Source organism: Diabrotica virgifera, chromosome 9 (genome assembly GCF_917563875.1).
Source record: "Diabrotica virgifera virgifera chromosome 9, PGI_DIABVI_V3a".
Classification (NCBI taxonomy): Eukaryota; Metazoa; Arthropoda; class Insecta; order Coleoptera; family Chrysomelidae; genus Diabrotica; species Diabrotica virgifera.
Genome location: NC_065451.1, coordinates 44,413,648 through 44,557,826, shown reverse-complemented (window position 1 = coordinate 44,557,826; position 144,179 = coordinate 44,413,648). Strand labels below are relative to the sequence as shown.

The 144,179-nt window shown below is 32.3% G+C and overlaps 1 protein-coding gene across 1 annotated transcript; it reads left to right on the top strand.

Annotated features, from left to right (window-relative positions):
• The first annotated feature begins 76,971 nt into the window (after nt 1-76,971).
• Nucleotides 76,972-133,842, top strand: LOC114327822 (uncharacterized). The gene is made up of 7 exons (XM_028276530.2): nt 76,972-77,055; nt 83,924-84,014; nt 93,093-93,224; nt 101,984-102,019; nt 110,134-110,248; nt 124,016-124,083; nt 133,741-133,842. The coding sequence occupies exons 2-7, from the start codon at nt 83,943-83,945 to the stop codon at nt 133,756-133,758; spliced, it is 441 nt and encodes a 146-aa protein (XP_028132331.1). The 5' UTR covers nt 76,972-77,055; nt 83,924-83,942; the 3' UTR covers nt 133,759-133,842.
• Nucleotides 133,843-144,179: the final 10,337 nt, after the last annotated feature.

Here is a 144,179-nt window from a genome sequence, read left to right as displayed (position 1 = left end):
TAATACCTTTAGGTACAAATTGTAACTATTTTCTGCGTAGGATCTGGCGGCCATTTTTATTTATAAACAATTAACTGTCAAAAAATGGCATTTTTCCCTTTTTTTTTCAAATCAATTGAAAACAATGAAACTTATGATTTCTTTAGTACAAATATCGTTGAGATTATGGAAAAAGCTTTAAAATGACATATTACAAAGTTTGATACACTCAATTATTGTTAATATAATTGAGATAAAAGGTCGGAATTGCAAAAAAAATTATTTTCGCAATAACTGCTGTAAAAATTAGTATACAGGTTTGAAATTTTTGTCAAATGAGGGTTCTTTGGTGCTTAATATGTGATAAAAATTTCAAAGCGATCCATTCAATTGTTTAAATTTTATTCGAATTGTTTATCTCAGAGAGCATTTTCTTTGCAATAACATAAGTCAGAAAAAAAATGACGTTAGAACCATTCCACAGGTGTCAAATGGAAGAGAATGAGCTATATTTTCAACTTGGATTAGAGAAAGCGAATAAAAAATGCATTTATTAGTAATAAATAATTATGCAGAAGTATGTAAATCTTCCCTTATAGACTTTTTGAATATCTTTTTCCAAAAAAAAATAACTTTTTTTACCCTGTTTTAAGTGCACAACTACCAAGTAATGTTATTTATATCATACTTGATTAAAAATTGTAATAAATATATATAATTTCTTATATAACAAAATAAAAAGTTTATAAGGAAAGATTTACGATACTTTTGCATAATTATTTATCACTAATTAATGCATTTTTTATTCACTTTCTTTAAACCAAGTTGAAAATATAGCTCATGCTCTTTCATTTGACACCTGTGGAATGGTTCTAACTTCATTTTTTTCTGACTTTTGTTATTGCAAAAAAATGCTCTCTGGGATAAACAATTTGAATAAAATTTAAACAATTGAATAAATTGCTTTGAAATTTTTATCACATATTAAGCACCAAAGAACCCTTATATGACAAAAATTTCAAAGCTGTACACTAATTTTTATAATAGATATTGCGAAATTATTTTTTTTTGCAATTCCGACCTTTTTCTCAATTATATTAACAATAAATGAGTATATCAAACTTTGTAATACGTCATTTTAAAGCTTTTTCCATAATCTCAAAGATATTTGTACTAAAAAAAAACCATAAGTTTCACCGTTTTCCATTGATTTGAAAAAATAAGGAAAAATGCCATTTTTTGACAGTTAATTGTTTATAAATAAAAATGACCGCCAGATCCTACGCAGGAAATAGTTACAATTTGCTCTTATAGGTATTACCTGTCGAAAAAATGCTTCAGTACCCTGGCTGCTCGAGTGTCATGGAAAAAACCTTATTACCCTGGACTATTAGTATTTTCTTGTAGAATGAATGAAGCTAAAATTAATTTTGAGCAAAGCAATAAGCGGTAAACTTTAATGTAACTGATTAGTTTTCTCTTTTATAATTCCACCGAATTCAACTGAGCAGGAACAAAAGTCAGATATTGATAACTGTAATCAAAATATTCATTTTGTGTACCAAACTCACTTGGTCTTGCTTTAATATAAATTTAGGTTCCATAGAACTTTAATTACATCGGAAAACTAATTGTTCTCCGGATACATTCCGCTTTCGTTTATTGTTATCATTGATCATTATTTAATCTTTGTTTAAAGCGAACAGCCATTTGCAAGGAGAAATAACAGCGTATATTGGAGGCAAATGTGCTCTTGAGGGAGAGAGAGAGATACTAATGGTTGCAATTTGTGGCCCGAAGACGATTTCTTGCGCTCACATTGTTCTCAGTTTAAAAGTCTCCAACTCGCTGAGCTATAGTGTATTTACAAACTTAGGAAGAATAATATGTTACGTTTATACACTAAATTTCAAAGTGTAAAATGAATCTTATAAATTAGTTAGATTAACTATTAAAAGTATACATAACAAATATTAAACGCCATACAAAATATTCGAATATACCGGGTGTCTCAATAAGAATGACTCTCGGCCATATCTCAGGAAACATTAATAGTACAGCATTGAGAAAAAAAAATTATAACAAAAGTTGTCCCGGGAAAAGCCTGGAAATTATTTTTATAATTGTGGGTCTACCGCTAGAGGGTGTAATTGAATATCAAAAATTAAAAAATCTAAATTTTACAAAATTTTCCTAATGAAAGGGCACTGGAAATCCGATCATCGTATTCTTCTTAAAATTCTGCGCATATTTGATTTGACAAGTTTAAGTCTACCTTTGCAAATAAGAGGTGGGGGTGAGTGGGAAACTTGTTATGAAAAAATAGCTGTAAATCCGGTTCTGCCAAATAGTCCAGGAACTGAAGCTTTTCACCTCTCAATTTTTACAGAATGGATCGATTTGCTTGAAAATTTGACAATAAGTAGTGGATAGTCCAAAGATCAAAATCTATATGATTCCGAAAGGCGCTTTTACCATGGGGGTGGTTGCCACCCCATCTCGGGGGTGAAATTTTTTTTATTATATTTTGGTCGCAAAATTTGATAAAAACATTTATTCTAAGCAAAAACTGTTCTATACATTTTTTTGATAAAATTAATAGTTTTCGATTTATTCGCTATCGAAAGTGTTAGTTTTGTATAGAAAAAAATCAATGTTTGTCGATATTACGATTCACTCAATTTTTGCCGTGGAAATTTTTTTTTCAAACCAAGTTCTTGGGAATTAAATAGCCTACAATTTTATATGAAAACATTTTTTCGTATCTCTGACGGTAATCTTTCTATTCTGAAGAAAATGGCATTTTTTACCAAACTACACAAATTCCTTATTCGATTTTAACTCCAGTTTTTTAAAAACTAATCATTCTAAGCCAGTAAAACTTCTAGAATCTATTTATAATACATAAATAAATAAGAATGAATAAGGCCAATGACTAAAAACACCGCTAACTTACATTATTATGCTTCCAACTGGATTTCCCCTTTTTTTTTCAAAAAAATTTATTGATTTTTTAACCGTAACTTTTTTATTTTTATCTTAAAAAGTTTGATAAAGATATAATTTTGTATGTTTTTACAAGGTCTATAAGCCTATTTATATTAAATATTTTTAAAATCCTCAGTCGCAAAAAGAGGTGACTTTGAAAGGGTTGGTAAAGGTATTTTTTTTTGCCGCAGAAAAATTTTTTGTAAATCAGGTTCTTGGAAATTAAATAAGCTACAATTTCATATTTAAACATTTTTTTGTATCTCTGATGTTAATTTTGCTATTCTGAAGAAGAGGCCATTTTTTTCCAAACTACAAAAATTCGTTATTCGCTTTTAACTCCATTTTTTTTAAACTAATTATTATAAGCCGGTCAAACTTCCAGAACTTATTAATAATACATAAGTAAAAAAGACCAAATAAGGTTAATGACTAATTTTAATTAGGGTGGTGATTAGAGGGTTGCTTGCAATCACTTTTTGGCTGAAAAAAATGGGGACTGACATTCTTTTCATTATAAGTCACTTAATTTTTGAGCTATAGACTTTTTTTTTATTTCTGGTGATAGATAGTTTTAAGTGCTTTAATTTAGTTTGAACAAGTTTTCCTCGAAAAATGCATAGTTTTCCCGTCTTTTGACTTTGGAACTACAATATTTAACATTTAACGAAGAAGAGCCAACATATAATAAAATATAGCTCGATTACTATTGGTCCTAAAGAAAATTTAAAAAATTGGTTTTGTTTATTTTTTCAAAAGGTACATTTTTGTTAAGTAAAGTTGTTTTGATAAAACGAAAACTTTTGGAGCTATTAGCAGAAAACTTATTAAAAACATTGATTTTTTCGATATAAAACTAACACTTTCGATAGCGAATAAATTGAAAACTATCAATTTTATCAAAAATATGTATAGAACATTTTTTGCTTAGAATGAACGTTTTTACCAACTTTTGCGATTAAAGTATAACAAAAAATTTCCACCCCCGAGATGGGGTGGCAACCACCCCCATGGTGAAAGCGCCTCTCGGCATGATATAGATTTTGACCCTTGGACTATCAACTAGTTATTCTCAAATTTTCTAGCAAATCGATCCATTCTGTAAAAATTGCGAGGTTTTGTCCGATTTTAAACTTCATTACTTGGACTAAAAATCGAATTTTGCAAACTTGATCTTATTGAATAATAGATCTTTTTCGTTAATGTAAGAGTTATAATTTCGAACCAGCCTAATAAGTAATATGCCAGCTAGGAGGCGTTATTTATTTTTTTTTTAGAAATCTAGTTTTCTTTGGAAAATATTAAATATAAGTATGCATTTTTAATCCTGTATTATAAAATTAGATTGAGTTATCAATAGAATAACGAAAACCGCATGTCGATTTTTTTTCTATCTCCAGATATCTTCAGAGACGTGTAAATTTAAAAACATAACTGTTACTGTTACCAGTAAACGAAGTTAAGGAAAAGTAGTGTGCTATGAAATAAACAAAGAAACATTTTCCGGATGTCAACGTTTATAAAAGGGCTTTTCAACGCTTCTCATTTGTTTCGAGCCTCCGTCATAATATGTCGTATATTAATATTATACACGGATTATAGACACATGAGAGAGGGTCGAAACAAATAAGAAGCGTTGAGAAGCCCTATTAATTAAAACAACAATAAGACAAACAACACTATAAAATAATATAACAACGAAATAAAAACCACTATTTAGTGACGACCTAAATGCTCAAATTGTTGCCTATCATTTTCGATGCAAGCATTTACTCTTTCAAGAGTAGATAGAACAGCAGTCTCAATTTATTCTCTCGAAATGCTTTGAAAATGCTCTCGTATTCTTTGGATCATGTTTTTCCGGGTAGTGTAGTAGTAGTGTCGTAGTGTAGTAAATGATTGCATCGAAAATGATGGACAACAATTTGAATATTTAGGTCGTAACTAAATAATTGTTTTTATTTATTTGTTATATTTTATAGTGTTGTTTGTCTTATTGTTGTTTTAAATAATTATATTTATATACGTTGATATCTGGAAAATATTTCTTTGCTTTTTCCACAGCACATTTCTTTTCCTTAACTTATATTACCGGTGACAGTAAGAGTAATATTTAAAATTTACACGTTTCTGAAGATATCTCGAGATAGAAAAAAGTTATCGACATGAGGTTTTCGCTATTGTATTGCTAATTTAATATAATTTTATAATACAAGATTGAAAATGCATTCTTGTATTTAATATTTTCCAAAGAAAACTAGACTTCTGAAAAAAATTAAGTAACGCTTCCTAGCTGGCATATTACTTATTAGGCTGGTTCGAAATTATAACTCTTACATTGATAAAAAACATGTGTTTTCAACAAGACCAACATTGTAAAATTTGATTACGCAGAACCGGACTTACAGCCATTTTTTCATAGCAAGGTTCCCACTCACCCCCACCTTTTATTTGTAAAGGTAGACTTAAACTTGTGAAATCAAATATGTGCAGAATTTTATGAAGAATACGATGATCGAATTTCCAGTGCCCCTGCATTAGGAAAATTTGGTAAAATTTTGATTTTTTAATTTTTGGTAATCAATTACGCCCTCCAGCGGTGGACCCACAATTATGAAAATAATTTCCAGGCTTTTCCCGAGGCAACTTTTGTTATGAATATTTTTTTCTCAAAGCTGTACTATAAACGGTTCCTGAGATATGGACGAGAGCCATTCTTATTGGGACACCCGGTAGGTACACACAGAGTGAGTTTTTTGTATGGAGCCTTAATTATCTTGAACCTACAGCTACACGGCTTACACGTTTTTTTTATAGATTTTGGTGTGTATGGTGTTGTGATGCGGTCAATATCAGGGTGGTATTTATTGCTTTTTGTTTCTTGGTCATTTCAACCTTTACTTTGACCTTGACTAGCATAATATGGTCTGCTCCCACATCTGCTTCTCGTAGGCTGCTACCTATAAATCAGTACCTATAGGCGGCTTTCATTTATATATCTTTCTCCTCGAGACCTCCACGTTTTCTTGTGTATCTTTGAATCTTTTTGTGGTGAAACCTACCTCCACCTACTATAATCTCGTTTTATTCACAAAACTGTATTAATCGACTTACATTATCACTTTTTTTCTCCTAATATTTCTTTCCCCTAACTAAGTTGTGTCCTATATTATCATTCCCTACCTTGGCGTTAATGTCTCCCCTTACTACGAGTATTTTAATATCTCTTTGTATTTGCTATTCACATTGTCTTATGTTGCTTGTAGTTGTTCATAAAGATATTGCTGCTCTTGGTCATTGCTTTCATTTTTAGGGGCGTAAACATTAATTAGTAACATTCTGTAATTAAGTATTTTCTATGGGAAATAAGCCACAATTTTACTAAAAAATTAATGTACGATTTGGGCTTCGAAACGTTAATACATTCATTTTTTAGTAAAATTGTGGCTTATTTCCCATAGAAAATACTTAATTATAAAAATGCCACAAGGAAATAGCTTCTCAGAACAACATTAACATTTTGTAGTATTTTGTCATGAGTCTCACAATTATTTCAGATGTAGCCTTTAATTTTAATGCACTTTTCCTTGTTCTGACATCATTAGATATTGCAATATCATTTTCATGTTTATCGTTTTTATTTATATTTCCAGAGACATCATTTCCTGTCAAACTCCTACTCAGATTTTTTCATCTCAAAAGGTTTCGCTTAATCCCATAATTTCTACGTTATAGTTTTTGTTCATTCCTTGATACATTAGTTTCAGACTGCTTATTTATTTCTTATAATGTTCTTGCAAAGTACATTGCTCTTGGGACATGGTTACTGCACTATTCATTGTGGGTGGAGTAAATATATCACAGGACTTTTTTTTTAAAAACTGGTTTATACAAAACTTTTAAATTCAGGATTTTTGTTTTGTGAAGACATAATAAAATCTAATAGCATGAGAGCTGTTAGACATTTTTGAGTAGGTGTTTTGGGCATTCTGAAAATTTTTTAGGTAACTCTTCCATGATAGCCTAATACAAAAATGCCGATCTGGCTGGAGTGTAGCGGTTATTTTCCCCAAAAATCCTCTCCAAAATTAAAAAAAAGGGTAAAAATTGTTATTACAAAAAATATTATTGACGTGACTTTAAAGTAAATTTAAATATTCAAATATAAAGAAAACAAACAGGCCAGGCGTTTTGCGAGAGATTTAAACTCTGCAAAATGCTTGCATTGGCGATCCAGGATTATTTTCAGGGGGTGCATCTGAACTTCAGAAAATTTCATCTGAATCTGTAGGTACATACTATTAACCAGTATAAAATATACAATTATACATACTATTGTGTTCTTACTTTTGAAATCTAATGATGTTCTCAGATGTAATTTATCTTAATTAAGTAATCAATAATTATCTCATTAATCAAACATAACAAATACCAATATAGTGTCAATCTCAGGGCTAAATTATAATATCAATTACTTACTTTCGTGGCTTCAAAGTATTTCTCAGTGGATTCCTAATCGGGAGAGATAAAAGAGAGTAAAATAATACACACATACGGATTTCAATTAGAAATTAAAAAATCGTTTATTTTATCTAAATGGCAATAACTGCTTAATATTTCTTATATCTTATCTTTCTATCTTTATTTAATACAACAGTTACAAAAATGGGAATCTTATTTCTTTTTGTCTCCAAATTTATTTTATTTATAATGAACTATTATGATTTATCAGTAACAAATTGATTTAGGTTTAATGAAATTTTTTTAATAGTAATTGTGTGGCTCAATTTTCAATGTGGTATTTAATACACAAACCATACATTCATGTCATAACAAAATATACTGACCTTTACTGATGATTTGACAATGTCTTCACACAAAACACGTTTCCTATTGGCTTGGGTTGCGATCCAACGACTCGTCCAAGTCTTCCAGTAATGCCTCTGCTCCTTTGAAAACTGCGCCTCGTACAGCACTCGTTCCTGCCTTCTCCTGATGCCGTGTTCCACCTTTTTTAAACACTTCAACAAACCGGGACACTCTAGACTCAAGGAGTTATATACTATCTCGACTCGGCCTATCACTCGTTCCACGATACCTTACTTTTTATTTTTCAAAAACAAAACTAACCAACCCGGCGTTTCACTTTTTTGTACATTCTTCTCGAAAACTGGACTTCGCCTCTCGATCGCTCAAAACACTCTGACTCTCATTGCTCATTCATTCTCCTCCTTCCAAATACCCCTTCCACCATTCAAAAATCAACCAATCCAAAGCAACTTTCAATTATCCGTATTTACCAACACAAACTTTCCTTTTTCTAAATATCTTAATGGATTTCAAGAAAAAATAATATTCCCCATTTCAATTTTACTTTCCACATTAATCCTCTTTACAAATTTAATAACCTATTATCTTATTTACTAGAATATGAGTTATCGGTGGTTATTGACAAACCTTTCCACGAACACTTTCTTTTTAAACATCACTCTAATTGTTTACTTGAGTCGTATTGTTCTTGGGTTCGTAAACACTTCTCCGAAACACTTTCTTAAAAACTGCCTATACAAAATTTGTTTTATACAGGGTGTTCCAAATTTACATGCCCGCGGTCGAGAAAAACGAAAACCTTTATTTTTATTTGAATTTGAAATAAAACTATAGACTTTTATTTCTTATGTCAAATAGGAATAAAACAATACATAGCTATGTACTTTCTTTCCGGACAGGGGGTGCAATTGTTATGTTAACAGGATATTTTTAATATTAAAAATAAATATTCTAAAAAGGACAGGTTTTTTTGATGAAATTTTCTGACTGCCAGGTGATCAAACAAGTTACGCGTGCATGTGAATGAAAAGCGCTATAGGTAAGCAGCAATGTGAGAAAGAACGTATACCGATAGCTGTTTGAATCCTCTAGCGCAGCGAATCCGTTCGCTCGAGTAAAATCACGTGACGATACTCATGTTTTGCCACAAAATATTGGAGTAATTATTATATATTTTAGATTTTTAGGTAACTTTTTATTAATTAAAGGAAAATAATACCTACCTACTTTACAAAAAATTTTGCTAATATCAGAGATAAGATAAATTTGTTATTATAAATATATAGGTAGAAAAGTACAAAAATATAAACCAAATTAATTCTGCGTCCGAATATTTTACTTCTTCAAATTCTTCATCTGAGCTAAACTATTCATTTTCTTCTTCGTCAGCCTCCCCTCGAGACTCAGATTCCTCTTCTATATGATCTGTAAATAAATGTAATATGTGACTAGAGCTAATTTAAAATTAATTAGTAACTAATTAATTGAGATACTACGTATTCTATGTCGTTTTATACGGAGTCGAAGCTTGGGCAATCACTGGCGCATCTAAAAAAAAATTTGCCATTTTTGAGACAGAATCTAGGTCTCGAAGAGAGTCTGACGAAGAACAAGAAAATTAATATTTTAGCTCAGAAAAAGAGTTTAAAGGAGAAGTACAAGATTCGGAAACATAATTAATTTAATTTAAATTTGTATAATTTTCTTCCTATATATTTATAATAATACATTTTTCTTTTTCTATCATACTTGCAATATCTATTTTATAGTACGTATTATTTTCCTATAATTAATAAAAAGTTACTTAAAAATATAAAATATATAATAATTAAAAAATCAATGGGAAAATCCCAATAGTTGGCTGTATACCATAGTTTAAAAAACTAATACAGAAGTAAAAACTTCGAAAAAAAATCGTTTATTTAAAAACTATTTAAAATTTAATGGATTGCAAACGTTTTCGTTCTATACAGAACATCTTCAGTGCCTAGAATGAAGTATTTCCACGTTAGTTTAAAGCAAAAGGTTAAAATTGTGACTGTTAGAATGAAAAAATGTGGGAATACTTACATCCTGCCGATTAGTTTGAAACTAGCACACTGTATATAGTGTTAACCCCATCATTTATGGTTTACATAATATAACATATTAAAATTTTATGACTACAAGTCGATGTTAATAGATATAGTGCTACACATGCTAAAAGGGTGCCATGGTTCCCTGCTCGAAGATGTTAGGTACTTGCCAATTCAATGGGCCCAGACCAACTGAGAAATTAGGAAGTGAATATACAGTTTGACAAGACTGACATGACATGACCAGATAAAGCCAATTTTTTGGTTAAAGTTAAATTTGATTTTGGATTTTTTAGTAAAATGCAAAGGTTGTTAATAAATGTCTGAAAATGTAATTAAATTATTTGAATAATAAAATCTACTGTAAAGTTTAAATTAGCAACTCTCTATTCCAGAATAACTTATAGATTTATTAAATTTAATGTAGATATAAGTAATTCATGGTTTAAGTTGTGACGTCATCGAATGTGAAATCACGAGATGAAAGTTAATTTTAGTTGAACCTAGGAAATATACTACATGGTAAACGATAATTGGACTTGCGTGGAAAAAACGAAGCTAAACAAACTAAAAAACCAGAATTTAAAAGTATTTTTAAGTGATGTACTGTTGGTTGCCTAACAAGGCAAGCAGGCAACAGGTTGAAGGTAAGCGGTAGAATATTGCGAGAAAACAGTATATATACAAAAGGCGACTATTTATTGTGTTAAATTTATTAGAATACTATTTTAATGAATAATTATGTCTGTTAAAAGTGGGAAAATAATTGTGGACAAAATTAAATAAATAAAGATTACTGTTAGTGACGTAAATATAGGTGTAAAGGATATGATGGTATATAATATTGTGGAATGAATATTTCTAGATTTTTCATGATGTGATTGGACTCTAAATGATCCATAAAGACATCAGCTAGGAATTTAATTTTGTCCACAATTATGTTCCCACTTTTAACAGACATAATTATTCATTACAATAGTATGCTAATAAATTTAACACAATAAATAGTCGCCTTTTGTATATATACTGTTTTATCGCAATATTCTTCCGCTTACCTTCAACCTGTTGCCTGCTTGCCTTGTTAGGCAACCAACAGTACATCACATAAAAATACTCTTAAATTCTGGGTTTTTGGTTTGTTTAGCTTCGTTTTTTTCCACGCAAGTCCAATTATCGTTTATTATGTAGTATATTTCCTAGGTTCAACTAAATTTAACTTTCATCTCGTCATTTCACTTTCGATGACGTCACAACTTAAACCATGAATTATATCTACAGTTGAGTCCGCGAGTCTTTACCCGTGCGTCATTAATACCTGGCGAGATAAAACACATACTTTTTATTTAGCACCATTCTCTTCCACGCATGAAACTCATGACAAACCAGCTGCCGTTTGTTATTAAGTAAAAACACATGTTATTTTTATGAACCATCTAGACTCAGTGCATTGAAAAGAGATAGGTACAAAAAAAGACGATTCGGTATGTTTTCATATTTTAAGCACAATTTGTTTGACGTTTCTGATTTGTTTACTTTTATGGCTGTCAGTCAGTTGAATTTTTTGCGGTTTTTGTCGAATTTTTGCGTTTTGAAGTTTCTTTCTATTACACAAACAGTTGTTTTCACAACTAATTTTATATTGGGCTTTGAAATTGTAAGGTAAATAATTATATTTTGGCAATTAATATTTAAAACATACAAAGCTAACGTCATTCACACAGAAAAGAAATGATTGTGTTTAGATTTCCGTCAAAGTGAATAAAATAACAAAAATAAAATATGTTATTGAATTTTTTTATAAATTGTTTATTTATTTACTAATCAGTAATAATAAAACAATTTATTAAGCTACTTCAAATGTAGCTGTAATTCTGCATAAAAATTTTGAAGCAAAACTTACATTTGACATTCTATATATTTGATAACGTCAAATTTTATAATAAAACCCGTAATCGGAACAGTAGCCACTTTCTGTCAGTTGTTATTGCGTGAAATAGATTTCCGACTTATTTCGTATGCTTTAAATGATGACGCACGGGTAAAGACTCGCGGACTCAACTGTACCTACATTAAATTTAATAAATCTATAAGTTATTCTGGAATAGAGAGTTGCTAATCTAAACTTTACAGTAGATTTTATTATTCAAATAATTTAATTAAATTTTCAGACATTTATTAATAACCATTGCATTTTACTAAAAAATCCAAAATCAAATTAATCTTTAACCAAAAAATTGGCTTTATCTTGTCATGTCATGTCACTCTTGTCAAATTGTATATCCAGTTCCTAATTTCTCAGTTGGTCTGTGCCCATTGAATTGGCAAGTATCTAGCATGTTCGAGCAGGGAACCGTGGCACCCTTTTAGCATGTGTTCCACTATATCTATTAACATTGGCTTGTAGTCATAAAATTTTAATATATTATATTATGTACATAAACCATATATGATGGGGTTAACACTATATACAGTGTGCTAGTTTCAAACTACTCGGCAGGATGTAAGTATTCCCACATTTTTTCATTCTAACAGTTACAATTTTAACCTTTTCCTTTAAACTAACGTGGAAATACTTCATTCTAGGCACTGAAGATGTTCTGTATAGAACGAAAATGTTTTGCAATCCATGACATTTTAAATAGTTTTTAAATAAACGATTTTGTACCAGAATACATCTCGAAGTTTTTACTTCTATATGAGTTTTTTATATAATAATTACTCCAACATCTTGAGGCACAACAATATGGGTATCGCCAAGTCACGTGGGTTTACTCGAGTGAACGGACTCGCTACGATAGAGGACGCAAACAGCTATCGGTATACGCTCTTTCTCACACTACTGCTTACCTATAGCGCTTTTCATTCTTATGCAGGCGTAATTTGTTTGATTACCTGGCAGTTAGAAAATTTCACTAAAAAAACTGTCTTTTTTAGAATATTTATTTTGAATATTAAAAAATACCTTCTCAAAATAACAATTGCACCACCCTGTCTGCAAAGAAAGTACATAGCTATGCATGTATATTTGTATATTTTATACCGGTTAATAGTATGTACAGGTTCAGAGGCAATCTTCTGAATTTCAGATGCACTCCCTGAAAGTAATCGTGGGGCGCTCATGCAAGCATCTTGCAGAGTTATAATGCCTCGCAGATCGCCTGGCCTGTTTATTATTTTTATAATATTTGAATATTTAAATTTACTTTAAAATCACGTCAATTATATTTTTTGTAATAACAATTTTTACCCTTTTTTAACCTTGGGAGGGATTTTTGGAGAAAATAACCGCTATCCTCCAGCCAGAACAACATTTTTGTATTAGGCTATCATGGAATAGTCACCTGAAAAATTTTCAGATTGCCTAAAATACCTACCCAAAAATGTCTAACAGACAGCTCTCGGACCATAAAAGTTATACTGAAAAGGATACACAATCGTATACCGTATTGTTCCGGCCGTATTTTGCTTTCTAAAGTATCTTAGCAATTTCGTTGTGCAAATACCTATTATAGCTCCTCTTCGAGATTAATATTGTATGCTGTATTATCTTAACAACCAATATCATTATTGAAACTTCTGTCCCATCTGTACAACGCAGAATGTAATAGATGGTAATATTCTATTCATTTAGAGACGATCTATACATAACCGAATTAGAAATCAAACATGAATATATAATTACCTTGTATCGATATTAATTGTCAATTAAATATCCCTTTAGCGAGACTTGGATATTGGAATATTAGACGGCATTGATATTTTAAATAATTGATAGAGCTTTAGTATGGAATTGTCATTGGTAGCTAATATCGTTACATGCATACAAGTCGTAATGAACAGCCTAATTAATAGCAACCATTACTACATAATTTATCCGCAACGTTTAGTTATTTGAACAGGAAACATAGACCGAGTAATCGCTAAAAGCATACTAATGGTTCAATGCGATTTTAATTCGATAAAATGTGCATTACTCGTTTTGGATTAGAATAAAGGCTAGTAACCTCAAAAATAGTCATACCCAAGGAAACGAAGCACTGCTAAACTGCTAAACTTTTATAAACTAGGTTTTAATATTAGTGTAGGAAACAGAGGTTGAACCTTGCAAAATGGACACAAGTCCGGTTTTATTTTTTTTTTCTGTTATATCAAGGGTTGCTTAATATAATGCTAACTTTTTCTGAAAGAGTTTCGCCCTGGAACCCCCCTTTTCACTTCTTTAAAGGGGGTAATTTGTGGTTTTTGCGGAACGTAGCCCTTCCTGTACCTTTTACAAAATTTTTTTTTTGTAGAAATATGAAGTGGACTATATTTTCTACGATTTATTCCCCGACAGCATATATGTCTATCATCCACCGTTTACCGGGCGTGGCGCCCCAAAGTTGACAAGTTTAAAAAAAAAGTTTTTAAGAAATACATATTTTTCCCTAACTCTAACGAAAATTAAGAAGAAATCCTGCGGCAATTATTCATAAATAAGTGACTGAGTTTTTGGTATAGATTTCACTTAACGGTAATTGCCCTATTTTTAATTACAGGGTGTTACATTTAAAAAGAACCCCTTTTTATACCATCTGAACCGTTTATCCTAGAGTAAAAAGACTTTCAGCGATTACCCACTAGGTGCTATTTACAAATTTGTATAATACACCCCCACTTTTTCCCCGGAACCACCCCAAAAATAAGAAGAATTAATAAATAAAGTGATTTTCTTGGACTCCTTCACACGCAATGCCCTTCATTAATATGCTTCATATATCATTTTGTTCACGTTATTATTACCCATGCATGGACACCAAAAGCGATTTTCTAGTGCAATCCCTGTAGCCAAAAAAATTAATAAAATAAGGGGCTGAAATTTTTTTTCGTTTTTTGCTTTTTGACCCATATGGGCATATGCTTCATCAATAGTGCTTTTGAGAAATATATATGGTTATTGCAACATCCTTGCGGAAACCACTCCTATCCTTGAAAATATACTGCAGAAACTACCCCTATCCCTTGGCGAGGATGTTTTTACGATTTTCTCATTAGCTATGCATTATTTTTAAACAAAGCTTATACAAGGTTAAAGACCACTATTTACTCTAAAAATTAGGTCCTAATCATTTTTTTCTTAGAACAAACCGTTACGGCACAGTGGCTCCGTAAACCTCATATATGCTTTGGCGGGCTCCAGTTTTTGTTTTTTTGTTAGTCATCTGTTCCTTTTATTGATAAAGTACTTATGTAAAATAAAACAAAACAGTGTAACCTATAAATTATGACCAATGCACATTTTACAATCTTTGCGCCCCAAAGCCACAGTGGTGGCCCAAAATCAATTTTTGCATATGTTCGCCACCTACACGCATTTTATTGCATTAATGCTACCTTAATAGCACAATATTTACCCTTAAGTGGTCGCTAAGCAGTGGCGGATCCAGGAAGGGGTGATGGGGGAGATCACCTCCCCCATCCCTATCAAACTAAGTGATATTATATTCAAAGATTATAAAAATATTCATTTATTTTTATAGCAATACTTATAGGGTAAATGCACCAGTTTTTGGCCATGTGCTAGTTATTGGCCTACTAATATGTTTTGATTAGAATTAGGAAAATGTTGGTATTTTGTTAATTCTAACTACTCTTTTTAAGTTTGGAAACTTGTCTCCCAGAGTATGACACATCTAGTTTCAAGGTAACCATTACATTTTGGTCAGTATTCTATGTTGAACGAGACACTGTTCTGTGCCGCTAGTGTGCAACCGAAATTTTGTTATTTACCTAGAAAAACCTTCGTTGGTCGGTAAGTACTATACACTGCAATTTACTTTCTACTTTATATTTTATGTTTTTGTGAGAATATAGTATATGTCCTGCTCCAAACTGCATAACGAATATAACGTTATTTATTCAAATAACGTAAATTTTACGGTGGCCAACTACTAATGCATGAAATTATCAATGTATCAGTTATTGGCCTCGATGGCCAATAACTGAAACATTAGATTTTGTAAGAATCTAGTGATTGACATATGTTAATAACTAGTGTTTTATGTGTGGCCAATAACTAATTATTATAAATTGTTTTAGAAAATATGCGAAAACGATCTAAAACTGAAAACAATTATAAAAAAAGTATTCCGAAGACTATGTTAAAAAAGCGTTAGAGTTAATTAAAAATGGTATGAGTGAGCGAGAAGCCTTAAGAATTTTTAATATTCCCAGAGACACTATAAGTTACCGGAAAAGTGAAAAATTTCATAACAAGATGACGCATGGACCAGATCCATTTCTTTCGAAGGATAAAGAGGAACAACCGAAACGCTGGATTTTTCATTGTCAAAATAGAGGATTTCCTGTTCGTGTTGACGACATTAAGGACTCCGTTAAATCATTTTTAGAGAGTAACCATAGAGGTAATCCATTTGTTGAAAATAGACCAGGTAGAACATGGCTATCAGCATTTCTAAAGCGCAATCCCAACATTTCGCTAATGACTTCAGAGGAAGTGACTTTAGCAAGTTCAAACATTAATCAAATAGATATTACCAAATGGTTTGACGACATAAAATCTTAACTAGATAAAAAAAGAATTTCAGACGTTCTTCAAGACCCAACAAGAATCTTCAATGGTGACAAGACATGTTTTTATTTATGTCCCAAAAATAAAAAGGTTTTGGCTATGAAGGGTTCCAGAAACGTCTATGAAATTGCATATAACCCAAAGGTTAACTTAACAGTTATGTTCACATTGTCTGCAATAGGCAATATTTTACCTCCTATGATAATTTATCACCATAAAAGATTGCCAAATGATATATTAAGTGCTGTGCCGAATTCGTGGGGTATTGGTTTAACAGAAAATGGATGGATGGATAACAAAAACTTCTATGAATATATTGGAAATATATTTAACCCTTATTTAGATCGAACTAATATTACACGTCTGGTGATACTTTTTGAAGATGGGCATAAAACCCATTTAACTGTACAAGTCACCTTTGTACAGATTTGAAAACTATTTTAGTAGGTGGCTTTATATCCAAATGCCACGAGATTAATGAAACTAGCGGATGTGACTGCATTTAAGCCTCTAACAACATTTTGGAACAAATCTGTGCTTCAGTTTAGGAGAGACAGCCCCCAAAAAGTGTTAACGAAAGTACAGCTTGCCCCTGTTTTAAAATCTGCTATAGATAGGTTAAATCCAGATGTTATGAGAAGTGGGTTTAGGGCATGCGGTATATTTCCTTGGAATTCTTCTGCTCTTGACTATTCAAAATGTCTTGGGAAAGAATTTGAAACTGAAGATAATCTGGATGAGCCCAATGATTTACCAACACTTATTGATCCAAATACAATAATTTCTTATAAACAATGTTGTCAAATAGTTGGCAAAAATTAAAAAAAGGTTTCAAAATTTACTTTCCTATTGAAAAATATCAAGAAAAGACAAAAAAAGCATTGAAAGTGTGTTCTGCTCTAAACCAGGAAAGTAGAAGTAACAATACTGAGGTTTTTGAGCCACCCCTACCTGAATTTGTCAAAGTTCCTACACCAGAATTTCATTCTCACACAAAATCATTAAGCTCTGTAAATAACCAAGATAATATTGACATTTTTAAGCATTCACCTACACCAGAAGCGGATTTGAGATTATGTCCGAAAATATTTCTCGCTCACACTAAATCTCCAAGCCCTGAGAAAAAAATTGTACCCAAACGGAAATTATTTGATGATAATACAAATCAGTCCTCAACAAAAATTACAATTTTGTCTAATAATTTATTATCAAATATTTCTTCACACTCCGAAAATCGAAACTTGGTATCAAATGTTTTTCGGCGTTTTAAAAATACATACAAACTTGGTATCAAACATTCGATCACATTTTAAAAAGCAACAAGTTTCTAAAGGTGTGTGTTATTTATATGTGTACTATGTTAGAGAGTGTAAGGAAGGCATTAGATGCCAAATGTGTCTTAGAACGTAATATAGTCTGTTCGCTAAACTCAGACGCAACTTTCTAGATATTTTAGTCGGTAATTTTGCCAATTTTAGTAAAATTGGCAAAAAATAATTACTAAATAGTTAATAATCACTAAATAGTTAGTAATTTTGCCAATTTTTGCAAAATTGGCAAAGAACAAAAAAATTATCGACTAAAATATCTAGCCAGTTGCGTCTGAGTTTAGCGAACCGACTATATCATGTAACTTGCATAACAAGATTCTATGGCGACACAGATCAAGTATATGTTTGCGAATCTTCTCAGAATAAAAAATTAAAGTTTACTTTGAATTATCTTTTTTGTGTCCACACTCAACACAAAATCCTTGCTTACCCAAACACCTACCTATCTACCTATTTTAACTTACGAATTATTTGGTAAAATATCACTTTAAAAAATGATGGCCAATCACTAACACATATGGTGTCAATAACTGGAACAGGGTGGCCAATAACTGGTTCATTTGCACATTTACAAAAGGACGCATATAAAATATTTTCAGACATGAAAGATTAACATAATAAAATTTTGCAATATGTAGAAATAATAATAAAATTCCATGATGTTAAAAATAGTTATAATAGGCCACAGTGACAAAACATCTCATAGATATATTGACTGGTGCTTTTACCCTATTATTATTTTTATAAGAATGGCGTACTTTTTATGCTTTAGCGACAGTGGAGGATCCAGCATCGTTAAGAGGGGATGCCAATTGGCTAAATTTCTATAAAAATAAAAGAATATTTTTATAATCTTTGAATTTAATATCGCTTGGTTTGAGAGGCGGGGGGAGGTGATCACCCCCATCACCCCTCACTGGATCCGCCACTGCTTAGCGACCACTTAAGGGTGAATATTGTGCTATTAAGGTAGCATTAATGCAACAAAATGCGTGTAGGTGGCGAACATATGCAAAAATTGATTTTGGGCCACCACTGTGGCTTTTAGGCGCAATGATTGTAAAATGTGCATAAGTCATAATTTGTAGGTTACACTGTGTTGTTTTATTTTACATAAGTACTTTATCAATAAAACGAACAGATGACGAAAAAACAAAACAAAAACTGGAGCCCGCCAAAGCATATATGAGGTTTACGGCGCCACTGTGCCGTAACGGTTGCTTATACGAAAAAAATGAATAGGACCTAATTTTTAGAGTAAATGGTGGTATTTAACTTTGTATAAGTTTTGTTTAAAAAGAATGCATAGGTAATGAGAAAATCGTAAAATCATGCTCGCCAAAGGATAGGGGTAGTTTCTGGAGTATATTTTCAAGGATAGGGGTGGTTTTCGCAGAGATGTTGCAATAACCATATATATTTTTGAGAAGCACTATTGATGAAGCATATGCCCATATGGATAAAAAAGCAAAAAACAAAAAAAAAATTTAACCCCCCATTTAATTTTTTTTTTGGCTACAGGAGTTGCACTAGGAAATCGCTTTTGGTGTCCATGCATGGGTAATAATAACGTGCACAAAATGATATATGAAGCATATCGATGGCTTAGTGTGAAAACCTCGTATCTCATTAAATTACAATTTTGCAGGAGAGGCAAAAAACTGATTTTTTGCATAATATAATTTAAAAACAAAAACTACTGTTACATATTTTAATTTGAGCACATTGAGACAAATATTTGATCTTGGCTCAGAGCTGAAAGTGTTAAATGTTGCTATTAAATTGAAAAATACAAATATTAACTATGAAAAACACGTAAATATCCTTGCAGTATATAGAGCCTTTGCCCAAGTAACTATGATAACCTCGTATATCATGATATACGTGTTTTTCATCTAAAATGAGGTTGTGTTCATGATTATTTACGAGGTTTTCATTTTTCATAGCTTATTGCACACCTCCAAATACTAGGTTGATATAGTACAAATCTTTTGATTTAAGGTTTATAAAATGTTTCTATATGCCGGACTACCTTTTGTTGTTTATAAAAAAACATTTCTCCAAGTCGAATTTCTTAAACAAACACTCCAAATTAAGTGCCAAATTCTTGGTTATAAATATACGTGGTATTCACACTAAATCAAGAGGGCAATTGATATACGTGGTTTCTTTTTTCGGCTGTAGAAAAAAGTCTGGTGTATTTGGATTTTTTCTAACAGTTGTAAATCGTGAGATACAAGGTTTTCAAACTAAAACCACCAAAACGTCATTTTCGAAAAAAAAATGAGATACGAGGTTTTCACACTAAGCCATCGATATTAATAAAGGGTATTGTGTGTAAACGATTCCAAGAAAATCACTTTATTTATTAATTCTTCTCTTTTTTGGTGTGGTTCCGGGGAAAAAATGGAGGTGCATTATACAAATTTGTAAATATCACTAGTACATGGATAATCGCTGAAAGTCTTTTTACTCTAGCATAAACGGTTCAGATGGTATAAAAAGGGGTTTTTTTTAATGTAACGCCCTGTAATTAAAAAAAGGGCAATTACCCTTAAGTGAGACCTATACCAAAAAATCAATCAATTATTTGTGAATAATTGCCGCAGGATTTCTTTTTAATTTCCGTTACAGTTAGGGAAAAATATATATTTTTTAAAAACATCTTTTTTTTGGAAACTTGTCAAGTTTGGGGCGCCACCCCCGCTAAACGGTGGATGATAGACAGATGCTGTCGGGAAATAAATCGTAAAAAATATAGTCCTCTTTATATTTCTATAAAAGAAATTTTTTGTAAAAGGTACAGGAAGGGCTACGTTCCGCAAAAACCACAAATTACCCCTTTTAAGGGGTGAAAAGGGAGTTCCGGGCGAAATTTTTTCAGAAAAATTTAGTCTTATAATAAGCACCTCTTGATATACCAGAAAAAAAAATAAAACCGGACTTGTGTCCATTTTGCAAGGTTCAACCTTTGTTTCCTACACTATATACAAAAAATCAGCATGAGGTGATTAATAAAATTACAATAACATTACATAAATATATGACAGTAACTAAGATGAAAAATAAAAAACATAGTTCACAGACTACTACATTCACCCCAGCTTTATTTTTCAACAAAGTCTTTAAGGTAAGCCCGAGCGTTTCTTTCCCTTGTACCTCTTCTAATAAAAATATCTTTAATTTCTTCTCTCAAATCAGTTTTAAGGTACTAGTACACTTTGGAACACCAAAAATAAGCATTTTTTCAAGATTTTTTTTCTCAGAACCTTTATTAAAAATGAACATAAAACGTTTTACATAATATTAATATTTTACTCTCAGATCATAGAAAAAATATATCCTTTTTCATTTATGCACGTACAGAACTCTGATGCAAAAAAATCGTAAGTTATTTGAAAAAGAAAGGTTTCTTACGTGACAATTTACCACCGTTAGTGAAAAATTCCGCAAAAAAAATATTTTACGGCAATTTTAAAAAATTTTGTAAAAAAATTGCCCGTTTTTCTTCAGTTTTTCATGGTTAAAAGATATTTATTTTTTATTTTTTGGTCAAATTGTGGTAAATTGTCACGTAAAAAACCTTCCTTTTTCAAATGCAGTACGATTTTTTTGTTTCAGATATCCCAATCCAGAGATTAACTGTCCGCCATCATTTTGCGAGGCCTCGACTTTTGCGCCCTCTGCAATATTAGTGTACGTGCATAAATGAAAAAAGATATATATATCTTGTACTCTCTAATAGTTAGGTATTAATATGTAAAAAGTTTTATGTTCGTTTTTAATAAAGGTTCTGAGAAAAAAATTCTTGAAAAACATGATTATTTTTAGTCTTCAAAAGTGTATTAGTACCTTAATGCCGCCCTCTTCCAGAAAGTTAACAGGAGAAATATTTGTATTTTCTTCACATTTATCACTCAATCTAGGGCTTGGTGGATCCTTGATAAACTGTTCATTACAAAGCTCGGACTCCGACATAGTAACATTGTTACAGTCAAGTAGAGATACATTTCCTCGTGGTGCAAGTTGTCTTAAAGCTACTGTTGTTTCTTTACCATCTTCATGTCTAACAACAGCATAGTTCGGATTTGCTTCAATCAGTTGCACCTCTTTAACAAGAGGGGCATATTTAGAGTGCCTCACATTCTTTTTCATAGACACTTTTCTATTTTTTAAATTTTAAACATGAGGGGAACTGTTTGTAGCTGCACACAAAAGGGAACAAATTGAATGAAGAGCTATATCAACTACTTTTCCCACTGTTCAGTTTTACATTTTTAGATTTTAAAGCAAGAGAAATAGTTTTTCATAGAATTCCATTATATCTTTCTGTCTGGTCATTGCCTGCAGGATTATACGATGTTGTTCGGATTGTCTGTATTCCTTGTGAATGGAGAAAGGTTTTTACTTCTTGAGATATAAATGCACCCCTTGATCTGAATGGATGTAACTATAATCCAGAAAGCCACTGCGCATCCGCTAGGAAAAATATTCTAATTCGGATTTTTTGCACAATCTTACTCAAAAAGGACTCCTTTTAACAAATTTGCATGTTGCCAGGACCAAAAGGTGGTCAAAAATTTTTTAAACGTTTTTTTTTTGTTTTTTTCCTAAAATTATTTTTTTGCATGGAAAAAAGTTTTTTTTTAGGTTTTTGGATCATTCCAAACAGAAAAGGTCTTTAGTGACTTTTCTCTAAAAATGATAATTTTTGACATATAAGCGATTAAAAATTGAAAAATTGCGAAATCTGCCATTTTTAACCCTCAAAAACTATGTGAAAAGCTGAAAATTTTAGGTAGGTAGATATTATTTAAACATCGATTGATGAAATCCCGAAGAGTTTTTTGCAATACAATATTCAAAACTCCTTTGTTTTTTAATTGCGAATCAAGTGTGACGCCTCACAACCCGGCCTAATTCTTCTCGATATTTCTCCGCGTTACGAGTAAAGGCCAGATCTTCCACGGCGATTCGAGGCGACCGCTGCCAGAGTATTTAAGAACAGGAATCCGATCACAGGCCAGTCAGTCAACGAACGAGCCGCGACGCGTGAGATAATTGTATTCGAAATCGGGTTTAATGAAATGTATATATTAGTTATCGAAGTTATTATGTTTAGTTAATTAAATCATAAATTTGAGTTGTAAATAAATTAGATGTGTTAGTTGGTGTTATTTGTAATTATCAAAATAAATAAGTGATGTAAATAAAATAATATAAGTAAGTCTTCCTTTATTTAAATTAAACTTGGTGCCTAAAGATATAAATAAATAAAATAGTAGAGTCAATCGCGTAACAAAATGGTGCAGAAGTGAGGATACTTGAAATAAATATCAACGTAAATTTTCGGTTTAAATACAGTGTGGAACCTTTAAAAATAAATAAAATATAAATCGTAATAAATAAAGAGTGTGACCATGTCTTCACAGTGTAAGCCGAAACTTTCTGATCTGCGCCTTACGGAGCTCAGAACAGAACTGGAAAATCGTGAGCTCGACGCAGCGGGGAAAAAGGCTGATCTAGTGGTTCGTCTGAAGAACGCATTACAAGAAGAGGGTCATGATCCAGAAACCTACGTGTTTGAGGATAGGCAAACTGCTTTAATTTCGTCAATTTCTAAAGAGATTTCGGCAGACATCACATTGTTGGAGAACAAAGTTTCCGGAGACATTACGTCGTTGGAGAAAAAGGTTTCTAGTGAAATCTCCCAAGTTTCCTCGGATGTTTTGAAAGTTTCGACAGACATTATATCGCTAGAGAACAAAGTTTCAACAGAGATCACATCGTTAGAGAAAAAGGTTTCTAGTGAAATTTCCCAAGTTTCCTCGGATGTTTTGAAAGTTTCGACAGACATTGCATCGTTAGAGAAGAAAGTTTCGGGTGATATTTCATCCCTTGACAGCAAAATGACTAACGAGATCTCTAAAGTCACTTCGGATTTTGACGACAAGATATCGTCCATAAAATCTACTTTTGAAGAAAAGATCAAGGAAATAGAAAAGAAACTGGAGGAAACGGAAAAAGCAGACAAAGGTATGGAACCCATCTTAACAGACATTAAAAATGATGAAACCAAATACAAATTGGAGCCACGGTCGATAGTTGAAGGGAGTGTAGGTCATGCTCGTGTTAAGGTGCCAAATTTCGACGGAAAGTCATCATGGAACAGTTATAAGAAACAGTTTGAAACAGTTTCAAGAGCGAACGGATGGTCTGAAAAAGACAAAGCTGTAAATCTGGATATTGCCTTCGAGGAGAGGCTTTGGATGTACTCCAGACCATAGCTGTAGAGGAGACGAATGATTTTGAACAACTTATGAAGAGACTAAACATGCGTTATGGGCACGAACATTTGGAGTATGTCTATCAAGCGCGGCTTAAAAACCGACGACAAAAGAAAGATCTCTTCAAGAATATGAGCTAGATATTGCCAGGCTAGTACGATTTGCTTATCCAACAGCTCCCGAAGACATGATGGAAATGTTGGCTGTTCAAACATTTATTGATGGTCTTCGTGATCATGAAATGCAAAGAACACTGCGATTAGCTCGTCACAAGACGTTGGTCGATGTATTGTCCGCGGCCCTCGAGTTCGAATCAGCTACGCAAGCCTCTGGTGAGTACAGTGCAGTTCGAACTGTAAAAGAAGAAGAGGATGAAGACAAACTTGACCAGCTGGTAAATATGATGAAAGGCTTTACATCGAAGAAAACGAAGACCATGAATTGCTGCAATTGTGGTGAAAAGGGGCACGCACGGAGGTTAAGGAAGAACGCAAATCAAGAAACTCGCCAGGAGGAAATAAGAGAGCGCACAGACCCTAGGGGGGCAGCCTCGACTCAGAACTACTCTAAAGACCATCTCATACTAATAGCTTCTTTGAAATGTCGTGAAGATAGTGTATATGTAGATGGAGAAATAAATGGTAAAAAGTATACATTGTTGGTGGATACCGGAGCGACCAGGACCATTATACGACCGTCAGTTATAAACAGCCGTAAGAAACTCTTACCAACGAGGTTGCGACTGCGGACTGCCACAGGTGAAAATGCCAACACCCACGGAGAAATCCAGATACAATTAGGGATTGGAGCAGAAAAGTTCGTCCATACTGTCATAGTTGCAGACATCGAAGAAGATGTTATATTAGGAATAGACGTAATGAATTTGCATGGATTTCAATTGGATTTTAAGAACAGGGTAATCAAAGTTGGCAACGAGGAGGTATTTCTTCATCCACATGATGACAGCACTATGCTAGCAGCTATTAGAGAAGATACAGTTGTGCCTGCGAGGAGTGAAACGATCATCGTAGCGCGGCTACAGGGAATTGTAGAAGAAGGAACACCTGTTATGATGGAGCCATGGAACCACGACGAGGAGGTTGGCCGAGGAATCATAATTGGAAAGGAATTGGTTACTTCTGCTAAAGAAATTCCCGTGAGATTGATTAATATCAATGACTACCCGGTGACCATCAAGAAGGAGACAAAAGTAGGAACTTGTGTACCCGTGACGTCCATAATCCGTCAGACGACAACATCAGATAATTCCAACGACAAGTTCGACCAAATGGTTGCAGTTGCAGGCCAGTCTCTAAACCAAGTAGAAAAAAGGAAATTAAGGGAATTTCTTCGGCAATATCGTGACATATTCGTACCGAAAGGAGGAAAGACAGGAAGAACGAGAGTTGTCAAACATAAAATTAACACTGGTACCGCTAGGCCAATTCGTCAAACAGCTCGACGATTACCACAGGCGAAGAGAGAGGAAGCTGAAAGGATTGTTCAAGAAATGAAGAAAGACGGAGTGATAGAACCTTCTACGAGCCCATGGGTCACTCCAGTGGTCCTAGTCAAGAAGAAAGATGGAACTACGAGGTTTTGTGTGGACTACCGTTTGTTGAACAATGTTACCAAGAAAGATAGTTATCCTCTGCCTCGGATCGACGACACGTTGGACACATTAGCTGGAAGTAAATTGTTTTCTACGTTGGACTTGAAGTCTGGATATTGGCAGGTAGAAATGGATCCAGTGGACAAGGAGAAGACGGCCTTCACGACAGGATCTGGATTATGGGAATTCAACGTTATGCCGTTTGGACTCTGTAATGCTCCTGCGACATTTGAGAGGCTTATGGAAAATGTGTTGAGAGGGTTATCTTGGAAAACATGCCTGGTGTATTTAGACGACATAATCGTTTTGGGGGAGACGTTTGAAGACCACCTGAAGAATTTAGAAGACGTTTTTAATCGACTTAAAGCTGCCCAGTTAATGTTAAACCCCAAGAAATGCCAGCTATTTCAAAGTAAAGTCAATTATCTGGGCCATATAGTCAGCAAAGAAGGAGTGGCCGTGGACAAAGGAAAAATCGATTCCATTAAGGAATGGCCGGAACCAACTGATAAACATCAAGTGAGAAGTTTTCTGGGACTATGTACTTACTACCGGAGATTCATTAAGAAGTTCGCAGATATCGCTAAGCCATTAACGCGACTTACAGAGGAAGCAAGGGATTATTGCTGGGATGGAGACTGCCGAACGGCCTTTGAAACTTTGAAGAGGCATTTAATTACAGCGCCAATATTAGGGTATCCACTGCCAGAAGGAGAGTTCATCTAAGATACGGATGCAAGTAATGTGGGAATTGGAGGAGTGCTGTCGCAGATCCAAGGAGGACAGGAACGAGTCCTTGGATATTTTAGTAAAGTGCTTTCAAAACCTGAACGAAATTATTGCGTCACGAGAAGAGAACTTCTAGCAGTAGTCAAATCAGTGGAACACTTCTATCAATACCTCTACGGAAGGAAGTTTCTAATCCGAACCGACCATGCCGCCCTTAAATGGTTAATGCAGTTTAAGAATCCAGAGGGCCAGATAGCCAGATGGATTGAACGACTTCAAGAATATGATTTCAAGATCGAGCATCGGGCCGGAGTTAGCCACAGGAACGCTGATTCTCTATCTAGAAGACCGTGTCCAGCAGAATGTTCCCATTGTAACAAAACAGAGTCAAAGGAAGCAGCAGTACTAAGAACAACAGTGGTCAACGACGAGTGGACGCCTACCAAGATCAAGGAAGAACAAGAAAAAGATCCAGTTTTACAGAAGGTTCGAAAATGGAAAGAAGAAAATCGTCGACCATCTTGGCAAGAAATATCAAGCCTAGGCTCAGTAGTTAAGACGTATTGGGCCCAGTGGGACTCATTTATCTTGGAAGACAGCTTGCTCCAACGAGTAATAGAAAATGATGATGGTTCAGTGAGGAGAACACAGTTGGTGATTCCAAAGAGCAGAATAGCCGAAGTACTTCGTCAGTTACACGACAGTCCATCAGGAGGGTATTTTGGTGTAAAGAAAACCCTTCAGAGAATTCGGGAACGATTTTATTGGATGAATAGTTCCGACGATGTGAAGGACTGGTGTAAGAAATGTACTACCTGTGCTACAAGTAACGGACCCTACCGGAAAAGAAAGGCTCCTATGAGACAGTATAATGTTGGAAGTCCGTTTGAAAGAATAGCTTTGGATATTGCCGGGCCATTTCCAGAAAGTGACAATGGATGCAAATACATGTTGGTGGTAATGGATTACTTCACGAAGTGGGTGGAGATCTTCGCAATTCCAGACCAGAAGGCCGCCACTATTGCAGATGTGTTAATCAAAGACTGCATCAGCCGATTTGGAGTACCTCTGGAGATCCATAGTGACCAAGGAAGGAACTTTGAGAGCGATCTATTTCAAGGAATCTGTGATAAACTAGGCATGAAGAAGACAAGAACCACGGCCTATCACCCGCAATCGGATGGAATGGTGGAGCGTATGAATAGGACAGTTGGCAAGTATTTGACAAAGATGGTGTCCAATCATCAACGAGACTGGGACCAGTACCTTCCGTTCTTCGCAATGGCCTATAGATCTGCTGTTAACGAATCAACTGGCCAAACACCAGCAAAAGTCCTATTTGGACGTGAGATGCGTCTACCCTGTGATCTAGAGTTTGGATGTCGACCTGGAGAAGATGTTGCTGGTGAGGATTACGTGAATGAATTACGAAGAAGAATGGACGATATACATGAGTTGGTCCGTTCTAATCTTCAGATCGCTAGCGACCGAATGAAGAAACGATACGATACCCAAGCTGAGAAGGGATGTTTCAAGGAGAACGACAAAGTCTGGCTTTATAATCCAAAGAAGCGAACAGGTTGTTCTCCCAAGTTGCAGCAGTTCTGGGAAGGTCCGTACCTCATTGTCAAGAAAATCAATGACGTTATCTACCGAATAAGCAAGATTCCTAGGGGAAAGCCGATGATAGTCCACCATAACCGGTTGGCGCCGTACGAGGGAGACCACGACGTAGATGAAGAAGTGGAAGTCAACCAAGTTCGATAAATACCTGACCTTACCTTTGAAGAGTTCATGGGTGCCTACGGAGGTACCGGTAAAGCAAGACATGGTGTTACCACTGAAGAAAAGCGAGATCTTCTCGCACTTACCGATGACTACTCGCTGGCCCATACCATCCCGGCCAGTATCAAAGACGCACGAGGGTTGGCATCCGCCTTCCGAAGGAAGTTTGGTCGAGTTGCAGAACTTCAATGCCAACTGCCAGCTCCTGGCAAAGCATTGAAACTCCAAGATGCATCACGTTACCTATTCTATCTGGTAACAAAAGACACTGTCCATGACCAACCTACCTACCAAGATGTATGGGATGCATTAATTCAATTGAGAGAGCACGTGTTGGAGTCCGACGTGCAAAAGTTAGCCATGATAAAGTTAGAATGCCGCCAATTAGACTGGAGAGTTATCCGAAATATGGTAGAAGAAATTTTTAAAGACACCGAGGTCCAGGTGTTAGTCTGTTGCAATCCGCATAGTTACTGGTGCGGAGAGAAGACCGTCCCCTGTCACTTTTATACAACTGGGAGTTGTAAAAGAGGGTCCAGTTGCAGATACCAGCATCCAGTTCCAGTCCCGACAAGGTTCCAGGAGGAACCATCTTTTAAGGAGGGGGCAATGTGACGCCTCACAACCCGGCCTAATTCTTCTCGATATTTCTCCGCGTTACGAGTAAAGGCCAGATCTTCCACGGCGATTCGAGGCGACCGCTGCCAGAGTATTTAAGAACAGGAATCCGATCACAGGCCAGTCAGTCAACGAACGAGCCGCGACGCGTGAGATAATTGTATTCGAAATCGGGTTTAATGAAATGTATATATTAGTTATCGAAGTTATTATGTTTAGTTAATTAAATCATAAATTTGAGTTGTAAATAAATTAGATGTGTTAGTTGGTGTTATTTGTAATTATCAAAATAAATAAGTGATGTAAATAAAATAATATAAGTAAGTCTTCCTTTATTTAAATTAAACTTGGTGCCTAAAGATATAAATAAATAAAATAGTAGAGTCAATCGCGTAACACAAGCATGCGCGACACTATTTTCCACCGACAGTATGGTGCAAATGAAAGGAATAAATTCGTTATTTCGTAAACCGGCGACTTTAAGGAAAAATCCCGATATAGGTCGACTTTTATTTTTAAGTTATGAGATTGTGGCATATATGGTATACTAGTGACGTCATCCGTCTAGGCGTGATGACGTAATCGATGATGTTTTTAAATGAGAATAGGGGTCGTGTGGTAGCTCATTTGAAAGGTTCTTCAATTCTTTATTCAGTAATGTAAACATTTACATAATTATTTATACAGGGTGTCCTTCTACTTCTTTTTTTGTCAAATAATTTAATTTAATAAAAATTTTTTGGACACCCCGTATAAATAATTATATAAATGTTTATATTACTGAATAGAGAATTGAAGAACCTTTCAAATGAGCTAGTACACGATCCCTATTCTCGTTTAAAAAAATCATCGATTACGTCATCACGTCCAGATGGATGACGTCACTAGTATACCATATATGCCACAATATCATAACTTAAAAATAAAAATCGACCTGTTTCGGGATTTTTCCTTAAGTCGCCGGTTTACGAAATAACGAATTTATTCCTTTCATTTGCACCATACTGTCGGTGGAAAATAGTGTCTCGCACGCTTGATTCGCAATTAAAGAACAAAGGAGTTTTGAATATTGTATTGCAAAAAACTCTTCGGGATTTCATCAATCGATGTTTAAAGAATATCTACCTACCTTGGCAACATTAAAATTTTCAGTTTTTCACATAGTTTTTGAGGGTTAAAAATGGCCGATTTCGCAATTTTTCAATTTTTAATCGCTTATATGTCAAAAACTATCATTTTTAGAGAAAAGTCACTAAAGACCTTTTCTGTTTGGAATGATCCAGAAAACCTAAAAAAACTTTTTCCATACAAAAAAAATAATTTTAGGAAAAAAAAAACAAAAAAAAACGTTTAAAAAATTTTTGACCACCTTTTGGTCCTGGCAACATGCAAATTTGTTGAAAGGAGTCCTTCTTGAGTAAGATTGTGCAAAAAATCCGAATTAGAATATTTTTCCTAGCGGATGCGCAGTGGCTTTCTGGACTACTAGACATTCCAAATAAAGAGAATAAGTTTGTAAGACACTTCACAACAGTTTTCGCTGAAACATCTGGACAGGGATATATAAAGGGGAATCGAGAATATTCGTCAACAATTGTTAGGATATATTTGTTATGAAATCTAGATGAAAGCGGTCCTTTAAAATCCAGAGACAATCTTTCAAAAGGCTAAGTTGCTTTAATTAATCTCCCTTTAGTTTTCATAAGCTTTGGTTTTATTTCTGCACAGATAGGAGACCGATTGGTCATTTCATGGCCTTCATCAATAGTATATGGTAAGTTACGTGTCTTTATCCAATGGACCATTCTGGTGATTCCTGGATGACACAAGGATTGATTTAGTTCCAATAGACTTGGTCGAGGATTCATTGAACAGCACACTCGTGAGAAAGTATCTGGTACTACATTCTCAACCCCTGATCTGTACTGAATATCGAAGCTTTAACATGATAGTTCAATGCGCCATCTCGTTGCATTGGAATAACAAAGTTCTATCTGCCTCAGGTGCCATTTTTAGTCATGACTGTTAAAACTTTCAATGTTATGTATTTATTTTAATATTATCCCCAACTGTATGTGTTAACCGCAAAAGGTTACTTCAATAGTTAATACAAAGGAGTTCTAATTTGAGAAATGATTTAAACTAATTTAAAGAAGGTTTATCTTCCACATATATATTTGTTTAACAATTTTTATACAGGATGTTTGGTAGGTCGATGGAAATTTTTTAAATGATAATAGGGGACGCCATTTGCAACATTTTTTGATAATAATGTATCGGTCAAACTGTTAAGGTTCCTTTTTTTTATTCTTTGTTATGCGTTCGGAGAATGACGATAGCTGATGGAAATTGTATGCGAAGAGTCAGTGTTGTAGGTTTACATTTTTATTCCATTCGTAAAACAGGTAGGTGGTAGGCCTAGATAATTTTTAAACGTGAAATATGCGGAAACCTTAACAGTTTAGGCGATATATTATTAGCAAAAAATGTTGCAAATGGCGTCCCCTATTATCCCTTTAAAAATTTCCATCGACCTGCCAAACACCCTGTATAATAAAACAACTTGAAATTATTTGATAAAGTCTTATTGTTAACTTATAAACAATTTTAGTTCTTGCAGATCGGACCTTGTGTACTTAGTTGACTGTTTTTTATGTCAGTTAGAACCTTGTTAACTTATGCACATTTAAATTTTTCTCAGATAGAACCTTATAACTTACGTATTTCAGCCACCTGTTAATAGATGTCGGTGCTAGTATCATATTAAGGTAAAGAACATAAAATAAAACAAAGTTACATAAAAATCTCAGTTTACACAAAAATGGCAGGTAGAACCTTGTTATTCTGACCCAATGATCTGATAATATCATTTTTTATCTTACTAGTGTGGCGCATATTGAACATAAAAGACACAGACTTTTGATCAGTTATAAGTCGAAAATGTTTACCTATAAGAAATGTCTCCATTTTCTAAGAGCTACTATTGCATAAGCCTCTTTTTTCACTGATGAATGATTTCTTTCACTTTTTAATAAAGTTCTTGAAAAGAAAGCAACTGGTCTTCATCCTTGGCTAAGAGAAGCAGCAATACAAAAATCTGAAGCATCAGACTCAACAACAAAATGAATATTGTCATCAATTGTTGTAACAGCTGAAGAAAAAAATTCAGATTTAAGAATTTAAAAAGCTTCATCTGCTTGTTCTGTTAAAGAAAAAGTACTGCCTGTGACCAGTTTTTGTATCTTGTCTGAAAATTGTGGGATAAATTTGGAATAATGTGCAAACATTCCAACAGCTCTCTTTAGTGATAGTGAATCATTTGGTAAGGGTAACTTCTTTAAAGGTTTAAGTCTTTCAGGATCGGGTTTTAAGGTCTGATTCTCTATTTAATAACCCAAAAGTTTGATTGAATTTAGTGTATAAGAATTTTATTTGGATTTATTGTTAAATTTAATTTCTTCGCTACTTCCATAAATTTATTAAGATTTTCATTATGCTGTTGTTGATTTAATTCACAAAGAGTACTATCATCAAGAGAGGCATATAAATACTCCTATTAAATTTTTGGATTTAATAATACTAATAATAAATAATAATACATCTTAAATTATTGATAATTTGACATTTTTATAAGAATGTAAGTTTATTTCTAAATTAACAAATCAATGTCCTAAGATAAACAATCTAAGTGCTGTCAAAGCCATTAGTATGCTTGCATAAATTCTAAATGTTTTCACTTTTATAGAAAATGTCTATAATAATATTCTTACTAATATATGACTCAGAACTACCTGTGTCTATTAAATTTTCAGCTGTATTTCTATTCACCTTTATTTTAGTAACACTTTTAGATAAGAAAGAATTGAGGGGCAGCCAGATTTCTAAGATTCGAACTAGATATAGTAGTAGCTAAAACGGCAGCTGACGCTGAATTGTATATCTGAAGCCTACATACCTTGAAACAACGTCCAACTTTCGAGCATTTCTTGCAAAATTTGTCTCTAGAAGGGCATACGCTACGAGAATGTCTTTCAGTTGATCCATAAAAGTAACATTTCCAACTTTTCATATCGGCAGAAGTATATTAATTCGTTTGCTCTCTGGTTTCGGATGAAATCGCATTAATAATTTGTACAGGAATAATATATATACAGAGACTGGGCTTTCAGTATGGCATCTTGCAGGGTAATACTGTTGTTTTCTAGTAAACGTTGTCTGATGTCATTAGAAAAAATCCCACTAATAAAAGAGTCTCTTATAATCTTCTCTATTCTGGTCTGCATAAACGGCTAGAAAATTACGGTCTTTGAAAAGCACCTTAAGATGTTGAACGTATTGATCTATATTTTCACCAGTTTGTTGTCTTTTAGTCATTAGGATATATCGAGCAAAAATTTCATTTTTGGGTTTAACAAAAGCTGCTTCGAGAATACTTTTGGCTTCAGAATACTTTGTACAATCAGAGATAAGTTCATAGATATTGTTGCTCACGTAATTTACTAGTAGTTTGAATTTATCCTCCTCTGAGACATCAACTACAGAGGAAATAAAGTTTTCAAAAGGAGCTTTTTAATATATCCATTCTTGAGACGATCAAGAAGAGTTTGGATCTGCATTGACTCTGTCTGGTCGTAGTAGCTTATCCAAATTTGATGTTTATTGTATATTAAATTGTAATTAAACTGCAAAACCTTTAAAAACTAGGTCTTAATATACAATAAATTAGCATGAGGTGACTAATGAAATTACAATAACAGGACATAATATATGACAATAACTAAGATGAGAAATAACAAACATAGTTCACAGACTACTACACTGATCGCTATTTTCCAACTGGAATATGTCTGGGAGAAGTCAAGAGAAAAGGTATAGCATCTCGTAAGTATCATGTATAATACGGCAGGTAATACTGTCAGGTTTTTTACTAACATTTTCCGCAAATCGCCAGGAAATTTTGACATTCCTGTCAAAATTTCTTGAAGAAAAAGTCAGGACTTCCTTACTGTAAGGAAATGTCATTTCCTTACTGTAAGGAAATGATATTTCCGTACAGTTGTTAGTGTTCTACATAAATTTCATCATCACTTATCATTTTACTTTCGAGAACACCAGCAATTAAATTTATAAGCGTCAAGTTTGACAATTCAACCTCAATACGTTTCCATAGTAACCCAAGTAATTTTATTAGGAATTTCAAAGCACCATTTATTTGGGAATAAAATTATCGCGTTTTTTTTTAAATCAATCAATATCTGTCGAATTTTAAACGATTTGCGGAAAAATAGTATGTTTACCTCGTAGGAAAAGCCACGTTCCTGGACTCTGTGTTGCTAAGTCTCGGCTTGCGCCTCGACTTAGCAATCTTCACAGTCGTCCAGGAATGTTAAGCTTTTCCTACCCGGTAAACAATGTACTATTTTTACTAACATTTACATACTAACCAATTTTCATTAATTTCAACATTGTGAAAAATTACGCATTGCGAATGGAAAAGTTAAATAGACAAATTTCTTGAAAATACTTGCTTTTTAAAATAAGGCTGTCTCAATTTAAAATATGTTGATAAACGAAAAAAAAAAAAATAAACGACGTAACAGGTGCATGTGCGAGACCGGAGACAAACGCACCACTTCTTCTTCTTGTAGTGCCTATCCGTTTCGGATGTTGGCGACCATCATGGCAATCTGTACTTTGCACACTGCTGCTCTGAAAAGATTTGTAGTGGTTGTGTTGAACCACGTACGTAGATTTTTCAGCCACGAAATCCTTCGCCTTCCTGGTCCTCGCTTTCCCTCTACTTTTCCCTGTAAGACCAGTTGCAGCAGTCCATATTTTTCACTGTTCCTCATGATGTGACCGAGGTATTCGATTTTGGCTGTTTTTATTCTGATTAACAGCTCTTTTTCTTTTTGCATTCTCAGCAAAACACCCTCATTAGTAATGTGGTCGGTATAAGATATCTTCAGGATTCGACGATAAAGCCACATCTCAAAAGCCTCAATTTTCTTGCAGGTGGCTTCTGTGAGAGTCCACGACTCAACTCCGTACAACAGTATAGGAAAGATATAACATCGTAGTAATCTGACTTTTATGGGTATCGACAAATCATGACATTTGAACAACTTTGACATTTTTTGAAATGCAGATCTTGCTTTCTCTATCCTACATTTGATTTCTATAGAATGGTCCCAATTTTCATTGACGTTCGTACCAAAGTAGGTATATGTTTTTACTCTTTCTATTTGTTGACCATTCACACTGATTCGTCCAAATTGCTGTTTGTTCTTAGAGATAATCATACATTTTGTTTTCTTAGTGTTTAGTGAAAGTCCGTATCTCTGACTGACCTCCGCGATTCTGTTCATTAAATCCTGCAAGGCTTCAGAACTGTCAGCGAATACCACAGTGTCATCTGCGTATCTTATGTTATTGATACATTCTCCGTTAATTCGAATTCCGGCCTCAACATCATCCACTGCTTCTTGAAAGATTTCCTCAGAGTAGATGTTAAACAGCAGTGGGGATAGTATACATCCCTGACGGACCCCACGTTTGATTTTGATATCGTCGGATTCTCCTACCTCTGTCCGGATAGAGGATGTTTGACTCCAGTACAGATTGCTGATAATCCTTAAATCACAGGTGTTAATTCCAATATTGGTTAATATCTCCATCAGCTTGTCGTGCTTTACTGTATCGAACGCTTTATGGTAATAAATGAAACATGCATAAATATCACAATTTACGTCTCTACATCGTTGAAATAGCACTTGTATACTAAATAGAGCCTCTCTTGTGCACCACTACCTAATGCAAATCAAAGTAAGAGCTTGAATCTCCAAAGCAAAGAAGGTCAGAAGAATTAAAGAGAAAAGATTTCAAATAGATCAGAGATAGAAAGAAGTGCAATATTTGACACAGATTTTTAACGCAATCTTAAGAACTGGTTACTATCCCCTTTTGTGGAAAGTGGCACAAATCATCTTAATACCCAAACCAGGCAAGGCTGTAGAAGAAGTTAAGTCCTATAGACCTATCAGTCTACTTTCAGTGATGTCAAAGGTTTTTGAAAAAGTTTTACTGGACATATTACAGCCAATCCTTGTGGAAAAGCAGCTAATACCCAACCACCAGTTTGGATTTAGACAACAACATGCTACCACAGAGCAAATTCACCGAGTTTGCCACTCCATAAACAAAGCCTTAGAAGAGAAGCAATACTGTTTTGCAGCCTTTTTGGATGTCTCGCAGGCTTTTGACAAAATCAGGCACACTGGCAAGCATACAAAATAAGAAAAATCCTTCCTCTCCACCACTTTCTAATCCTCAATTCCTATCTCTCCGACTGCCATTTCCTTGTAGAAGTAAAAGATTAGTGCACTAACTTATATCCAATCAAAGCTGGAGTACCTCAGGGCAGTGTTCTTGGACCAGTTCTCTACCTACTCTACACAGCAGATCTTCCTACAAGCCAAAACATCATCACAGCCACATATGCAGATGACACAGTAATCATTGCAGCTCACTCAAACCCGTACATCGCCTCGCAACTGCTCCAGACAAATCTCGATAAAATAAAGATCTGGTTACAAACATGGCGAATTAAAGTAAACGAAAGCAAGTAAGTACATATAACGTTCACTAATCAAAAAGATACGTGCCCAACCGTCTCACTAAATAATCAAGTACTACAACAAAAAGATGATGTAAAATATATAGGTATGCACTTGGACCGCAGATTAACGTGGAAGAAACACATATTGGAAAGAAATTGGTGAAAGGGACACTCTAAACAGTATAGTGTAACGGTAGAGTGCAGAACGAAATATCAATAAATTAACATATCTGAGCAATTTTGTTTCATCTTTAAAACAAACGAATTGGCTTAGTGCGGTAAGGTTTTATCCTTCCACTGTACAAAGCCAAAAGCTTTATAAGTAATATATGCAATTCTCTTTGATGATAATCAGACGATATGTTCTTAGGGTGTAATTAAAAGTTACATATTCACTTATTCACAACTCATTTCGCCATATGGATGTATTCGAAGTCAAAAGTACAGAGCAAGTCCGAAAATTTCGTTACGAAGTTTATGCGAAAACACAAGAGTTTGTAATATTAATTATTTACCTCAAAGGGAATAGAATATTAGAGAAAAGTAGAACTGAATACAAAGGCTTTATTATACGATAATATGTGGCATACAAAAAAAGCATATAACAATACATTAGTTTTAAAAGTTGTACAGCGTATTAAACATGTTTTGCAAATATATTTTTATTTAAGAGATGAAACAAATGAAAAGCCAGTGATGCTCCGAAGAGAACGTTAATTTGATATACCATAATGTACCTATGATAACCGTTTTTAAAACAAACATGAAAGTTTATAATATAACGGGGAAAGCTACAATTTGTCTACTAATACCGCTTTTTTACTTAACGAGCAGATAAGTTTATGTTTGTTTATGTTATTTAGTACTTGATAGACAAAAACAAAAAATATTTTTCTGTATTTTGAGAACGATTTTCGAAGCGGAAAACCAGAAGATGGCCTGTAAAAATTTTATGTGGCATGTTAGACTCCGCTGGAATTATTTTGTATTGCATCGATTGACATTGGACAATGGTGATACTCGATCTAGTTAAAAAAATATCAGAAGTTCATGTAAAGCAAAGAGCGGAAATACACCATTGTCAAGAAAAATAAAGATATTCTATTGCTGACTTTCTTGAATTTTGTGACGAACTGTTTCCTAAGAACCGCAAAACCGTTACCGTCTTTTTGAGTTATGCTCAAGATTAGGGATGGCGGTTGTTGATAAAACACCGGCTTTCGATTATTCCGGTTCTTTTATTTGCGGCTTAACATAGAAGGTACAACCGGTGAAGAAACCGGTTATTTTAAAAACCGATGTTCGGTTTTTTTAATCAATAGCCAATACCTGTAAGTTACGTTACATTGATATTGAAATTTTTGTGATACTCCATTCGAATCGGTATCAATAGTATCAATATCAATACCATTGAAAAAATATACAGAGTGGGCCAAGGAAAACAGTCCACCTTGATATTTGGCAGTATTTATTAGATTTTAAGAAAATGACGAAACAGGTCCATTTTTTATCTAAAGGTTTATACATTTTTAAGATACACACATATTTCATTTGTCAATCTCCTCCCTTCCACTACCCCCGCCCCTTATTTTTAATTAGGGGATACTGTTATCGAATTTCTTATAACTACTGACCCCACACTGAGTACAGCACTACAAGAGAAGCGAAATGACATCGCTTAACTCTCAGATATTTCTGAAAAACTAAATGGAACTAATCTGGAATTACAAAGGAAGAACATAAATATGGCCAAAGCGAAGGGAGTAGTCGGAGCATTCATTGACAAACTATCTATTTTTGAAGAAAATATACAGAGAGGAGGTCTGATTAAATTCCCCAGAAATCATCATGTGGTTATTCTGAGGATCTTCAAACTTCAAACATATTGCCTCCACCTTGGAGGGGATTTGAGGTACATAGCTATTAACCAACATTGAGCCAGACATAAAGAAATTATGTGAGTATCACCAGACCCAAGGGAGACATTAACAATTATAACTAACCATGTTCACCAACACGTGAACAAGATTCAAGAGGCACAAGATCGAAATAGAGGGAAAATTATGAGAGAGATTTATGTCTAGCAGTGGACAAGCGAAGATTGAATGATGACTTACCATGTATCATTTTACGAAATGTAAAAATAAATAAATATTGTACTGATTAATTTTTTGTTTCAATTTAGTTGGGGAGGGGGGCGATTATAGTATTCACAACTGGTGAAACCTGTCTAAGGGGGCGATCATGGGAAAAATGTTGGGAACCACTGCTTTTTGATACCCCAGGTACATTTTAAAAACCCCCCAGGTCGGCTCAAAGATTAACAGGTAGGTATTTACCCCATTAGTAGGTTTAATAATAATTTTATTTTGGAATTACAGAAATGCACAGAATTTTTTGGGTTCTTTGCGAACTTAAGAAACAGTTTCTCTTGGTTGGAAATGTTGGCCGTGGAATCGATTTCGCTACTGATTCATACGATACAGCTTGGTTAGATATTTGAGACACATTGACTGTTTGGGTATCTGCTACGCCACTGCGTATGTGGTTAAAAACAATTATTTCTAGTTGAAGGTACACTAATGTCATTGTTTTTGCACTATGTTTTACAAAGCACGACAAAATACAAAACGAAGTTACTCGCTCGAGACCTCGTAGTGAAATCAATTTATCTTTCAATTAATTACTAGTTCAGTATCCAGACAAAATATAGTATAATGACACCTTTAAAGCCCAGTTATATTTTCGCCACAAGAAGTAGTCATTGATTTTGAAATGGCTATTCATAATGCTGTAGTAAAAATTTGGCCAAATTGTAAAATTTCCGGTTGTCGATTTCACTTAACACAAACTTGGTGTAGAAAAATCCAAAGCTTAGGTTTGGCTAATGAATATAAAGGTAAAAGTTCAGATATAGGAAAATGGCTGCGTTACTCTTTTGGCCTTTTATTTTTAATATAAAAGTATTTCATAGTAATAATTAATATCCCATGAGCCGAGCTCGGAACAAACGGAACAAACGATGAATACAGAGCGTTATCGAAAGAAATCAGAAAACAGTGCCGCAAAGACAAAGCTGATTACATCTGTAAAATATGCAGAGAGATAGAGGAACGTGGCTGCCAAAATTAACCGAGGGATTTATTCCAGAAGATCAAATTACTTACCAGAGACTTTAAACCTCAAACGTGGTCTGTGGTCTGTAATAGATAAGGAAGGTAATCTAAAGACTGATACTGACGAAATATTGGAAACATGGCGAAACTACTGTGGCGAGTTATATAAAAATACCGCGGTGTCAGCAGAAAATCAGTGGCCCTTTGTCTACCCTAGAAAACCTACTGTCTTACTCGCTGAAGTCAAATATGCAATTAAATCACTAAAGAGAAATAAATCCTCATGCATTGATTCAATACCATTACATGTGAAATACTACAGTTAATAGGTGACAAAGGATTACATATCATCCATTCTATCTGGGTCGCTGTTTGGAATTTAGGAAAATGGCCATCTGATTGGTGTACACTAATTTATATCCCGCTACACAAAAAAGAAAATACTACCAGATGTGAAAACTACCGCACACTGTCACTAATAACCCATGCTAGTAAAATCTTGTTGCACATCATCAAAAACAGATTAAAAACCTATCTGCATTACCAAATACCTCAGGAACAGCGGGGTTTGTAAAGGGTAAAGGTACAAGGCAACAAATCCTGAACCTAAGACAACTCATTGAAAAGTCTAGAGAATTTCAAGTACCTATGACTATATGCTTCGTTGACTACCAAAAGGCATTTGATTGTGTAAGCTGGATAAACCTGTGGTCAATTTTAATATAAATGGGCGCACCAATGCACCTGGTGACAATTAATAAAAATCTGTACCAGTCCAGTATAGCCACAGTACGACTAGATCATAAGTTCTCAAACCAATTCAAAACCGAGAGAGGTGTTAGACAAGGATGCGTGTTGTCACCTGACTTATTTAACATTTATGGTGAACATGTCATAAGGATGGTTTTAGATGGATGGGCCGGTGGAATAATAGTATCTGGTAGGAAAATCTCCAATTTAAGATTTTCTGGTGACACTATACTTATAGCAGCAAATGAGCAAGAAATGTTTGATCTCCCGAGAAGAGTTGAGTACGAAAGCAATAAAGTTGGTCTAAAAATCAATAAAGCTAAGAAAAAAATAATGGTAGTCGACAGATTCGACACTATTCAACTGACTAATATGTTACGAGAATACCAGGTAGTAAACACCTTTGTCTATCTCGGGTCTAGTAAATATAAAGATGGTAACTGTGAAGCAGAAGTTCGAAGACGTATTGGTATGGAAAAAATGCGATGGGCCGCCTAACTAAAGTTTGGAAAGACATATAAATCTCTCAAAATATTAAGATGAGACTGGTGAATGCCTTTGTATTCTCAATATTTCTATACGGAGCAGAGACTTAGACTCTTCGAGCATGCGAGCGCCAAAAAATTGATGCCTTTGAGATGTTGTGCTGGAGAAGAATGCTGCGCATACCTTGGACAGCTCATAGGACAAACGTTTATATTCCAAACCAACTCAAGATTCAAAAAAAGGCTGTCCACAATATGTCTGCAACGAATACTGCAATTCTTTGATCACGTGGTTCGCAGAGGTGACGACAGTTTGGAGAGATTAATCGTTTCTGGAAACGTTCCGGGGAGAAGATCAAGAGGACGATCACCAACTAGATGGTCCGACCAAATAAAGAATTCAGCTGGAAACTCATTCTGCGAAGCTCGTAGAGCAGCTGAAGATAGAGACCAATGGAGAAACATTGTTAGGAATATTGAAAGAAATCACGATCCTCAGTAATGGGGAAACGACAAGAGAGAGATAGAGAGAGAGAGAGCCGAGCTGCTATATTTTATATCGGTCAGTTTTAATCTTTGAGCGGACTTAGGGCATTTTTAAAAACCTACCTGTTTCTTGAGCCGACATAGGCACTGCCTACATTTATGAGGGTGGATTAATATCAAACCGGTCACAAACAGAGTAACAAAAATAGGTCAAAAATTAAATCACATATTCTGGGGCCAAAAATAACTCGATTGAACCTGACTTACCTTTGTATAAATAACACATATAACAGTGAAATTTTTGCACCACATAAAAATTTTATGGGTTTTTGTCACTTAAACCTCCACCCAAAATTGTGTGTATGTTCCAGTTAAATTATTATTGTGGTACCATTAGATAAGCTCTATGTTTTTAAAGTTTTCTTGCCTCCTAGAGCTTTTTCGATATGCCGGCTTTTGTAGAGATATTTTGAACATTCTTATAATCCACCACATATATTTTGTAAATGGTTAAGTAAGATTATAGAGACTTGGTAGTAATATGAAAATTTATTTATAATTTACATTTTTAACTAAATTTTAAAATATCTTAAAAAAGAAGCCATCTCGATAAAAAATGGCTTATCCAAAAAATACTAAGGATCAAAAAGTTGTAAAAACATTATATACTAATGATCTGCTATCTTATTATTGGTAAATAAGCCACAATTATTGACCTTAAAAAATGATTTTATTGACGTTTCAACTTCTACCTCACACTTCGTTATCAAAACACAAAATATTACTAAATTGAACACAAATATTGTTGCTTAGTTAAAAATTCTTCTAATGATTTAATTTAATCTGAATTATTCATACCGGCAATTCAGACATCTCGAGGATTGAAAACCATAGGGTTCCAAGCGACATTTTGTACAAAATCGGTTTTTGTGAAGGATTCTATTTATTAAAGAATTTTGCATCGCACGTTATTTGAAATGCGTTAAGTTGTTTCTAGATGGCGGTGTAATCAATAACGAAATAATAGTTTCAAGTACATGAAATATTTTCAAGTTAGGTTCATAAGGTTCCAAGCGCCATTTTACGTCAGAAATGAAGTAAAAAGTTTGTTGATTCGTGAAGTATTCAATAAAAAAAGATAAATTTAATTAGGTACATTTTTCCATAATGTATAAGTATTTTTGTATTGTCATTTCAAGTTCTGTTTTTTTTAAGCTTAGTTTAGAAAACAGCTATTTGTATAACAAGGGAGGAAATTGCTACTTTTCCTCCCGAGAATGAAGTTTACTGCCCGACGCATAGCGGAGGGCAGTAATCATTCAGGGGAAGAAAAGGCAATTTACTCCCATGTTATACATATGGTTTTTCCACCTTCCTCAAATAACAAGTCATTTTTTCATTTTTACTTAATTTATTTATGTAACTAACCAACAAAATTTATTAGAACTAAAACTAACAAGTAGGTACAATATAACTGTCAACTGTCAAATATAAGTCAAATTATTAATGTAAACATTGTTAAATCAGAATAACAATTTACTGTTTTTTACCATTCTGCAAAATACAGTGTTTTTAAATAAACCTTAAAATGTATAGATACGTACGTAATAGAAAATAGATATTGTACAGGGCGTCAATAAGTTATATTTCATGAATGAAATACCATGACGTCACTTTTACTTTTCCTCGCTAGGGAGGAAAAACATTTTCCTCCCTAGGGAGGAAACAACTTTTCTCCCTACAATCAGGTCCGGAAAATTATACTTTCGGTAGAGGTAGGTGGAAAAATATTTTTTTGCTTGTTTTCTGTTATGGTTTTTAATTTAAGAATAAATATACGCCTTATTTTGAAATTTATTGTTTAATTTCACCAATTGCGCTAACAATATTTTGGAAAATTGAAAATAATTACCTGTGGACTGTTTATCCATACTACTATCCACTTATAACTCCATAAGGTTCAAAATACAGGGCTGATAATGCATTAAGGTTCCAAGTACACTGCAGACGTCATATGAATGGTACACAATCACACATTAGAATCGTACTTATGACATTATCTATCTTGACGCGTTGTCACAAGTTACCTCGCTGTAGTATAAAAATGTTTTAACATTTACACTCCTTCAAATAACGAAGTTATGACAGTTTAAACTTAGAAATTTATTTCCTAAATACATATTTGTGAAATGGCGCTTGAAATCTTATTGTTCTCAACCCTCGATCTATTATCTATACATTTTAAAGTATGATAATTTAAAATGATATTACCAATATTACCAATGATTACATCAAATCAACTTCAACTCAATAATATCCGCCACAAAAAATCATATCATGTGATCTGTATTTAAAAGGACAACCATATGCACATATGCAGTGGTGACAGTAAAATTCTCGTGTTAGCGATTCCATAGTAAATCACAAGGAAAACGAGGAAAAAACCTCATGTTGCTATCCCGACATTGTAAGTATTTGGTCTTATATTCAGTTTACTCTCAAAACTCTGATTTGGTATGTAGAATATTTTAAATTATAAATAATATTAATAATACATAGATATATAAATAATATTTAAATATTAATAATGCCCTATCCTCGATATGTAATTGACTTCCTCTTATAGTATGGGTAACCATATTCTCCTACATTCTACCGAGATATTTACGAGACAATTGGTTTTATTTAGCATAATTATAGCTGCTTCTTTGATTTTTCTCTTTTAGTATCTATTTCTTTCCAGACTATACTTAAATCTTTCCACTGAACTCTAAGTTCAATTAAAATAGTAAATGCCACAAATAAATAGCTTCAGAACAATATTAACTAATGATACCAAAATAAAAATTGAATCGAACGTACACAAACATTTGGACGGTTAAAGGAACAAAACCCCCATAAATTTTTTATATAAAAACAAAAGTCGATCTCTGTAAAAAATGGTTTACCGAAAAAATACTAAGAGGCAAAAAAGTGTTGAAAACACTGTAACTTTTTTTGTGTAAACATTTGTACTTTTTTAAGGTAAGTAATATTTAATCGAATTATTTTAGGTTATAAAATATTTGATTTAATTTAATACCTGTCTTTTTGTTACACTCTGTATATTGACCCAATTAATAATATACAAATAAGGTTTGCCATTGTTTCTCTGAATTCATTATTTTTTCCAGAGGTAACTTATCCGATCATTCTCCGTTATTTCTTTAAAAAGAACAAGACAATCATTAAAACCGGGACAAAAAAAAACAACCGAAAAAAAATTATTACGCAGTACACAAACCGGTTTTCTGTTAGAACCAATAGGTTTTTTCCATCCCTAATTAAGATCTTGCGACCGGAGATTACGCCAATTACGCCATATTATTTGTGTTCTTTGTATAAAAAATATATACGGGGATTTAGTCCATTCTTTCACGGTTTTTGCTCTAAATTTTAAAGAACCGCTTGGATTGACATGAAATTTGGCATAAGCATAGCTTACATGTCAAAGAAAAAAAGTGATATTGTGCCGACGTGTGCTTTTGCCCTGGGGGTGACTTTCACCCCCTCTTGGGGGTGAAAAAATATATGTCCAAAACAACTCCGGAAATGGGTAAACTGACTAATTTTAAGTAACTTTTGTTCTATAGAGCTTTTTCGCCAAGTCAACACTTTTCGAGTTATTTGCGAGTGAATATGTTCATTTTTCAACAAAATAACCACATTTTTAGACGGTTTTTCGCAAATAACTCAAAAAGTAAGTATTTTGTCGAAAAAACCATTCCTATCAAAAATATAGCCTATAAAAAAGTAAAAAAAATGGTGTACGCGTTAGGTCTCTGGATCTCGTAGAACCAGAGTTATAGCCAATGAAATATAGATTCATATTAACCAAATTTCAAATAGAATAGTTCGACGTGAAATATCCAAAAAATTAAGCACTTTTTGGGGAGAACCCATTTTAACTTTTTTAAAGTGTTTAAAAAAATCTTTATTTCTGTTTTTACGAAAAGTTTCTAGCATTAAATTTAAGCAAGTTACGCTCAAAATAAAGTTGGTCCCTTTTGTTTTTGCAAAAAAAAAATCGGGAAGGTCACTCCCTAATTAGCAACTTAAATGAAATTAATCGTTGCCGCTCCATAAATTATTTTACTTATATTGTTTTTATATGATCTATAAGTTTCATCGACTCAAAGTGTATATTTTTGAAAAAATTTGGTGTCAAATAAAATTTTTAAAAATTTAAATTTTGAAAAATATGCTTTTTTTCAAAATAACTTAAAAATTGTTAGAGATACCAAAAGTCTCGAAATACAAAAAAAGTCAGATTTGCTTTTCTGAATATCATGTATTTTTTTGTTTTTCTGTTAGACAAAAATTGATCAAGATTTGGTGTTTCTAAATTTGTATACATTCGTGATCAGTGACTCGTTCAACCCCTTTTAACTACAGCCGTTTCAATAATAAGGACTTTGAACCGATGAAACTTACAGATCATATAAACAATATATACACGAGTCAAGAAACTTGTGAAGTCGTTACGATTAAGTTCATTTAAGATACTAATTAGGGGGTGATTTTCTCGATTTGTTTACCAAAACCAAAAGGGACTAACTTTATTTTGAGCGCAACTTGTTTAATTTTGATGCTAGAAATTTTTTTTATAAAACAAAAATGAAGCTTTTTTTAAACACTTTAAATAAGTTTAAATGAGTTTTCCCAGAAATGTGCTTCATTTTTGGTTATTTCATATAAACAGATCATATAAACACAATATAAGTAAAATAATTTATGGAGCGGCAACGGTTAATTTCATTTAAGTTGCTAATTAGGGGGTGGTCTTCCCGATTTTTTTTTGCAAAAACAAAAGGGACCAACTTTATTTTGAGCGTAACTTTCTTAAATTTAATGATAGAAACTTTTCGTAAAAACAGAAACAAAGATTTTTTTAAACACTTTAAAAAAGTTAAAATTGGTTCTCCCCAAAAAGTGCTTAATTTTTTGGATATTTCACGTCGAACTATTCTATTTGAAATTTGGTGAATATAAATCTATATTTCATTGGCTATAACTCTGGTTCTACGAGATCCAGAGACCTAATGCGTACACCATTTTTTTACTATTTTATAGGCTATGTTTTTGCTAAGAATGCTTTTTCGACAAAATACTTACAATTTGAGTTATTTGCGAAAAACCGTCTTAAAGCGTGGTTATTTTGTTGAAAAAATGAACATATATTCACTGCCAAATAATTTGAAAAGTATTGACTTAGTGAAAAAACTCTATAGAACAAAAGTTACTTTAAATTAGCCAGTTTACCCATTTCCTAACTTTGTTTGGACGAATATTTTTTAACCCCCAAGAGGGGGTGAAAACCACCCCCAGGGCAAAAGCACATATCGGCACAATATCACTTTTTTTCTTTGGCTTGTTAGCTGTGTGTACGCCAAATTTCATGTCAATCCAAGCGGTTCTTTAAAATTTAAAGGTTTTGCAATATTTTACCGTTAATGAATGGACTAATTATTATTAGCATTTTTGAAGAATATACATTTTGTCCATACACCTTTTTTATTGTTTTATTTTCTATTGTATTGTTTATTTATTTGTTATAGTTTTAATTCGCTATATCTCGTAAAAAGCGTACGAGATATTTATATACGTAATAAATTGTCCAAAAACTCAATGGAAACAGCCAAATTTTGTTCAAATTAAAGGGCCTAGCCGGGTAAGATGGTGAAAAGTGCCCCCAACCCAATTTAAATTCCATAAAGGGCACTTTTTAGCACATATAGAGGAACTCACTTTCTGAAATTTTTAGCCCCCTAGGTGGTCACGTGACCCCCCTAGAGCCTAATTAGGCTTTTTAGGTTTTTATTTTTTCTCTCAGCCGCATCAAGAGCTAGCCAAAAACTTTATTTAAAAAAGTTGTAAATTTCAAAAAGATCTAGACGAAAAATTTTTTTTTATTTTTTTGGCGGGAAATTAGAATTTTTAGAACAATATTAAACTTTTAAATACCTCTGAAAAAAAACTAAGACACTCGTTTTTACGAAAATTAATTATAATGTGTATTTTTGAACAGTCTTTCACCCTTAATTTTTTCAAATTTTTAAAATTGGTGAAACGTACCTTTAAAAATAAAAAACCGCATTTTTTCGGTTTTTTTTTCGTTTTTTGATACAATTTTATACATATTTTTCAAAAAATTTACCACCGTCACTAGAATAGGTAAAAAACTGAAAAATAATTGGGGTTTGCTTAATAAAAATTTTTTTTAACGATATCCATTTTCAAGATACAGGGCGTTGAAAAAAAAATTTTACATATTTTTTACGATTTTGCCGAAACTACTGGCAACATTGTAATAAAACTTGGCGGGTTTTAAGAGGTAGTTATTGTGCATGTTTTGACATACAACTAAGGATTTGATATTCATCATTGGCGCGCATAGGGGTAATGGTCTGAACTTTTCAAAGAAAAAAAGATAGTACGCCACTGACATATTTCAAATTAACAATCATTTTTGAATTCCTCGTTCAATTATCAATAAAAAATCTATCTTCTCATTATTTCATACGACGCGCCGTTTTGCTGCAAAAAATAAAATATCTTAACGCTTCCAAAGTATTCGAATTAATTTTGATAATAATGGATGTACGAGTTTATTATGTAGATGTAGAAAGTACTAGAAGTTCGAATACTTTGTAAGGGTTAAGATCTTTTATTTTTTGAATAAAAATGGCGCGTCGGATGAAAAAATAAGAAGATATATTTTTTGTCACAAATTGAACGAGAAATTCAAAAACCATTGTTAATTTGAAATATGTCAGTGGCGTACTATCTTTATTCTTTAAAAAGTTCAGACCATTACCCCTATGCGCGCCAATGATGAATATCAAATCCTTAATTGTATGTCAAAACATGTAGTCTAGGCGCCAGAGGGGTCACCGTGTCATATTCAATTCTGATCGACAAACTCAACGGTTTCTTATGGATTTTTGGCTGCCGATTACGAATTTCGAGGGGGGATTTCGATCCGAGTGGTCAAAAAATTGTTATAAACAATTTAATGGTTTATAAATTGTTTATAAGGCTCTGGCTCATAAACTAAAAGAGATGAAAAAAAATGTTTCAAATAAAATTTGTTCCTTAATAAAAAACCAAGAAAAAACCGTTTACTAAACTTAAATCTAACAATTATAACTCAAGGTATTGTAAAAATAGTGCACAATGCAAATTGCAAATTGCAAAATAAGTATTTTTCGAAGCTTTATCGATCGTAACTCGGCTTCTGCGCATGGAAATGAGTCTTAGAAGGTGTCGCTTTAAAGCTTAATTAACAGGCTTCCAAACAAAGTTTGTTAAATTACTTGATATTCATTTGTTTTAAAGTTATACCCGTTTGAAATTACAATTTTCTTAAAAAAATTGTACATTCATTTGTTTATAAGGGTTTCAAGCAAATTTGAGCTATAAACATTTATACTTTAATGAACAATAATGATAGAAAAACTCAAAAGGAACAATTTGAGGTTATGAAAATGTTCATAAGTTTATTTTTGGCCAAGATGTCGATATTTTAATGACGCGCGCTATGAGGCGCAAGATCGGCTCACCGCGTAAAGGTTCACGCGCTAACTTCTCGATGCAAATTATAATTTCTATGTATACATACGTTATCTTCATTTTTCATTTTTGAAGATCCTAATAAAATTTTATCATATAATTCTTATAATTAAATCATCATACTGTACCTCGTAACACCTTTCATTCTATTTACTTTGTCTTCTATTTTTTGCACTAAATGAGAAACAAACATTAAAAACCAATATTTCAGAAGTATAACTAAAAAGTAAGTTTATATTATTTATTAGTACTATTTTTACAAACATTTTTTTCATGCATCTGCAAATCTGCATAGAGATATACAGGGAATATCAGCTTTTTTACATCTGCATAAGTTCTTAGCCAAATTTTAACAGTTACATGGTGGTACAAGTCTGTTCTTGTAGGCAGTGAAACTAAAACTTTTTAAGCCTTCAGAGTCTAATTATCTATATGATATCCATATAAAGTGGATCTAGTTCTTTTGCAGCATCATCAAGGCCCGTCAATTGTGTGTATGCCGCCACATCATAAATTCTCGTTTTATATGCAATGATGATGCTGCAAAAGAACTCGATCCATTTTATAAGGATATCACATATTGGCTCATTTGCTTGCGTAGAAGCCGAGTTACGATCGATAAAGCGTCGAAGAATACATACTTACTTGACTGTGAGTCAATCTTGCGCCTCATAGCGCGCCATTAAAATATCGACATCTTAGCCAAAAATAAACTTACGAACATTTTCGTAAGCTCAAATTGTTCCATTTGAGTTGTTTTATCATTATTGTTAATTAAAGTATAAATATTTGTAGCTCAAGTTTGCTTGAAACCTTTATAAACAAATTAATATACAATTTTTTTGAGAAAATTATAAATTCAAACGGGTATAACTTTAAAACAAATGAAGATAAAATAATTTAACAAACTTTGTTTGGAAGCTTCTTAATGAAGCTTTAAAAGGACACCCTATAGGGCTCATTTTCATGCGCAGAAGCCGAGTTACGATCGATAAAGCTTCGAAAAATACTTATTTTGCAATTTGAAATTTGCATTGTGCACTAATTTTACAATATATTGAGTTATGATTGTCGGATTTAAGTTTAGTAAACGGTTCTTTCTTCGTTTTTTTATTATAGAACAAATTTTAGTTGAAAGATTTTTTTCTATTTCTTTTAGTTTATGAGCCAGAGCATTATAAACAATTTATAAACAATTAAATTGTTTATAACAATTTTTCGACCACTCGGATCGAAATCCCCCCTCGAAATTCGTAATCAGCAGCCAAAAATCCATAGGAAACGGTTGAGTTTGTCCATCAGAATTGAAAATGACACAATAACTACCTCTTAAATCCCGCCAAGTTTTATTACAATGTTGCCAGTAGTTTCAGCAAAATCGTAAAAAATGTGTAAAATTTTGTTTTCTTCAACGCCCTGTATCTTGAAAATCGATGGCGTTACAAAAATTTTTTATTAAGCAAACCCCAATTATTTTTCAGTTTTTACCTATTCTAGTGAGAGTGTTACCTTTTTTGAAAAACATGTATAAAATTTTATCAAAAAACGAAAAAAAAAACGAAAAAACGCGGTTTTTTATTTTTAAAGGTACGTTTCATCAATTTTAAAATTTTTTTTAAAAGTTATTTAAGTTATTTAAGAGTTATTTAAAAGTTTAAAATTGTTCTAAAAATTCGAGTTTCCCGCCAAAAAATAAAAAAAAATTTTTTCATATAGACCTTTTTGAAACTTACAACTTTTTTAAATAAAATTTTTGGCTAGCTCTTGATGCAGCTGAGATAAAAAATAAAAACTTAAAATGCCTAATTAGGCTCTAGGGGGGTCACGTGACCACCTAGGGGGCTAAAAATTTCAGAAAGTGAGTTCCTCTATATGTGCTAAAAGTGGCCTATATGGAATTTAAATCGAGCTGGGGGCACTTTTCACCATCTTACCCGGCTAGGCCCTCTGAAGTGATTTTAAAAATGGGTCACTAGGGCCGACCCGACGTTGTGGTTGGTGTATCAGTTAATCCAAGTTGTGGTTCTAGGCTTAAATTTTTTAATTATAATGCTATAAAAATATCGGTTATAAATCCAGCAGTAGTCTATTCTACTGTCCGTCAATAATATTATCGAATAAAGCTTAATGTAATTTCCATAATTCAACTTTTATTGTTTGTGTATAACAGTATTAACAAACAAAATAATTCGGCGGCAAAAAATATGGCGTCAATATAATCCGATTTAATTTTAGTTAATAGTTAAAACTTCATTTTAAACTAATTTAATCGGGTATTTGTTGTATTTTTTGTTTAATACAATTAATTTATTTAATGAAATATTGGGAAATATATTATTTTTAATATCAAAGGAAATTGGTTTAATGTTTTAAGCCAATTATTAACTTTAATTCGCTACATTGCCCGTATCAATTTTTTATACTAATTTGATATAGGGGGTCATATTGGTTCAATATCTACGAATTTGAAGTGTATATCAATAAATTCTATTTAATTACGAGTTTATATATAGTTACGGTGACCATATGTACTTATTTAAGTAGGACAGTACTTATTTTTAAATATTGTCCTAATGTACTTTAAAACTTTTCTAAGGACACGCGAATGTACTTATTTTTTCTAAAAAATGAACATTTTTATCTTTTACTACTTTTAAACAAATTTCTTTGTATACTGTTCAGGTATTGCAGCTTTTGGGTCTTGATAGTTTCCAATATTTCCATGCTTTTGTTGACTCTTCTCCTGACTTCGTTGTTTGTTACAGGCTCGGTCCATGCTATCTTGAGGTACCTTCACCCATAGTTCAAATGCTTCCAAATTTTTAGTAGTCGACGCGTTAATTAACCATGCTTCTATCCCGTAAACTAGAGTCGAGAAAATATAACACCTTGCCAGCCTAACTCTTAAGTCTTAATTATTTCAGTTCTCTTGCACAAACTACCTTTCTCATTTTATTGAAGTTGGTTCTTGCCTTCTCTATTCGAACTTTGATTTCTTTGGAGTAATCGCTTGTGTGATTAATTATTGTGCCAAGATAGTTATAGTTTTCAACTTGTTCTAAAGTTTTACCTTTAATTGTCAGGCTTTAATCATTATTTTGGGTTTTGATAGCCTCATAAATTTAGTTTTCTTGATGTTTACTGATAATCCATATTGTTCTCCATACTCAACTATCTTGTTCATTAGCTTTTGGAGGTCTTGGAGGTTGCCCGCTATTATGATAGTGTCGTCCGCATATCTAATGTTGTTAATTGGCGTTCCATTTAGGTACCTTTATTCCTGCTGTTTCTCCCTCAAGAACTTTTTTCATAATTTCTTCAGAGTATGCATTTAATAGTAGTAGTGACAATACACACCCCTGTCGCACTCCTCTTTTAATTTCGAACTCTTCTAATGTGTGTTCGTTAATGCGTATGTGTGCCTGCTGTTTATAATATAGATTTGTTATAATTCAAAGGTCATTGTCTTTGAGGACGTCCATTAGCTCTTTGTGGCGGACTTTATCGAAAGCCTTGTTGTAGTCTATGAAACGGACGTACATATCCTGGTTCACATCCAAGCATCTCTGGAATAGTAGTATAAATCCAAAGTGGGCTTCTTCAATATCCATATCAAGTGTTTGGTAAATGCGTTTATGAATGATCTTTAAAAACATTTTAAGTGTGTGAGACATCAGGATTATGGTGCGGTGGTCGCACACAAAACTTCACTGCGCAAGTGAAACATTTTTACAAAAAATATGTAACCTACCTAGAAAACTAGAGTACAAATTTTCATGAATTTAAACTATTCAAAAGCATATATGTAAAGCGGGCTCTACATTCTCGGCTAAGTTACTTCGCCAAAGTTGACCGAAGTTCGAAGTACCCTCTCTACACACTCGTTCTAGATCGCGAGGAAGTGCGATACCGACAAAGATCCCTTTGACCGGACCAACAGAGAATGGAAGTAGAACGAAGTGAGGCAAAGTTACACAAGGTGGCCGTCTACACTCTCGTACTTGTTGAACCTCGATCGACTTCGGCGAGAGTGTGGAGCTCGCATAAGAAGTGAAATAACATGGAACGATGTTTGTTATTCTCTCGAAGCTTTTAAATTGTAAGGCAACCATGTTAAACGAAGATCAACTCTTTGACGAACTGGGAATTTCGAAAGACGTGGCTACAAGTGAAAAAATTGCTGAATGGAACAGAGGAGAAAAAAATAGTCATGATCGATGACTTAAAGTTTTTAAGTGTGTAGATCAATTCAAACTGAAAAACTTGCAAATATTATGCGAATTTATTTTTTGTCTTCCGGGTACTAGTGCGGCTATCGAGAATTTATTTTCTGTAATAAATAATTATTATTGGACGTCGGAAAAGTCACAAATGTCCATATCCACTCTCAAGGCAGCGATGCTAGTGTACGCAAATTTTGATGAGACTTGTATGAAATGTTTCATTTACTTCAGTCGAAGCCGGACCTTCTTATATTAATTTTAAGTTCAGAAAAATATGAATGATGCAAAAAACCGGAAGAAGATGAGGCTATTCCAAGGTCCCTCATCTAAAAACTCTTAATTACAGGCTTGTAATTTTTTCAAAGTTAATGTAATGTGTTATGTTTAGTTTAATGGATATAATTTTTTATGTCTAGTTACATAGTTTATTTATTTTTAATGCCAAAAAGTTATACTTGTCCAATGATAAGATACATTTTGCGTTTTTAATACATTTTTGTTTTTTTGTACTTATTTTTCTTTAAAAAGATATGGTCACGGTATATATAGTCCATATTTTTGAGATAACCATTAATTTTTTTGTACTTTGCATTTAAAATGGGAAATAATATTCATAACGATCTCTAGCAATAACAACTTTTGTTATACGGTAGGTGCAAATGAAGGGAATAAATTCGTTATTTCGAAAAATCCGGCGACTCTAAGCAAAAATCTTGAAATAGGTAGTAGTCCAGAAAGCCACTGCGCATCCGCTAGGAAAAATATTCTGATTCGGATTTTTTGCACAATCTTACTCAAAAAGGACTCCTTTTAACAAATCTGCATGTTGCCAGGACCAAATGGTGGTCAAAATTTGTTTAAACGTTTTTTTTTGTTTTTTTCCTAAAATTATTTTTTTGCATTGAAAAAAGTTTTTTCAGATTTTTTGGATCATTCCAAGCAGAAAAGGTCTTTTGTGACTTTTCTCTAAAAATGATAGTTTTTGACATATTAGTGATTAAAAATTTAGCAATTGTGGAAATCGGCCATTTTTAACCCTCAAAAGCTATGTGAAAAACTGAAAATTTGAATGTTGCCAAGATAGGTAGATATTCTTCAAATATCGATTGATGAAATCCCGAAGAGTTTCTTGCAATACAATATTCAAAACTCCTTTGTTTTTTAATTGCTAATCAAGCGTGCGCGACACTATTTTCCACCGACAGTATGGTGCAAATGAAAGGAATAAATTCGTTATTTCGTAAACCGGAGACTTTAAGGAAAAATCCCGAAACAGGTCGATTTTTATTTTTAAGTTAGGATATTCTGGCATATATGGTATACTAGTGACGTCATCCATCTGGACGTGATGACGTAATCGATGATTTTTTTAAATGAAAATAGGGGTCGTGTGCTAGCTCATTTGAAAGGTTTTAATTCTCTATTCAGTAATATAAACATATACATAATTATTTATACAGGGTGTACAAAAATTTTTTATTAAATTAAATTATTTGACAAAAAAGAAGTACAAGGACACCCTGTATAAATAATTATGTAAATGTTTACATTACTGAATAGAGAATTGAAGAACCTTTCAAATGAGCTAGCACACGACCCCTATTCTCATTTAAAAAAATCATTGATTACGTCATCACGTCCAGACGGATGACGTCACTAGTATACCATATATGCCACAATATCGTAACTTAAAAATAAAAATCGACCTGTTTCGTGATTTTTCCTTAAAGTCCAAAAAATAATTTTAGGAAAAAAAGCAAAAAAAAAAACGTTTAAATAATTGTTGACCACCATTTGGTCCTGGCAACATGCAAAATTGTTAAAAGGAGTCCTTTTTGAGTAAGATTGTGCAAAAAATCCGAATTAGAATATTTTTCCTAGCGGATGCGCAGTGGCTTTCTGGATTATAACATCATTAATCTGAGCATGATGACGTAATCGATAATTTTCTAAATAAAAGTAGGGGTCGTGTGCTAGCTCATTCGAAAGGATATTGGATTCTCTGATCAGTAATATAAACATTAGTATAATTGAAGGGCTTAATGTGAAACAATGACAAGCCACACATGAGTTCAAAAATAGTTAGTGTTATTCTTGGTTAAAGTAATAGTATAACAAGCCACTAACAAATTATTACAGCCCTTCGTTAATAGATGGTCCGATCAATCTATGGTCACACTATAGGCCTTGTTTGTTCTAGTATGTACTTGATATAATGACAAGCCACATCAAAATGGAGAACATGGGAGGAAGTATTTCGAGTTTCTGCTATATTTTCGTCAAATTTTAAAATCAATATAAATGGTAAATTCTCTAAAAATAATATTAATCCTTCATTTTTTTGACGAATTGGAGCGTCCCAGCAATTGCTTTTCCCTTGAGGAGTCGTATAAAATATTAAAAAACGTCAGATTCTGTACACAATTTTACCAGGGATATAATTCTAACGTGCGTAAAAAGTACACACACATTCTTTTTTTTTTTCTATATTAATAAGTCAAAAGATATATAGGCCAGGAACCGAAGCTTTTCACCTCGCAATTTTTACAGAATGGATAGATTTGCTTAAAAATTTGAAAATAAGTAGTAGATAGACCAAGGATCAAAATCTATATGATGTGGAAAGGCGCTTTTACCTTGGGGGTGGTTGTCACCCCATCTCGGGGGTGGAAATTGTTTTATTATATTTTGACCGCAAACATTGATAAAAACATTCATTCTAAGCAAAACATGTTGAATATATTTTTTGATAAAATTAACACTTTTCGATTTTTCGCCATCGAAAATGTTAGTTTTATATCGAAAAAATCAATGTTTTGATAGGTATACTCATTTACGATTCACTCAATTTTTGCCGTAGAAAAATTTTTTTAAACCAAGTTCTTGAGAATTGAATAACCTACAATTTTATATTAAATCATTTTTTCGTATCTCTGATGCTAATCTTTATATTCTGAAGAAAATGGCATTTTTACCAAGCTACAAAAATTCGTTATTAGCTTTTAACTCCTGTTTTCAAAAACTAATCATTCTAAGCCCGTCAAGCATCTAGAATCTATTGATAATACATAAATAAATCAGAAAGAATAAAGCCAATGACTAAAAACACCATTAACATACATTATTATGCTTCCAATTGAATTTCTCCTTTTTTTTTCAAATAAAAATTAATTGATTTTTTAACCCTAACATTTTTAATTTTGATCCTAGGAGTTTGGTAAAAAAGAATTTTGTAGGTTTTTATAAGGTCTATAAGGTTATTAATATTAGTTCTTGTCAAAATCCTCAGTCGCAAAAAAAAGGTGACTTTGAAGGGGTTGGTAAAGGTGGTTTTTGCATGTTATTATATATATATCGGTTTTAAAACGTTCTCCTACGTCTTCCGATGCCTAGTCGCCATTCACTTCGGTCCATCCAAAGGTCTTCATCCAATTCTCTTTCTCTCATTTCTCGATTTATGCCTTCTCTCCAACTCAGGCGGGGTCTTCCTCTTTTTCGTCTACCATGAGGGGTCCACGTTAGGATTTGTTTCGGGAGTCGTTCTTCGGACATTCTTTGTACGTGTCCATACCATCTAAGCTGTTTGGTACTAATGTCATCTACTATTGTGTGTTTCACATTCATTATTTCCCTAATTCTGTTGTTGGTTACCCTTTCTAATCTTGATTTTCCTGCTGAGCGCCTCCAGAAATCCATTTCTGTTGCTTCAAGTTTTCTCTTGTATCTTTCTTTTATTTGCCATACTTCACTGCTGTAAGTGATTATACTCTTAACAATTGTATTGTATATTCTATGTTTGTTGTTGTTTGATATTGACTGGTCCCAGAGGATGCTATTGAGAAGGGTAATTGCTTTTCTTCCCTGGTTGTTTCTTTCTTCTATCGTCCGGTCTACGCTTCCTTCTTGTGTGATGGTCATACCAAGGTATTTATATGCGTCGCAATGTTTAATAATTTCGCCATTCCCCAGTGTAAGGTCCTGCTGTGTCCCACCGATACACATATATTCGGTCTTCTTTATGTTTATTTCCAAACCACCTTTTTTGTACTCCTCTATTAATTTCCTTGTCATATATTCTATATCATCGTAGTCTTGCGCTAGTACAAGTTGGTCGTCTGCAAATGACAAAGTGTATATTGTATTGTTGCTGATCGGTAATCCCATGTTTTTGCATTTGCGTTTCCAAAGTTTTAGAGTTTGTTCGAGGTAGATCTTAAATAATGTCGGTGAAAGGCAGCACCCTTGTTTTAGGCCTTTGCTAATTTGGAATCCTCTCGATAGCCTGCTTCCAACTTTCACCCTTGATGCAGTTTTGGTATACAATTGTTTCGTCGCTGTTATTAAATTTGCGCTTATATTGGTTTTCTCTAATGCTTCCCATAATTTGTTTTGTGGGATGCTATCATACGCTTTTCTTAAGTCCACATATAACAGATGCACCTCCTGGTTGACGGCCAGTTTCTTCTCAATAATCTGTGTAATACAAAACAGATGGTCAACCGTTGATCTCCCTGCCCTGAATCCTGCCTGTTCTTCAGCTTCTATATCTTTATATTCGTTTTCGATTTTATTTTTAATCAGTTTTCCGTATATTCGGCTGATCGAGTTCGTTACAGCGATGCCTCTGTAGTTGTCACATTGATCCCGTCTGCCTTTTTTATGTATGGTGGATCTCCATGATGTCTTCCATTCTTCTGGGATTTCCGCTCCGTTGATGCATATTTGAAAGAGTTTAGCCAGGTTTTCATATAATTTTGTTGTGCCATATTTTATTAGTTCAGCTGGTATGTTCCCTGGTCCTGGTGCTTTGTTATTTTTTAAAAACTTACATACTTCTTCTACTTCTTTTGTTGTTACCCGTAATGGTGAGGCTAAGATATTTACATTGCTGGTATCACTGTTATTTAAAAATTCCGCTCTGTCCTCATTTAGGAGTTTTTCAAAATATTCGTCCCATTGATCCGGTGTGATTGCTGATATTATATTATATTATATTTTGCATATTATTACAAGATGTAATTGTCGATAGCTCACTCAATTTTTGCCGTAGATAAAAATTTTTGCAAACCAGGTTTTTGGAAATTAAATCTGCTACAATTTAGTATTTAAACATTTTTTCGTATCTCTGATGCTAATCTTGCTATTCTGAAGAAAATGCAATTTTTTCCAAACTACACAAATTCGTTATTTGTTTTAACTCAATTTTTTTTAAAACTATTCATTCTAAGCCGGTGAAACTTCTAGAACCTATTAATAATACATAAATAAAAAAAGACCAAATAAGGCCACTGACTAATTTTAATTAGGGTGGTGATTAGGGGGTTGCTTCCAATCACTTTTTTGCTGAAACAAATAGGGACTGACATTCTTTTCATTATAAGTTACTTAATTTTTGAGCTAGAGACTTTTTTTTATTTCTGGAGATAGCTATTTTTAATACTTTAAATTAGTTTGAACAAGTTGTCGTCGAAAAATGCATTGTTTTTTCGTCTTTTGACTTTGAAACTACAAAATTTAGCATTTGACGAAGAAGAGCCAACATATAATAAAGTATAGCTCGATTACTATTGACCTTAAAGAAAATATAAAAAAATGTTTTTGTTTATTTTTTCAAAAGGTACATTTATGTTAAGCAAAGTTGTTTTGATAAAACGAATACTTTTGGAGTTATTAGCAGAAAAGTTATTAAAAACATTGATTTTTCGATATAAAACCAACACTTTCGATAGCGAATAAATCGAAAAGTATCAATTTTATTAAAAAAATGTATAGAAAGTTTTTTGCTAAGAATGAACGTTTTTACCAACTTTTGTGATTAAAATATAATAAAAAATTTCTACCCCTGAGATCAGGTGGTAACCACCCCCATGATAAAAGCGCCTTTCGGCATGATATAGATTTTAATCCTTGGACTATCCACTACTTATTCTCAATTTTTCAAGCAAATCGATCCATTCTGTAAAAGTTGCGAGGTTTTGTCCTATTTTAAGCTTCATTACTTGGACTAATATATTATAAAAACTATTTAAAAAATCAGTACAATTATAAACTCACTTTTATCTCCGTTCTCAAATTTTTAAAACACAAATTAACAACCATAACCATAATAATAAAAATTACAACACATTATTTAATCACGGCCGCCATATCGGATCATTTTTGACATGTAATTGGAATACCCAATCGAGCAAACGTATAAAGTATCTGCACGCAGCACCAACAATTTTTTATGGTTCCTCGCACACTTATACATTCATTCCCAATCGCACCCAAAGAAGTCTAACTTTAAAAATTAATTTTAAGCAATGCAAATAATTAAAAACTGTATAATTTTACCTGAACTTTCAAATGCTGTATGCAGAATTGGTATTTTATTTTTTAATCAAAATTATTTGGGTTCAAAAATTGCAATTTTTAGATTTTTTGAAAGTTCAACCGCGAAACCTATATGCATCCTACGAAAAAAACTTGTAAGAATATTTCTTGCTTAGAATGGCCAGAAAATACCAAAAAAAATGTTTTTTGAAATCGAATTAAATTAAAAATACCCTTTATCTGCTCTTAATATAGGGACAGGGAGGGGATAACATGGCGCCATCTTACCTTCCAGCAAGATTAAGTTTTTCATTGTTCAAGGTCTCAGAAAAAAGAATCCGAACACAGTTGCCGGCCCTCAGGTGTTGCTTACTCAAATATTTGCAAGGCCTGGTCTGTAGGTCTTTACTATCGCATTTTCTTATCTATATTACTAAAGCCTCAAGTATTTGTCACTAATCCAAGATTTGACATTACAAAATCACCTGTCTAGACTTAACGGATACCCCTCGTATATACACATAATTACGAAATTATTTTGTGAGAAGTTTAAGTTGCACATAGTGGTAGGGGAGCAAAGTATGCTAAATTTGCAGTCACTCGAGCGTTATGGGGACCTATTGGGTTGTGAAGAGTAGGTTCTAAAACCAAAAAAAATAAGTAAAATTTTACATTTTAGTATTTTCCATTTTTTAATTTAATTTTCCATTTCCAACAATCGTTTTTCCGATTATAGCGCCATCTATCCATAATTTGAAAAAATGTCTAGAATAAAAGTTACTTATTTTTACGTCAAGAATCCAAATCTGCAATAAAAATTTGGGCGTCCCACTTAAGATTTTAAAATAACCCCCCACCTCACCTCAGTGGGGGCAGTGTTTGGTACCATTCGATAGATTTTTCAAAATCATTTTGAAAGTTTATTTTGCGAAATACCGCCGGGTTTGTATTTAAAATTTTAAATTTACACATGACCCCCCTCTCCGTAGTACCGTAGTATTCGATAGATTGTTGAAAAATATTGAAGACAGATTTTTTAAATATACACTCTTTTGCATTTACTTAACTTACTTTATCTTAACCTGACAATTTCGAGTATTTTTCGGGCCCCTCTTAACGAACTTCTCTGTGTTAAGAGCCAATAATATATGGTAGAGGTACATCTGCAGGGTACCAGGTTTCTCCCCGTATGATAATCTGACGCGCTCGAGTAACTGCAAAAATCTCCGCTTGGCTCCCCTACCATAGTATCGAACACATTGCGGCTCTAAAAACACGCAGATTATAAATATATTATCAAAACAAACTCTAAATTTTTTGTTGTTGCTTCGGCAAATAAACGGCTGCGAATGCAATATTATAAATAACGAATTATTTTTGTCAGTATTTACATATGCAGTTCATACAAAACCCCGCTTTTTCAAAAGTTAATTTCAACAAAAGTAAATAAATTTCAGCAAAATTATATTTTCATCATTATTAGGCCAGTAAACGGTCGTTTTGGAATGTAATTTTCCTCGTGATGACTCAGACGGATTTTCCTGAAAATCTAGATTAAAGTTTCTCTTACCGTTTACATCATTATTGGACTTGAGCCCAGGGTTGCTTGTGAATACTTTTTGAGTTATGTGTGTTAGTGAAAATGTTAATTTTTCAACAAAAAAATGCGTTTTTTCATTGGTACCCAATTTTGCTTATTTAAAGTACGCCCGAGCGTCTTTCAATTCAACTTTCAAAAATGTGCGTATTTAAAGTTACCATGGTAACATCAACAGTTTTAAATATTGATCTTACCTGACAGGGGTACATACCTCGTACCGTCAAAAAAAATTAATTTGGATAAATTATTATAACAAATGTTTTAAAAGCTTTATTAAAATATTAGAAAATCTTAACCTTTTAAATGAATGTGAAAAGTAGAGTTGATATTGTGTGACCTATTTATACTTTCGTTTTTTAGATCAGAGGAAATGCTGTACAAAAGCTACCGATATTTTCGGAAGCCAATGAGGTTGTACTTCTACTAATGTTTAATTAATTTAAGTATTATTACTATTTAAGTAATCTGTTTAAGTAATCAATATTAGAACTCATTTTTAAGCAACACACAAGCAGTAATAACAATAAGTGTTTATGTGAGAGATTGCAAATTAATTTTTGTTTTTCTTATTTTCATAACAACGAAAGGTACAGTGATGTACATCACAAAGTCAACCATTGTACATTATTAGCTCTTATTTAAAATTTTTGCAGTAATAATACATGGTTTCAAAATGTCCCAACAAAAAGAATAGCTTAAACTATTTGTGGATAGTTGGTCTTTAAAACACTTGCTCGCGTCTGTTTTAAAGACCTCAATATCCACTTATACTTTATTATACTAGACAGTTTTTCGGAAATAACTTAAAAAGTAAGTATTTCACCAAAAAATATTCTTGGAAAAATATAGCATAAAAACTTAACAAAATGGTGTATTTATGAAATACATAGACCCGGTAGAAGCAGAGTTGTGGCTCATACACAATAGGTGCTAATTCGTAAAAGTCGAAATCGAAAATCTCAACGTAAAACGTTGAGATATTCGATTAAAAAATTATAAAAAAAATCGATAAAAAATTAAGCACTTTTCGAGGACAAGTCACTCAAACTTTAAAGTGTTTAAAAAGGATTAATTTTAATAGTGTCTAAAATGTATTTTTAAAGCAGAACATTGGTATGAACATTAAAGGAGATTTAATTAACAATATACGATATTGTCCTTTTCATGATCATTTTTCAGTGCGTCACAAATGATAGGAAAAAGGGTAAGTCCGTGATAATACACATTTATGACATTTATTCTAACATGACATTTTAGTTAAATCTGACAGTTGTCACATTTTATTTTCAATTTAGAATAAAAACAAATCAAAAGTGTTTCTTGCATTTATAAAATGGTATTTTCTTTGATTTGTATAGTCTTATAAATTATACAGATTATATTTGTAATATTATTATCTAATTAAAAAAAAATATTTTTTTTTAATTATGGCGCCATCTGTCGACAACTAGAATAATCACAGAACTAGAAGTAATCACCGACGTGCCTTTTTTTCTGTCACATACAATTTAATGCGTTAGAAAGAAATCGAAATCTGTGACGCACTGAAAGATGATCATGAGAAAAAGAATATACTGATGACACGCTAATAGTACCAGATAATCTAGCAAATTTACAGTATTTGCTGGAAAACATAAACACTCATACCAACAAGTATGATCTAAAACTGAACATCAAAAAACTAAATTTATGATTGTATCAAAGAAGCTATGCAGCAATGTGAATTTAACCATAAATAATAAGCAAGTTGAAAGAGTTACGTCCTACAAATTTTTAGGAGTTTGGTTCACTGATACTAATGACTAGACAAAAGAAATTAAGAGGCGAATAGAAATACCGAGACAATCATTTATCAAAATGAAGAAGTTCCTATGCTGCCGGGACATAAATCTGAAATTGAGGAGATTAGATGCTAAGGGGTACAAGTGACAAAATATTGTAAACTGAGTTAAGTGCACAAAATAACACTAGATAGTACTAAAAATTTAGTGGCAAATACAGTGCGTCCATAAAGTAAAGCATAAATTCATTATTTCCTAAACCGGCAATTTTAAGGGAAAATGCCGAACCAGGTCGATTTTTATTTTTAATTTACGATTTTTTGGCATATAAATAATACTAGTGACGTAATCCATCTGGGCTTGATGACGTAATCGATGATTTTTTTAAATGGGAATAGGGGTCTTGTGATAGCTCATTTGAAATTCTCTATTCACCAGTATAAACATTAACATAATTATTTATACAGGGTGTTAAAAAAAATATTTTTTAATTAAATTAATTGAGACAAAAAGAAGAATGTATGTAATTTATTTAATTCAAAATACGTTTTACTGTTGTGAGAAAACAGAAAAAAATGTTTATTTCACAAATAAACATTGATTTTCGCTTAAACCAAATGTTTAAAGTGCCAAGAAGCAGGTGGGTTGGAGCTTTAATATTGGATTTAAGCGTAAGACAATAGGTATTTATTTGCCAAAGAAACATATTTTTCCTGTTTGCTGACAACTGTAAAACGTATTTTGAATTAAATAAATTACATACATCCTTCTTTTTGTCTCAATTAATTTAATTAAAAAATTTTTTTTGAACACACTGTATAAATAATTATGTTATTATTTATATTATTGAATAGAGAACTGAAGACCCTTTCAAATGAGCTGTCGCATGACCCCTATTCTCATTTAAAAAAATCATCGATTACGTCATCAAGCCCAGATGGATGACGTCATTAGTAAGAAGTATAAGCCAAAAAATCGCAAATTAAAAATAAAAATCGACCTGTTTCGGGATTTTTCCTTAAGGTCTCCAGTTTACGAAATAATGAATTTATGCGTTACTTTGTGGACGCACTGTAGATACAGGTGAATTAACCTACACTGGTGGCGACATAGCGCAGGTTGTAGTTTGAATACTTACGAAATATTTAAAAACAGTTTACGGTAAACAGGTCTAACTTCACTTGTATCCCTTTGCCTGTAAGTTGTTGGATATTATTTTTGGTGAATCGTTTAGTATCCTTGCAAATCAAGTCCTTAAAAAAGTATTTAAAATAAGTAAAATAATAACACAAAATGTACTTTTGTGTAAAAGTAATTTTTCATAAATAAAAACGTTAATTTTTACGTAATTTTTCTTTTATTTTGGCTTAAGAAGTTAAGAAATTCGTAAGGTACTTAAGTGGCAAAGAGAAACAAGTGCAAAATTTGAAGCAAAGGGATACAAGTGCAAACGTTTTTTTTTTCAAATTTCAAATATTTTGACTTAACTTTACAAAAGCTTTTAAAATTAGATAAATAAATTGGTATAAAATTAATTCAAAATAAGTCCATAAGTGATTAATTCGCTGTAGAATTTACTATGTAAATTTAACTTTGATTTCGTTTTTCTCAATTAAACCATTTTATCGCTTGTACCCCGTAGCATCTAACTCCCTTAATTAAGAACCAGAATGTTAACGTGATATGTTTTCCCGTACTATTGTACGGCATAGAAGCTTGGATATTGAAAAAGATAAACATTAAAAACATTGAGGCATTCGAGATGTGGTGCTACAGGAGAATGTGGAAATACAATGGACAGAGATAATAACAAATCAATATGTTTTGCTGAAGATTGGGAAGGACTGCGAAGTCATAAGGACCATACAAACGAGAAAACTGGAATATCTAGGCCACATAATGAGAGGGGAAAAGTACTCCCCGCTAAGGCTCATGATCCAAGGAAAAATCTCGGGAAAGAGAAATGTGAAACCTAGGAGGATTTCCTGGTTGCAAAATTTAAGGGAGTTGTACTGCAGCAGTTCAATACAATTGTTCAGAGCTGCCAATAAAGATAAGATTGCAATGATGGTAGCCAACCTCCGATAGGAGACGGTACTACAAGAAGAAAAAACTGTATTTATTTCCTTAGCTAAGCGCTATCGACAAAATTGTTATCATCGGAGATAATGGTCAATACATCGTAAAAAAGTACAACTACTTAGGGTTATGTGCATGAACGTCTCAATAGTGTCTAGTTGTGTTACAATATATAATTATGTATGCACTCTAGTTGTCTTCCGTACAACCCCATCAGAAACAAATAGGAAAAATCGGCCACAAAAATGTTGACAACACATTAAAACTTTTTTCGTGGGATGAGTGTGTCACCCAACCATCATGGCCGAGGAGGAAAAGCTGAATGACCTCATTCATCGGTGTCTCGTCTGTCATGATGTTTGACTGATACACCCACCAGGTTGACTGATACAACCATAAGGGAGTTAGAGCTCCTTGAAGATGGCGTCATGTAATTAGTTTTTCTTAAATACCTCCCGAACTCTTTTATTTAGAAAAACGAAAATTGGTATGCGTATTTATTTCCAGAAATGAATCGATTTCATCCATTGCGAATTTCTAGTACCGGTCATAGCCGTCCGTTTTGGGGAGGGAAATGGTTATTTTATTACCTAACTTTTTTGTCGTCAACTTTTAAGCATGTTTGATACTGGATTATTAAATTGTGTGGTATTCTAGTACTAAAGATACTCTTACTTTAAGTCGATAGGATACACCGTTTTCTAGAAAAATCGATTTGAAAATTTTTCGTTCCTTGAATTTCAAAAAAAAAAGATTAAAAAAAACTATTTAGAAAGATGAAAACTGGTACATTTATTTATATTCCAGAGATTAATCGATTTCGTTAATGGCGAATTTCTAGAAACGGTCATAGGCGTCCGTTTTGGGTAGATCAACAGTTATTTTATAGCATAACTTTATTGTCTTTAATTTTTAAGTATTTTTGACATTAGATTATTCAATTATGAGATATTCGAGTACTAAAAGTTACTATTGGTTTAAGTTGGTAAAATACATCGTTTTTTTAAATTTTTTTTTTCAAATTCCCAAAACCAAAAACATTCAAATCGATTTTTCTAGAAAACGGTGTGTCCTACCGACTTAAAGTGAGAGTACCTTTTAGTACTAGAATGCCTCACAATTTAATAATCCAGTATCAAAAATGCTTAAAAGTTGAAGACAAAAAAGTTATGCGATAAAATAACCGTTACCCTACCCAAAACGGACGCCTATGATCGATACTAGAAATTCGCAATGGATGGAATCGATTAATTTCTGGAAAGTAAATATGTATACAAATTTTAGTTTTTCTAGATAAAAGCGTTCTGGAGGTATTTAAGAAAAACTAATTACATGTCGCCATCTTTAAGAGCTCTAGCTCCCTTAGGAAGCATTTTCGGACTAGGTGAATTCGGTTAAATTGTCTTAAAATTATCTAAGGAATCACCTGTCTTCGTTTGTCGGTAGAGTTTCTGGACACCCTGTATAGAACCGGAAAAATTCCTCAGGAATGGTTGGTGTTCACCTTTGTAACAATACCAAAAACAATATATGCCAAAGATTGTTCAAACTATAGGACAATATCGATGATGACAATTTTGTCGAAAGTGCTTAGCTAAGAAAATAAATGCATTTTACACACTTTGACATTATTATTAATTTTTCACTTCCTTGATTCATTCAGGTGTGTACACAATTTATGCCTTTCAATATTAGAATGAACTTTGTTTAAAATTAGTCAGTTTATTCATTTCAGGACTTATTTTAAACTTATGTATTTTCACCCCGAGAAGGGGTGGCTTTTACCCCCAAGTAAAAGGAAACAATGGCACAAATCCAAAAGCAAAGTAGAGGGTGAGAAGAACCTAATTCAAAATTTTCCAACAAAACCGTCGTGACGAAGAAAACTTCATTCCTAAACGGTCAATTACTGGACTAATTCTCATCATTATTTCGAGAACATGAAGCATTCTCCCTCCATAAGGGCACAAATTTAATTTTGATATAAAAATGATACAGAACAAACAATAATTTTAACAAAAATAATATTTGATTCTGATTATATTTATTAACGTTTGCACTTATTAAACTTTAGGAAAATAATGTAGATAGAATAATATTATGAAACATCAAGCATAACAGAATTTGCGCAAACTATATTTCATGATTACATAATATTCGCCCTCTGTTCAAATGTATTTATTACAGACAAAAACGGCTTTAATATACTTACTTGGTTACTATGGAATTATACAAGATGGCTATCCGAAAACGAAACAGTAGCATTATGGGGAACTACGAAATAGTATATTATGCAACGAGCATTTAATGATGGTCATTATGAAGCGAGTATGAGGGATACGAAACGAGCCGTCTAGCGGCGAGTTTCGTATAGAGTATGAGCTTCATAACGATAATTAAATGCAAGTTGTATACACGATTTTTTCTATGATCATTCACAACAAAAAATTGATTCACTTTCATTAATTTTGACAGTTGTTTGAGAGTTTGTTTACATATTGATAACTGTCAAAGCGTATATATTTGACTCGCTATTGGTCACTGCGCGTGTGCCTCGTTCATCGCATATGCCATATCGCGATTCTATTGGTTAAAAATCTTTATCGTAATGAAAATCTGTAATGTAAATAAACTTAAATAATTACTTAAAAAAATCTGTAATATTTTTTAAGACCGACACTTTGATGTCGGAAATACTAATGGTAGGGGAGCCTAAGCAGGGATTTTTGAAATTACTCGAGAACGTCAGATTAGTACATGGGGAGAAACCTTGTAACCTGAAAATGTACCTCTACCATATATTGGCATATTGGCTCTTAATGCAGGGGAGTTCGTGAAGGGGGGGGCGAAAAAAAATCTATCCTCAGAAAAACTCGAATAAGATAAGGTAAGTTAAGTACATGCAAAACAGTGCATGTTTCAAAAATGTGACGTAAGGAAATGGGTGAGTCCCAAAGTTTCACAAGAAAAAGCGACTATTTCGCGAAATGAATGACAGATCGAAAAACTAAAAAATACGTACTCAATATTTTTTAAAATCTATCTACTGATACCAAACACGACTTTCCACGGAGAGGGGTGGGGGTAAATTTAATATTTTAAATACGAATCCCGCCATATTTTGCGAAATAAAAATCAAATATCGAAAAACAGAAAAATACACTTATTCGATATTTAAGGAAAATCTATCGAATTTCCCATAGGAAATCTATGATGGGAGCCCCCATTTTTTATTGCAGAGTTGGATTCCTTACGTAAAAATAAATAACTTTTATTCGACACATTTTTTCGAATTATGGATAGATGGCGCTATAATTAAAAAAAAACGATTGTTGGAAATGAAAAATTAAATTAAAAATTGACAAAATTGGAAAGAAATCTTTGTAAATGGTATAAAATTTTTATTAAAAATCCCTTAAAAGGGCTACATCACAACAAAATGTTTTCGATTTGTATCACAACGTTTTGTTGTGATGTAGCCCTTTTAAGGGATTTTTAATAAAAATTTTATACCTTTTATAAAGGATTTCTTTCCAATTTTTTGATTGATGGTATACAGCCAACTACAGGAAAACTTTTTCTGTTCCTTGTGAAAAATGGACAAGTCCCCACTAAAATAGAAAACTTTACTTAACTTTTTTTTGGTTTTAGGACCTACTCTTCACAACCCAATAGGTCTCCAAAACAGAGTGACTGCACATTTAGCATACTTTGCTCCCCTACCATAAAACAGGATAATTAATATATCACTAACTGTATGTATAGCTATAGAGTGCAAGTCAAAAATCCGTTACCCCCTCATATCTTTTGAACGGTTTTAATTATAATAGTGATATTTAGATGGAGGAAATAAACGGACGTCCTAGGCTTCTCAACTAGTACAAACATGTGACGTAATAGTGACAGATGACGTTACAGAGCCACTGTAACGTCATCTTAAATGGTACCTTATGGCAAGTGATACCTCGTTTGAAAGGTATTCAACATACCTATTCAGTCATACTAATTTTTTTGGGTTTAAGTTGATTTGGATTTTGGTGAATAAATTAAATCAATAAAACATTGTAATTAAAACTACAATCTTATAGTTATTTCATTTATTCATCAAAATGAGCTTAAACTCAAACACAATTAGTATGACTGCATAGCTATTTTCAATACCTTTCAAACGAGGGATCACTTGCCATAAGATCTTATTTAAAAGCATCTGTCACAGTGGCGCTGTAATGTCATCTGTCACTATCACGTCAACTGTCATGACTAGTTAAGAAGCCTACGTCCGTTTATTTCCTCCCTCCAAATTTCACTATTATATGTAATAACCGTTCATAAGATACGAGCATATTATGACGGGGGAACCGACTTTTGACTAGCACTGTATATTCAGGGTAGGAATAACTATAAAGAACAGAAAGTTGGAATACTTTTGTCACGTTATGAGGCCCAATAAATATAGATTACTGCAGCTAATCAGTTAAGGGAAAATAGACAGAAGAAGAAGTTCAGGGTGCAGGAGACACTCTGGCTTTAAGACTTGTGGCAATAGTTCGGATTGTCATCTGCCGAACTATTCAGATCTGGCGTAACCAAAGTCAGAATAGCCACGTTAATTGCCAACGTTCTGAACAGACAACTTTGTCTGTTTTGTTTTTTTTTTGTATTAAAAAACAACTAAAAAACAGTTAGAAAGATCTGAACAAGAAAATATCGGTCAAAATCTAGATATCATTAATTCCGCTATGGTCACCATAGCAAACGAAGTTTTGAAACCAGAAAAAGACCCAATAAAGAAAAAGGATTCGATGACCGATAAAATACTAGACCCTATTCAACAAAGAAGACATTGGAAAAACAAAGACGAGATTCGGTATAGAGAGATATATCGACAAATAAGATACGAGGTTAAGCGAGCAAAAGAGGACTGGATGGAACAAAGATGTCGTGAAATGGAAGAACTACAAAGAAAACATGACGAGTTTAATATACATAAAAAGCTTAAAGAAATTACCTACACTCAGAGAAAAAGAACTCCTCACTTTATGAGAAACTCCAAAGGTAAAATAATTCTCGACATGGATGAAAAAAAAAAGGAAGAATGGACTAACTACCTATATAAAAGAGCTCTTCCTGGATACGAGGCCATCACTTAACACCACAAAGTATACGAATACTAGTCCTAGTATTTTAAAAGCGGATGTATAGTCTGGGCTGATTATAGGAGAATAGGCCATTTTTGGGAAAAGTTATTTACCAGCAATTTTATTGATGGAATCGAATTATAAGATCCTATATATTAATAATATAGGTATGCAAAGTCCTCAGATAGTGTGCTACTTTTTTTATAAACAAAATGGCGCACGAAAATCGTGTTTTTTTCAATTATTGCTCTATCACTCCGAAGGTTTTAACTTTACAAAAAAAACACTCAAATAAAAATTCACCGCAATTAAATTCTGCATAGAGACGTGTTTTTCCCGATCTGCTCCGACAAAAATTTTCTTCGGAAAATGCGGGTTTTCCCAACAAAATCTTTAATTTTCAAATAAAGTTTTAGATAAGTAATTATCTACCAATAATTAAATAATTGGGTGACTTAAAAGCCTTCTTAGTTTAGATTATATTTCCAGAAGCTGGTGAAAATTAAACGAATATTTTAGCCACAATTCAATTGTTAATTAATAAAATTTATAGTCGCAATAATAACCGAAATAATTATGATACACTGATTAAACTTTGAAATCTTATAAAGATGAGATGCCTATTAACATTTTGTCGACAAAATATATATTTTTTTTTGCGTAATCTTTAAATGCTTAAAAAAAATAGTTATAAACAAATTAACGCTTCTCAGAAAGTTTTTATGAGATTATAATTTTAAAAAATAGATAAAATGCGCATTTCAAATATCTTGAAAATTAATGCTTTAAAACTTTTTTGCAACCATTTGCAAAAAAGTTATGAAACAGCAAAGTAATCATACGATTACTACGGTGTTTATAATTTTTTTTTAATTCTTTCAAAGCGTAGAAGTGAGTTTAAAGTACAAGCTAATTATTTACAAAAAAAAATCAATTATAAGTTTAATGGTTATATTTTAATTAAAGATTATAAATATATTTTTTTGTAATTTACATGCGCGGAAAAAGAATAATACAGTACTGTAGCTAAAATTTTCACTCGGAGCGACGACCGGCGGCCGCGCGACGTACACATTTAATAAATAATGTATGCTGCGTGTCAGTCGGTTCGAGTGAACATTTCAGCTTCGACTCTGTATCAGGCCTACTTTTGCGCTAAAAATTACAAAAAAATATTTTTAATCTTTGATTAAAATATAACCATTGCACTAATTTTTGACATTCTTTGTGAGTAATTAGATTGTACCATAGACTCAATTTTAAGCTTTGAAATAATTAAAACAAATTATACAAATCGTATATTTATTTTGCTGTTTCATAACTTTTTTGCAAATGGTTGGAAAAATTTGTAAATGCATTAATTTTCAAGACCTATGAAATACGCATTTTAAGTATTTTTAAAATTAGAATATAATAAACAATTTCTCAGAAATGTTAATTTGTTTATAACATTTTTTTTTAAACATTTAAAGATTATGCAAAAAAAATGAAAAATTTATATTTTGTCGACAAAATATTAAATATGCATCACACCTTTATAATCTTTCTAAGTTTGATCAATGTCTCATGATTATTTTGGTTGTTATTGCGACTGTAAATTGTTAATTAACAATTTAATTGTTTGTTAAGTATTCGTTTCATTTTCACCGAGTTCTGAATTTATAGTCTTTTATTTCACCAAGCTATATAATTATTGATAAATAATTACTGGCTCAAAAAAATTATTTGAAAATTCTAGGTTTTGTTGGGAAAACCCACATTTTCCGAGGAAAATTTTCGTCGGAGCAAATCGTGAAAAACATGCCTCTATCTAGAATTAAATTGGGGTGAATTTTTATTTGAGTATTTTTGGTGTAAAGTTAAGATCTTCGGAGTTATAGAGCAATAATTGAAAAAAATACGATTTATCGGCGCCATTTTGTTTATAAAAAAAGTAGCACACTATCTGCGGACTTTGCATACCTATATTAATAATATATAGGATCTTATAATTCGATTCCAGCAATGAAATTGCTGGTAAATAACATTTCTTTGTAATTTACTAATTAGACCAGCGTATTATAACTGTTTTTTTTTTAAATTTAAAGATTATGCAAAAAAAAGAAAAATTTATGTTTTGTCGATAAAATATTAAATAAGCACCTCATCTTTATAATCTTTATAAGTTTGATCAATGTATCATGATTGTTTTGGTTATTATTGCGATCATAAATTGTTAATTAACAATTGAATTGTTGCTAAAATATTCGTTTAATTTTCACCGGCTTCTGGAATTTCAATCTATACCAAGAAAGCTTTGATGTCACTAAGTTATTTAATTATTGATTAATAATTACTTACCTAAAACTTTATTTGAAAATTAGAGTTTTTTTTTAGGAAAACCCGCATTTTCCGAGGAAAATTTTCGTCGGAGCAAATTGTGAAAAACACATCTCTATGCAGAATTTAATTTCGGTGAATTTTTATTTGAGTGTTTTTGTTGTAAAGTTAAAATCTTCGGAGTTATAGAGCAATAATTGAAAAAAATACGATTTGTCGGCGCCATTTTGTTTATAAAAAGTAGCACACTATTTGCGAACTTTGCATACCTATATTATTAATATATAGGATCTTATAATTCGATTCCAGCAATAAAATTGCTGGTAAATAACTTTTCCATGAATTTTGCTAATTAGAGTAGTAGAGAAAGCCATCAAACAGAGCAAAAATGGGAAATCTCCAGGCTCTGACCAAATACCATCAGACTGGCTCAAACTTCTGGATGACGACAATGTCTCACAACTAACAAACATTTATAACCATACATACGAGACTGGAATGATGCCACAGATATGGTTAAAGTCTACATTTATTCCACTCCCCAAAAACCTAATACATAATCATGTAAAGACTTTAGACTAATTAGTCTCATGAGCCACTCTCTCAAGCTACTTCTTAAGATAATTCTTAATAGAATCAAGCAGAAATGTGAAGAGACAATGGGAAACAAACAATTCGGTTTCAGAGAAGGATTGGGAACAACGGAAGCTTTGTTCTCAATGTTAACATTTCTTCAACGATCATGGGAAGTACAGAAACCAATTTACGTCTGATTTATAGATTTGGAGAAGGCGTTTAATAGAGTTAACATGATAGGTTGTTTGAATATCTAGAAATTATTGGATGATAAAAATCTGAGACTTTTACAACATCTATATTGAAAACAAGAAGCTTCTATTCTGGTAGACGGCAAAGAAACGGACAAAATTTGCATTGAAAGAGGTGTCAGACAGGGTTGTGTGTTATCCCCAAATTTGTTTAACGTATACTCAGAAATAATTTTTAATGAAGCCTTGGAAAGACAATGTGGAGTTCGAATCGGGGGAGAAACTATTAACAACATCAGATATGCAGACGACACCGCGATCATGGTTGAAAATATCGAAGATCTTCAACTCCTTATAGATCGCGTCACTAGAGAATGCTCCAATAACGGACTTAACATAATTGCAACAAAGACAAAGTTACTTGCGGTTAGTAAACAAGACGTCGGCCCTATGCAACTAATTTTCAGTGATGAATCAATAACAAAAGTTAACCATTTTAAATACCTAGCTAAACGAGACACTAAAGCCGGATGAAGAAATTAAAACTCGTATAGAAATTGCAAGAGGAGCATTTATGTAACTTAGATCTATTCTGAGTAACTCTCAGCTGAACTTACAACTAAGAATTAAGTTCCTAAAATGTTATGTGTATCCTGTATTACTATATGGATGTGAAACCTGGATCATGAAGGTTAACATGATGAACAAATTAGAAGCCTTTGAGATGTGGTCGTATCACATAATGCTCAGAATATCTTGGGTTAAACGCATTTCAAACAGAGAAGGCTTAAACAGAGTAGGCCAAGGCGAAGGTGATTTAATGAAGATGATAAAAAAGAGAAAACTTGAATATCTCGGGCATAAAATGAGAGGTAGCAGATACAGGATGCTGCAGTTAATACTCAATGGAAAGATCGACGGAAAAAGAGGAATTGGTCGAAAGAAATATTCATGGCTCCGAAACCTTCGTCAATGGACTGGCTTATCAGCAGATCAATTGTTACATGCCGCACAAGATCGAGAACGATATCGGCAAATTGTTATGGAAGCTACCCACGCCAAAGTACATAAAGCAGCAGAAGCAGGCGTTTCCACAATTTTGGTTCTCTCTGAATAAATCTTTTTTTATTATTTTGGACATTGAACTATTTCAATGGCTTCTTTGACGAAGGAAATTTACTTAATAGAAAATGCTTATAAAAATTAGTTTCAGGCAATTATAAAACAATCACAGCCAAAATTAAAATTAGCTTTTTTCTTATCTCAACGATATCCAATTCTTAAATAGGTAAACAGGATTGTATATGATTCAGTGGCGTATCTATAGAGGGTAAGACTGGCAAAATAACCACGGACCCCGGACCGAGAGAATACGAGCTCCGAAGTGACCTACCCTTTTTAACAAAATTTATAAAAAAATGTAAATTTTATATAAGTACAAAGGTACTTAAAATCTAATAGAGTTAGACAAACTCTACAGAGAGCTGTATAATTTATTATTCGTTTCATTATTTTAACAGCATTCTTCTAAACTTCTTTTTTCTTTTTGTACTTATACCGAGTGGAAGAAAAGAAATATTTTTCTTATGTTAAGTGTAAGAAGTGTAGGGAGGAAAAGGTACAAGTGTGGGAATATATCAAAATCGTATTGTAGTCTTATGCTTCCTAAACATCTTGCTTTTTGAATGTCCCTGATAAAACTTTAGAAACAAAGATAAGAGGTGGTTTTACCCTTTGATATATGCTTTAACTGGAACAAAATTAAATTACCAATTAATTATAACAATTAACAAAACTTTAAAAACAGAAAGGCACATAATGTAAACAGTTCTGATTGACACCTATAAGATTTATTTGTCGATCAGGTACCTAAGCGGTTTGCAAAGCGGAACATAAGAGAGACGAGATTGTTTAACGTAGACTCCGTGATGTTTTGGGATGGAATTTCCTTGTGAGTAAGTACGGACTTGGTGTCTTCGTAGAGGTTTTTTAAACATAGGGAGGTACATTATACAGATTTTTTCTTTGAACGCTCTGTTCCTTTTACACTATATTATATTAGGAAATAATTTCATCTTAGTGGCATAATCAGACATGCCTCCTCAACTCCTAACGCATCGCATGTGGTCAGTTAAAAGACAAATTAAACAGTAAAACCGTCTACTTTCTTTGTTGTTAAAGATGTCACAGAAGTTAAGAAAATAAAATGTTCACAAGATACCTATATGATACTTAAATATAATTTCAATATACCTAACCTACATTTCTACCTTTTCCTTCTTACAGGGTGTCTCAAACGTTTGTTTCATTTAAAACACAACATGTTAAAGAATAAAATCGTATATTTTCTTTGTTTCTTGAGATATTACGGAAATTAAAAAATCCCAATGTTAACAAAAGACAAAACTATAATAAAATTCTAATGTATACTCACATTTGTACCTCGTATTTCCTACAGGGTGTCTTAAACTAAACATAAGAAATTCATTTCTTTTCTTCCGCCCGGTATTCTTCTTCTTAACGTGCCCTATCAAGTCCCCTTGACGTTGGCGATTAACATGGCGAAACTCTCTCTGTCTCGAGCTATTCTAAATAGGTGTTATGCTTTCTTTATTCCTGCCCACTCCCGAATATTCTTCAACCAAGAGGCCTGCTTTCTACCAATTCCTCTGCGTCCTTCGATTTTACCCAACATAATAAGTTGAAGAATATTATAGCGGTCTCCCCTTACTACGTGTCCAAAATAGGCCATCTTTCTATATTTGATGTCATCAAGCAGCTCGCGGGTAGCATTTGCTCTCTTAAGGACTGCCACATTTGTCAGCATAGCCGTCCATGGTATTTCAGTATACGTCTGTGCAGCCACATTTCAAAGGCCTCCAAACGGTTAATGGTGGATATTTTTAATGTCCATGCTTCGACGCCAATCAAGAGGACTGACCAAATGTAGCATTTAATCATGCGCTTTCGAAGTTGAATTTGCAAGGTATCATTACAGAAGAATGACCTCATTTTTAAAAATGTCGTGCGGGCTATCTCGATTCTACATTTTATTTCTTTATCTGGATCTAGTTGTTCAGTAATATGGCAACCAAGATATTTAAAACTGGGTACTCTTTGAATTATATGACCATCAACATATAACCGTGAATATTGATGGGCCAAACGGCTAAATACCATGTATTTTGTTTTTGAACAGTTTATATTTAGGCCAAACTCTCTTCCCACTGTGTCAATGGCATTTAAAAGGTGTTGTAATCCATTCATATCATCACTTAAATTAACTGTATCGTCTGCATATCTGATTGTATTTATCAGAATTCCATTAACTTTCACACCCCATTCCAAATTATGCAGCGCATAATTAGGTGTACCACCCGGTATAACTAAGTACAAAAAAGATGTTTGAGAAAACCTTAGTCCAACTGTGGAAATGCCAAATAAAAATCTAAAAAAATAAAAAAATAAAAAAAATAGCGGAATGCGTTAATCTGTTCACGAAAAAATCAAGTATGAAAATGAGCATAATTTTCTGTATCCCAAATCCCAACCTTATGCCTCACAGTAATTGTAATATTACCTATGATTTTGAATATTAGATATTTAAGTAAAATATACACAAAATTACTGTTGGTAAATAACTATCTCATTTCCTTATTAAAATTAAATTACAATCTGATCGTTTTTCTTATAAATGAAATTCATCCAATGAATTTACCACGGACCTCAGATGGGGTGGCTACGCCATTGATCTGATTGTCACCTTAAGTTAAAAACAGGTATAGTATTAAGTGACCTGGCTAATTTTGCAAATAATGGCCCTAATGTTTTTGTGATATTGGAAACTTTAGTCTCATTAACTATCAATTAACAAAACTAATAAAAGGTCGTGCTAATCACTTTTTGAAAGAGTGTGGTAGTATTTCTGTAGGTACCTGACTGTTGTCCATATTTTGTAAAAGGTAAGAATGATAAAATCATACTACAAGATACTTTATTTTATCATGGTTAATTGAAGTTTTTTTTGTATTATAGTTAAAATTACTAGAGTAAAATATTTTTCTATATATAAGCCGTAATATAAGTTTCAGATTTTCCTGAATTGCAATATTCTATTTTTCTCAGATATTTTTTTCCAATTTTTAATACAAGTAATTGCTGAATTAGTTTTTTAACGTTGAGCTACATAAATTTTCATGAAGTGTATTCGTTATTGCGATTTTTTATCTTCATTGATGATTGGTCGTTATTCAAACCGATTGTAGATATTATATTCCTTAAGCCAACCACTCACAGTAGGTACTGCAGCGTCGTTCAATTTTGTCGAATTCCACTAGTTAGCAAAATTTTTTATCGTGTGTGACCGTGTATCCAACGAAATCGTAGGGTTTGACCGCAGACAGACTGGCCTGTCTGCTGCGGTACTGCAGAATTGATATCATCGATGATCTTGTCGAACGATACTGCAGTACCGTGAGTGGCCAGCTTTATATAGTCCATGTGGTGAGACCGCTCCCGTCTGAAAAAATTTCTGATTCGGTTTCTCTGTGGATTCCTATTCAAAAATGTCCCCTTTAAACAAATCTGAAGGCTGCCGGGCGGAATTTATGGCAGAAATTGTTTAAACAATTTTTTTAAACAAACACAAAAGATTACGTTTTTTGCTCTAAAATATACATTTTTACGTTTTTTGGATCATTCTAAACAAGTAAAGTATCTTATAATTTTTCTAGAAATTGATAGTTTTCGAGTTAGAGTTTTCAATTTAAAATCTGAAAAATGCGAAAATACGCATTTTCGAGGCTTATAAACTTATATTTAAATTAGTATTTTTAAGGTTTCCAGATACTTATTTTGCAGGATAAACATTCAGCTTCAAGATTCTGAAGAGTGATCGCGTCTAACTTTAATTTATACCGTTGTTTTTTAATTGTTAAATATGCATGTTTATCCGATTTTTTTTGCCGGTGCGGCGGGCTCTATTTAAAAAATCTCCTATTTTTCTACGAAAATTATTTTTATAGATTCTTTGGGATATTCTAAATAAATTAAGTTTCTTGACATTTTTCTCAAAAGTTAAAAGTTTTAAAGTTATAAGCGATTTAAATTCCCAAAAATGACAAAAAAACGCATTTTCGGATTTTAAATCGCTTATAACTTTAAAACTGTTAACTTTTGAGAAAAATGTCAAGACACTTTTTTTATTTAGAATGTACCAAAGAATCTACAAAAAAGTATTTTTCGGTTGAAAATAAGAGATTTTCAGAATAGAGCGCGCCACACCGGCAAAATAATCGGATGGACATGCATATTTAACAATTAAAACAACGATTTAAATTAAGGTCAGACACGATCACTCTTCAGAATCTGTAATATGAATGTTTAAACTTCAATTTAAGTATATGGCAACCTTAAAAATACTAATTTAAATATGAGTTTTTAAGCCTCGAAAATGCGTATTTTCACATTTTTCAGATTTTAAATCGCTTATAACTCGAAAACTGTAAATTTTTGAGAAAATTTACAAGATACCTTTCTTGTTTAGAATGACCCACGAAACTTAAAAATATATGTTTCCGAGCAAAAAAAACGTGATCAATAAAATAACCAATTGTTTAAACAATTTCTGCCCAAAAATTCCGCCCGGCACCCTTCATATTTGTTTGAAGGGGACATTTTTGAATAGGAATCCACAAATACACCGAATCAGAAATTTTTCCAAATGGGAGTGGTCTCACCACATGGACTAATAAGTTTTTTAAATTTTGTTGCCATTATATTTTAAAACATACTGATCATAAATATAAATATATTTAGTGTATATAAGTACATTATAGTAGTTAGAAGTAAATATTGTGAAATCAAGTGTGTGGTCAAATATTTTTTACTTATTTATTTCGCCCACTACTGGTTTCTTTTGAACATTTTTATAAGACTAAGTACTACCTACTTAGCAGTGACAAAAAGGGTATTGCTTCTAATTTACCTTCAAAGAATTTTTAGTTTTGTGACCAAATGTTTAGGAAAATAAAGTTTTTAGCATTCTAATGATAGTTTTTTGTAGTTTTTATTTTTTCTATTTTGTTTGCTGAATTGTTCAATCTGAATACTTCTCCATGCTTATTAATGATAGGGGAGCAAAGTATGCTAAATTTGCAGTCACTCGAGCGTTATTGGGACCTAGTGGGTTGTGATTATTAGGTCCTAAAACCAAAAAAAGTTAAGTAAATTTTTCCATTTTAGTGGGATTTTCCATTTTTAATTTAATTTTCCATTTCCAATAATCGTTTTTTCCGATTATAGCGCCATCTATCCATAATTCGAAAAAATGACTCGAATAAAAGTTGCTTAATTTTACGTAAAGAATCCAAATCTGCAATAAAAATTTGCGGTCCCATTTAAGATTTTTAAGTAACCCCCACCCCACCTCCGTGGGGGGGGGGTCATGTTTGGTACCATTCGATATTTTTCAAAAACATTTTGAAAGTGTATTTTGCAATTTTTCGATCTGATGTGCATATTGCGAAATATTGCGAGGTTTGTATTTAAAATTTTAAATTTACCCCCACCCCTCTCCATGGGGGTCATGTTTAGTACAATTCGGCAGATTTTTAAAAAATATTGAAGACGTATTTTTTTAGTTTTTCGATCTGATGTTCATTTCGCCAAATATTCGCTTTTTTTGTGAAATTTTTACTCACCCATTTCCTTACGCCCCGTTCAAATCGTCAGATTTTTGAAATATACACTCTTTTGCATGTACTTAACTTACCTTATCTTAATCTGACTATTTCAAGTATTTTTAAGGATAGATTTTTTTTCCGTGCCCACCTTAATGAACTTCCCTGTGTTAAGAGCCAATATATGGCAGAGGTACATCTGCAGGATACCAGGTTTCTCCCCATATGATAATCTGACTCAAGTAACTGCCAAAATCCCCGCTTTTGTTCCCTTGCCATAACCTGTAATTTGCTTTCGTCGCTTTTTCTTAACAACCATAACTAATCCAGCTTCGTTTGCGGAGTTGTGCGGTTTGTTCACTTCTACAGTTAGTTATAGCATTATTTATCGTTTTTCTTTTTAGTTCATGCTATTAATTTTGCATGTCTTGCTTCTATGGAACTCACTCACCCACTCAATCAGTCTTTTGCTTGGTCGGTCAATACTTCTTTTACCACCTAGTGATTTTTCTCTTGCTATTTTAACGACTCTTCTGTTCGCATTCTATTGCTATGATTTTTTCAGGCTATTTTTCAATTTACGGTCAACCCTGTATATTATATTATGTATGTTCTGGTCTCGTCACTCCTCATTCGGTCTCTCGGCGTATACTCCAGAGAAATAACCAGAAATAGACCATGTTCGGGACACAGAAAGATCCCGGTAGCTGACTACTTGTTTAGATTTTGTAGACATATAGGCGGAAAACCTACCTGTTTCCTGCCTAGAGTTCGCGTCCGTTTTTTAATTATTAACAATTTAATGCAAAAATCTCGACTTTTTCGTTTTTTTGCACTCTATTCAAAAGCTAAATAGTTGTCACAAAATTACAAAATTTAATTTTTCAGAACATTGAAAAACCTTCAAAATGCCGATTTTTGAATGTTAAAAAGTAAATTTGCTGCTACGCAAGCTGCAAAATAAATGTAAATCGTTATTTGTTAATCATTTTTACTAAAACTATCTTAAAACTTTAGTGTTTCATCCAAAGTTGGCTATTGGGGTATTTATCAAACCCTCAAAATTCGAGACAGAGCCATTGATTAGTTTAAGAGTTATTCTATTTGTTTATCCAAAAGACCTTTATTTTGCAATAACATAAGACAGAAAATTATGAAGATAGGGCAGTTCTGCGTATACCAAATGAAAATAGAAAACTGATGCTATCAAAATGTACTTAAAAAGGATAAAAAATTATCTAATATAGTCAAAAATCCTTATGACAAATTCTTGAAATTTTGTAGTTTATAAACATTTAGAATAGCTTTAAAAATATTGTCCCAAGAAAAAATCATCTTACATAATATGTAAATAATATTATATAATAATACAATAATATTATTAGTAAAGCTGGTATTTTACACAAATTTTTAAAAATGTAGTACAATTGGTGATTAGTTGTGATAAGTGAAGGGGGAGCTGGGAGCCGACAAATGCATGAATTCAAAAACTAAAAAAGGCAGCTTAAAACTACTATAATTTCCTATATTTCGGGATCTATTTAATATATTTTGATCGTTCTTTTTTTTAATTTGCATGTAATTTTTCTGTACATAAACAAATATGCAATTTGTCTAGACATTTATTATTTAATAAACAGTCTAATTTGTTTAAACAATTTTTGAAAAAATAATTTTTTCCCAAAAAAAAAGAAAACGTTAAGGTATACTATAATAAATAAATTAACTGCAATAAATAATTATCTAATAAAAATCATTTATTTATTAAAGTGTAATTTAACTTTTTCTGTGATCATTAATGTTACTATTATGATAAAACAAATAGATTTTTGTGAAAAAATATTTTTTCAAAAATTGTTTAAACAAAGCAGACTCTTTATTAATTAATAAACTTATTAACAAATTTCATATTTGTAATGTACCTATAAATTACATACAGACTAAAAAAAGAAAGATTAAAATCCATTGAGTTGATTAGGAGATACAGAAAATTATATTAGTTTGAAATTGCTTTTTCGATATTTTAACTCGGTGGATCTGTAGATTCCCCCTAGTAATAGTTTGAACTACATTTTTGAAAAATCGTAGAGGGTGCTGTGAAGGTACAATGTTTGTGCAAATTTTTTAGCAAAAAATAAAAATCTCGTTCTTTAAAATAGCATTAATGAGATTCCTTAATTATTATAAACAAATTAGCTGTGAATTAAAAACAAAACACATGGCTAACTTTGTCCCAAAACCCAAGCATATTTTTTTATTTGAAAATTCGTGTTAAAATACTAGCTTTTTGAATATAATATAAAAATATTGTTTCTACGGACAATATTTTTAAAGTTATTTAAAATGTTTATAAACTACAAAATTTCAAAAATTTGCCATTAGGATTTTTGACTATTAAATATTATTTTTTTACACATTTTGATACTATCACTCTTCTACTTTCCTTTGACATACTCAGAATTGCCCTATCTTCATTATTTTTTGTCTTATATTATTTTTAAATAAAGGTCTCAGGAATAAACAAATAAAATAACTCTTAAACCAATTAATATGTCGGTCTCAAATTTTGAAGGTTTGCTAAGTACCCCAATACCCAACTTTGGGTGAGACACTAAAGTTTTATGGTAGTTTTAGTAAAAGTTATTAACAAATAACGATTTTCAATTATTTTGCAGTTTGCGTAGCAACAAATTAACTTTTTAACTTTCAGAAATCTTCATTTTGAAGGTTTTTCAATGTTTTAAAAAATTAAATTTTGTAATTTTATGTCAACTATTAAGCTTTTGAAAGGGGTGCAAAAAATCGAAAAAATCGCGATTTTTGCACTAAACTGTTAAATAATAAATCAAAAAACGGATGCGAACTCTAGGCAGGAAACAGGTATCTATTCCTATAGGTCTACAATAACTAAAAAAGTAGTCAGCTACCTGGATCCTTGAGTGTCCCGAGAAAATCCTTATTTGCCTGGACAAGTATTTCCTGCAATTTTTTGAATATTCTCATTTCAGCTGTTGTATTCTCTATGATTTATCTCTGTCGGGTCTTACTTCTGATTGTATATTGTCCTTTTTTGATGTATTTTTTTATTATTGGTCCTATGCTGACCTTAGATATTCTTAATTTTATCTAACATTATGATAATTGTATCAACACACGATTTTCTCGTTCGGAGACTTTGTTCATCATCTACTAAGTTTATGAGCTGATTTATTCGACCTTGCCACATTGTAGTTTTAAATTTCAGGGTAGTATTTGAAAGTTGATAGTTCTGTAGTTTTCTAGTTGACTGTTCCCACCGTTATTTAATAATAGGATTAGATGTCTTGTTTTCCATTCTTCTGATACTTTATTATGTTTATAATTATTTTATTCAGTTATTAAGCTCAAGTGACAAGTCTCTTCTGGAATCGACAGCCAGGGTAAAAGTCGGCAATGCGTCCACAGAGAGCATTGATATGAAAAAAGGTGTGCGACAGGGATGTGTTCTCTCCCCTCTCCTTTTTAATATTTACTCCGAACAAATTTTTAAAAAAGCACTGGATGAAGCAAACGAATAAACTATTTAGATGGGAAATAAGCCACAATCAAATTGAAAAAATAATTTTAATAACGTTTCGACGCCCAAATCGGGGTCGTTGTCAAAATACAAAATACTATGAACTTTCCCTTCCATTATGAAGCGTAAAATTTGAATCTTTCTCCTCTGTAAATATCTCCTAACTCGTTTTTCTGTTTTTTTTACAATATTTAGGAGACTTATCTGTTGATCACGTGATCTGTCCAAAAGCTCTTTAACATCGTTCGAATATTCGAATTTGTCTCCTTATGACGCCCTAATGTTCATCGAAAAGCTACCGCCATCTGAAAAGCTTCCGCATAGCTTACCAAGTATTTTCAAAGTGAAGCTATTGTGGTAAAATTGATAGCAAAGTCAGAAAATGTAGCAAATCTCAACAAGATTTATGTTTAAATGGTATTTCATCTATGACTGATTTAATAAGAAAACATTTAGAGCAGAATATCAAAAAAAGATATTATATTTTGATTTAAGATTTTTTATGTACAATTTTTTTGTATAATTTGTTGTGTTAATGCATTTATATTTTTTATTTACTTCGTACTTAGACTATTAAGTCCCTTTTTTGCTTAGTTTTAGATTTCAAACAAACATGAAGACTGTATTCGGTGCAAGCGTTTTAGTAATCTGCCTTTCTGCAGTATATGGTTTAGTCGATGTAAAAGTAAGTAGTACAATAAATAACTTTAACAAATTATAAAAAGCTAAATAAAATAAATAGAAAAAAAGCAACCAGTAAAATAAAGAACTACTTTTGATACAAACAGTTGACAAAAATTTTATAGCACATAATAATATTGCTGTTATCCAATTTTAATTTTTTCACAATATGTTCGATAGGATTTTAAAACAGTTAGTCTAAGAGCTAGTGAACCCTCCGACTAACGGTCGTCCTGTAAGGCTAGAAATTTGTCTAGTGATAATTCATATCACACTAAGGCTAAAAACCATGACCTGGTAGGCATCAGCGGTGCACGTGTATCTACCAGGTGAATCGAAAAGTGCAAATTTAGGGGGTAAAATAAACTTTCTCCTATAAGGTTTAAATTTAAATGTGTTTGAGTAAGTCAGTTAGAAGAAATGTGTACAATGACAGGCGATTCTGAAGAGAATAAGACCTTGCCAGGCGAGGGTAAAGATTAGGGGTTTTTCCTAAAATTTTTTTTTTGCATCGAACAAATTTTTTTTAGGTTTTTTGAATCATTCCAAACAGAAAAGGTCTTCAGTGATTGTTCTCTTAAGTTAATAGTTTTTGTTATATAAGCGATTGAAAATTTTGAATTTTGCGAAATCGGCCATTTTTAACCCTAAATCGGACATTTATCTAAAAATTTCAAAGTTGCCAAGGTAGGTAGATATTCTTTAAAAATTGACTGATGAGTGAGTTCTTAAAGAGTTTTTTGCGATACAATATCGGAAACTTTTTTGTTTTTTAATTGCTGATCAAGCGGGCGCGACACTGTAGTATAAGTGAGGACGTTTGAGTTGGCATACATTCATTATCTCGAGAATGGGCAAATTTCAAGAGAAATGCTCAGACAGGTCGATTTTTATTTTTAAATTAGGACTTTTTGGCATATATATAATACTAGTGACGTCATCTATCTGAGCGTGATAACGTAATCGATGTTTTTTTAATGAGAGTAGGGGTTGTGTGATAGCTCATTTGAAAGTTTATTTAATTCTATATTCAGTAATATAAACATTAACATAATTATTTATACAGGGTGTACAAAAAAAAATTTTTTTATTAAATTAACTTTGATTAAATTTGACGAATAGAAGAAAATTTTTTTTTGTACACCCTGTATAAATAATTATGTTAATGTTTATATTACTGAATAGAAAAAATTAAATTACCTTTCAAATGAGCTATCACACAATCCCTACTCTTATTTAAAAAATCATCGATTACGTCATCACGCTCAGATGGATGACGTCACTAGTATTATATATATGCCAAAAAGTCCTAATTTAAAAATAAAAATCGATCTGTCTTAGGATTTCTCTTGAAATTTGCCCATACTCGAGATAATGAATTTATGCAAACTCAAACGTCCTCACTTATACTACAGTGTCGTGCCCGCTTGAGTAGCAATTAAAAAACAAAGGGGTTTCCGATATTGTATTGCAAAAGAACTCTTTAAGATTTCATCAATCAATGTTTAAAGAATATTTACCTACCTTGGCAACTTTGAAATTTTTAGATAAATTTCCGATTTAGGGTTAAAAATGGCCGATTTCGCAATTTCCAAAATTTTCAATCGCTTATATAACAAAAAATATTAACTTAAGAGGAAAATCACTAAAGACCTTTTCTGTTGGGAATGATTCAAAAAACCTAAAAAAAAATTGTTCGATGCAAAAAAAATAATTTTAGGAAAAACCCCTAATCTTTCCCCTCGCCTGGCAAGGTCTTATGCTCTTCAGAATCGCCTGTCATTGTACACATTTCTTCTAAATGACTTACTCAAACACATACTTAAATTTAAACCTTACAGGAGAAAGTTTATTTTAACCCCTAAATTTGCTCTTTTCGATTCACCTGGTAGATACACGTGCACCGCTGATGCCTGCCAGGTCATGGTTTTTAGCCTTGGTGTGCTGTGAGTTATCACTAGACAAATTTCTAGCCTTACAGGACGACCGTTAGTCGGAGAGTTCAATAAATAGTTTTCCACTCCTGAAATTGTTGTCAAAAGAAAGAAGTTAAGAACAATAATTTTTTAACAAGTTAGTACAACCGCCAAATAAACAGGGCCGATTTTACCACTAGGCACGTGAGGCACCTGCTTCGGTCCCATATTTAAATGGGGCCCGGAAAGATCACCAAACAAAACATGTTTATTACAATAACAAAACAAATTTTATCAAAATTCTTTAATTTTACGAACAGGCAATGATAAATGTTAACCATAAGAGTTATAATTAAGTGGATGAGTGCAAGCTTTCGGCTTCAATGCTCTTTAACATGCATTGATTTTTTCGAATCCTGAAAAAACTAACAAATATTTAAAAAAAATTTAGACGCAGAATGAAAGATTACATTATTACCGAGGGCCGAATGTCCCTTAGAATATTTTTCCTAGCGGATGCGCAGTGGATAGCCTTATTCTTTAACAATATGGCTGTAAAAATATTGTTGCTAAACAGGTAAATTGTCGTTGTATACCGGGTGTAGAAATCAGTCAATCAATATGTGTTTTTTTGTCAAAGTTTGCCACACCCTGTGGAATATTCCAGAATTTATAAAATACTGAAATTAAAACCCAACTATGGCCTCAGGTTTCCTTAACATTCTGTTTTTGATCCATTCGATTATGTTTAATAATAAAAAAATGTTTTTCGTCAATACAGGGCTTTTTTTTTAAATAAGTATGACAAATATAATTCTGTATGAAAAAATAATGACAGTTTGCTTTGTAAACGTAAGTCCGCTAATGGTTTGTTTCCGAGATAAGGGGTGCTGAAATTTGGTGAGTCTTAAGAGGTAGATATTGTGCATTTATTGAGATACAATAATTAAGAATTTTATATTCACCATTGACACGCATGCGGGTCGTATTACCCGTTGGCTACAGTTGGGTTGTATTTTCAGTATTTTATAAATGATAGAATATTCCACGGGCTGTGGCGAACTTTGGAGAAAATACACAGTTTGATCCGGTATACAATGACAATTTACTTGCCTAGAAACAATATTATTACAGCGATATTGTTAAAGAATAAAGCTATAACATAAAAAAATCACTCAAATCGGAGAGTAGGTTTAGGAAATTCAAGACATCAAAAATTACCCATTTTTAAGGTGGGCGGTTAATTTTGTCGGTGACTGCACATCAGGTTAAAGGTAAGATTCCGACATGGACGGCACGCGGCAGACGGCAACTGCAGGACGGCAGTTGCAGTTGTCGCCAGGACGACGTCATTACATTGCATTATTAATTTGTATATTTCTTAGCAACTGACGTTCCAGGTAGCGGGTAGGAACTCCTTTGGACAGTCCTATCAGTGAAAATGAATCAATCCCTGCCCTCCGGAGATTCCAGGGGTTTCCTGACCCGGGAAACTAGTACCTGTTTAGGGTCCCTTTTCCAGGGTTACGGATGCCATGGAGGAGAAGAAAGAACACCTTCGGTACGGTATGGATGGCGGACGTGGCAGCCTCTTGATTTTAGGGTTGGTATGAGATCAAAGGGGTAGATAGAACTCCTCAGCCGTAGCGAAGGCAATCTATCTAAGAGAAGGACACTCTGATGTCAAATCCTGACCCTCCAGGTTGGGGGTTGAGGCATCGGACTAACTCCTCGATACGCGGAAAAATAAAAAAATGTTAAAAAACCCAAACCGTCTTGGACAAGGATGGAAATACTGAAACGAACTCGACAAAGAAAACGGACACTGAAATTTGGAACACGGAACATTCAGGGAATCTCAACAAAGCAAACGGAAGTGCTCAGTGAACTAAAAGACCAAAAAATTGACCTCACGGTACTAACAAAAACCAAGAAAAAGAGCCAAGGAGCGGAAAATATAGGCAGTTACGATCACTTCTATAGTTGGGTCCCTAAGGAACAAAGAACATGTAAAGGTGTATCTATTGTGGTACACAAGAAATTTCGTAAACGGATCACATCGTGGGAAGCGGTAAACGAGCGAATTATAAAACTTAACATGAGTAAACAGTGCTAGTCAAAAGTCCTTACCCCCTCGTATCTTTTGAATGGCTATACCCTCGTATCTTTTGAACGGCTATACCCTCGTATCTTTTGAACGGCTATACTTATAATACTGAAATTTGGAGGAAGCAAATAAACGGACGTAAGCTTCTTAACTAGTCATGACAGGTGACGTAATAGTGACAGATGACGTTACAGAGCCACTGTGACCGATAATTTTAAATGGGACCTTATGGAAAGTGATACCTCGTTTGAAAGGTATTCAAAATACCTATTCAGTCATACTAATTTTTTTGCACAAATAAGATACAACCTAAATAGTTTAGAACAAGAAAGTGTGAAACTTTTATACAAAAGAAGACTCGGCCAAAAACTAATAGATCTACAACACGCATCTATAGAAGAACGGTATATCTACTTGAAAGGATGTATACACTCGGCCGCAGAAGAAGCCTTAAGACAGATAGAAAAGAACACAAAAAACAAACCCTATTGGTGGGACGAAGAAGTCGAATCAGAAATAGAAGAAAAGCGAAGAAAATACCAGAAATACATGAGTACAAGAGATGTAGCAGACTAACTAGCTTATAAGAAAGCACAAGCAAACGTACGCAGAATGATTAGGCAAAGCAAGAACAAAAAATGGGAAAAGCAGTGTACACGAATCGATACATACATCGGAGGTAGGAAATCCATTAAGAGCTGGAAAATTCTTAGAAATCTACGCAAAGAGACAGGAAAAGAACTTGTATCTGCAATATCACCGAATGAGTGGAAGGAGTATTTCAGCGACCTACTGACAGAAAAATGAAATGAATTCAAAACATTAGAACCATCCCAGGACACAGTAGGAGTAACAGGATCTCCAATAAGGCTATCCGCCAATGAAATTAAGAAAGTATGTACCGAACTAAAAAACGGTAAAGCACCAGGACCTGGGGGGATTCCAGCCGAGTTAATAAAAAACGGAACTCCAAGACTTTACGAGCACATAAGGAAACTACTACAAAGATGCATCGACAACAAAGAAGTCCCACAAGAATGGAAATTATCGTATATGTCAGCAATATACAAAAAAGGAGATCGAAAAATATGTGATAACTACAGGGTTATTTCCGTTACACCAACAATCAGCAAAATATACGGAAGGAATTTAAAAAACCGAATAGAAGACGAATACAAAGAAATGGAGGCAGAAGAACAAGCAGGACTTAGAGCAGGAAGATCTACAATTGACCACCTTTTTGCAATCACACAAGTCATGGAAAAGAAAACAGCGGTTAACCAAGAGATTCATTTCGTATATATTGATCTGAAAAAAGCATACGACAGCGTACCTTTGGTAAAGTTATGGGAGGCAATTAAGAACACAAATATAAACATAGAAATCATCAAAATAATTAAAAATTTTTATAACAGCACGACCACGAAATTAAACAAGGAAAAAAACTCACCGAAGGATTTCTGACAAATAAGGGGCTCAAACAAGGAGCTTTTCTCCAACACTTTTTAAAATATATGTAGTTAGAACAAGCTCTTAAAAATTGGAAACGGAAATGCAAGAACATGGGACTCCCACTAAATGACCATACACTATATACTCTTTGTTTCGCAGACGACCAAATACTAATAGCACAAGACTACGATGATATAATGTGTTACATGACAAGAAAGCTAATAGAGGAATACAGGAAATGGGGACTAGAGATCAACATAAGAAAAACCAAATATATGCATATCGGTGGAATGCAGCAGGACTTGATACTAGAAGGAGGAGAAACAATCAGTAAATTTAACGAATATAAATACCTGGGTATGAAAATCACGAATGATGGAACACTGGACGGAGCCATTAAAGAACGAAATACTCAGGGCAGGAAAGCAATTACACTCCTAAACTCAGTACTCTGGGACAAGAAGGTAAAAAACCAAAACAAGAAAAAGATCTATAACGCCGTAGTGAAAAGCATCATAACATACAGCTGCGAAGTATGGCCTATGAAGGAAAAAGCAAAACGAATGTTAGAGGGCACCGAAATGGATTTCTGGAGAAGAGCTGCAGGAAGCTCAAGAAGAGAACATGTCACCAATGAACGAATACGAGAAATAATGAAGGGCACACATACAATAAATGACGAAATCAATGAAATACAACTGCGATGGTTTGGTCACGTACAAAGAATGCACGTAGACACAATCCCAAAATAAATACAAAACTGGAAACCGCAAGGTAGAAGGAGAAGAGGTAGACCGAGGAAAAGTTGGCAGGCAGGAATAAACAAAGCCATGGATGAAAGAGGTCTGCAAGTAAATCAATGTGCGGACAGAGAGGAATGGCGAACGGGTATCGGAAGACGGAGAACGTTATAAACCGATAATATATATAACTGACGTTCTGCCGAACAGCAGTTGCCAATAAAAATACAAATTAATAGTGCAAAGTAATGACTTCGTTATGGTGACAACTCTAACTGCCGCTTGCAGTTGCCGTCTGCCGCCTGCCGTTGATGTCTGAATCGTGCCTTAACATGAACGCTAATGAAATCTGTGTTGATTCCATTGTAAGTTTTTAATTGTTTTGAAATTAATGCGGTCAATCAATTGTTTTTATATTCTATTATTTATTAGGCTTCTTCTGCTTATGCAATCCACTAATGGATGTTCGCGATCAAGTTTGACCATTTTTCTCTATCCCTTGCAGTATGTATTAGGTCGCCTATGTTTCTTATTCCTGTCCATTGTTTGACATTACGGAGCCATGACATTTTCTTCCTGCCCACTCTCCTTCTTCCTTCGATTATTCCTTCAATTAAGGTTTGCAGAAACTGGTATCTTTCGTTTCTAATTAGGTGCCCCTGGTATGCCATTTTTCTCTTTTTAATTGTGTATAGCAGTTGTTGTTTTGTATCATTCTCTTATTATTAGGCACCAGATTTAGCAATTCGGCTCACACTCCCTCTAAGGGGAAAATTGAATGATCCCAGATACCTACGGTATCAAAAGGATTGAGCTCTGGTGGGACTCTTTCCATGTTATCGAGCCCTAGGTGACTTGGTATGCAGGTTTATCTCCCAAAAATGTTCGTACACTTCTGGCCATCGCGAGAAGTACAGCTCTATACATGGTCTTGTAAAGATGTTCATTTAGACCCAACTTTTTTATGCTTTCGAGGAGGTTCTTTGGAATCACTCGAGTTGTAGACATAATAATAGGTATCGTATGGGTACTTTTCATTATGAATTGTGTTCGTATTTGAAGTTCTAGATCTCTGTACTTGGCGATCTTTTCAGTAATCTACTACGGAGATTATTGTTGTCAGGTACCACCACATCAATTATTAGTGTTGTTTGTCTTGTTAATTTATTAACTAGTAAGAGATCTGGTCTATTATATGCCACTGTTTGGTCTGTGAGCACAGTGCGGTCCCAGTAGAGCTTGTAGTTGCCATCCTCAAGCACACTCTCAGGGACTTATTGATAATATGGGAGATGGTCCGTTTGGAGAAGTCCCAGCTTGATAGCTATCTCTTGATGAAGGATTTTTCCCACTGCGTCATGCCGTTCCTTGTATTCAGTTGCAGCAAATGTCTGGCAGCCCCCTGTAAGATGGATGGATTCTTGGGTTTGACATCCATATCGGCATTTGTCGTTTTGGACCTGAGAGTCTTTGATGATATATTTCACGTAATTTTTGGTTGGTACAAGCTGATCCTGAATGGCCAGTAATGAATCCTCCGTTTCAGGGAACATCTTTTCTGATGTCAACCAAGAGTTCGACGCTGTATTGTCGACATAGTCTTGGCTGACCTCATTGAGATGTCGCCCTTGCAGAGGTTTACCCATCCAGGTACGCATTTTTTCGTCTTTAGTGGGGTGATTTATACGCATTTCTGGTTCCCTCAGTTTGGTCGGTGTTGTGTCATCTACTGCGCAAATAGCGCGATGTAGGGTAGATGTATCAGCTTTGATCTGAAAACAAGATCTTAAATTAGCAATTTGTTTATCTAATTGCTCACCTATATCCATAAGTCCTCTTCCTCCTAGATTCCGTGGTAATGTTGTTCTTTCTACTGCCCTTTTAGGATGGTGTTTTTGTACTTTTCTGAGGTGTGTTCTTACTTTTCGCTGAAGATTCGCTGTCTGTTTTTGTCCACTTAACAATTCCAAACGAATAGCTAAGCGCGGAACATGCGTAGGTGTTTAGTACCTTAAACAAATTTCTACTCTTAAGGTGTGAACGAAGCAGCTGTTTTACCCTTTGTATAACCTCAGTAGTTATCTCAGTTTTCATTTGCTTATGGTTAATTTTCCGCGCTTGTTCTGGCCATTTTGCATATCGAATCCTCCGGCGTGAACTTTTCCTCAGACTATATCTAAAGCACGGCACTTGTCTAGCCCGAAGTGCATAGTAATATCATTTGAAAAGGATTCTACAGTTCTTAGCACCTCATCTATTTGGTTTCGAGTGGAAGCCATTAATTTTAAATCATCCATATACAACAGATGATTAAGCTTCGCCACCACATTGTTGTTATTTTTGATGCTAAAACCTGCGTCAGTGGAGTTCAATAGCTGAGATAGTGGGTTCATAGCTAGACAGAACCACAGGGGACTTAACGAATCGCCTTGGAACAGGCCCCGGCCGATTGCAATATTTTCGGTTTCCATGTTATTTTCACCAGGTATTTGAAGGTGAATTCTAGTCTTCCACTCTGTCATTATATGCTGTAAAAAGGTCCCTATATTATCATCGACTTTATATATTCTCAATATATCAATAAACCATTCATGCGGCACTGAATCAAAAGCCTTCTTGTAATCAATGAAGGCAGTAAATAAGTTCCTCTTTTTTGAATATGCTTGATTAGAAATGACTAAGTCGATGATAAGTTGTTCTTTGCAACCCATGGAAACATTAGCGCATCCTTTCTGTTGAGGCTCTATGATATTGTTCAGTGCACATTGTTGGTAGATACGCCGGGCTACACAGGATGTGACCAATTTATTATTAGACCATCTAATTTATTATTTTTTATTAGGCTTATTAATATGTTTTTCTTTTAGGAATTTAGCCCAAAATTATTGGCACTGACGAAATCTCTGCATACTACTTGTTTAGCTCAATCTGGGTGTAATGAAGCACAAATTGCTTTAATGAAGGCAGGAAATTTAAAAAATCCTACAGTTAGCGAAAAGGTAAGATACTATACAGTGAATACGTAAAAGTGGGAATAAATTAATTTTTTCGTGTATGGGTGATTTTGAAAATAAATCCCAAAAGAGGTCGATTTTTTTTTAAATTATGATTTTTTTCGCATATACATACAGGGTGTTTAGTAACGAATGGGACATAGCTTAACCTTAGGTTCCTGAGTTTAAAATAGGTCGATTTATACAGGGTGTCAAAGTTAAACTTTTATTTTATTTTATTTATTCTTGAATATATCCTGACAGGCATTAACCCGCCATTACACGCGCTATGAGGGAATCCCTCACCATATTGGTTTATAACCAACGAAATTGTGTAAACTAATACGATAAACTTAAGCACCCAGGAATGCCTTTAGCATGGTTCATGAGAGGGTATGAAAAGGTTATAGAATATTTCTGGCGGTCAGTGTGCTGTGTGATAGTTGAAAGAAGAGACATCCCTCTTCAAGTGAGGGAATTCCTCACTGCGCGTGCAATCACGGTGAAATCACGTTTCTGTTATCTCAAAGAAACTTTTAGGTTTTTATTTAATATTTAGGTAGGTTTAATTAAAATATTATTGTTTGGATTAGGTTAGGAACAGTGGCACACCGAGTGGGGGGTTTAGGGGTTAGAAGCCCACCCAGAGCATATAGAATAATATATAAAAGAAAGTAGGAAAATGTAACTTGTCTTTCACAAATAATACAAAAAACTTTCGGTGCCCAAGCTAAACCCCCCTCCCCCCAGAGGAAAATTCTAGGTGCGCCACTGGTTAAGAACCCATTTTTAAATTTACCTATTCTAATTGGGAAATAAGCCACAATTTAACTTAAAAAATTGATTTTATTGACGTTTCGAATTCCACCTCGGACGTCTTTATCAAAATACAAAATATTAATAGTTAATTACATAAATACCACAAAGAAATAGCTTCAGAACAGTTGTTAATTATAATTTATATTTTTAGTAAAATTAATTCCCGTAAAGAACGTTAATTTCTTCAGTGGCTTGCTGAAATTGAAAATTAAGAAAACTTGCTTTTGATCTATGTATATTATTTTTACTTTTGTTTTGTTAAATTAATAAAAAAAGTTGGTATACGAGACTTATACGAGACAATAGTTGGCTGTATACCATAGTTTAAAAAAAAAACCTATACAGAAGTAAAAACTTCAAATTGTATTTTGGTATAAAATAGTTTATTTAAAACTTCTAAAAGTCATCCAAGTCATTTAATCTAGTAACATCGACTTGTAGTCATAATATTTTATCATAAGGTATAATGTAAGCCATATATTTTGAAGTTACCACCTTCATTGGTGTGCTAGTTACAACTACTTTGCGGAATGCACTGAAGATGTTCTGTTCAGAACGAAAACGTTTTGCAATCCATGTGGATGACTTTTAGAAGTTTTAAATAAACTATTTTATACCAAAATACAATTTGACGTTTTTACTTCTGTATAGGTTTTTTTACTTTCTATAATATGTGAGTACAACCCATTTTATATTTATACATGTTGACATTCATTCTTCTTCGAAATAAGTCGAACTTATGTAGGTGAGGGCGACGCTCATACGCGTGCAACCACGTCCGAATAGAAGACGCGTGTAACGGCGGGTTAACAACACGAAATTTGGTAAGCAAAGGTTTGTGGGACAAGCAATCTAAATTCGCCAACAAAAATGATGTATTACCCAGAGGGCTTACACACGCCTTTCAGCGCTCATGTAATACGTTTTTTTATTACATACTCTACATACTTTTTGAATCGTAACTTTTATTCTCTTTATATTACTTAAAAAAGGTATACTACTCAATATAAATAATCTAGATAAAGAATCTAGCTAAACTCAACCGTTTTCGAGATAAACGCAGTTTAAACTGCGATGCAACATAATTTTTTGCATATTATACTCCAGGCCAGCGGTTCTCAACCACCGTGTCGCGACACACTGGTGTACCGCAAGAACCTATCAGGTGTGTCGCGAGATTTACGAATACGATATTTTTTTTTATATTTTTTACTTGTTATAATATACCAATCATGCATTCAACCATTTTTTTTAACTATTAGGTATATACCACGTTATACCACGTTATAGGAAAAATACTAAACAGAATTTTAGAACTTAAAGACGAACTACTCGAATTTTTAAAACAGAAGATGGCCAAAGTGATTTTTGTAAAAATCTTAAAAAACCTCTTTGGTGTGCTAAGTTGGCTCACCTTTCTGACATTTTGAATGCAACGATGCATGGACGAAAGGAAACCATAATATCATCAACTGATAAAATAAGTGCCTGCTCCAAAAAACTTACATTCTGGAACTAGGTTATAGAAAAAAACGATTTGACTGCTTTTCCCGAAACCTCTATAACTTTAATTAATTTGAAATCTGAAGAACAGACTCTACTAAAGGAGAGCACGAAAGAGCACTTATGTAAGTTGCAAGAAGGGATAACTAAATACTTTCCCTCTGTCTTGAGTGCTAACTGTGAATGATTGATTGCACTTGACGAGAACAACGTAAACAAGGCAGAGTTAACCTATTCTGAAAAGGAACAACTTATTGAAGTGTATTCTGACACAGTTTTAAAATCAAAATTTAGTGAAGTAGCTCCGGATGTTTTTTGGATTTCAGTTAAGAATGAATACCCAAAATTAGCAAAGAGAGCAGTATCCCTTTTACTGCCGTTTTCGACCTCGTACTTATGTGAATCTGCATTTTCTGCTATGAAAAATATAAAATCTAGCTACCGGTCTCGACTCCTTGATGTGGACAGCGAGCTGAGAGTGTGTCTGTCTACAATTCGTCCTCGCCTAGATATACTTTGCAAAAGTCATCAGGGTCAAATTTCACACTAATTTTATGTATTCTTTCTGTTTTGTTTTTTGCTTGTTATGTTCTTACGAAATAAAAAATAATATGCTTAATATATTCATCTGTACTTACCTACCACTAGCAAAAATTTGTACATATAAGGGTGTCGCGAATCTGTAAGGAGTACATTAGTTCGTCGCTGAGCAAAAAAGGTTGAGAACCGCTGCTCCAGTCTGTGGGTGAAAAATAGGTCGATTTCAGGATATAATTCAGGAATTTTTTAAACCTATCAGGTGTTGTAAAGGACGATGCCAGGAATAACTTATACTAAAATGTGACCAAAAATATTGTTAGCTTTTTTTTATTGCGATTTTCATTTGTTAAATTTGCAATTTTTAAAGATTTTTAATTTTGCAGTATGGATATTGATTCTAGAGAAAAACTTTTTAATAGAAAGTTGTAGTAAATTAAAAAACCTACAATTTGGACTATGGTAAGTTTACTTTCGTTTATTGGTTATTGCAAAACAGCCTGCGCAAGGTCCAAAATGGCCGTTTTTTACAATTGCGTTATTTATTGTACAAATAATTTTTTTGTATTTTTTAAAGCTTTCAAAGGAAGATCTTTCAATTCCAAACACAAAAAAAATTGTAAGGCCGGATTAACGAATTTGTTGCTTAGATATTATAAATTGTTTATCCCAAGAGGTCAAATGTCGAAGGCTATAACTTTTTAAAAAAAAATCGTAGAGAGTTAGTGAAACATCCAATGTCCTTCTAAATAGTTATATTTTCGTATTTTGATGTAAATAAATGCGTAAAACATTTTTAAACCTCTAATTTTTGGGTTTGAAAATAATGGGGCAAATTTCGTTATAAACATTTAGAGCTGAAGCGGCCCTGTACATCCTATGAGTTTCTAACTTACAGATTATTGTTGCTGAAGACAAAACGAAGATTTATAAAAAAATAAAAAATTTTCTACAACCAACTGAAGCCGAGATAATTGTTTCTTTTTTTACTTAATCGTAGTGCCTTTATTTATAACAATTAAGAAATTATTTTACAGTCATGGGCTAAAGAAAGACATATTATCTTAAAATAAAAATTATTATAAAATATAGTTACATTTAATTATTAAAAATTATTTTTAAAATCGGTGCGTTTGCGAGCGGCCGAATTTTGCAAATCGCCCGGCTTGCTTCAAATCCGCGCGCTCGGAAATTTTTTACGTAACTTGTATTAAATTTTGACCGAAAACAATTTTCTAATATTACCATTATAATATACAGTCTATTTACCACTGTATTTGTTTTTCTTGTTAAACTTTTATATGTGATATCTCATTTCTGAAGAAATAATATTACAAAAATGATACATATATTATATGAAATATATAACTATATTTTTAATTTTTTCATTGTTATATAAAGATAATAATAATAATGTTACTTCTTATTATACAATATAAAAATTTTTCTTCTTGTAGTGACTATCCGTTTTGGATGTTGGCGACCATCATGGCAATCTGTACTTGCACACTAAATCCATACTGCTGCTCTAAAAAGATTTGTAGTTGTTGTGTTGAACGACGTACGTAAATTTTCTAGCAAGGTAATCCTTCGCCTTCCTGGTTCTCAGTTTCCAAATGGGGTTTGCCAAATTGCCATGATGGTCGCCAACATCCAAAACGGATAGTCACTATAAGAAGAAAAAGTGTTATATTGTATAATAAGAAGTAACATTATTATTATTATATTTATATAACAATGAAAAAATTAAAAATATAGTTATATATTTCATAATATATGTATCATTTTTGTAATATTATTTCTTCAAAAATGAGATTTCACATATAAAAGTTTATCAAGAAAAACAAATACAGTGGTAAATATACTGTATATTATAATGGTAATATTATTAAATTGTTTTCGGTCAAAATTTAAAACAAGTTACGTACAAATTTTCCGACCTCGCGGATTTGAAGCGAGCCGGGCGATTTGCAAAATTCGGCCGCTCGCAAAATCACCGATTTTAAAAATAATTTTTAATAATTAAATATAACTATATTTTATATTAATTTTTATTTTAAGATAATATAAGTCTTTCTTTATTCAATGACTGTAAAATAATTTCTTAATTGTTATAAATAAAGGCACTACGATTTAAGAAATAAGAAACAATTATCTCGGCTTCAGTTGGTTGTAGAAAATTTTTATTTTTTTATAAATCTTCGTTTCGTCTTCAGCAACAATAATCTGTAAGTTAGAAACTCATGGGATGTACAGGGCCGCTTCAGCTCTAAATGTTTATAACGAAATTTGCCCCCTTATTTTCAAACCCAACATTTAGCTCGGCTTCAGTTGGTCGTAGAAATTTTTTATTTTTTTTAAATCTTCGTTTCGTCTTCAGCAACAATAATATGTAAGTTAAAAACTCATAGGATGTACAGGGCCGCTTCAGCTCTAAATGTTTATAAAGAAATTTGCCCCCTTATTTTCAAACCCATAAATTAGAGGTTTAAAAATGTTTTACGCATTTATTTACATCATAATATGAAAATATAACTATTTAGAAGGACATTGGATGTTTTACCAACTCTCTACGATTTTTTTTTTTCAAAAAGTTATAGCCTTCGACATTTGACCTCTTGGGATAAACAATTTATAATATCTAAGCAACAAATTCGTTAATCCGGCCTTACAATTTTTTTTATGTTTGGAATTGAAAGATATTCATTTTAAAGGTTTAAAAAATTAAAAAAGAAAATTTGTACAATAAATACCGCAATTGTAAAAAACGGCCATTTTGGACTTTTCGCAGGCTGTTTTGCAATAACCAATAAACTAAATTAAACTTACCATAGCTCAAATTGTAGGTTTTTTAATTTACTACAACTTTCTATTAAAAAGTTTTTCTCTAGAATCAATATCTTAAGCTGCAAAATTAAAAATCTTTAAAAATTGCAAATTTAACAAATGAAAATCGCAATAAAAAAAAGCGCACAATATTTTTGGTTACCTTTTAGTAGAAGTTATTCCTGGCATCGTCCTTTACAACACCTGATAGGTTTCAAAAATTCCTGAATTATATCACTTTTTTTCACCCACAGGCTGGAGTATTATTGTAGTTACACCCGAAATATAAATTTGAAACAATAATAATTTCAAAAAATGTATCGCAAATTATTTTAAATGGCATTTGCGGGGCAATGACATAAATATGAGAACTTGCACAATTATGATGGTTTCAGGTTTATTTTTCGGGTGTAACTACAATGATATGCAAAAAATTATGTTGCACCGCAGAATTAAAATGTATTTATCTCGAAAACAGTTCAGGTTAGCGAAATGAATATAGTATAACTTTTGTAAGTAAACATATTTATAGAATAAAAGTAATAATTCAATAAGTAAGTAGAATTTAAAGTGGGAGATAAAAATATTGAACGTATTAAATGAGTTCTGAAATACGTATGTGGTGCCCTCTGGGTAATACATTATTTTTGGTGACGAATTTAGATTTCCCGTCCCAAAAAAACCCGGCCTACCAAACTACATATCATACTTTACCAGCCTACATATTTATAGAATGAAAGTATTAATTCAATAAGTAAGTAGAATTTAAAGTGGGAGATAAAAATATTGAACGTATTAAATGAGTTCTGAAATACGTATGTGGTGCCCTCTGGGTAATACATTATTTTTAGTGACGAATTTAGATTTCCCGTCCCAAAAAAACCCGGCCTACCAAACTACATATCATACTTTACCAGCCTACATATTTATAGAATAAAAGTATTAATTCAATAAGTAAGTAGAATTTAAAGTGGGAGATAAAAAATATTGAACGTATTAAATGAGTTCTGAAATACGTATGTGGTGCCCTCTAGGTAATACATTATTTTTGGTGACGAATTTAGATTTCCCGTCCCAAAAAAACCCGGCCTACCAAACTACATATCATACTTTACCAGCCTACATATTTATAGAATGAAAGTATTAATTCAATAAGTAAGTAGAATTTAAAGTGGGAGATAAAAAATATTGAACGTATTAAATGAGTTCTGAAATACGTATGTGGTGCCCTCTGGGTAATACATTATTTTTGGTGACGAATTTAGATTTCCCGTCCCAAAAAAACCCGGCCTACCAAACTACATATCATACTTTACCAGCCTACATATTTATAGAATGAAAGTATTAATTCAATAAGTAAGTAGAATTTAAAGTGGGAGATAAAAATATTGAACGTATTAAATGAGTTCTGAAATACGTATGTGGTGCCCTCTGGGTAATACATTATTTTTGGTGACGAATTTAGATTTCCCGTCCCAAAAAAACCCGGCCTACCAAACTACATATCATACTTTACCAGCCTACATATTTATAGAATGAAAGTATTAATTCAATAAGTAAGTAGAATTTAAAGTGGGAGATAAAAAATATTGAACGTATTAAATGAGTTCTGAAATACGTATGTGGTGCCCTCTGGGTAATACATTATTTTTGGTGACGAATTTAGATTTCCCGTCCCAAAAAAACCCGGCCTACCAAACTACATATCATACTTTACCAGCCTACATATTTATAGAATGAAAGTATTAATTCAATAAGTAAGTAGAATTTAAAGTGGGAGATAAAAAATATTGAACGTATTAAATGAGTTCTAAAATACGTATGTGGTGCCCTCTGGGTAATACATTATTTTTGGTGACGAATTTAGATTTCCCGTCCCAAAAAAACCCGGCCTACCAAATTTTGTGTTGTTTTCCCATGCCCGTCAGGAAATATTCAAGAATAAAAGGTAAACGTTTAGTTTTGACACCCTGTATTTCGGTTATTATCAACTTCCGTATTTAGGTAAGTTAGCTTAAATTGATCTATTTTAAGCTTGGGAATCTAAAGTTAAGCTATGGCGTATTCTTTACCAGACACCTTGTATATCACACTAGTAACGTTATCCATCTGTGATTATCTATTGAGATTAGGGGTCGTTTACTAGCTCTTTTGACAGGTTATTTAATTATCTATTCAGCAATATAAAGATTAACATAAATATTTATACAGGGAGTACAATTTTTTTTTAATTAAATTAATTAACACAAAGAGAATAATGTACGGAATTTATTTAATTCAATAAATTCAGTGTATTTCCTGTAAATTTTCGCTGTTTTTATATTTTTATTTTTTATTATCAATGAATTGTGTCATGCGTTATAAAAAGAAATACTGAAATGTTAAGATTTTACCAATTTAGATTAAATATTTTTATCTTAGTCCAATGATATTTAAATGCATTAATTTTTTTTTGAATCACTTAAAAATAATAAGTATTTTTGAAAAATTTAAACGCAGAATGAAAAATTACATTATTACCGAGGGCCGAAAGTCCCTTAAAAAACCAAAAACTTTCTTTTGAATGAGATATTGAAATTAAAAATCACAATAAATTTTCTCTTCTTTTTCACCCCTACAACTTATTAAAATAAATACTATAGAAGTTTTTAGGGACTTTTGGCCTTCCCGAAGAGCGCGATTTTTAAGGAAGACTTTTATTCTGCGATTAAATTTTTCAAAAACGCTTATTAGTTTTCTCGGGATTCGAAAAAAAATTTAAAACACATTAGAGTGACATTTTCGCCTATGCCCTTAATTATAAATAAATTATTCAATTACACACTTTCAAGAATATTCGGGTACACCAAATATAAGGAAAATATACAGTGTGTTTAAAAAACTATGAACCAAGTTAGAAGTTGGCAAAATATATAAAACACCCAGTATCCTTGTGATTGATAGAGTAAGACCCATTAAATATAAAATGTTTGAGATCATTTAAGTATCCCCATTTTAAAAATACATACGTTACTTTCTCAAAGAGTATATTAAGAGCATATTAAGAGTTATTTGAAAATTGACATTATTTTCTTTTACAGAAATACGTCAGTTGTTTATGGACATCATCAGGACTTGTAAGTTTATTTACATTATTTTATTTATTTCTACCCACAACCCGAAAATCTACAAAGATTTGATAGACATCTATGTCGTGCCCTCGGGCTTTAGCTAATATTTTTTGTTTTATGTTGAACAGCTGGTCAATAGTAGTAGTCTAGAGTAATAAGGATTTTTTCGGGAGACCTAAAGATCCAGGTAGCTGACTACTTTTTTAAGTTATTGTATACCTATAGGAAGAAAACCTACTTGTTTCCTGCCTATAGTTCGCGTCCGTTTTTTAATTATTAACAATTTAGTGCAAAAATCGTGATTTTTTCGATTTTTTGCACTCTATTCAAAAGATAAATAGTTGACATAAAATTAAAAAATTAAATTTTTTAAAACATTTAAAAACCTTCAAAATGCCGATTTTTTAAAATTAAAAAGTTAATTTGTTGCTAAGCAAACTGCAAAATAAGTGAAAATCGTTATTTGTTAACAACTTTTACTAAAACTACATTAAAACTTTAGTGTTTCACCCATAGTTGGGTACTTAACAAACCTTTAAAATTTGAGACCGATCCATTAATTAGTTTAAAAGTTATTATATTTGTTTATCCCAGAGACCTTTATTTTGCAATAAGATAAGATAGAAAATAATGAAGATATGGCCATTTTGAGTACGCCAAATGAAAGTAGAAGAGTGATAGTATCAAAATGTATTAAAAAAAGATGAAACAAATAATAAATATAGTTAAAAGTCCCAATGCCAAATTTTTGAAATTTTGTAGTTTATAAACATTTCGAATAACTTTAAAAATGTTTTTCGTAGAAACAATCTTTTTACATATTCGAAAAGACAGTCTTTTAACACGAATTTTCAAATAAAAAAATTTAGCCTGGGTTCATTTCAAGAGTTTCAAAGTGTTGGGACAAAGTTAGCTATATGTTTTTTTTTAATTCACAACTAATCTGTTTATAATAATTAAGAAATCTCATGAATGCCATTTTAAAGAATGGGATTTGTATTTTTTCTTAGAAATTTGCAACAAACATTGTACCTTCACAGCACCCTCTACGATTTTTCAAAAATGTAGTTCAAACGATTACTAGGGGGAACCTACAAATCCGCCGAGTTAAAATACCAAAAAAGCAATTTCAAACGAATATAATTTTCTGTATCTCCGTATCAACTCAATGGATTTTGATCTTTCTTTTTTTAATATTCATGTAATTTCTACGTGCATTACAAATATGCAATTTGTCTAGACATTTATTAATTAATAAACAGTCTAATTTGTTTAAACAATTCTTGAAAAAATATTTTTTTACAAAAATCTATTTTTTTTAATCATAGTATACATAATTATCATAGAAAAAGTTTAAGTGCACTTTTATAAATAAATGATTTTTATTAGATAATTATTTATTGAAGATAATTTATTTAATAAGTAAAATTTTAAAAAGTTATTTTTTCAAAAATTGTTTAAACAAATTAGACTGTTTATTAATTAATAAATGTCTAGACAAATTTCATATTTGTAATGTATAGAAAAATTACATACAAAATAAAACAGGAACGATCAAAATATATTCAGTAGATCCCGATATATAGAAAATGATAGTAGTTTTAAGTAGCCTTTTTTAGTTTTTGAGCTCGTGCATTTGTCGGTTCCCAGGTCCCCCTTCACTTACCACGACTAGTCACCAATTGAACTACATTTTTAAAAATTCGTGTAAAATACCAGCTTTTCTAATATGTAAAATGATTTTTTCTACTGACAATATTTTTAAAGTTATTCTAAATGTTTTTAAACTACAATATTTCACAAATTTGGCATTTTAGATAAGGCGAAAACGGCGGGTTCGTTGGGAAAAATATTCCCATGAGATTTTTTTGCATAATTACATTCGTGAGACATCCCAGAATAAGGTTCAAGAAGTCGCCCACGTGGAAAGTTGGCCAAATTTTTTTTAACAATTTTGTTTAATCAAATTGCAAAAATCAATATTTTTGGCCCAGGCATTGTTTTAGGTTTTTTGGACCATTCTGGATAAAAAAGGTCTCTTATAATTTTTCTCTTAAATTGATAGTTTTCGAGTTATAAGCAATTTAAAATTGAAAAAAAAACGAAAAATGGCGATTTTCAAGGATTAATAACTGGATTAAAAGTTATTATTATGAAAGTCAGAACGTGACTAAGTCAAACTTTAATGCTCCCCTACAAGATCCCGAAGAAATTTTTGTCATTATTTTATTACTAAGCTGTTAGTTTTAAGTAATAATATTGAGCGCCATGCACGTGGTAGCCGGCCGTAAATGCGTTGAGTGCGAGAGAGATGCCACTCCGGCAGTCCAATTGTGCATCTTAGTTGCACTCACAGTTACGGCCATCTACCACATGCATGGCGCTCAATATTATTACTTAAAAATAACAGCTTAGTAATTAAATAATGACAAAAATTTCTTCGGGATCTTGTAGGGGGGGGGGCATTAAACTTTTATTTAGTCACTTTCTGACTTTCATAATAATAACTTTTAACCGAGTTATTAAGCCTTGATAATCACCATTTTTCCTTTTTTTAAATTTTAAATTGCTTATATCTCGAAAACGATCAATTTTAGAGAAAAATTGTAAGATACCTTTTTTATCCAAAATGGTCCAAAAAACCTACAAAAAAATTGTCCGCGCCAAAAATATTGATTTTTTCAATTTGATTAAAAAAATTGTTAAAAAAAATTTGGCCCACTTTTCACGTGGGCGACTTCTTGAATCTTATTCTGGGATGTCTCACGAATGTAATTATGCAAAAAAATCTCATGGGAATATTTTTCCCATGCTTGATGCTTGCAATGCATCAGTTTTCTACTTTCATTTGGCATACGCAACATTTCCTTATCTTCATTATTTTTTGTCTTATGTTATTGCAAAATCAAAGTCTCTGGTAAAAACAATTAGAATAACTCTTAAACTAATCAATGGATCGGTCTCAAATTTTGAGGGTTTGTTAAGTACCCCAATACCTATCTTTCGGTGAAACACTAAAGTTCTAAGGTAGTTTTAGTAAAAGTTATTAACAAGTAACGATTTTTGCTTATTTTGCAGTTTTCGTAGCAACAAATTAACTATTTAACTTTCAAAAATCGGCATTTTGAAGGTTTTTCAATGTTCTAAAAAACTGAGTTTTGTAATTTTATGTCAACTATTTAGCTTTTAAATGGAGTGCAAAAAACGAAAAAATCGCGTTTTTTGCACTAAATTGTTAATAATTAAAAAACGGACGCGAACTCTAAGCAGGAAACCGATAAGTTTTCTTCCTATTGGTCTACAATAACTAAACAAGTAGTCAGCTACCTGGATCTTTGAGTATCCCAAACATGGTCTATTACTAGCTTATTACCCTGGAGTATAGACCGTCCTGGTCTGAATCCGGCCTGGTATTCTCCTATGATTTGTTCTATGAAGTGTCTTAATCTTCGGTTTATGATCCACGTATAACTTATAACTCACACAGAGTAAGGATATACCTCTACAGTTCTTGTAGCTGAGTTTGTCGCCCTTAAAGTGGATTGGGCATATATGCTTTTTTGCATTCTCAGTATGCAAATTCTCATTCTCAGTATCTGTCTATCAGTATGTGTCCTCCAATTTTGAGAATTTCAGCTGATATGTTGTCAATCGCTGAGGCTATATTATTATTCATAATAGCTGAGGCTATATAAATTTTAAGCGATGTAATGGCATCCATTATTTACTGTTTTTTGGGTTGGTATGCTTATTCATTATTCTGGTTCTGATCTCTTGTTATCTCGGTATCTTATCAGGTACCGCATGAGTTGTGTTTGTTGGTATTTACTCTGTTAGAAGACCCTATAAGTAGTTTTTCCATCCTAGTTATATTGCTGCGTCATCACTGATAATTTATCCTTCACTATTTTTAAAAAGATTAGTGCATAGTTTATATCCCTCTCTTAGTTGTTTCAGGAATTTATTATGTGCTCCTTTAGTGTCACCCTGATTGAAATCTTCCTCTATTCTTAGAATTTGGTCGTTTCGTGCCTCCTCTTGTTTCTGCTGCATATTTTGTCTGCCTATCTTCTGTTCTATTTTAAGTGTATTACACGGATAGTTCATTTCTTTTGCCGTTGTTGGTTTACATCCTTCAGCAAACCAAAGCTCTTTCCTTTGATGGTGTCTAATTCCCATAACTAATAATATTTTATATTATTCCTTACTTATTTCTATAAGAATATCACTCAGAGTAAAGGACCACGCAACACTCCTTATGGAAAAGTGGACCCGGTCAAATTTAACAAAATTTTGGTCAATGATAGTTCTCAGTCTAGATTAAAAAAGTCCATGGTACCTGGGTCTGAAGCTAGAACCTACTGTTCTCGAGCTACAGTTCTGAAGTTCTTAAATTCAGGTACTCGGATTACGTTTAGTGCACTAATTCACGGTCAAGTGAAAGACAATATATATTATTGAAACCAGGCAGACTCATTTTCTTCACGTATATTTGCGTGTTGCATATGACTTCTTGGTCAAAAATAAATGCATAGTTTTTTAGCCTTCCGAAAACTTACAAAAAGTTTTCAGAAAACAGAAGAAGCACGATAGAAAACGTGCTGCTAGATTGACAAAAGAATTAATATGTTTTCATGAATGGTTCACACTTATCCAATAACAGCATAGCTGAAGTTCCACCTTATCTTTAGAAAACCTCTGAACAGTGGCGAATCTAGGTGGGAATTGGGGAATTTCCCGTAACACGGTCCAGAATTAACAAAAAAATGTTGAAACTTACTACAGACAGACAAATTCAACCCAATTATTTGGACAGTTAAGAAAATAAAAAGAAATATGGCACCTATGTAACAATACCAAAAACAATATACGCCAAAGATTGTTCGGATTATAGGACAATATCACTAATAAGCCATACCCTCAAAATATTTCTAAAGGTGATTCATGGAAGATTATACAGAAAGCTATAATATGATATGGATGATACCCAATTTGGGTTCCGCAAAGGACTTGGAACAAGATAGGCATTGTTTGTGTTTAATGTCCTCTCTCAAAGATGCTTAGATATGAACCTGGATATTTATTTCTGTTTTATCGACTTCGAAAAAGCGTTCGACAGGGTCCGACATGAAAAACTAATAGAATTATTGAAAAACAGAGATATAGACAGACGAGATTTACGAATTATCATCAATCTGTATTGGAATCAAAAGGCCAATATAAAGATAGAAGAACAAGAATCCGAGAATATTGATATAAAGAGAGGAGTAAGACAGGGTTGTGTTCTGTCGCCGCTACTGTTTAACCTGTACAGTGAAGCCATATTTCAGGAAGCGATAGCGGAGCTAAGTGATAGAATCTCTATAAACGGAAGAATAGTAAATAACATAAGATTCGCTGATGACACCGTTATAATGGCAGACACCCTGGAATCGCTACAAGAATTGCTAAATAGAATTAATGATTACTGCATTCGATACGGACTAAAAATAAACAAGAAAAAAACTAAATTTATGATTGTCTCAAAAACAGAACATGGAAATGAAAGGTTAATGATAGAGCAAACCCAAACAGAAACAGTTAAGACATACAAATATCTGGGAACCTGGATTGATGACAGAAATGACCAAAGCAAAGAACTTAAAGTCCGAATTGAAACTGCAAGGCAAGCATTTATAAAAATGAAGACACTGCTTACAAACAAAGACCTTCAGTTGCCTCTCAGATTGAGGGCTCTAAGATGCTACATATTTTCTATATTGCTATACGGAATGAAAGCTTGGACATTCAAGAGACAACACATAAGAAGAATAGAAGCGTTCGACATGTGGTATTACAGAAGAATATTGAAAATTCAGTGGGTTCAAAGGATTACCAATGTTGAAGTGCTACGAAGTTTTAATAAGGAGTTAGAAATTATGAAAAGTATAAAAACTAGAAAATTGGAATATTTGGGTCACATTACCAGAGGATAAGATTTGGCAGGTCATGTAGTAAGATCAGAGGAAGACAGAGTGCTAAAGGCAGTGTTCTTCGAGAGACCAGACGGTAGAAGATCAGTGGGCCGTCCCAGAAAAAGATGGAAGGATGATGTTGAAACCGATCTATCTAGGATTGGGGTACAACAATGGCAAATCGAAGCGCAAGATTGCAGACGATGGAGGGCCATAGTGGATGCGGCGAAGACTCACCCCGAGTTGTAAAGCCAGTCAAGAAGAAGATTACCAGAGGAGAAAAATATGAGTTGCCGAGAATTATTATGCAAGGAAGGATCCAAGGAAGAAGAAGCATAGGAAGAAGACGCATCTCCTGGCTGAGGAACCTTAGAGAATGGTTTAACTGTAGTTCATTACAACTGTTCAGAGCAGCAGCCAACAAAGTGACCATAGCCATTATGATATCCAACCTCCGATAGGAGAGGGAACTTTAAGAAGAAGAATAGCACCTATGTACTTTAAGCAGTTTGGGTTTATTTTTTTCAATATGTCTTTTGGTTGGTGTTTCATTGGAAGTTCCTGAAGGGAAAATGTATGGATCCGTCACTGCTAATGAAGCGCCTTTAAAAAACTCAGGAACAACCATAACAAGTGGTGTTAGAGCCGCACAAGTCTTCGCACGCTTACATTTCACGTATGAATCGATGTAGTATTGGTAGATCCATCAAAATAGGCAGGCTGTAACTAGGCCACATAGCGAGAATGAACAAGATCGAGCCGTCTCATGAACACATTTATAAAGAAAGACTGGATACGACAGGATAGTTAACACGACATATGATGCATCTACCGAAATCAGCAAAATCTTTTGGCATAAAAGCAAATCAATTGTGTTTATTGCATTTATAAAATTGTATTTTCTTTGATAGTCTTATAAATTGTACAGATTATATTCGTAGATATATCATATAATCCGTAAATAATTTTTTTTTCGATTATAGCGCCATCTATCGACAACTAGAAAAAATGTTATAAATGTATCTAATCACAGACGTGCCTTTTTCTGTCACATAAAATTTAATGCGTTAGAAAGAAATCAAAAAACTGTGACGCACTGAAAGATGCTCATGAGAAAAAGAATACATTGTTTTTTTCGCATTGATCATGTTTTCTACTCATATCTATTATGCGGGGCATTATTCTTTGCAAACCATCCAGGCTATTTGCAAAAACTATTGCTTCGTCGGCATATTTAGGGGCACTTTATTCTGAATGAGTGAAAACTTGAGATGTCTTGTGCTTCTCTGGCAGCTGGCAACACTTATTGTGGTTGTTCCTCAGTTTTCTGAAGACACTTCGGTAGCAGTGCGGAACATTTGCCTTGGAAGTCGCCCCGACTTCCAATAAAACATCAACCACAAAATACATACAATAGGTAAACCCAAACTATATAAAAGACATAGATAATGACATGTGCAATAAGTTCCCTTAATTTTCTTAACTGTCGAGTTAATTGGGTTGAACTTGTATGTCTGTAGTAAGTTTCATATCAGCTAATAATATAGTTTTTATATTTCAACAATTTTTTTTTTAATTCTGGACCGTGTTACGCGGGAATTCCCCTATTTCCCACCTAGATCCGCCACTGTTCAGTAGTTTTCTAAAGATAAGGTAGAACTGCAGCTATGCTGGTATTGGATAAGTGTGAACCTTTCATGAAAACATGATAATTTTTATGTCAATCTAGCAGGACATTTTCTATCGCACTTCTTCAGTTTTCTGAAAACTTTTCGGAGATTTTCTGAAGACTAATATAATATGCATCTATTTTTGACCACGAATTCATATGCAACACGCAAATATACATGAAGAAAATGTCTGTCTTTTTCAATAATAGATATTTTCATTCACTTGACCGTGAATTAGTGCACTTAACGTAAACCGAGTACCTGAATTTAAGAACTTCAGAGGACTGTAGCTCGAGAACAGTAGTTTTTCAGACCAGGTGCCATGGATTTTTTAATCTACTCACTGAGGACTATAATTGACCGAAGTTTCGTTAAATTTGACCGGGACCACTTTTCCATAAGGAGTGTTGCGGGGTCCTTTATGTCGTAGATTTTCACGTGTATCAGTTGTGTAAATACAGGTTTGACTGTAATAATCGACTTTGTGATTTTTTAGTTGAATTCAAAATTGGAAACAAACCGAGCACTATTAGAAGAACTAATGCCTGCTAGTATAGCGTCAACAGAAACCCCCATATACCTCACCTGCATAGAGGAAACCAAAAAACAAGGTACAATAAAATGATTTAGTTTTTATTGCTTTATCAGATGTCAAATCCTATTAGTCTAAGATCCTTTATAAGAACTACCTGCATCGATCTGTTTAATGGATAAAAATTATTTGATATGTACCTTAGTACGTTAAAAATTATAAAAAAAATGTCCTAGAAAAAGTATAGTATTCCACTCGAATGTAATGGATATTACTCACTCTGATGAATTACACTCTGAGTAATAGCCATCATTACATGGTCTTTGAATAATATACCAGGTGTCCACTTATATTTTCCCCCATTTTAACTGCCTATAACTTCTAAACGGCTAAAGACACAAATATGCGGTTTTCGCTGAAATGTTTTATTTTAGTAAAAGTTTTGTCTGAATGGATTGAGTTTTTTTTATATCTCTTTCAATTACGAAAAAAATGGCGGATGTTTGAAAAAAACTTTGTTGAATTTTTTTCTAATGGAACACCCAGTATATTTTTTGTAAATTGAAAGAACCGTCATTCACCGATTCAGCGATATAAATGGTTTGTTCCAACTCGATTCAAAACCGTGCTTGAACGGTTACGAGTATGTGCAGTAACGAAAAATGTGTTACTGCGCAAAATTATTCGTTATTGCGCATGCGCGTAACGATTCAAGTACGGTTTTGTATCGAGTTGGAACAAACCTATAGTTTTTTAAAGTCGGTTGTCAAATGACTGAGTAATTCATTTTCTAAATGAGAGGTGCAACGTGATATTATCACATAACTAAATACACACACCGGCAAAATTAGCCGAACACCTTAAAAATGGGACATGTTTGATGTCTGGAATCTCCTAATTCTGTTGTCCGATTTGAGTGATTCTTTTAGTATGTTATAGCCTTATTAGTTAAGAATATCGGTGTAATAATATTGTTGCTAGACAGGTAAGTGTCATTTTATACCGGGTGTTACAATCATATCGTGTATTTTCTTAAAGTTCGGAACACCCTGTGGAATATTCTAGCATATTTATATAAAATATTAAAATTAAAACTCGATTGTAGACTTAGGCTTTCTTAACATTTTCTTTTTTAATTCATTTGCTTATGTTAGAAAATAAAAAAGTTATGTGCTTTAACAACTAGCCATGCTTTTTATCAATAAATCCTCATAGTAGGGGAGGAAAGTATGCTAAATTTGCAGTTACTCAAGCGTTACCTATTGGATTGTGAAGAGTGGGTGCTAAAACCAAAAAAATTTAAGTTAAGTTTTCCATAAAGTGTGGGACTCTCCATTTTTTAATTTAATTTTCCATTTCCACCTATCGTTTTTTCCGATTATAGGAAATATAGGCTATATCTATTCATAATTGAAAAAAATGTTGCAAATAAAAGTTGCTTATTTTTACGTCAAGGATCCAAATCTGCAATAAAAATTGGGGACTTCTATTTAAGATTTTAAAGTAACCCCTCACCCCAGCTCCGTGTTTGGTGCGATTTGGTAGATTTTTGAAAAATATTGAATAGGTGTATTTTGCAGTTTTACGATCTGATGTTCATTTCGCGAAATATCGCAGGGTTCGTATTTAAAATTTTTAATTTACCCCCCCCCCCCCCTCCTCTCCTTGGGGTGTCACGAGGCCCCACGGAGGGGGTGGGGGATTTAATTTGAAATCTTAAATAGGAGTTCCCAATTTTTATTTCAGATTTGGATTCTTTACGTAAAAATAAGCAACTTTTATTCGACAATTTTTTTCGAATTATGGATAGATAGTGCTATAATCGGAGAAAAATGATTGTTTCAAATGGAAAATTAAATTAAAAAATGAAAAGTCCCCCACTTTATGGAAAACTTAACTTAACCTTTTTCTGATTTTAGCACATACTCTTCACAATCCAATATGTCCCATAACGCTCGAGTAACTGCAAATTTAGTATACTTTCCTCTTCCTCCCCTACTACGAGGATTTATTGATGAAAAACATGGATAGTTGTTAACGCACATAACTTTTTTATTATCTTAGATAAGTAAATTAATTAAAAAGGAAAATGTTAAGAAAGCCTAGGTCTACAATCGAGTATTGATTTTAATATTTTACATATGCTAGAATATTCCACAGGGTGTTCCAAACTTTAAGAAAAAAACACAGTATGCTTGGTACACCCGGTATAAAATGATATTTACCTGTCTAGCAACAATATTATTACAACGATATTCTTAAATAATAAGGCTATAACATACTAAAAGGATCACTCAAATCGAACCAGTGGTTTAGGAACTTAAGACATCAAACATGTCCCATTTTTAAGGTGTTCGGCTAATTTTGCCGGTGTGTGTAACATAACTAAAGCAAATTTATATTATGTTATTTGATTTCCACTTTGCATCTCTCATTATAAAAATTAATTGCTCAGTTATTTTACAACCGATTTTAAATAACTTTATAGCGCTGGCTAGGTAAATAACCGTTCTTTCAATTTGCAAAAAAATATACTGTGTGTTTCAATAAAAAAAATCAACAACGTTTTTTTAAAAAATCCGCCATTTTTTATTTAAAAGCGATATAAACAATTCAATCCATTCAAACAAAACTTTTACTAAAATAAAACATTTCAGCGAAAACCGCATATTTCTATTTTGAGTCGTTTCGAAGTTATAGGCAGTTAAATTGGGGGAAAATATAAGTGGACACCCGGTACTATTGTGTCCTTATTCTAGAAAATCATAAAAATGCTGCGAAACTTTTAAAATTAAATATGCTCTTTTTAAACCTAAATTTAAATTTACAGTCTTTTTAGAAGCTACTTAAAAACCTCATATGAAACATTCTAATATGCAGGCAATAAACAACACAAGGTGAAATTTTGAAATTTACTTTTTCATTTCAAAATATACATTTTATGAAATAAAGCATCAACCCTTTTAAATTACTGGATTTAACTATTTTAATTATGTATTAATTATTATATTATTCTCTATTATTCTAATTATTAACCCAACTATTAGGGCTAAAGTGTTAAGAGGAAACATCAGCGTGCGGAAAACGCGTTCCAAGATTGCGGCTTTAATTTTGAGTAATTTGTCGGGATATTCGGCAAAGATTTTCTTTACTAATTAGTCCAGAAAGCCACTGCGCAGTCGCTAGGAAAAATATTCCGATCTGGATTTTTTGCACAATCTTACTCAAATAAGACTCCTTTTAACAAATTTGCATGTTGCCAGGTCCAATAGCAGGTAAATTTTTTTTAAACGTTTTTTTTTTGTTTACTCCTAAAATTATTTTTTTTGCATTGAACAAAGTTTTTTTTAGGTTTTTTGGATCATTTCAAACAGAAAAGGTCTTTAGTGACTTTTCTCTAAAATTGATAGATTTTGACATATAAGCGATTAAAAATTTCGAAATCGGCCATTTTTAACCCTTAGAAACTATGTGAAAAACTGTAAATTTCGATGTTGCCAAGGTAAGAAGATATTCTTTGAACATCAATTGATGAAATCCCGAAGAGTTATTTGCAATACAATATCGAAAACCACTTTGTTTTTTATTTGCCAATCAAGCGGGCAATTGATTGGTAGCCGTTGCATGTAAATGTAATATGCGTAAATATAAATATGTGCGGAAAAATATTGTGATTCAATTTTTTGTCACCATCTTGCTTGAAAATATCCCCTCTTAAAAAATTTGTATGTTGCCAGGATCAAAAAGTCAAAAATTTTTGAACGTTTTTTTTTTGTTTTTTCCTAAAACTAATTTTTTTCCATCATACAAATTTTATTAGGTTTTTTGAATTATTCCAAATAGAAAATATCTTGTGATTTTTCTGCAAATGTGATAGTTTTCCCGATAATATAAGCGATTGAAAATTTAAAAATTGCAAAATCGGCCATTTTTAACCCTCAAAAAATATGTAAAATACCGAAAATTTCAATAATACTATGGTACGTAGATATTCTAAGAATATCGATTGAGGGAGTTCCGAAGAGCAATATCGAAAACCATTTTTTTTTTAATTGCTAGTCAAGCGGTCTCTACACTATTTTTAACCGTTGGATGTATAAAACATTGTATGTAATATGCGTAAATATATGTGCGGAAAAATATTCTGATTCAATATTTTTTTCACCATCTTGCTTAAGAAGGTTCTCTATTAACAAATTTGCATGTCGCCAGGGTCAAAAATGTGTCAAAAAAATTTTAAATAATTTTTTAAAAACTTAAAATGTTTTCCGATTACATAATATACACTATACACATGCAAAGGTTGAAAATAGTGTCGCTCCCGCTTGAGTAGCAATTAAAAAACAAATGGGTTTTCGATATTGTATTGTAAAAAGCTCTTCGGAATTTCATCAATCGATATTCTTAGAATATCTACGTACCTTGGTATCATTGAAATTTTTGGTGTTTAACATAGTTTTTGAGGGTTAAAAATGGCTGAGTTTGCAATTTTTAAAATTTCAATCGCTTATATCTCGAAAACTATCACATTTACAGAAAAGTCACTTAAAGTCTTTTCTATTTGGAATGATTCAATAAACCTTAAAAAATTTGTCCAATGCAAAAAAATTAGTTTTAGGAAAAAACAAAAAACAAACGTTTAAACAATTTTTGACTTTTTGATCCTGGCAACATACAAATTTGTTAAGAGGGGATATTTTCAAGCAAGATGGTGAAAAAAAAAATTGAATTGTAATATTTTTCCGCATACATAATATGTATGCGGAATATCCCTCATTTTCCGCATACATAATATGTATACCTATCTCCTATTATATATTTAGTCATGTTATCAGGGTGGTTCATCTTATTCGCCTCGGTCTCTGTACTGTACGGAAAACCACTTGATATTTTAAAAAAATTCCTTCGCAGAAATATACAGGGCCTTTAATACTACAATCTAAAAATAATGTGAATTATACAGATTGCTCCAAAAAAGAGTGTTATATCAAAGTTATATTTTTTCTTATGGAATGCCTTATATCTGATGACATTACTCAATTGACCTTAAAAAATAAGCTATACTTTCATAAGGGTTCCCTATACCTAAATACAGGGTGTGTTGATTTATTTCGATTTTTATAAAAATATAAGGTTTTAGACAAAAATAAATATCTACGAATCTAAGAATCAGTAACAAATTCTTTCTTGGATCTTAATAATTGACTATTTAGCATACATAAGCAGGTGCTTATTGCAGCAAAGTTTCTTACAGGGTGGTCAAAATATGAGATTGTTCTATTAACAAATTCAAGCTGTAATAACTTACTTAATTTAAATGGAACACCCTGTATCTTACTAGTCTATCGCATAGAACATATACTTAGCTTTCATTTTGTATTAGGGTTTCCTATACCTATCTTTTTACAGGGTGGTCAAAATATTAGATTGTTCTATTAACAAATTCAAGCTGTAATTACTTACTTATTTTAAATAAACACTCCGTATCTTACTAGCCTATCGCGTAGAAAATTTATTTAGCTTTCAATTCTAATTAGGATTTCCTATACCTATCTCCCTTCTTTTGTTAAATATTTAAAGATTTCCTAATTTGCAAGCTTTAAAAATTAGAATTAAGTAAATATGTCGTGGTTACATAACATCACCAACAAAGGCAATATACTTAAACATGATACTGTCATTAATAAAATTTTCAATGTTATCATGTAATCACACAGAGTGTTGTATTATTTTAGTTGATTTTGGCCTACATGTGACATTGAATAATATGTTTATATTAAACTACATACCCTATATTAGATGCCGTATTCTGGAAGATATTTAAATTATATTTCATTCCGTATAAGTATTTTCCATATCTTAAAAAAACGGTTTTTAAGTAAATTTAAGAACACCACTTTTTGTTTGAATCTTTGGATCGCAATTACAACCAATTAAATGCAATAGCTACTATGACGAAAACGAGCCTATTGTACAAAAATATGTAAAAATGGGTATTTACAGAATAACAGGGGAATTTACATTTACAGACTAAAGAGTATTGAGTGTATTGAGAATGTTTACATGGAATTGAAGAGATTTTAAATATCTTCCATTATTAATGATAGAATATCGAGTATGTCATTTAAAATAAGAACACTCTGTGTGACTAATGATAAAAATATGAATTTTATTAACCAAAATATCTTAATATATTTAAGTATATTGCCGGTGTTGGTGATGTGTTGTACATAACCACGACATAGGTAAATACTTAATTCTAATTTTTAAAGCTTACAAATTAGGAAATCTTTAAATATTTAAAAAATGAAGGGAGATAGGCATAGGAAACCCCAATAAGCATTGAAAGCAAAGTAGATTTTCTACGCGATAGATTAGTAAGATACAGGGTGTTCCATTTAAAATAAGTAAGTTTTTACAGCTTGAATTTTTTAATAGAACAATCTAATATTTTAACCGCCCTGTATAATGTAGGTATAGGAAACTTTAATATAAATTGAAAGCTAAGTAAATCTTCTACGCGATAGACTAGTAATATATAGGGTGTTCTATTTAAAATAACTAAGTTATTACAGCTTGAATTTGTTAATAGAACAATCTCATATTTTGACCACGCTGTAAGAAATTTTGTTGCCGTAAGCATCTGTTCTAAATAGTCTATTATTAACATCCAAGAATGAATTTGTTACTGATTTTTAGATTCGTAGACATTTATTTTTTTCTAGAACCTTACATTTTCATAAAAATCGAAATAAATCAAAACACGCTGTATTTAGATATAGGGAACTCTTATGAAAGTATAGCTTATTTTTTAAGGTCAATTCAGTAATGTCAATCAGATATAGGGCACTCCATAAGAAAAAATATATCTTTGATATACCATTCCTTTTTGGAGCACCCTGTATAATTCACATTATTTTTAGATTGTAGCATTAAAGGCCCTGTATATTTCTGCGATTTTTTTTTAAATATCAAGTGGTTTTCCGTACAGAGACCGAGGCGAATAAGATGAACCACCCTGTATACATACATGCAACGGTTGCCAATCAAGCGCCCGCTTGATTGCCAAATAAAAAACAAAGGGGTTTTCGATATTGTATTGCAAAAAAAAGAATGTGTGTGTACTTTGTACGCACGCAAGAAGTTATACTTCTATTATATTATTTAAACGAAATTAATATACTTTTTATTTATATTTTATTTAAATATTAAACTAATTTATACTTACTACTTCTCAAACATTTTTATTAAAACAGGCCAAAAATTAAAATAATAAAAGAATAAAACACACACAAACACATTAAAAATGCCACAAATGATTTCTGGACATTAATTGTCGGAAAAATTTTTAACTACATACGTATTTTCTGAAAATAAAATTATATAATAAATATACTTACAATCATAAAATGTATAAAAAAAAATAAAAAAATAAAAGTTTTTATTGGGATTCGAACCAGCTATCAGCGCGGTTGTTATATTGGGGTTCATTCGCCTTAAACGCTTTGCCACGGAGCTAAATCGACTAACTAAACGGATTAAGCTTTTGACATTTTTGAATTAAATTAAATTATTTTGATTTTGAATTGAAATGATATAGAATTGAAAAAATACAACAAAACATAGAGTAAGAAAACAATATATTAGGTGAACATTGATAGAAATTTTGATGGTAATCAAATTATGTAAATAAAAGTATTACCTACTATGTATTTTGGTAGGTTCAAATAGGTAGGTACCTATGATACATTTATAATTATTACGTACCTGTTGCTTTTAAAAACTATTTAAATGTCACTACAATTATAAACTTTTTTGTTTCTGTCCTCACAACAAATACATTTGTTTACCTTCATATTGTACAATTATTTATTATTGACAGATCATTTCAACACCCAATCAGAGCCCGTATAACGACTAATACCACACTGTCGGTGTGCGCATGAGCGCAGATCAATACAAATTCACCCTCAATCTCAATCGCGCCTAAAGAAGTACTCCAAAAACTCTTCGTGATTTCATCAATCGATGTTCAAAGAATATCGTCTTACCTTGGCTACATCGAAATTGTCAGTTTTTCACATAGTTTTTGAGGGTTAAAAATGTCCGATTTCGCAATTTTTAAATTTTTAATCGCTTATATGTCAAAATCTATCACCTTTAGAGAAAAGTCACTAAAGACCTTTTCTGTTTGAAATGATCCAAAAAACCTAAAAAAAACTTTGTTCGATGCAAAAAAAATAATTTTAGGAAAAAAACAAAAAAAAAAGGTTTAAAAAAATTTTGAACCACTTTTGAAGCTGGCAACATACAAATTTGTTAAAAGGGGTTCTTTTTGAGTAAGATTGTGCTAAAAATCCGAATCGGAATATTTTGCTAGCGGATGCGCAGTGGCTTTCTGGACCAAATCCAGTAAAGAATGGCGGTACAGAGCCCAATTTAAGATATTTGTTAGTATGTGGAAATTACTCTATAATTAAATAAAATATTGCAAAAACGCGCCTGTGCCGTCATTAAGATGAACAAAAATAGACTTTCTTCAAATGAACTTTTTTATCCCTTCTAAAAATCGATTATCTTTAAAAAGAAATCTAACATGGCTGACTTGGCAGCATTTAGCGCACTTAGTAGTATAATAATTATTGTTTTTGATAGCATAGTGTCACTGTCACTATCGTACTGCCGACGCACAGTTGCGCAACTGTTGAAAGTTCGCAGAACTTTTGAAAAACAAAAATATTGATGACGCGCTGATTTTGACTCTTAAAAAAAGCAAATACCCGGAAAATAGTGCGTTCCTTCAAGGTACGGGCTAAGTGCACCATTTAGAGCAAAAAAGTCTGATACAATTTTTTTATAAAGTCAACAGTTTAAAAAAAATAATTTATTAATTTTAATGCATTTGATTAATGTCCACAGAAATGCAAATACAGCCGGCAACGTTGCGTTCCTTCTTCTGTGTAAAAATAATTTTACTGGAACTCATTTACCATTAATCATCGACCATTAGGAATAATAATATTATGTAGTGATAAAATACTGATAACAGTGATAGAAAAACAGCAATATTTGCGTTTATTTAATATCTAATAATAGTGGAGTCACTGAAGGTTTTCACCTCCGATTCCGTTGAACCTCCATCGTATTTCATGAAAAATGGTGAGTAATTAGAGGATACCTTAAGGAACAAAGGTGACATGATGCCAACTTGTGCTTTTACCCTGGGGGTGGATGCCACCCCTTCTCGGGGGTGAAAATTATTTTATTAAAAATAATACCTTAAGTCGGTAGAGGGACAAATTTGTTAGAAGCAAAATTTGCTGTATCAAGTTATTAATATAAATCAACACTTTTTGAGTTATTAAAAAGATCAAACCCCCTCCGTGGCTCAGTGGTAAGAGCGCCTGCCTTTGGATCAAAAAAATCCGAAAGGTTGTGGGTTCGAATCTCACCAGGGTCAGAAATTTTTCATTTATTATAAATTAATGAATGAATATAGTTTCTGTCCTTGTGGGATCGGTACTCACCGGAGGGACCGCAGACGTTCGGATACAATTAGCGTCTCTTTGCAAAGACAATGACGTCGACTTTGCAAAGTAACAAGACACTTACTCAACACACACACTACACATGACACTAGGTACCTAACTGTTCAAAATTACCGTACCTACCATGCCAATGGCCATTAGTTGTCGAGGCACTAGCTAAATAAAAAAAAAAGATCAAAGGTTTTATTTTTTCGTAAAAAATGCATGTTTTAAAGCTGTTTTTCACGTATAACTTAAAAACTATAAGCTTTTGCAAAATAGTTACTATTACTGAAATTGATGATAACAGAAAACTGAATACATTCCTCACTTAAAGAACAAAACTAATGTTAATTCAAAGTGAGTTATTGGCAATTGAATGTGTATTTTTTTTTGACGAGTACCCATATCTAAATATTCAAGCTTAAATAACGGGAAAACGATGCAATGTATAAAATATACCTGTTAATCATTTGTCAACGTACTTCAGAATAGCTTTTAAATGAGCTTCAGAACAAGTTAATGGCGTCAAAATTAAGCAAGTTATGATGAAAATAAAAGAACCCTTTCTAATTTTTTAGGAAAAGGTGAAAAATTAAACATACGCCATTTCCACAAAAATTAAAATTTATAGTAATCCTTACAAAACCTCCTTTATATTAGCATATATAATGATTTAAATAATTTTGACCAGTTTAGAATGCATATTTTTGAAAAAAAGGTATAATTTAAAAAAATCATAAGTTTTAAAATTATTGTAATTTTCATATTCTTTTGATAATAACTCCAAAAATACTCAATATACGTAAAAAATGATATATACCGAAAATTTTAGTTTTTTCTGTGATAAATATTTTTCCTGTTTTACTATTTCCATAGGGTAAAAAATAACCGAGATAGAATCGTTTAAATCTTAAATTTTGCTGTGAAAACCATGCAACCGGGGCAATTTAACTTTTTAATTAAAAAAAAACAGCGGGTCTAAAAGATTAAATTCAACGCCGCTAAATAGCCCTAGAAATTACCTTTCAAACGGTTTTAGATAGACCTGATATCTTAAAAATAGATGGAATTATTAAAAAAAAACAATAACATTTTTTGGAAACATTTTTAAAAAAATTAATTTTGAAAAAATTTTGGTGCATAAATTTTATTGCTATGAACATGTTCGGGGGCTCGTTTGATAGATATTTTTAAGTACTTTGACAAACGTTTAATAAGTTTATGTTATAAAATACATCATTTTCCCGTTATTTCAGCTTGAATACTTAGATGTTTTTACTCAACGAAAAAAATATATATTCAATTACCTATAACTCACTTTAGCTTAACTTTAAAAGGTTTTGCTAGTAAAGAGTTTATTTAGTTTTTTATTAGGTTAAATTTTGGTAATAATAACTTTTTTGTAAAAACTTATAGTTTTTGAGTTATTGATGAAAAATCGGTTAAAAACATGCATTTTTCTCAAGAAAAATTAAAATCTTTGATCTTTAATAACTCAAAATGTTTTGATTTATTTTAATAACTCTATATAACAAATTTTTCTTAGAATGTGTCCCTCTATCGAATTATGGGGTTAATTTCAATAAAATAATTTTCACCCCCGAGAAGGGGTGGCATCCACCCCCAAGGGTAAAAGCGCAAGTTGGCACCATGTCACCTTTGTTCCTTGAGATATCCTCTAACCAGTCATCAATGTTCATGCAAATCTATGGAGCTTCAACGAAATCGGAGGTAATAGCTCATATCCACCTTCAGTAATTGCACTATAAATAAGGTTTGTATAGTGTTTTAACTTACATGAAAAATTTTTATTATAATCAACTCAATCAAGCTACGTCTTCAAGAAGTATCTATCGATAGAACATGTTACAAAAAATTTGAGTATTACATTTCTCCATTCAATCTTCTACGAAGTTCGAGTGGTTCAATCACATGATTACTAATAATCCCAGCCCATACATTATTACTTTTGGCATTATTAAAGTAAAGCACACAAACACCATTTCTCGTAAAACAAGCTTTATCTGTACACAACACGTTACACATTTTGTTTTGAAACCATCTACAAATCCTTAAACTTCGAGTTAAATCGCCTTGGTGTACCTAAATCTTGCACTAATTATACACTATAGGCAATACGTAATTAACATGGTACTTGCGATCGAAATCATGGCAATAGCACAACAATACGATGTATTCTCAGTAGTCCGTTCTTTAACGGTAAAATATTTCAAAACCTCTAAATTTTAAAGAACCGCTTGGATTGACATGAAATTTGGTATATACATAGCTAACAAGTCAAAGAAAAAAAGTGATATTGTGCCGATATGTGCTTTTGCCCTGGGGGTGCTTTTCACCCCCTCTTGGGGGTGAAAAATTATTCGTCCAAAAAAGTCAGGAAATGCATAAACTGGCTAATTTTAAGTAACTTTTGTCCTATAGAGTTTTTTTCACTAAGTCGATACTTTTCGAGTTATTTGGCAGTGAATATGTTCATTTTTTCAACAAAATAACATCGCTTTTAGACGGTTTTTCGCAAGTAACTCAAATAGTAAGTATTTTGTCGAAAAAACATTCTTAGCAAAAATATAGCCTGTAAAAAATTTAAAAAAAATGGTGTATACATCACGTCTCTACACCTAGTAGAAGCAGAGATATAGCTAATTAAATATAGGTTCACATTCGTCAAATTCCAAATGGAATACTTTAACGTGAAATATCCAAAAATGAAGCACATTTCGGGAAAACTCATGACAACTTTTTTAAATTGTTTAAAAAATGCTTCAATTTTGTTTTATAAAAAAAATTTCTAGCATCAAAATTAAGCAAGTTACGCTCAAAATAAAATTAGTCCCTTTTGGTTTTGGTAAAAAAGTCGAGAAAATCACCCCCTAATTAATATCTTAAATGAACTTAATCGTTACGACTTCACAAGTTTCTTGACTAGTGTATATATTCTTTATATGATCTGTAAGTTTCATCGGTTCAAAGTCCTTATTATTGAAAGGGCTGTAGTTAAAAGAGGTTGAACGAGTCACTGATCACCAATGTATGCAAAAATTTAGAAACACCAAATCTTAATCAATTTTTGTCCAATAGAAAAACAAAAAAAATACATGATATTCAGAAAAGCAATTCTGACTTTCTTTGTTTTTCGGGATTTTTGGTATCTCTAACAATTTTTAAGTTACTTTGAAAAAAAGCATATTTTTCAAAATTTAAATTTTTAAAGATTTTACTTTGAAACCCAGTTTTTTAAAAAATAAGCACTTTGAATCGACAAAGCTTACAGATCATATAAACACAACATAAATAAAATAATTTGTGGAGCGGTAACCATTAATTTCATTTAAGATGCTAATTAGGTGTTGGTCTTCCCGATTTTTTTTGCAAAAACAAAAGGGACCAACTTTATTTTGAGCGTAACTTGCTTAAATTTAATGCTAGAAACTTTTTGTAAAAACAAAAATAAAGCTTTTTTTAAACACTTTAAGAAAGTTAAAATGGGTTTTCCCCAGAAAGTGCTTAATTTTTTGGATATTTCACGTCGAAATATTCTATTTGAAATTTGGTGAATATGAATCTATTTTTCATTGGCTATAACTCTGTTTCTACGAAATCCAGAAAACTAACGCGTACACTATTTTTTTTACTTTCTTATAAGCTATATTTTTGCTAAGAATGTTTTTTTCGACAAAATACTTACTTTTTGAGTTATTTGCGAAAAATCGTCTAAAAATGAGGTTATTTTGTTGAAAAATGAACATATACACGCGCAAATAACTCGAAAAGTGTTGACTTGGCGAAAAAGCTCTATAGAACAAAAGTTACTTAAAATTAGTCAGTTTACCTATTTCCGGACTTATTTTGGACATATATTTTTTCACCCCCAAGAGAGGGTGAAAGTCACCCCCAGGGCAAAAGCACACATCGGCACAATATCACTTTTTTTCTTTGACATGTAAGCTATATGCACGCCAAATTTCATGTCAATCCAAGCCGCTCTTTAAAATTTAGAGCAAAAACCATGAAAGAATGGACTACAGGTTACAGGTAATTATGATATGACTGTTTATGTTTAAAATTTTACGTCAAAATAAATAAAACTGCCGGGATGCCAAATGTAAATAGTAAAAGACATTATTTTACTTTTTTGAGGCAACAGACGACTTAAAAAAAATATGAGATAGTTTTCTTTTAAATGGTGCATTCTACCCACACCTTTAAGGAACGTATTATTTTCCGGGACACCCTGTATATGTATAATTTAACTTGATATTCACATTGTATATTAAATAATTTATGAAAATTTTCAGTACAATTAACAGTGCTCGATGACCAATGTTGGTTCCTTATGAATTGTATTCACGATGCATCTCCAGGAGTAAGTATGCCTTCATAATTAGTTTAAATTTAAGATAAACTCATTCTCCTCTCTTTTTTGTTAAGACGTTCTTATTCACAGTTTCTAGTGTTTTTAACATACTGTTTTTGTTTTCAGGCTTCTGTCGTTCTTTCACTTAAATATCTTACATTTTCCTTCTATTTGTAGGCTCAGTTTTCACGACTGTTTGGTTTGATAATTATTTTCTTTTTTGTTCTGACTTCACTATATAGGGTGAGGCAGATAACTGGCCTATTAGAAATATCTCGAGAACTAAAGGTAACAGAATCATGAAAATTGGACTGAACCGGTTTTGAAGGATGATCTATTAAATGAAAATATTTTCATCTCTTTTCAACTTCCGGTTATACCGGAAGTTGCTTATAACTTCGTTTTTTAAATGAGACACCCTATAGATTTTTACATTTTTGGATTCTCCTCAATATCTTCTTTTTTAAAATATGAGGTTTTGTAATATTATACAGGGCATTTTAAAAGATATTTACGTTTTTTTATTAATTTCGTAGCAAAATTCATACCCTGTAGAATTGACATTAAAAACTCTGCTTACGTTCAAGTGATTTTTAATATAATCTATTATTGTTAAGAACCATTAGTATAGCTTATTTTGAAATTTTAGTATACAGGGTTGGTCGAAACTCGGAATGAATATTTTCTGAGTTTTCTTAAATGGAACACCCTGTATTTTAGTATTGTAATGAAATGATATTTTATGGTACTTTTTTATTTTATAAGTATTTCCTACACCTAATTGCTTTAATTTGTGAGTTATTGGTGATTCAAGCTAAACGTTAATTGCAACAAAAAATACGTAAAATTTTATAGATTGGCCGTGAAAAAATTCAGTCACAAATAACTTTTCAGAAATAAATACATATTAATCCAGACAGATCCTTAAAATTACCAATAATGGTTTAGCAATCAAAATACCTATAATTAAGATTTTTGGTCCGATTAACAATTAAGCACAAATTAAAGCATTTAGGTATAGGGAATGCTTAAGAAATAAAAAAGTACCATAAAATATCATTTTATTACAATACTAAAATACCATGGTTCCATTTAAGAAAACTCAGAAAATACTCATTCCGAGTTTCGACCAACCCTGTATACTGAAATTAAAAATTTAGCTATACTAATGATTCTTAACAATAGTAGACTATATTAGAAATCATTTGAACGTAAGTAGAGTTTTAGATGTCAAACTACTACAATTCTACAGGGTGTGAATTGCTACGAAATTAATAAAAAAAAACGTAAATATCTTTTAAAATACCCTGTATAACATTAAAAAACCTCATATTTAAGAAAGAAGACATCGAAGAGAATTTAAAAATCTAAAAATATACAGGGTGTCCCATTTAAAGAAACGAAGTTATAAGCAACTTCCGGTGTAAGCGGAAGTAGCAACTAGATGAAAATATTTTCATTCAATAGATGACTCTTCAAAACCCCTTAAATAAAATTTTTATTATTCTGTTGCCTTTAGTTCTCGAGATATTTCTAATAGGCCCTTTATTTGCCTCACCCTGTATAGCCCAGTCGGGATAGCATTTGACCTTGCATTAGGAGCTGACCCAAATTTTATTCTTCTAACCTTTAGGGAGGGTCAATATTAGTGTAAATTTAAAATCTTGACTGAATTCCGCCGTTGCGTTAGCCGCCATCTTGATTTTAAACGCGAACCGTTTTTGCTCAATATCTTTTCATTCGCCATTTTCAATTTTTTGACAAAAAGTGTAGAAACTGAAATTGTTGAAAATGCGATTTTCTATAGTTTCATTTATTATAATGTTTTTCGTGCGGTCGATATTTTCCGAGTTATGAGGGGAAAATAGAGTTGTAGCATAATTATTGAATTATTGAATTATCTCGTTTATTATTAGTTCTAGAACAAATATATAACTATACAAAAATGAAGAGAATTAAATTTTGTACAATTTTGATGCCGTACATTTTTTTGATAAAATCTATATTTAAGGTAGTACGTATGTGGTAAAAGTGCGAGCGTAAGACTTGATTGATTTTGTAGCAATTGTTTTTGTTCAATATCTCCGCCATTTTCAACTTTTCGACAAAAAGTGTAAGAACTGAAATTGTTTCAATTACGATTTACTACAATTTTTCGAGAGAACTAGTGGAGGGTCTACAAGGCGGAAATGGGAAAATTCCCCCCAACAGGGTCCAAAATTAAAAAAAAAATTGTTGAAACATCACGATATACTAGCTGACATAAAACTTAAAATATAGACAGACAAATTCAACCAATCAAACCCGCTAGTTAATAAAATTAAGTGAACTTAATGCATTATAATGTCTTTTTATGACTTTTATATACTTAGTTTGGTTGATGTTTCATTGGAAGTTTCAAAAATTGTATAAAATATAATTCTCTTTATTTTTGTTTATGTACAATTATGTCGTAAAATTAATAATAAATGAGACAATTCAATAATTATGCTTCCCCTCCGCTTCCATTATTTTCCCCCTTAACTCGAAAAATATTGATCGTATAAAAAAACTGTGCCAAAGAAATTGTAGCAAATTGCATTTTCAACAATTTCCTTTCCCACTATTTAGGTTGAAAAGTTGAAAATGGCGGAGATATTAAGCAACAAAAGTTCTCAATTAAAACCAATATGGCGGCTAATGCAACTGCGGAATTCAGTCGAGGTTTTAAATTTACACTACTATTGATCTCTGCTAAAGGATAGAATTATAAAATTTGGGGCAGCTCGAAAACAAAATTCAATTCAGTACCTAATTATGTTTCCCCCACCACTTTTTACTATTTTCCCATGTAACTCGGAAAATATCAACCGCATGAAAAAAATTGTTAATTTTATTTTGAACAATTTTAGTTGAAAATGGCGTAAATATTGAACAGAAACAATTGCTATTAAATCAATCCGGTCTTACGATCGCGCAATTACCGCATACGTACTACCTTAAATATTAATTTTAACAAAAAAATTAAGGAGATCAAAATTGTGTATGATTTAATTCTCTTCATTTTTGTATAGGTACATATTTGTTGTAGAACTAACAATAAACAAGATAATTCAATAATTCCATAATTATGCTCCAACTCTTACTATTTTCCCTTCATAACTCGGAAAATATGGACCGCACGAAAAAAATTATAATTTATGAAATTATAGAAAATCGCATTTTCAACAATTTCAGTTTCTACAGTTTTTGTCAAAAAATTGAAAATGGCGGAGATATTGAACAAAAACGGTTCTCGTTTAAAATCAAGATGGCGGCTAACGAAACGGTGGAATTCAGTCGAGATTTTAAAATTATACCAATATTGACCCTCCCTAAAGATAAGAAAAATTAAATTTGGGGCAGCTTCTAATGCAAGGTTAGGCCTGTTATTCGTTTAACCCGACTGGACTAATATAACTTTTTTGCAATAATACCCTTAAACTTTTTACTACCACAGTGTTAGGTAGGTAGAGGTTTTTAGACAGTTCTTCGCTCTTATAAATACAGAGTCAGTTTTATATATGGAAACCCTCAATTATCTCGGAAACGGCTTACATGATGTTTAAAGATTTTGGTGGCTAAGGGTTTGCTAATGAGGCCGATATTATAGTGGTAATTACATTGTTGTCAGATGTTCTGCTTTTCTGGAAATCTAATCAACTTTCTTATTTAAAATAGAACATTATGTATATTTTTTACGTTTTGAAGTCCTTAACAAATACTAATTATTTTTGATGTTATACTCCCTATACCTAAATGCCATAGTTTCGGAGTTATTGTTATATTTATATAAAAAAAATTTAAACAAATTAAAAAAGTCAATTTTTTCTGCCCGCGTAGACATTATTTTAGGCTCTTTGGATCATTGGGAAAAAGTTTTGTATAATTTTTCTCTAAAGTTAATCTCTTTCGAGTTAATTTAAAACTGAAAAAAAAAACAGAAAATAGCGGTTTTTAAAAATACAAACAAATTTTTGAATAAATTATTAAAACTACGAAGTGCCTAAATTCAAGTTCAAACCTTTTTTATCAGTCACCGATAAGTAATTTGGGGTTGTTTTATTTTAAAAACATTGTTTTTTAGTTGTTAATGTTGACCGATCGCCCGTTCTCTTATGTAATAGCTACCGTACTAGACATATGGGTAGGTACAGTTACGGTCACTGAATAGTTTACACTTTAATTACTACATTGTAATAATGCAAAAATAGCAGTGTCGTACGGATTTGACAAATGTCAAAGTCAAAAAATTTGAAAAAGTCAATGCTTGTCAAAAATTTCAGAAATGTTGATAAAATAAAATAAAACGATATCAAACTCCTCCAAAATGATTCGAATGCATTTGAGTGATGCGCAAAAAGCAAGAGCAGTTGCCAAACTCGAAGAAGGTTGGTCATTAAGGCAAGTTGCTGCAGATTTAAACGTGAGCCATATGTGCATATGGAAAATCAAACAAAGATGTGTTTATCAATATTTAATATAAAATAGATTTAAAATAAAAGGGTATTTTAAAATCAGACTTCTTTACTTTCAATATTAATATCATAATCAAGTTTATTCAAAAATACTTCTTTCTATACTTTTCATTTTGTTAAATTTTGTAAAATATATTATTTATATTATTTTGATTTTCTAATTTTAATCAATCTATCTAGGTACACCACTGGTAACGTCACTTTGACGTAAAAGGTGCGTTTACACGGGGTAAAAAGTTAAAAAATCGGCTCCTAGATACGTAATCCTTAGTCCATTCTTTCACGGTTTTTGCTCTAAATTTTAAATAACCACTTGGATTGACATGAAATTTGGCATGCATATAGCTTATATGTCAAAGAAAAAAAGTGATATTGTGCCGATGTGTGCTTTTGCCCTGGGGGTGACTTTCACCCCCATTTGGGGGTGAAAAAATATATGTCCAAAATAAGTCCGGAAATGGGTAAACTAACTAATTTTAAGTAACTTTTGTTCTATAGAGCTTTTTCGCCAAGTCAACACTTTTCGAGTTATTTGCGAGTGAATATGTTCATTTTTCAACAAAATATCCACATTTTTAGACGGTTTTTCGCAAATAACTCAAAAAGTAAGTATTTTGTCGGAAAAAACGTTTTTAGCAAAAATGTAGCCTAAAAAAAAGTAAAAAAAAAAATGGTGTATGCGTTAGGTATCTATATCTCGTAGAACTAGAGTTATAGCCAATGAAAAATAGATTCATATTCACCAAATTTCAAATAGAATATTTCGACGTGAAATATCGAAAAAATTAAGCACTTTTTGGGGAAAACCCATTCAAACTTTTTTAAAGCGTTCAAAAAAGCTTTATTTCTGTTTTTACAAAAAGTTTCTAGTATTAAATTTAAGCAAGTTACGCTCAAAATAAAGTTGGTCCCTTTTGTTTTTGCAAAAAAAAATCGGGAAGACCAACCCCTAATTAGCAACTTAAATGAAATTAATCGTTACCGCTCCACAAATTATTTTACTTATGTTGTGTTTATATGATCTGTAAGTTTCATCGATTCAAAGTGCTTATTTTTGAAAAAATTTGGTTTCAAATAAAATTTTTTTAAATTCAAATTTTGAAAAATATGCTTTTTTTCAAAATAACTTAAAAATTGTTAGAGATACCAAAAATCCCGAAAAACAAAAAAAGTCAGATTTGCTTTTCTGAATATGTATTTTTTTGTTTTTCTGTTAGACAAAAATTCTTTAAGATTTGGTGTTTCTAAATTTGCATACATTCGTGATCAGTGACTCGTTCAACCCCTTTTAACTACAGCCCTTTCAATAGTAAGGACTTTGAACCGATGAAACTTACAGATAATATAAACAATATATACACGAGTCAAGAAACTTGTGAAGTCGTAACGATTAAGTTCATTTAAGATACTAATTAGGGGGTGATTTTCTCGATTTTTTTATCAAAACCAAAAGGGACTAACTTTATTTTGAGTGTAACTTGTTTAATTTTGATACTAGAAATTTTTTTTATAAAACAAAAATGAAGCTTTTTTTAAACAATTTAAATAAGTTGTAATGAGTTTTCCCCGAAATGTGCTTCATTTTTGGTTATTTCACGTTAAAGTATTCCATTTGGAATTTGACGAATATGAACCTATTTTTCATTAGCTATAACTCTGCTTCTACTAGGTGTAGAGACGTGATGTATACACCACTTTTTTAAATTTTTTACAGGCTATACTTTTGCTAAGAATGTTTTTTCGACAAAATACTTATTATTTGAGTTATTTGCGAAAAACCGTCTAAAAGCGTGGTTATTTTGTTGAAAAAATGAATATATTAACTGCCAAATAACTCGAAAAGTATTGACTTAGTGAAAAAACTCTATAGAACAAAAGTTACTTAAAATTAGCCAGTTTATCCATTTCCTGACTTTCTTTGGACGAATATTTTTTCACCCCCAAGAGGGGGTGAAAACCACCCCCAGGGCAAAAGCACATATCGGCACAATATCACTTTTTTTCTTTGACTTGTTAGCTATGTGTATGCCAAATTTCATGTCAATCCAAGCGGTTCTTTAAAATTTAGAGGTTTTTCAATATTTTACCGTTAAAGAACGGACTACCTGTAAACTATTTAATGACCGCAACTGTACCTAATTGCTATGCTTATGGGGTAATATGGTCCATTCTCAGATGTGACTTTCATCCATGTCGTGTTACTGTTAATAAACTATTCAAAATCATTGTTTTTCGATACAACAAATACATTAGTTAATAGTGTTATTACTCTATTTTAAAATAAATTTATTCAAACACCAAGAATATTACAATACTTTAAAACTTTTACAACTTTAACAAAATGACAACTATGAACGTCAAAATTAGATCAACTGTATTTAATAGAGCTTTTCATTCACAGTCATTTCTTTCGAGCTTCTGTCATATGTCGTATAATCCGTGTATAGTAATATTATACACGGATTATACAACATATGACAGAAGCTCGAAATAAATGACAATCGATGAGAAGCCCTATACGCTGTGAGCTCGTCGTACGTAGAGGGGATATTTACAAATTCGCGAACGCCAGTAGTGACAAGTTTGTAAACGTTTACTGGAAATTTGACATAAATGTCAAAGTGATTAATTTAAAATTAAAATTAAAAACATTAATTATAAACAATATTAGTTCGTCAAAGCTGTGGTATATATTTTTACCTTAAATATACTTACGTTTTAAATACTGAATTTAAGTTTTTTTAATGTTCCGTAATATCTAATTATAAATAATCTATTATAATCTTAGCGCCATCTACACGATGATTGTCAAAGTATCCAAAGTAAGAAATTGATATTTTATCAATAGAACGTCAAAATGATTAGAAAAATCTTAAAAAAATCGATTAAAATTTAATTACTTTTTGGCGTTGTAAATATTAAGCGATAACAATTAAATACTAAATTTAAAAATTACCGGTAAAAGTTGAATTAGTAACCGCTAGGAGCGACACCAGCGAAGCTCAGAGCGTATACAGCTGATCTATTATTTGTCAACTTTCTATGGTAATATTCAGTTTCTATGTATACACTTTCTGACGTTCTAAACGTCACTGGACATAAAAATAAACATTGGAAACATGTGAAGGGTCCAGGACTGTAATAGCTAGTGGCTTTTACTGTATTCGCTTCATTAACAATTAAAAAACAATGTTTTAAAATAAAACGTGCCAAAATATTTTTATGGGAGGCTGATAGAAAGTTGGTGCTTGAATTTAGGTAGGTACTTCGCACTTTCAAAAATTATATTTTTTACTTGTGTTTTTAAACCTTGAAAATCGTAGTTTTTAGTTTTTTTTCAGTTCTAAATTGTTTATAATTCGACAACGATTATTTTTAGAGAAAAATGAAAAAAAGATCTCTTTTGTTCCTAACGATCAAAAGAATCTTAAAAAATGTTTACCTCGTCCCAAAAAATTGATTTTTTTAATTTGTTTAATTTTTTAATTAAATGTACTTCTACTCTCTAGTGTTTGCAATATTCACATTTACTAATAACTTTTAACAGCAGATTGTAAATTTGCAAATTTAATAATAAATAAAAATGTACAGTGTACAGAGAAAGTCTATAATTTGTTTTTTTGAAAAATGCTCAGACCTGTGGATTAGTATTTCAAATTGTCCTTTTTGTCATACAATAATAATGTATACAGGGTGTCCCAATTTAGAGATATGACGTCATCGTTCATTTTCTTAAATGGCAACATTGTCATTTTGATAGCTATTTTGATAGGGTGTGTAAAGTTATACACAACTGCAAAATATCAAATTTTTATTCTCTACTATTTACAAAATAATAGAAAATAACAAAGTTATGCCTGTAATTTGGAATAAATTCAATAAGTAAAATACTAATTATTTGTTTCAAAAATGCTCAGACCCGTCGATTAGTATTTTCAATTGTCATTTTTGGCATACAATAATAATGTATACAGAGTGTCCCAATTTAGAGATATGACGTCATCATTGATTTTCTTAAATTGCAAAACTGTCACTTTGATAGCTACTTTGATAGGGTGTATAAAGCTATACAAAACTGCAAAATTTCAAATTTTGATTCCCTACGATTTACAAGATAATAAAAAATAACAAAGTTATGAAACACAAATAATCAAAAAATAATAATTGCATTTAATTATTTCAATTAAGCAGATACTTATAATGTTGACCTCAATTATTGTCAAATTGTCAATGGGCAACGTTATAAGCATTTGCTTAATTGAAATAATTAAATTCAATTATTATTTGATTACTTGTTTTTCAGAACTTTGTTATTTTTTATTACATATCTTGTAAATAGTAAGGAATAAAAATTTGAAATTTTGCAGTTATGTATAACTTTACACGCCCCTTTCTAAATAGCTATCAAAATGACAGTGTTGCCATTTAAAAAAATCAACGATGACGTCATATCTCTAAATTGTTACACCCTGTATACAATATTATTGTAAGTCTAAAAGGACAATTTGAAATACAAATCGACGGGTCTGAGTAATTTTCAAAAAAACAATTATTATTTAAGATATTGAATTTATTCCAAATTACAGACCCTCTCTGTATAATGTGTGTATACTTTTCGATGTCTACCTTCTTATGCAATCTTCTCTTTTCCATCAATTGCAGTATCTCAACATTCATTTTATTTACTAACACATGTTTTAATGAACAAATCTACATAACAGCTCTGAGGTGATCCAGGAGCATCTATTTAGTTATATGTATTTTATTTACACTTATCCTATGGTTCTTTGTGGTCTTGGTCGTTGGAAACCTTATACTAAAAAAATCAGGCCGACTCGTCAATTTGAATATTTCACACCTACTAAGCTTCAACACCAACAATATTAACGATATTTTCGTACAATTTCTTGAAGATTCTTAAAAAAATTTAATATGACATCTTTAACTTTCAAATATATGTGGCAAAAAGTTTATCTAGTGCCATCTCCTCTTTGTGAACACACACACACACACACACGTCAATTTGGACGGGTATTGAAGCAAAGCTTGAAACAAATTCTGGCATCAGTTTTTAATTTTACTTTTTTCTGAGTTCACAATTTTGTATAGTTATTGATATTTATTGTGCAAAGTATAGAATTTTATTACTAATATACAATTTTTGTTTCAGAATTTCATCATGTTTTAAACCAGGCTCATAATATGACAAGATACTTTTGCTTTTAAATGTTTGATTTTAATATATAATATATGTGACTTACAATTTTTCAAAGCGTTTTATTTAAAAAACCAACCACCAATATAGAGAAAACATCTTAGACCGGTCTGTATCGTCACCCCTGCTAGCGAAATTATTCCGATTCGATTTTTTTGCACAAACTTTCTCAATAAGAGGTCCTTTTTTATCAATCCAATCCTAAATCCTAAATCCACAAGGGTGCCGGGCGGTGCCGTGGTCGAAAAATTATTTAAATAATTTTTTTTCAAATTCATAAAAATAATTTTTTCATTTTGAACAATTTTTTTCTGTTGATTTTTCTGTTTCGTTTGGATTTTAACTTTTTGTCTTATGGTGGCTGTGACCATATAGGGGTCTGAAGACTATACAGGGTGATTCATTAAGAATGTCCAGTCTTTGAGATATAGATTCTAGACCTCAAAATGTTAAGATTTAACCCAAATCATTTAAATAAAAAGTGGCTCTTTACTGAGTTACAGGGTGTTTTATTTAAAAATTTAATAACTATTTTTACCCAGGGCCTTAAAACTATTTGACATATCCTTGTCATACTGGGCAGAAAATATAGGTACTGTACATCCTACTAAATTATGATAAATAAACTTTTCTGGCTACTACCAGAGGCGTACGACAGGGGAAAGTGAATGGTTGACCCTTCCCAAATTCTACGCCACTGGCGAAATTGCTATTTTAGCACAATATTTTGATTTTCCAATACTTTCTATGTAAGTAATATACTCTTCATTCGTAACGTCAAAGTCATTAGTTTTCGAGATATTTGAAGTTGGAAATGAAACAGCATAGCTATTTTGATTAATGTATTGTGCTCCTTCAATTTTAACTTTAACTATCTCGAAAACTAATGATTTTATCGGTACGGATAAAGAGTATATTATATGCATAGAAAGTATTGGAGAATCGAAAAATTGCAATAAAATAGTAATTCCTCCAGTGGCGTAGAATGTGGGAAGGGTCAACCATTCACTTTCCCCTGTCGTACGCCTCTGGTACTAGCCAGAAAGTTTTATTTTACATATTTTAGTAAGTTGTACAGTATCTACACTATATGCTAAGTATGATAAGGATATGTTAAATACTTTTAAAATACTGGATACAAATAGTTAATATTTATGTAATAGGGAAGTTTGATATAAAAATTTAAAAATTATTTGTACCCACTATTTTAAAAGTATTTGAAATTGCCGTATCATACTTGCCAAAAAGTGTAGGTACTGCACACCTTACTAATTTATGTTAAATAAACGTTTCTGGCTATTAGCAGAGGCGTACAGGAGAAAATGAATGGTTGAACCTTCCCAAATTCTACGCCACTGATAGAATTGCCATTTCAGGATAATTTTTAGATTCTTTAATACTTTCTATGCAAATAATATACTCTTCATTCGCATCGATAAAATCATTAGTTTTCGAGATATTTGAAGTTAAAAATGAAGGGGCACAATACATTAATCAAAATAACTGTAAAGTTTCATTTTCAACTTCAAATATCTCGAAAACTAATGACCTTAACGTTACGAATGAAGAGTATATTATTTACATAGAAAGTATTGGAAAATCGAAATATGTCGTACGCCTCTGGTAGTAGCCAGAAACGTTTGTTTATCATAATTTAGTAGGGTGTAGGGCAACTACACTTTCTGCAAAGTATGACAAGGATATGTCAAATAGTTTTAAAGTATTCTTTAAAAATGGTTAATAAATGTTTAAATAGAACACCCTGTAACTCAGTAACGAGGCACATTTTATATAAGTGATTTGGGTTAAATCTTAATATTTTGAGGTCTGGAATCTACAACTCAGAGATTGGACATTCTTAATGAATCACCCTGTATAGGTATAGCCCAATATACAGGGTGGTTCATCTTATTCGCCTCGGTGTCTGTACGGAAAACCACTTAATATTTTAAAAAAATTTCTTCACGGAAATATACACGACCATTAATACTACAATCCAAAAATAATGTGAGTTGTACAGGGTGCTCCAAAAAAGAGTGGTATATCAAAGTTATATTTTTTCTTATGGAATGCCCTATACCTGATGATATTATTGAATTTATCTTAAAAAATAAACTATACTTTCATAAGGGTTCCCTATACCTGAATACAGGGTGTTTTGATTTATTTCGATTTTTATAAAAATGTAAGGTTTTAGAAAAAAATAAATATCTACGAATCTAAGAATCAGTAACAAATTCTTTCTTGGATCTTAATAAAAGACTATTTAGCATACTTAAACAGATGTTTATTGCAACAAAGTTTCTTACAGGGTGGTCAAAATATGAGATTGTTTTATTAACAAATTCAAGCTGTAATAACTTACCTATTTTAAATGGAACACCCTATATTTTACTAGTCTATCGCATAGAAAATTTACTTAGCTTTCAATTTGTATTAGGGTTTCCTATACCTATCTTTTTACAGGGTGGTCAAAATATTAGATTGTTCTATTAACAAAGTCAATCTGTAATAACTTACTTATTTTAAATGGTACACCCTGTATCTTACTAGTCTATCGCGTAGAAAATTTATTTAGCTTTCAATTCTTATTAGGGTTTCCTATACCTATCTTCCTTCATTTTTTAAATATTTAAAGATTTCCTAATTTGTAAGCTTTAAAAATTAAAATTAAGTACCTATAATATCGTGGTTATGTACAACACATCACCAACACCGGCAATATACTTAGACAAGATACTGTCATTAATAAAATTTTCATTGTTATCATGTAATCATACAGAGTGTTGTATTATTTTAGTTGATTTTGGCCTACATGTAACATTGAATAATATGTTTATATTTATATTAAACTGCATACCCTATATTAGATTCTGTATTCTGGAAGATATTTAAATTAATGCCTATATTTCATTTCGTATAAGTATTTCCCATATCTTAAACCGACGGTTATTAAGTAAATTTAAGAACACCACTTTTTGTTTGAATCTATGAATCGCAATTACAAACAATTAAATGCAATGGCTACTATGACGAAAACGAGCCTATTGTACAAAAATATGTAAAAATGGGTATTTACAGAATATCACGGGAATTTATATTTACAGAATAATACGTGTATTGAGAATGTTTACATGGAATTGAATAGATTTTAAATATCTTCCACTATAAAGAATAGAATATCGAGTATGTCATTTAAAATAAGAACACTCTGTGTGATTAAATGACAAAAATGTGAATTTTATTAACGAAAGTATCTTGACTAAGATAGCTAAGTATATTGCCGGTGTTGGTGATGTGTTTTACATAACCACGACATAGGTACCTAATTCTGATTTTTAAAGCTTACAAATTAGGAAATCTTTAAAAATTGGAAAAATGAAGGGAGATAGGTATAGTAAACCCTAATAAGAATTAAAAGCTAAGTAAATTTTATACGCGATAGACTAGTAAGATACAGGGTGTTCCATTTAAAATCAGTAAGTTATTACAGCTTGAATTTCTTAATAGAACAATCTAATATTTTGACCACCCTGGAAAAAGATAGGTATAGTAAACCCTAATACAAGTGGAAAGCTAAATACATTTTCTACGCGATAGACTAGTAAGATACAGGGTGTTCCATTTAAAATAAGTAAGTTATTACAGCTTGAATTTGTTAATAGTACAATCTCATATTTTGACCACCCTGTAAGAAATTTTGTTGCAGTAAGCATCTGTTTAAGTATGCTAAATAGTGTTTTATTAAGATCAAAGAAAGAATTTGTTACTGATTCTTAGATTCGTAGATATTTATTTTTTTCTAAAACCTTACATTTTCATAAAAATCGAAATAAATCAAAACACCCTGTATTTAGGTATAGGGAAACCTTATGAAAGTATAGCTTATTTTTTAAGGTCAATTCAGTAATGTCATCAGATATAGGGCATTCCATAAGAAAAAATATAGCTTTGATATACCACTCTTTTTTGGAACACCCTGTATAATTCACATTATTTTTAGATTGTAGTATTAAAGGCCCTATATATTTCTGTGAAGAAATTTTTTTTAAATATCGAGTGGTTTTCCGTACAGAGACCGAGGCGAATAAGATGAACCACCCTGTATAATAATAAAATTTGGATGTAGGTTCTATTTAGTCTCCACTTCAAAGTTGAATTTGTGCCGTTGGTTGCTTTTACTTGGGGGGTGACATTTACCCCTTCTCGGGGGTGAAAAACGAGTATTTAAAATAAGGCCGGAAATGGATAAATTGACTTATTATAAGCACCTTTTGTTGTATAAAGTTTTTTACGTAAGTCAATATTTCTCGAGTTATTCGCGATTTAAAATGTTGATTTTTCGACAAAAAAAACTACGTTTTCAGACCGTTTTTTCCAAATAACTCAAAAAGTAAATAATTTATCGAAAAAATATGCAAAGTGTAGCCTATAAAAAAACGAAAAAAATGGTGTACCAGTAAAGTCTATAAATTGAGTAAAAGCAAAGTTGTAGCTCATGAAAAATACGTTCATATTCGTCTAATTCCAAATCGAATAATTCAAAGCAAAATCACCGAAGAAAGAAGCGTTTTTCGGGAAAACCTTATTAACATTTTTAAAGTATCGGAAAAAAGCTTATTATTTGTTTTTTAAAAAAGTTTACAGCATCAAAAATAAACGAGTTACACTGAAAAAAAAAGTTGGCCTCTTTTTTTGGTAAAAAAAATCGTGAAATCCTCCCTCTATTTAGCATCCTAAATGAAATTAATCGTTTGGCTTTACCATCTATTTTAACTGTATGTGTATTGTTTATATGATCTGTAAGTTCCATTGGTTTGAACTGCTTAATTTTTAAAACATTTGGTTTTATAGTAAAAAAAAATCTAAAAATTTTTGAAAAATTTCATTTTTTCAAAATAACTTAAAAAGTATTAGTGATAAGAAAAATCTTAAAGAGTAAAAAAATGTAGGTTTTGCTATTATAAATATGCTAGTTTCATTTTGTTTCTCCGTAAGACAAAAATTGGTTAAGATATGGCTGTTCAAAATTTGCATACACTCGTGATTAGTGACCCATTTAAGCTTTCTCATTTATAATCCTTTCAAAAATAAACACTTAAAACCGGTGAGACTGACAGATCATATAAAAAATAGATAGGTAAGTAAATTGTTTGTAAAGCGGTAGTGATTAATTTCATTGGGGGAGCTAAACACGGCGAGATTTTCATCATTTTTTACAAAAAAAAAGAGGGCCAACTTTATTTTGAGCGTAATTCGCTTATTTTTAATGCTAAAACTTTTGTTAACAGTTAAAACAAATCTTTTTATAAACACTTTAAAAAAGTTTAAATTGGTTTTTCCCTAAAAGTGTTTAATTTTTCGGTGACTTCACCTTGAAATTTTCGATTTGGAATTAGACGAATAAGAACGTATTTTTCATGAGCTACAACTTTGTTTTTATTTGATCTATAGACTTTACTGATACAGAATTTTTTTGGGTTTTTTATAAGCTACACTTTTGCTAAGGATATTTTTTTCGATAAAATATTTACTTTTTGAGTTATTTGCGAAAAACCGTCTGAAAACGTAGTTTTTTTGTCGAAAAATCAATATTTTCAATGGCAATTAACTCGAAAAGTATTGACTTAAGTAAAAAACTCTATAGAACAAAAGTTGCTTAAAATCAGTCAATTTATCCATTTCTTATCTTGAACGTATGTTTTTAACCCTCGAGAAGGGGTGACTGTCACCCCCCAAGTAAAAGCAACCAACGGCATAATTTCAACTTTGAGGTGGAGGATAAGTAGAACCTTAATCCAAATGTTCATGCAATTCGGAGTTGCCCCTGAAAATTACACGGTATAGCCGAATTTCCCGTTCATTTACTGGGCTAATATTAGTCTACGGCCTACGGTATTTTCTAGATCTACCTTGTGTCTAAAATTAAATAAAAATACTTATCATTTAAAACAAGCAAGTTTCTCACAAATAAACAAAACAATTAAAGAATTATATTAAAAACTTACTTCGTACCACATTTTTATTCTGTATTTTTGGAAACTACGTACCTGAAAAAAAACAAAGAATAAAAATTACTAACTGTAACAAAACGTGTAATAAAAACAACACTCTTTAAAATTTTATGTAAATTAGTCAGGGTTATGCAAATACTAAAATGTGTTCATTTAAGTTTATTATGGTAGGGGAGCAAAGTATGCTAAATGTGCAGTTACTCGAGCGTTATGGGGACCTATTGGGTTGTAAAGATTAGTTTAGCATTTTCTATGTGAAATAAGTCACAATTTTACTAAAAAATGAATTTATTAACGTTTCATTATTAAATTCATTTTTTTAGTAAAATTGTGGATTATTTCCTATAGAAAATACTTAATTATTAAAATTCCGCAAGAAAATAGCTTCAGAACAACATGTAAAGATTAGGTCCTAAAATCATAAAAAGTTAAGTTAAGTTTTTCATTTTAGTAGGGACTTTCCATTTTTAATTTAATTTTCCATTTCCAACAATCGTTCTTTTAGATTATAGAGCCATCTATCCATAATTCAAAAAAATATCTCCAATAAAACTTACTTATTTTTATGTAAGGAATAAAAATCTGCAATAAAAAATGGGGCTACCATTTAAGATTTTAAAGTAACCCCACTTCCGTGGGGGTCGTGTTTCGTAACATTCGATAGATTTTTAAAAATATTGAATAAGAGTATTTTTCAGTTTTTCGACCTGATGTTTATTTCTCGAAATATCGCAGGATTTGTATTTAAAATATTAAATTTACCCCCTACCCCTCTCCGTGGAAATTCGTGTTTGGTATGATTCGATAGATTTTTGAAAAATATTGAGCAGGTACGTATTTTTTAGTTTTTAGATCTGTCATACATTTCGCGAAATATTCGCTTGTTTCTTGTGAAAATTTGGGACTCCCCCATTTCCTTAAGCACCGCTCAAATCGTCAGATTTTTAAAATATACACTGTTTTGCATTTACTTAACTTTCCTTAAATTTCGAATTTTTCTAACGATGGATTTTTTTTCGGCCCCTACCCCTTAACGAACTCCCCTGCATTAAGAGCCAATATATGGTAGAGGTACATTTTCAGGGTCTAAGGTTTCTCCCCATGTAATAATCTGGCCCTCTCAAGTAACGGCAAAAATCTCCACTTGGGCTCCCCTACCATTATGATAAATAATAATTAATAATCTTTACTTTTATAATAAGTAGATTACAATATTTTCCATATTTGTGCAACAGGTAGCTTCAAGGTGCTCTATACTCTGTTCGAAAATTATTGATAGCACAGTTTTCATGATGCAGCACCTAATCCCTAAAGAATTGTCATAAGACAGTGATGAAAAATTTCAAATTTTCTGAAATATTTTTCCTTAAGAGGAAACAGTATCAAACAACAGGTAGCGAAAACGCGTTCCAAGATTGCCGCTGTAATTTTAAATATTTTTTCGAGATATTTGCCACACGTATTCGTAATTGAATAAAGAATGGCGGTACAGAGCCCAATTTGAAAAATATATTAATATGTGGAAATTACTCTGTAATTAAATATAATATTAAAAAAACGAGCCTGTACCGCCATTAAGAAGAACAAAAAAATAAACTTTCTTCAAATAAACTTTTTTATCCGATGCCTAGATTTTGTGTCATTTTGGAACTACTAATGAAATAAAAAATTTTAGTATGTAGTTCCAAAATGACACAAAATCTACGCATCGGATAAAAAAGTTTATTTGAAGAAAGTGTATTTTTTTGTTCTTTTTAATGGCGGTACAGTCTCTTTTTTTAATATTGTATTTAATTACAGGGTAATTTCCATATATTAATATATTTTTCAAATTGGGCTCTGTACCGCCATTCTTTATTATATTACGAATACGTGTGCCAAATATCTCGAAAAGATATTCAAAATTACAGCCGCAATCTTGGAACGCGCTTTTGCTACCTGTTGATCGCTACTGTATCACCTTAACAGTTGTAAATGATTTTTAATTAAACAATGACCCGAATTGTAACGTTACACACGACTTCTTCTTGGCTGAGGCTTTGACTGCCGCTCGAAATAGTTTTGCGCTATTGCATTTAAACCATTCGCTTAAAATTTTAAGAGATGAAACTCTTCGTCTTGGCATTAACAAACAGACACTTACAAATATCTCACACATGAAGTCAAAATAAGCACCGACAATCACACAATCACACACGAAATACAGAGACGAATAGGCCTGAGCAGTTGGAAAACTAAGCCATATTCTAAAACGTTCAATTCCCATGAGTCTCAAGTATAAGGCTTATAACCAATTTGGTTTGCCCTTACAAACTTATGGAGGATAGATTTTTACACTGACGCAAAAACCGCAAATAAACTCAGAATTGGCTCAGAATAGACGTGAGCCTTCTAGACCACATAACAAATCAACAAATCAGGCAAAGATCAGGTGTTCAAGACGTCGCGTCGTCTAAAGAATTACGACGCTTAAGTGAAACTGAACAGGGCACTTAGTTATAACACAAGATGTGCGATGGACAAGACGAATCATAGGATGAAGAATCAGAAGCTATAAAAAAAGCAGAGGAAATGACCGACTAAATGGGTCGACGACGTAAAAAGCGGGAAATTGGTTACAAACTGGTAATTGTAAAGAACACTAGGAAGAATTAAGAGCGTCCTAGGTCCAGCAGTGGACGTGATTGGCTTATTGATAGGTGATGATGATTCTTCGTCTTAACATATTTCACTTTCCTTACGTAAAAACAAGTAACCTTTTTACAATTATTCCAGACATTTTTTAAAATTATGGATAGATGGCGGTATAATCGGAATAAACCACTGTTAAAAATGGAAAATTAAATTAAAAAATGGAAAGTCCCCACTTAAATGAAAAACTTTACTTAACTTTTTGTTTGCTTTAGGACCTAATACTCTTGTTTACTTTAGGACCTAATACTCCCAGCCCAATAGCATACTTTCTTCCCCTACTAAAAGTGTTATTGCTCTTTCACCACACTATACTTAGTAGATACTCAAGTTTTTATCTTTTGATAGCTAGTATGATTTCCGCGTCATTTCCTATTCTTTTAGTTACTTCCACGTTTGACATTCTTTAAATCCAAGAATTTGTATAAATGGTATAAATACATCATCATCATCAACCCGTACGCGTCCATTGCTGGACATAGGTCTTCCTCAGCTCTTTCCATTTATCTCTATTTTGTGCGGCTTGCATCCAGTTACCGATAACATGTTTCAAATCATCGGCCCATCTGGTTAGTGGGCGTCCTCTGCTCCGTAGTGCTTCTTCTCGCGGCCTCCACTCGACAATACATTTTGTCCATCGGTTGTCTGGCAATCTGGCGACGTGTCCTGCCCAATTTCACTTAAGCGACGCGATTTTTTCGACAGCGTCTGTTGTCTTTGTTCTACGGCGTATTTCTTCGTTTGGGATTCGGTCTCTCAGGGAGACACCCAACATCTGGCGCTCCATAGCCCTCTGAGTTACTCGAATCTTGTTCACTACTTTTTTTGTTAGTGTTAATGTTTCGGCTCCATAAGTGAGTACAGGAAACACACACTAGTCAAAGATTTTCTTTGTGAGGCATATGGTCCGATTTAAATAGATAGTTCAGTTTACCAAAGGCTGCCCAGGCTAATCCTATGCGACGTGGGAATTCGCACGTCTGGTTATCTCGTCCCAACCGAATTTCATGTCCCAAGTACTTATAAGATGCAGTCTGCTCAATATTCATTCCATCAACAACAATATTACGATTTAGCACCAGATTAGTCATTATTTGCGTCTTGTTGATGTTAATCTTTAGTCCGACCTCTAATGAAGCGTAATATAATTTGTTCAACATTATTATTGCATCATCCATACGATCGGCTATAAGGACGATGTAATCTGCGAATCTCAAATGACTGAGCTTCTCTCCATTTATATTGATACCATATTCGTTTAGATCTGCCTTCTTAAATGTGTGTTCTAAAAGGGTTGTGAATAGCTTTGGTGAGATGGTGTCACCCTGCCGTACTCCTCGCTGTATACAGAAGGCATTTGTTTGTTGTTCAGACAGTCTTACGCTAGGCGTTGCCATTTGGTAGATATATTTGATCATGTTAATGTAGCGATGGTCTATTCGGCATTCTGTCAATGCTTCTAACATTTGCTGCTGGCTTATGGTATCGAATGCTTTCTCGTAGTCCACGAATATCAGTGCCAATGGTTTGTTGTATTCCGCAGACTTCTCTATTAGGTTTTTTATTACCAGTAAGTGGTCGTTAGTGCTATATCTAGACCTAAATCTAGCTTGTTCTCTAGGCTGATAGAAGTCTAACTTAGCCTTCAGTCTTTTTTTGAGAATTTTTGTGAAAAGTTTATATATTTGT

Excerpts from the sequence above, each read along its gene's own strand:
- LOC114327822 (XM_028276530.2), top strand. The coding sequence starts at position 83,943 with ATGAAGACTGTATTCGGTGCAAGCGTTTTAGTAATCTGCCTTTCTGCA. Across the intron at positions 84,015-93,092 it reads ATGGTTTAGTCGATGTAAAA|GAATTTAGCCCAAAATTATT; the intron begins GTAAGTAGTACA and ends TTTTTCTTTTAG. Across the intron at positions 110,249-124,015 it reads AGAGGAAACCAAAAAACAAG|TACAATTAACAGTGCTCGAT; the intron begins GTACAATAAAAT and ends GAAAATTTTCAG.